This window comes from Balaenoptera physalus, assembly GCF_965194825.1.
Source record: "Balaenoptera physalus genome assembly, chromosome: 13".
NCBI classification, from domain to species: domain Eukaryota; kingdom Metazoa; phylum Chordata; class Mammalia; order Artiodactyla; family Balaenopteridae; genus Balaenoptera; species Balaenoptera physalus.
The window spans coordinates 67,304,391-67,448,569 of NC_138892.1; the positions used below are offsets into that span (position 1 = coordinate 67,304,391).

General features: G+C 37.9%; 1 protein-coding gene across 6 annotated transcripts; it reads left to right on the forward strand.

Annotated features, from left to right (window-relative positions):
- The first annotated feature begins 14,576 nt into the window (after window positions 1-14,576).
- Window positions 14,577-83,639, forward strand: SLC38A4 (solute carrier family 38 member 4). 6 transcript variants are annotated; one of them, XM_082421732.1, is made up of 17 exons: window positions 36,024-42,681; window positions 42,889-42,936; window positions 53,727-53,956; window positions 58,105-58,195; window positions 58,702-58,817; window positions 61,644-61,717; window positions 62,186-62,278; window positions 66,628-66,709; window positions 66,796-66,878; window positions 66,979-67,037; window positions 67,923-68,198; window positions 68,330-68,409; window positions 69,596-69,696; window positions 71,470-71,594; window positions 78,721-78,865; window positions 79,766-79,863; window positions 81,365-83,639. In XM_082421732.1, the coding sequence occupies exons 3-17, from the start codon at window positions 53,838-53,840 to the stop codon at window positions 81,464-81,466; spliced, it is 1,644 nt and encodes a 547-aa protein (XP_082277858.1). In that variant the 5' UTR covers window positions 36,024-42,681; window positions 42,889-42,936; window positions 53,727-53,837; the 3' UTR covers window positions 81,467-83,639. The 6 variants fall into 6 exon arrangements, with proteins under 6 accessions (XP_082277857.1, XP_082277859.1, XP_082277861.1 ...); XM_082421731.1 differs by lacking the exons at window positions 36,024-42,681; window positions 42,889-42,936 and adding an exon at window positions 14,577-14,780; XM_082421733.1 differs by lacking the exons at window positions 36,024-42,681; window positions 42,889-42,936 and adding an exon at window positions 18,751-20,854.
- The last annotated feature ends 60,540 nt before the right edge of the window (window positions 83,640-144,179 follow it).

Genomic DNA, 144,179 nt, shown 5'->3' on the forward strand with positions numbered 1-144,179 from the left:
ACTAACTGTAATGATCTCCTTGACACACTTGTGTACTAGCTCATACCTTTGAAGAAGGACAGCCAAGTTTTCTGGTGGGATTTTCCCTTTAAGTTATAAGTGAAACTGCTAACATGAAAATTGGCTACATTAAAAAAACCCAGAACCCAGAACCTGGGCTTGAGGTGTGACTTTGTCCTTTACACATTAAATATTGCAACAGGTCTTTCCTAACGTACTACATGCTGCAATATGTCAACATAAGTTTAAGAAAAAATGCAGGCACTGACTGTAAATTTCAGTTTCAAATTGATTTCCCCACTTTTTTGTTTGTTTGTTTGTTTAAGGTTTAAAGGAAACTCTCTCTGTTTCACGTACCACACCCTCCTCAAAATGATGGTACTCAGTGTCCCCAAGTTTGAGGCTCATTCAATATTATCTCACTCAGATGCTCTCTCCAGTTTACAGTCTGGCTTATTATATAAGAGCCAGAACCCTTTTTTACCTTGAACTCTATATGGTAGATTGAAGTAGATTCCTCCCTCCCCTACTAGAGGGTCAGCAGAGGATCTGGTATGAAAAAGATTCCATCAAGCTGGATCATTTCTTCCAGAAAGCGAAGGGAGTGGCCTCTGATAACTACTATGACATTTAATGTGATGTGCTTGGCTTAAAGCAGGACATAAAAAGAGCCAAAAGCACTGTGTTAGGGGTGGGATGGAATTCTCTACGATTCCTAAAGGATCAAGCAAAAAGAGGAGTAACTCTGGTTATCTCTAGTTGAGTAAATCATGTCTCTGAGAAGTGTGTGAATTTGCAGGGGACCTAGTAACACAGACTGGCCAGCCCGTGCCTCTCACTGGTGGGGAGACAGAACTAGAATCAGGTTCTTGCATTTATCCCATTTTGCAGAGAGGAGTTTTTCCAATCCTGGAGAGACTGAGTGAAGAAAACTGAGCAGGGAAGGTGTCCCTCTTGCTACCGAAGGCGATCACTTCACATGAGATGGATCCACCCATCCTACCATCTCAGGAGCACAAGATCTGCCCTCCCTCCACCACAGGCATGGGCTTCTCACAAGCAACGGAATATGCTAAAGTCACTCACTTTCATCTTCATGACTCATTTCCTCAGGGAAATCCGTCCCTATGATCAGTGTATCCATCCTTCACTGCAGTCTTTGTCATTTTATGTTTATTAGTGTCACACTTTGATTAAAATATTTTCTTCTACCAAATTAGAAACTCCACAAGGACAGGGAATGTGTCTGTTTTGACTCACCATTCAGTTCCTTGCACCTAGAACTTAGGAGGTACCCAATAAATGTCTGTTAAATCAGAGGATGAACAAATGCGGATAGGACTGGATTTTCTGAGGGAGGATATGGGGTCACCAGCTTTAAATAGGGGGCTACCTGTGGGCAGGCAAAGTCCAGAGGGGAGAGATGTCTCAAGTGAAGGCAACATTTGTGAGGCTTCGTGTCAGAGCCTTCCTTTGTTCAGTCAAATTAGTCAGAATTTCAACCTTGAATCATCTACCTTGGAATATCCTTTGTAGATGGACCTCACTCTTCAGAACGTGGCATGTTTACATAGTCCTGCATTAGTGGGCTATTGAAGGCTGTCCAAGCAGGATGACATGAAAGAGAAGGGCCTGGACCTTCCACTTTTCTGAGAGCCTCATCAGAGAAAGGACTGGAAAAGCATTGTCCCCTTAGGTGGAATAGAAGGCAGGAAAAGCATTGACTGCCTAGGTGGAATAGAGGCAGAATATCTCTTGGTCTGTGGCAGCTGCATGGATTGGTACAGAAAACCCCAGGAAAACTCAACTCCTCCAATACCCCACATAGGTTAGGAAGACCCCCCTTCCAGACTGAAGTAAGATAAGACCTCCAATAAAGCCAGGTTATAATTTTAAAAACAATGAGTTCGATCCCTGGGGGCAGAATAGAGATGACGAAGGCTGCATTGGGTAACAGTGAGCCTTGATGTCAGCAGTTACATGCAGGAATGGGCCAGCGTGTGAGAGTGAACAAATGTCTGAAGCAATAACATCAAGGGAGTTGTTGACAAGAAAATCCTAATTAAAGGAAGTGATAACATCAGGAAACATAAGTCCATTTTCTATTACTTCAGCCGTGTGGCTGACAGGGTCTTTGTGCTCTGGCCGGGTATTAGGCCTGAGCCTCTGAGGTGAGAGAGCTGAGTTCAGGACATTGGTCCACCAGAGACTTCCTGGCCCCACATAATATTAATCTGCGAGAGCTCTCCCAGTGATCTCCATCTCAATGCTAAGACCTAGCTCCACTCAATAGTCAGCAAGCTCCAGTGCTGGATATCCCATGCCAAACAACTAGCAAGACAGGAACACAACCCCACCCATTAGCAGAGAGGCTGCCTAAAGTCATAATAAGGTCACAGGCACCCCAAAACATACCACTGGACACGGTCCTGCCCACCAGAAAGACAAGATCCACCCTCACCCACCAGAACATAGGCACCAGTCCCCTCCACCAGGAAGCCTACACAATCCATGGAACAAAGCTTAGCCATGGGGGGTGGACACCAAAAACAATGGGAACTACAAACCTGCAGCCTGTGAAAAGGAGACCCCAAACACAGTAAGTTAAGCAAAATGAGAAGACAGAGAAACACACAGCAGATGAAGGAGCAAGGTAAAAACCCACCAGACCAAACAAACAAAGAGGAAATAGGCACTCTACCTGAGAAAGAATTCAGAGTAATGATAGTAAAGATGATCCAAAATCATGGAAAGAGAATGGAGAAAATACAAGAAACGTTTAACAAGGACCTAGAAGAACAAAAGAACAAACAAACAATGATGAACAATACAAGAAATGAAATAAAAAATTCTCTAGAAAGAATCAATAGCAGAATAACTGAGGCAGAAGAACGGATAAGTGACCTGAAAAATAAAATAGTGGAAATGACTACCACAGAGTAGAATAAAGAAGAAAGAATGAAAAGAATGGAGGACAATCTCAGAGACTTCTTGGACAACATTAAATGCACCAACATTTGAATTATAGGGGTCCCAGAAGAAGAAGAGACAAAGAAAGGGATTGAGAAAATATTTGAAGAGATTAAAGTTGAAAAATTCCCTAATATGGGAAAGGAAATAGTTAATCAAGTCCAGGAAGTGCAGAGAGTCCATACAGGATAAATCCAAGGAGAAACATGCCCAGACACATATTAATCAAACTATCAAAAATTAAATACAAGAAAAAAATATTAAAAGCAGCAATGGAAAAGCAACAAATAACATACAAGGGAATCCCCATAAGTTTAACAGCTGATCTTTCAGCAGAAACTTTGCACCCAGAAGGGAGTGGCAGGACATATTTAAAGTGACAAAAGGGAAAAACCTACAACCAAGATTACCCTGCCCAGCAAGGATCTCATTCAGATTTCATGGAGAAATTAAAACCTTCACAGACAAGAAAAAGCTAAGAGAATTCAGCACCACAAAACCAGCTCTACAACAAATGCTAAAGGAACTTCTCTAGGCAGGAAACACAAGAGGAGGAAAAGACCTACAAAAGCAAACCCAAAACAATTAAGAAAACGGTAATAGGAACACACATATCGATAATTACCTTAAATGTAAATGGATTAAATGCACCAACCAAAAGACATAGACTGGCTAAATGGACACAAAAACAAGACCCATATATATGCTGTCTACAAGAGGCCCACTTCAGACCTAGGGACATATACAGACTGAAAATGAAGGGATGGAAAAAGATATTCCATGCAAATGATATCAAAAGAAAGCTGGAGTAGCAATGCTCATATCAGAAAAAATGGACTATAAAATAAAGACTATTACAAGAGACAAAGAAGGACACTACATAATGATCAAGGGATCAGTCCAAGAAGAATATATAACAATTTTAAATATTTATGCACCCAACCTAGGAGCACCTCAGCACATAAGGCAAATGCTAACAGCCATAAAAGGGGAAATCGAGAGTAACACAATCATAGTAGGGAACTTTAACACCCCATTTTCTCCAATGGACAGATCATCCAAAATGAAAATATATAAGGAAACACAAGCTTTAAATGATACATTAAACAAGATGGACTTAATTGATATTTATAGGACATTCCATCCAAAAACAACAGAATACACTTTTTTCTCAAGTGCTCATGGAACATTCTCCAGGATAGATCATATCTTGGGTCACAAATCAAGCATTGGTAAATTTAAGAAAATTGAAATCGTATCAAGTATCTTTTCTGACCACAACGCTATGAGACTAGATATCAATTACAGGGAAAAAAATCTGTATGAAATACAAACACATGGAGGCTAGACAATACACTACCAAATGACCAAGCGATCACTGAAGTAATCAAAGAGGAAATCAAAAAATACCTAGAAACAAATGACAATGAAAACACTATGGCCCAAAACCTATAGGATGCAGCAAAAGCAGTTCTAAGAGGGAAGTTTATAGCAATACTATCCTACCTCAAAAAACAAGAAACATCTCAATAAATAACCTAACCTTATGCCTAAAGCAATTAGAGAAGGAAAAACAAAAAAACCCCAAGGTGAGCAGAAGGAAAGAAATCATAAACATCAGATCAGAAGTAAATGAAAAAGAAATGAAGGAAACGATAGCAAAGATCCATAAAACTAAAAGGTGGTTCTTTGAGAAGATAAACAAAATTGATAAACCGTTAGCCAGACTCATCAAGAAAAAAAGGGAGAAGACTCAATCAACAGAATTAGAAATGAAAAAGAAGTAACAACTGACACTGCAGAAATACAAAGGATCATGAGAGATTACTACAAGCAACTGTATGCTAATAAAATGGACAACCTGGAAGAAATGGACAAATTCTTAGAAAAGCACAACCTTCTGAGACTGAACCAGGAAGAAATAGAAAATATAAACAGAACAATCACAAGCACTAAAATTGAAAGTGTGATTAAAAATCTTTCAACAAAAAAAGCCCATGACCAGATGGCTTCACAGGCAAATTCTATCAAACATTTAGAGAAGAGCGAATAGCTATCCTTCTCAAACTCTTCCAAAATATAGCAGAGGAGGAACACTCCAAAACTCATTCTATGAGACCACCATCACCCTGAAACCAAAAGCAGACAAAGATGTTACAAAAAAAGAAAACTACAGGCCAATGTCACTGATGAACATAGATGCAAAAATCCTCAACCAAATACTAGCAAACAGAATCCAGCAGCACATTAAAAGGATCATACACCATGATCAAGTGAGCTTTATCCCAGGAATGCAAGGATATTTCAATATATGCAAATCAATCAACGTGCTACACCATATTAACAAATTGAAGGATTAAAACCGTACGGTAATCTCAATAGATGCAGAAAACGCTTTCAACAAAATTCAACACCAATTTATGAAAAAACTGTCCAGGTAGTAGGCATAGAGGGAACTTACCTCAACATCATAAAGACCATATATGACAAACCCACAGCCAACACCGTTCTCAATGGTGAAAAACTGAAACCATTTCCAAGAAGATCAGGAAAAAGACAAGGTTGCCCACTCTCACCACTATTATTCAACATGGTTTTGGAAGTTTTAGCCACAGCAATCAGAGAAGAAAAAGTAATAAAAGGAAGCCAAATCGGAAAAGAAGAAGTAAAACTGTCATTGTTTGCAGATGACATGATACTATACATAGAGAATCCTAAAAATACTACCAGAAAACTACTAGAGTAAATCAATGAATTTGGTAAAGTAGCAGGATACAAAATTATTGCACAGAAATCTCTTGCATTCCTATGCACTAATGATGAAAAATCTGAAAGAGAAATTACAGAAGCACTCCCATTGACCATTGCAAAAAAAAGAATAAAATACCTAGGAATAAACCTACCTAAGGAGACAAAAGAACTGTAGAAAAGAAAAGAACTGAAGAAAACTATAAGACAGTGATGGAAGAAATTAAAGATGATACAAACAGATGGAGGATATACTCATGTTCTTGGACTGGAAGAATCAACACTGTGAAAATGACTATACTACCCAAAGCAATCTACAGATTCAATGCAATCCCTATCAAACTACCAATAGCATTTTTCACAGAACTAGAAGAAAAAATTTCACAATTTGTATGGAAACACAAAAGACCCCGAATAGCCAAAGCCATCTTGAGAAAGAAAAACGGAGCTGGAGGAATCAGGCTCCTGGACTTCAGACTATACTACAAAACTACAGTAATCAAGACAGAATGGTACTAGCACAAAAACAGAAATATAGATCAATGGAACAGGATAGACAGCCTAGAGATAAACCCTCGCACATATGGCCACGTTATCTTTGATAAAGGAGGCAAGAATATACAATGGTGAAAAGACAGTGTCTTCAATAAGTAGTGCTAGGAAAGCTGGAAAGCTACCTGTAAAAGAATGAAATTAGAACACTCCCTAACACCATCCACAAAAATAAACTCAAAATGGATTAAAAACCTAAATGTAAGGTCAGACACTATCAAACTCTTACAGGAAAACATAGGCAGAACACTCTATGACATAAATCACAGCAAGATCCTTTTTGACCCACCTCCTAGAGAAATGGAAATAAAAACAAAAATGAACAAATGTGACCTAATGAAACTTAAAAGCTTTTGCACAGCAAAGGCAACCATAAACAAGGTGAAAAGACAACCCTCAGAATGTGAGAAAATATTTGCAAATGAAGTAACTGACAAAGGATTAATCTCCAAAATTTACAAGCAGCTTATGCACTCAAAATCAAAAAAACAAACAACCCAATCCAAAAATGGGCAGAAGACCTAAATAGACATTTCTCCAAAGAAGATATACAGATTGCCAGCAAACACATGTAAGGATGCTCAACATCACTAATCATTAGAGAAATGCAAATCAAAACTACAATGAGATATAACCTCACACCAGTCAGAATGGCCATCATCAAAAAATCTACAGACAATAAATGCTGGAGAGGATGTGGAGAAAAGGGAACCCTCTTGCACTGTTGGTGGGAATGTAAATTGATACAGCCACTATGGAGAACAGTATGGAGGTTCCTCAATAAACTAAAAATAGAACTACCATACAACCCAGCTATCCCACTACTGGACATATACCCTGAGAAAACCATAATTCAAAAAGAGTCATGTACCACAATGTTCATTTCAGCACTATTTACAATAGCCAGGACATGGAAGGAACCTGAGTGTCCATCGACAGATGAATGGATAAAGAAGATGTGGCACATATATACAATGGAATATTAGTCATAAAGAGAAACGAAATTGAGTTATTTGTAGTGAGGTGGATGGACCTAGAGTCTGTCATACAGAGTGAAGTAAGTGAGAAAGAGAAAAACAAATACTGTATGTTAACACATACATATGGAATATAGAAAAAAATGGTTATGAAGAATCTAGGGGCAGGACAGGAATAAAGATGTAAATGTAGAGAATGGACTTAAGGACACAGAGAGGGGGAAGGGTAAGCTGAGACGAAGTGAGAGAGTGGCATGTACATATATACAGTACCAAATGTAAAATAGATAGCTAGTGGGAAGCAGCCGCATAGCACAGGGAGATCAGCTCGGTGCTTTGTGACCACCTAGAGGGGTGGGATACGGAGGGTGGGAGGGAGATGCAAGAAGGAGAGGATATGGGGTTATATGTATATGTATAGCTGATTCACTTTGTTATATAGCAGCAACTAATCCAACAATGTTGAGCAATTATACTCCAATAAAGATGTTAAAAATAAATAAATGAATAAAAATGTAAAACCAATGAGTTCGAAAATCATCTTCACAGTGGTATTTGAATCTGAAATGTTTTTTTTGATAACATTCCATCCTTATCTTTAAGAAAATTATTACTCAGTTTTTCAACTCCTGAAAAACAGAGAAGCATCAATTGTTTGACCCATCCATCCATTTATTTATTTATTCAGAAAATATGTTTTGATATCACATCTACAGAACTTACAGTCTCAAGAGGAAACATGCAAACAAACTATTATACAATGAGAAAGAATGAAACCTACTGCAGCGTTGGAACAGGGCAATGGAGACATAAGCACACAATTCTGACCTCTTTCACACCATCTAGCTCTTATATTTGAAGACTAGAAGTTAAATGTTTTCATGGTTTCAAAGTTAAAGTGCAAGTTTTGTTTAATTTTAGATTTAGTCTTGTGAAAATTAAGTAATAGGTTAATAATAATTTCCTGTTCTCCATCTCTTCAGAAGGCGAATTTTAGGAAACTGCGGTTTTATTGTGGAAACAAGGGAATAAAAGTAAATCCCCGGAAGCTGTGCAATTGTAGAATGTTAAGATCGTGCAGGTCACAAGGATCAAATAATCTGCCCTCTTGTACTAAGAGAGAGGAAACAGGCCCAGAGGAATAGAATAAAGTTTTAGGGTAATTATAAGAACTTTTCAGTAACAGATGATATAACTATAATCAGTATTTTCCATTTGAAAAATGATGGTTTAACTGCATTAAGAAATTTACTTAAATTTTAAAACAACTCTAGAATGGGTACAACTGTTATCCCCAAATTACAGATAAGGAAACTGCAGCATAGACAGGTTAACAATTTACCTAATTATTATATAACTAATAACTAGTTTTCAACTAGTAAATATCAGAGTTGGAATTCAAACCCAGGGAGTCTGATTCCAGAAATCAGAAACCAAGTGTTTAACTTTACATGTTCTATCTCTTATATATTTGGAAAACATATATATATAATATTTATTTTAAATGTGGTCATTCTCATTAAACATGTCTAGTTTTTGGTGATAAGGTGTTTCATTTTATTTTTCCAAATAAAGGAAATATGAAGTTAAGTTTGACATGAATGAGTTTCTAGCTCTCAGAGGAATGTCACAAAGGGGAAAATTTGCTTTTAGAGTAATTTGATATTTTCCGAAAGCTGCCAGGCTATTGCGTTACCTGCCAATGTCAAATCAACGTCAGTCTCTGTTCAAACACCAGTTGTGCAAACCATGTCAGCGTAGCTGGTAGCCTGGCAGACTCAATCAGTGATTGTTTCTCTGGGCACCAAAATTATAATTGGCCTCCTAATTATGGTACCTCTTAACTGCAGAGAAAAAATAGAGAGAAGATGGAAAACATCATTAGGGATAAATCACAAATAACTTTCTTTAACATCTAGCTCAGGCATAGATAGTGTTTGTTACAATATGTAAGTCATAGGGGTATTCTTCATTTGTTCATTCACTCATTCAATAAACAACTATGGAGTTATGCTATGGGAAATACCAGGAACACTGATGGAATGACACAGAGACTGGCTGCTCAGGAGTTTGAAGTCTAGTGGGGGCCAGACTAGTGTGTTATGATGTGCTTCTGGAGCCCAAATGAAGACAAGTTTAATGATGGGACAGAATGGCGAGAGCTTTGGAATCATGTACAGCTGAGTCCTAATTCTGATTCTACCTTTGGCAAGCCCCTCAACTCATTCACTCTCTGTTTTCTCATCTGAAAAGCGAAGGTAAAAACACCGACCTCACAGGATGGTTGTAAATACTAAATTCCATGTCCAAAACATGCTAGTTCCTTTTTTCCACCCCTCTTCAAACTTCCCCACCACTCCATGTCCCCAGCCTACCAAGAAAAAAAAAAAATAGCTGGATGAGTTGGACAGAGTTTCATTCACTTGAGATGACATGTGAGCTGGGGCTTGAAAGACTAGTAAAAAGTGAAATTGACAGGCAGAGCTGGTAGCAAGGGCTTCCAGGAAGAGGGGACAGTGTGTTCAAGAGCTCTAAGGCATGGACGACTTCGGCATCGAGAGATGGGAGGCAGTGAGTGATTTAGAATAGGGGTTGCACGGAGGGATGTAATTGACTGTCAGTGAGATGTCATGAGCATCAGGCTGGAAAAGCAAGGTGGATCTGACTGGCCAGCTCTCTGTAAGCAGTGCTCTTTCCAGAACAGAGAGACAAAAGCTGACCGCCCTGGGGCTGGTATTGAATATTGACCACAGGATGCCCACTCTCCTCTCTGAGCTATTTCCCAATGGGACATGGCTTCTGCTCCCCTTTTCACCTCCTGGATGGGACTTCAGTGTCTGGAACCTGACATCCCAATCTTGGACTCTAGAGTTGGATCTTGCAAGATTCCAGATCTAGTTTGATATTATTTTTTGTTTTGAGATCCAGTATCTAGTTGTTTCATCATGTGTGAAACTGAGACAGTGAGTGATCAAGTGTCTTTTTCCTAGTGCCAGTAAGAGATAGTAGTCCATTTAGAGAATATAATACTAAAGAAACTCAACCATAAGCATAATTCATGGTATGGCTTGGTTTCTCACATAAATCAAATTCAAATTCATAGAAAAGAAAACCATGATACTGACATTAGAAGTTTGTAGAGGCTCTTGTAATTATAATAAAAAGATAATAACTTTTATAGTATTATAATTATTTTAAAACTCATTATTTTATGGCTAAGCATGCCATTCACGGCTGGTGACCTTGTAGGAAGAAAAACAGTAATCAGTTTCAGTAAAGAAAATGCTTAGAAAAAAGGGAGGTGAGATGTGGAAGGTCAAACATTGAATTTGAAGCCAGAAAACCTGGTTCATGCTCCAGTCTGTCATTTATCGGCTCTGTGTCTTTGGAGAAGTCACTTAACATCTCTGAATCTCATTTTTCTCTCCCATGAAATGGAGAAAATAATATCTACACGGTGAGTTTATTTTAGTACCAAGTGGCATAATATATGTTAAGTTGTGTTGTAACCTCAAGTCATTTTACTAATTGCAATAATTATTCATTGAAAAAATAATCCATGTTAAAAATCTACTATCAAAGAAAGAATTTAAACAAAAGTGTCTTAAAGTCTCTGCAACAAACTTCACAATAAATCAATAAATCAAGGAACTTCATACGTATGATGTCAGGATAATAATTGTGTTTTATTTCCTTCCTAAGACATTTATTTATAATAAAATTTAGTAATGACTGTTCTCTGGATGATTAAACCTTAGAAATGTTTCTCCAAAAAGGGTTCATGGTGATAGAGAGATACTACATGCTCCATCCACCTTCAAGAGACTGATTCAAACCCCAGAGGAATCCCACAATAATTTTTAACACAATGTTTTCCAAACTTATAGCAGCATGGAACTCTGTTTTCAAGTATTAGTTTTAGTTCAAAGGAATATATTTTGGGAATATTTTTAATAGAGACTTAAAGCAGAAGCATATAGAACAAAACCAATTATCATTCCTAGGACCAGTGTGTTAATATAATTTTAGAGTGGAAAGCTTCAATCAATTCAGCTTTGTCAAAATGGTAGAAATTCTAACTCTTCTGTCACCCTTTTTTCTCAGTTGCAAACATTTTATTTTCCTTCAGCACTATTTGAGTTTGTAGCACTGTCTGAAAATAAGTAAGGAAAACAATGTATTAAGGAATGTCCTACATTTTTCTCATGGAGAAACTGAGTCACTTAGAACTTAAGCGCATTGGCGAAGGCCACACAGTTGGTATGTGGTAGCTCTGAAATCAGGACTCAAGTTGTCTGCTCCAGAGCCAGCAAATGATCTGATGGTAAATCAAAATGTGTTTCACAGTGCGGTTTTGCAGGGATATTCATGTTGTTGGTTTGGGTTGCTTCACATTCTTTCAAACACAAGTTTTAAAGAAACCCTTGAGGATTGTTGGGTAGATCCAGCGAAGTCATCAAAGGCTCAAGTTTTTGATTGTATCACGGAAGACAATGGCTTGCCAGTTATCTCATACCACCTGGACATTGCTTGGAGCTCTCCTAAAACTCTAAGGATATACAATAGCTACAAAAGATGACAAATTTGAATTTTGCTCAGCACTTTGTTTCTTTATAGATGAATGCAACTCATTTTGTTTCAATCCACACATGATTAAAATAAGTAGCACATATGTAGATGAACAACTTACAGTTCTCTAGTAAATTAGGCAATGAACCATTGCTTCTGAGCTTTTCTGTACTAGCTAAGATATGGACACCAAGAACTGACTAAATAAATAAGCAATTCATTAAAAAGTTGAGTAGCTGCACAGTGAACTAGTATATATTTTAGGATTGCATTGATCCCATCTTTATTTGTATTTTCTCTGGAATGGCTTTTGGTTTTAGAATCTTGGATTTTGCTTTTACTAAATCTCAGTTTAAATAGAGAGAAATATATATCTATCGTGATCTCCCATTAATCCCCTCCCAATCTTACTAATTTTGAAAATTTAGTAGTTTTATAAAAGATGCTTATATTCATTAAATAAGAATCAATGGAAAAGTGTGATAAAGATAATCTAGTTTCAACAAGTTTGAAGGGACCTCTAAATTATTCTGATGTATTCTAATTTCATAAAATGGAAATCTCTTATGACAAACTAAAGAGGTTTACCATATTTGGTTAGGCAGGGGATAATCAGCTTTCATAAAAAAATATTTCTTCTATACTCTGTTTAAGTAATTAGTGTATTTGTTTTTAGGTTTCAAAATGGTAACTCCGGTGAAGGTATTCATCATATCATCCTTCTACTGGATTTGCATTGTTGGATGATTTAGTACAATTTGATATGTGTGCATGTGTGTTAATGGAGTTTTTAATATTCTTGACTAATATACAACTGCATTATCCAGACAGATTTTTGTTCTTGTTGTTCTTGTCTTGTTTCTTAAGTGCTAAGGTGCTGCTGATGTATTAGTTAATGGGAACTGTAAAATGAGATGGTTCTAGATATTCATGGTCTGAACAGTGAGCCTTACCATTCCGAATAAAGTTAAATTGCATATGTGAGAAGTTAGAAAGTAATTTGTGCTGCCTGATGAGTTTGTTAAACTGTGGGGATCTGGTCTCCATAAGAGAACTTTTTTCCCTTGAAGAATGACAAATGAGTAGTAAATAAACGGGATGGTGAACATATTTGTTACATGGGCTTTTTGGAAACAAAACTTTTGGTTAATGTCAGAATATGGATTTTTTTTTAACATCTTTATTGGAGTATAATTGCTTTACAACGGTGTGTTAGTTTCTGCTTTATAACAAAGTGAATCAGTTATACATATACACATATCCCCATATCTCCTTCCTCTTGCGTCTCCCTCCCACCTTCCCTATCTCATCCCTCTAGGTGGTCACAAAGCACCGAGCTGATCTCCCTGTGCTATGCGGCTGCTTCCCACTAGCTATCTATTTGACATTTGGTAGTGTATATATGTCAGTGCCACTCTCTCACTTCGTCCCAGCTTACCCTTCCCCATCCCGTGTCCTCAAGTCCATTCTCTCATTATTCCTGTCCTGCCCCTAGGTTCTTCATAACATTTTTTTTTTAGCTTCCATATATATGTGTTAGCATACGGTATTTGTTTTTCTCTTTCTGACTTCTTCACTCTGTATGACAGACTCTAGGTCCGTCCACCTCACTACAAATAACTCAATTTTGTTTCTTTTTATGACTGAGTAATATTCCATTGTATATAGGTGCCACATCTTCTTTATCCATTCATCTGTCGATGGACACTTAGGTTGCTTCCATGTCCTGGCTATTGTAAATAGTGCTGCAATGAACAGTGTGGTACATGACTCTTTTTGAATTATGGTTTTCTCAGGGTATATGTCCAGTAGTGGGATAGCTGGGTTGTATGGTAGTTCTATTTTTAGTTTATTGAGGAACCTCCATACTGTTCTCCATAGTGGCTGTATCAATTTACATTCCCACCAACAGTGCATGAGGGTTCCCTTTTCTCCACACCCTCTCCAGCATTTATTGTTTGTAGATTTTTTGATGATGGCCATTCTGACTGGTGTGAGGTGATACCTCATTGTAGTTTTGATTTGCATTTCTCTAATGATTAGTGATGTTGAGCATTCTTTCATGTGTTTGTTGGCTGTCTGTATATCTTCTTTGGAGAAATGTCTATTTAGGACTTCTGCCCATTTTTGGATTGGGTTGTTTGTTTTTTTGATATTGAGCTGCTTGTAAATTTTTAAAATATAAACAGTTTTCCTTAAAATGGTAAGTGGTGCCTTAATAAGCAGAACTGAAATCATAGTGCTATTTATTATATCCTAATTCTTTCTTCATATATACTGAGGATTATGCTTACAGTGGAATCCCAGGAAAAAAATGACCACAAAAGACCCCTAGCCATGGTTAAGTGCTAGCAAGCTATCCTCTGCTCTGCTCTTGCATTAAGTGATTTTTACTGTGAATGACAGGTTTTTCGATTGTACCCCTTCCCCAAATGTTTTTTTTTCCTTTATGTCAAGTTCAGGCTTGACATCCCCAAACCTGGAGGAAGTTTAGAGCCACCTATTGAAAGAAAGACTCTTTTACAGACTTCAAAGTGAGCACTGACAGGTATTTCTGTGTATAGGACAGATCCAATAAATGCAACCTTGACTAACGAAGAAACTTAATCGTTAAAAAAAAAAAACCCACAGAAAAGCTCAACTCACACCAAGACCTTCTCTGTTATCGTGAACCCAAGAAAGCTGGAGCAGGGGCTGGCAGGTCCCAGGCTTCACTCTTGAGGGACAGCTGGACAGCTCAGCCCCACCTGGGAGGATGCTTCTGTTGACATCTCAGGTTGCCGCCTGACGATTGGTGGCTGCGCTGGAAGGGAGGGTCCACAGGAAACGCGACACTGGGGATGCTGCCCCCTATCACATGATGGAAATTTCCACTCTTTAGAAAGGCGAAAAGAAAAGAAAGAAGGGTCTCTCAATCCACCCTTTTCCCCTGGATCCCAATCGGGAGAGGGAAGAAAAAGTGGGGTGAGTGAAGCTGTTTATATTTTCCGTTAGACTTAAAAGACTTGTCATTGTGCAAACTTGTGGCTGGATCTCAGCCGGAATGTGTGTGTGTGTGTGTGTGTGTGTGCGCGCGCGCGCGCGCCTGTGCGCATGGGGACACGCACACGTGTGCAGCTCGGTCTCTCAACCGTCTGGGGTTTTGGTCCGGCGCTGTGGCTCCTCATATCTTGTTGATGGCCCCAAATCCTTATCATTTTTCCAAAGGATCCCCTTTGGGTGCATTACTGCAGGCTAATGACCGGATTGACTAGAAATTAAGTAAGCCGGGGCAAGCAGAGGGAAAGGATAGAGGCTGGGAGAGCTCCTGTGACTCCCTTTTCCAGGACAGGTGACTGCCAAGGCTGCCTGGTCCTGGGAGTCGGGCAAGGGGTGCCTTGCGCTGGGGCGCCCACGCCCCCGGGCCCGGGATTCCCTGGGCGCTTGAATCGCGAGATGCTTGTACTGAGACCGCCATCCACCACCGTGGCCCGGCCGGCCTGGCCAGGGGCCCCGAGACCCCGCTGCGGGAGCTGGCTCTGCGTCAGCTCGGGATCGCGCTGGCAAGGTGTTACCCGAGTCGCGGGACCCGTGCCCGCGTCCTCAGGGCGGGGACACTGGGTGCAGAACCTAAAATAGACCCATCGTCGCTGACAGCTGGGCCGCCCAGGAGGCCAGCACGGTTCCCTGGGTCGGAGGCTCCGGCCCGGGGACCCCCCGGGGAGGCTCCTTCAGGGGAGGAGGAAGGCGAGAGCAGCGCTGGGTCTGGGGGCCTTGGCTGCGGGCAGTGAGCGGGTCCCAAGACTGAGCCCGCGGTTCCGAGGGAGGCATCGCGCGCCGTCGGACTGAGAAGCCTGGGGGGGCGCTGGAAAGAAGGAAGGGGCGCCGCAGAAAGTGCGGGCAGGAAAGACGAGTGGAGCGGAGGGAACGCAGAGAGGACGTCGGGGAAAAGGGGAGAAGGAGAGAACGATAAGGGTCCAGACCCTGAGAGGGGTAGGAGTAGGAGGGAAAATGGAGAAAAGAGGAGAGAATGAATGAAAGGAAGAGAGGATGGAGACTGGAGCGGGGACGCAGGGAGCCCCCTGGGAGGGTGAGCTGGGAGCACCTCCGAGTCCGGGAGAGGAGAGAGGTGAGCGCGGGGATCAGCCGCGGTGCAGGTAGGGGCTCTTCGCACAGGTGGGCGTGCGCCCTGGTGGGCGCGGGCTGGGGGTGGAGGTGCGGAGGGGGGGAACTCGCGCGCCCCCCAGCTCCCCTCAGTGATCCAGCAGGGAGAGGTGGAGAGTGTCCCCTTTCATGTGCCCCGGGACCAGCCCAGGAGGTGCGCACCGCGGTTGACTTGGTTAGAGGAACGGGGTGAACTAAGCCGGGGAACCAGAGCCAGGGAGACTGGGTCCCTGGTGTGCCGGGGCATGTACGGGGGAGTGAGGGGGCAAGATCTGGGGGCCTTGAGATACTTGGCGATGACCTGGAGATCCCCACCTGCAGTCCTCCGCAGAGCCTTTAAATACCTGGGTCTGGTTTCACCGGAGGAGGACGGGTTGGCTCTTGATGTGTATCTCTCAATGCAAAAGGTGTATCTCTACCTGTCTAAGAGGGATCTGAGACCCCGAGAAGAGAAGTGAAGAGAAGGGGTAGCCTCTGCCTTGGAGGTGTAAGGAGACCTGGCCAGGCACTTACCTCAGCGGCCTCCTGGTCAGGTGCCCCATCCCCCAAGCTGCTGGATCTGCTTGTTTTGTTATCCGCCAGTAGTGGTGCACCTTGTCACCCTTAAGGAAAGGAGGGAGTGACTAGCCTTTCACCAGGAATGGTCTGTTTCCCAATTTCCTGGCTTCCTATATTCATCTTTATCTGCTTCCCGGCAGTGCACACATAATCATTATGACTAAATTGTCTTATGTTGTAAAGAGAGCATCCTTCATCCAGATCACAATTTCCAGGGCCTGGTAGCTTGGGTTTGTTTCAACTTTGGTTATAACTTTTTGTAGACCTTAACTTCTGGGGGGAGGAGGTGTAAATTAGCCCAGGGGTATTTTTTTTGTCCCCACTGCAAACAAGTCTCTAAGGATTGGGTGAGATTGGTGGACTGTCTCATATGGAACACAAGAAATCTGTGTGTGTGTGTGTGTGTGTGTGCGTGTGCGTGCGCATGCGTGTGCGTGTGTGTGTGTGTGTGTGGTATAGTCTCTAAGATTCTAACAAATGAATCTACAGAAAATCTGTGTTCTGGGTAAAAAGTTGTCAGAACAGAGACACTGAAGAGAATATCTGATCTCCCAAAATTACAGATTACCATATGTGTTCAGAGACAGAAAGCTTCTATTGGTCTGATTTTATCACAAAACTTCAAAAAGCAGGAAGACTGAGGTAAAGGGATAAAAAACTTTCAAGCCTGCGGCGGGGATAGGAGGCGAGCTCTTCTGCCAGAGTATGCAGTACTAGGTGCTCCAAGAAGGATAGTCTCTACTAGATTCATGATAATAATGGCTCACACATAGCTATCAATTATTATATTCTTTATATGTTACTAAGTGCTTCTTTTATGTTAACATTTGACCCTCATAACAGCCTTATGAGATAGATTCTATTATTCTACCCATTTTATAGTTCAAGAAATGGAGATACACGGTGTGGGGAAGGAACATAGAACATCTTTGGAAGTTCTATTTGGACATTATTCTTAAGTGTAAAGAACAATTTTCTTTCACTTTGCACTTTATCATGGTCAGAACTGGACAGGTGACATCTAGGGGCCCAAAACTGACTTCTTAGTATATTAGAGACTAATCCTATCCTAAGAAAGCCAAAAGCATGACCAGGTACCTTAAGAATTAATCTTTGCCAGCCCCAGGATTGGATTGTTTTATAAGTGACATTTGAGAAATGCATAATATAACTATGGTTACCTGGTGAACTTTTGAGCTAAAAGCTCCTGCTTCCAATAAAGGCAGAAGTAAGATAAAGACTACTAGGAGAGCAAAAGCTTAAAGCAACAAGAAGCTCAGAGAGGTGGTACACAACAGAGCAGACTGTGAGAGGTGGGAGAATGCAAAAACCAAATCACTTTCACGTGCCTGCTAATTTTCTGGTCTTCCTTCCACTCTGTTTGTAATGACCTAATTCTTTTCATTCATTCCACAAACAACCATTGAGTATCACTATCCCCCAGGAAGTATATTAGGGAGTTTCTTTTATCCTTGTCTCCCTAACACCTAGCACAGTCCCAAGCAAATACTAGGTGCTCAAGAAATGTTTGTTGAATAAAGGAATTAGTCTAGTGGGGGAAAGAATAAATAAACAAACAGTTGTGTTAACAGCATGTGAAGGGCCAGGGGAAAAAATCAGATTTGAGCACTCTGCCACCGAACCTGGCTTAGGAAAGGGGTCAGAGAACATTTCTAGACTGGATGATGCCTGAGCTGGGTTTTGAAGCAGAAATGAAAGTCAGCCAGGCAAACAAGTGAAGGAAATAGAGGAGGATTCTCAACAGAAAGACTGGCGTAAACAGAGAAAGAAGGAGCCATTGGGGAATTTAAGAATTCAGTGGAGATTGCTGGGAGGAGGCGAGGGGGGTGGGGGGGGAGGTGTGGTCTGGACGTCCTTGAATGGTTTCTCTGCAAATGTCCCATAGCTCTGCCCACCCCCCTTGAATGTCGGAAGTGAACCGTGCTAACAGGTAACAAAATAACTGAATACAGGAGTCAGCAATACATTTTATTATTTTATCGTTTTATTATGGCCCTATATTAGAGAACTATAGTTGACCTTTTTATAATGTTAGTGTTTTAAAACCTAAGCTCAAATGCAAAGACCAGACTTTGTTGTCCTCTGTATGGGAAAACCAAATTATTTTTCTTATATTCAAGGGGATGTTTTATTTTAGCATAGGTACAATCTACGCAATCATGAAAATGACTTCCAAACAAATGCTTTTCTATGTTTTTCTTAGGAGGTCGCTTGGGGGGGGGGGTTCTCTCCTTATTTTAGTTTTTAATGGTTTTATTTTTTATTTTAGTGTGCTAGAGAAGAATCAGGAAGTAAAAATGTATTTTTAAAAAATGAGGTGAGAAGACGGTAATGAATTTCACCCTCTTATCTGCAAAGTAGACGTTTATGCTAGTTAAGATTCTGGCTTTTGATAACAGACTTTGAAAAACTTAACTCCCAATGTCTCTTCTTTCTTTAGGGATCTTTTATGCCAACTTTTCGTTGCAGGCTCAGAGGTCTGCATGGCACTTCACCATTTCCACACGTGGAAAGTACTCTCACTCATACTGTCATTAGGAAGGGAATTCAAAGAGTAAATGAAACCTATAAATAATCCAAAACCTAACTTCAGTTAACAGATTAAAACCTCCACTTTTTAGCATTATGTCCTTGGGCAAGTTCCTTAATCTTTCTGAGCTTCAATCTCTTCATCTATAAAATCAGGATCATAATAGTATCGGCCTCATGAGATTGTTATGAGGATTAAATGTGTTAACACATGTAAAATTCTTAGACTAATGCCTAGTATATAATAAACGTTCAACATGTGAAAGCTCTTATTTTTAATGTTACTCCTCCTGCCACCCAAAGCACTATTTGAAATGTTAACAAATGTCTATACTAAGTGTTCTTTGATAATGTGTTTTCCTCTAACTGCCGTAACTAAAATGAAGGAAACAGAAGGGAGGAAATGAAAAAAGGGCTAAATAATACTCATGCAGGACAGTCCAGCCCAGATAATATCATTCCCTGTATAATAAGATTGAAATGTTCCCTTGTTTCCTGTTGGCTATTTGCACCTATTGCTCCTGATAAATCTAGCGTGTATCCATCATTAAAATGAACATCATTTCCGGTTCCCTTGTTTTCTCTCATATCTGTCTCTTTCGGTCACAGCTGTCACCCTGGTACCTCACATAAGTGCCTGGGGTAAACAGACACTCATGCATGTTTGTTGAATGAAGGAAGGAGGAAAACCTGTCCTCCCCCCCACCTTTTTTTTAAACAATATTTATTGTTCAACTAAACACTATTTCATCGCCATGTTAAAGGTCTTTACAAAGTAAATCTGCATTGTTAATAGTCAATATAAATATTTTAAAATTAAATTATTTATTCAGTGTGCGTTGTTGCACATAATTAAGCATGCAGGCTTGGGAGTCAGGGCGTGTGGATGTGAATCCCAGCGCCATCATGGAGTCGGGCTTCCTGGATTCAGATCTTGGCTCCATCCTTCCGACTTTTTCCTGGGTTTGAATTCTGGCTCGCTCACTTTCTATCTGAACCACCTTGAGCAAGTCACTTAACCTGACTGCTTCATTCTCTTCATCTGTAAATTGAGTGAAACCATTCTTATTTCAGAAGGATTTTATGAGAACTAAATGAGTTAATATGTATAAAGCATTCAGAAGCATATTTGGCCCTTTGTAAGCATTAGAGGTGTTTGTTAAATTAAACAGTTAAAAGAAACCCTGGTTTTCCAGCTGGATATAATCACAAGTACTTACTTTATAGAATTAATTTGATGATACTGCATGGCACATAATAACCCCCCCAAAATGTTACCGTTACTATTGCTATTATTGCAAATCTTTATTTCTGTTTTGTGCTGCAAAGGAGTTGGAGCTCTGCCTCAGCCTTTCCGTTCTTGGTCCATTGGAAGTCTTATTGATTCTACCTTACGTTTTCCTCCCCACCCAGTGTTTGTCCTGTCATTTTGCCTTGCGTCATTCGCGCCTTTTACACCGCATGCTCCTCAGGACAAGGACTTCGCTCTTTGTTTTGGCATGATTTTATAACACTGGGTACACTCACACACTCACGGTACTATAAAAATGTTAAAGGGGAAAAGGAAAAAAGATGCAATTCACCAGGAGGCAACTTTGGCCGACAGCTGATCAGGCTGTTTGCTGTGCTGGCACTGCGTGCGGGGCGCCCAGCAGCGTCCCCGGGGCTGGCTGGTGGCTCGCGGGTGACGCGCGCGTCCTGCGGGGGCGTGGGGAGCACGAGCTGGGTCGCGGCGCGCAGGGAGGACCGCGGGAGGCCGCCGCCTGGGGCCGCTGCACCGCTCACAGGTTTGCCCGCCTATGCTACGGACGGCTTCGCTAGAAAAGACCAGGCTAGCGAGTGAGACGGACTTGGAGGGAGAAGTGGGAGGCATTCGTTAAAGAGAGAGGCTAAGGTGACTTTCTGTATTGAGAAACGTTTCCTGCGTGCTACATGGGGCTACACGCTATGGTCTTATCTTCCGGAATTTTTCCAAATGGGAGAGAGGAATGTGGTACCTGCATGCAGAATGTTCCTGTAAACTAAACGACCAGACTGCCCTTGATTGTTAGTGAGATCGAACTACAGGGGTTCTTGTTTCCAGCCTCGCTTTGTGGATGCCTGGAAAGCAGTCAGATGGTTGAGGGCACTGCAGAAACGGATGCCTCTGTGATGGCCCCGAGAAAACATTTCAGCACGATTTTATTCCTTCTTGCCTTTGAAGCAATTCTTTAGTGACAGCACATCTTTAAAAAAAGATCTGACACTTTGGGGGCATTGCTTTGCTGTACTGTATTTATACGTGCTGTATAGAGGAGTCCACACTTTTGGTTGACTTGTATATATTTAAACTTATTTTAAAGTAATTATAGGTTCATAGGAAGTCGCGAAGGTAACACAGAGAGGCCCTATATAGCTTTCACGCAGCTTCCTCCAATGGTTACATGAGACATAATTTTCTTCAGTAGCAAGACCAGGAAATTGACATTGGTGCAGTATGCGTATATAATTTCTGTGTCATTTTATCACATGCAGAGACTCATGCAACTACCACCACAACCAAGATACAGAGCTTCCATGTCACAGAGATACAGAACCTTTATAGTCACACCTCTTTCTCTCTACCAGTGGAAACCAGATATTTTCCTTCTTTATATTTTTATCATTTTGAGAATATTACATAGATGGAATCATAGTGTATGTGATCTTTTGGGGATTGATTTTTTTTTTTTCATTCATTCAGTGCAATGTTCTTGAGATCCATTCAAGTTGTTGTATCCATAGCTGGGTCCTTTTTAACTGCCAAGTAGTATTCCAGTTGCTTGACTATATTTACTGGTATATTTTTTCCTCTCAATTGATATACTTATTTAGAACTTCAGTTGGATTAAAGAGGTGCTGAAGGCACTTGGTAAAGTGAAAAGTATGAGGACAAAATTTGACTGTTTTTCTCTTAAAAATGACATTTGTATGATAGGGCAAAGGGACGTATGAACTACATCTCCATTTAAAACGGAGGCCACTGGAGGGGTGGAAAGGAGGAAAGGAATAAGGCAGAGAAAGCATGTATTCAGACAATAAGGTATAAAATCTAGCACCTGTTAAAATTTCCACACCCATATAATAATGTATTTTGTGATTTTTACCTTTAGTTTAGACAACTCAGATTTCTTGAAACTAACAAAAACAAAACCTCTGCAGTAGGAAATTCCCTGCCACATAGCTGGTAACTCAGGGAGTTGATAACTCAGGGACAGACGCATGGCTGGAAATGCCAGCAAATGGCCCTTCAGTTTGACAGGGGTCACCAAGAGTCAAAACAGCATCTTTAGCCCCAGGGCAACAGTCAAGGGTCCAGAGACAATCAGTGTTACCCTACTCTGGCCTTTCATCCCACCTGCCGATGGGAAGAGCATCTCTGACTTAAGTCAGATTTTAAAAGAGGATGTTATCCTTCACCTGAATGCCCACAAGCATGGGGAAACTGGACGCTGGTGGCTGTAACTGGCTAAGGGAAATGAATCACTTCTGAATAGTATGTAGAAGAGATAGGCTTGGTCCCTCTGTCAGCCAGCACCTATTAGAGAGCTCTCTACCCTGCAACGCCACCGTACCCCCGAGCAGAGGAGAAAACAAAATATCCACTCCTATCCGAAAGTGTACATACTCCTTTAAGTTTTTAGAATTTCACATTTTGGAATGTCTGAGACATAACAATCCACAAAATTACACAAACTATCAGTCTGGAACACTGACTAGACCCAAGTTTAACTGAAGGCACTGCCTTAAGTCTCCATGTTAATGATTTCTGTTACCAGAGAAATATTCCTTATCCGAAACAGTGCCTAAGGATGAAGAATAGATACGGGATGCTGGTTCCAAGCCTAAAACACAGAGAGGATCGTCATAGCTAAAATAACTTATGAGTCCTTTGACAGGCAAGTCTACTTTCCTGAATCTTTCAAAATGGAATATAATCGTGCTGTCTTTATGATTTATTTTATTTTGTGTAAATGTTAGATACCCTGTGTTGATTTACAGGCTGTTCTTCTGGGTCCTATCTCCTGTGCTTGGATCACATGGTCCCACAGCATGTGGTGGGGCAGACAACTCAGCCCTGTAATCTTGAAGGAGCCAACACTTCGCTGTAAATGGGGAGACTAAACAAAAGGCCCATTGAGTTTTGTTTACCTCTCTTACGCTATTTACTTATATGACTAATGATGACAGTCATTGGCTTAGGTGAGCAGTGACATAAAATATAAGCACATACATAGACTATGGGTCTCAACATTGCAGGAGTTGTTTTTTAAGGTGTGATGGGAAGGTGTGTTTGTTGTTTGAACTTTTTCTATAAAGAGAAGAAATAGAGCTTTTCTGAAAGATAAATAAAATAGAAATACCTCATGTATTGTATCAAGGTAGACAGAAATCAAGCATTAGCTGTACAATCACTTTCGAACAATTTTGTAACACTATAGCAGTATCAATACTTTGAAGAATGAAACCAAATCCAATGGTTTACATTACATTTTATACCAGAATTCCAGAAAGTTCAAACTCCTTAACCTGGTGGTCAAGGTCAACCTCAGCCAGACTGTACACAAACATTCCGTTTGAGCTAAAGTAGACTCTAGTTGTTTTGATATTTCTGGGCCCAAACTTCTGATCCCATTTCTCCTGCCTGGAACCGCCCCCCCTCCTCTCTCAGAAGCCTCACCATTTTTCCTCCATGACACCTGCTCTATTCGCCCCAACTCTCATTCTGAACCCTCCAGGTCAGTTCCATGACTTAAAGATGGGGAGCCTATTAGGAATAGTGTCCAACACAGAGTAGGTACTCGATGGCCATGGAACTGGGCTCTAGACTTGGGGTTGTGTGTCCTGCTCAGCCAGCCCTTCACCAGCTTTGGTCTTTGGATAAATTACTCAATCTTTCTGAGCATAAGTTGCCTCACTTGGAAAATGGGGAGATAATACTACATATCCCAAAGGTTGGGCTATTACTGATTTGATACATGTGAGGTGCCTGGCACAATGCAGGGCTATAATGAATCTGATTATTACTAATGAGAACTTAAAAGAAAAAGAGACTTCAGACTTTACATAATTAATAGGATAATGGTGTGAGTGGAAGATGAAGACCACAAAACTTGATTGTTTAGGCCTCTCAGTATCTTTCAAGCCTAATTGTTATCATAAGAAGGAACAGAGTCCTTCTATGCCTGTCAACCAGGAAGAGAGAGTCTCCAACTGCCCACCCACTGAGACTGGACACAAACAGATGGAAACAGAATGATTCTTCCCTTCTTATATTTAATAGAAATATGTGTGGCTTGGCACAGATTTTATTTTTGGTAAGAGATAATCAAGTGATGGATGAATTTCTATAAAGAAGGGAACAAATGCTAGATTCAAAGAGTAATTAAAATAGTCTCATGATGAATCATCTATCCTTGAAGCTATTTACAAATACAACCTGTAGCCTTAGAAAAGTGAAAATTTTGATGAATTAACTGGTTGTTTGAGCTACTTAATACCAAATTATTAGATTTTCTAATACTTCCCTACAAATAGGTTGATGTTTTACTGAAGCATGGCTTCAGTCAAATCAAGGGCATCACCATTAGCACTTTTATTGGTTACAATGATGTCTAAACAAACCCCTTTTTTGATTTGAATTACAGACCTAAAAAGGATGTGTTTAGAGCATAGCATGCAATTACAAACAGAACAGCCATACTTTAAATAAATAGCAAGGTAGATTGGGTTTGGGATAAGGGGGGCAGTCCCATACAGATTCTGACTTTTTCCTGTTCCTGGGGCCACGCCTTAAATAATTAATCTTTGTTAAGTGATTTGTGTGCAAGTGTTTCAGAATAACAACCCCCTCCAAAGGTGTCCTCAAAATTAGGCGAGGTGCATATATGCACATGGATATATATAAATTTCACAGGCACAGAGGAGGGAAATTTGCTTAAAAGTCTCATTTGTCTAACTAAGGATATAGAAAAACTCTGTTAAATGATTGGGGAATGGAGTGTTCTTGTTAAGAGGAAATTATACCTGCCATGGATTGGCAATTTTCAAAGAATTAGAACACAGCAAGATCCATTATCAAATCACAATTTTATCTAATATAATTTAATCTTTCTATGCTTCAGAGTGCCTTAGGGTCACCATTGTGAACTTCATCTGTAATGGAAAAACTCAAAAGTGCCAGTTAATAGAAATTTCTGGTTGGTTGAAGAAATTTATAGTATCTTCCTCTGCTTTCAGACTTTGGGGAGAAATATCAAGGAAAATACATGTAGTAGTTCTGAACTAGGAAATTTAACGATTTTTAAAATGGAAAATTTCTAACATATTTCAAAGTAGAGAACGGTATAATGTAACTCCATCTTCATCCAACTTCGACAATTATTAATACTTGTCTGTTGTATTTCATCTGTACCCAAGCCTTTCCTTGCTACTACCCCTACCATAATAATTACTAGATTATTTCTAAGCAATCCCAGTCATCATACAGTTTGATCCATACATGATTCAGGATGTATCTCAAAAAGATAAGTCTTTAAAAATAACTAAAATACCATCACACCTTAAGTAAACCAACGTTTCCTTAATATTATCAAATATCCAGGCAGTGTTCAAATATCTGATTCTCTCCTCTTTTTCATTTTACCCTTAGTTTGTCTGAATCAGAATTGAAACAGGTTCACACAATCATTGGTCGATGTGTCTCCTAAATCTGTTTTTTTTCTTATATTGTCTTCATTTATTTTTTTTCATAAATTTACTTATTTATTTATTTTTGGCTGTGTTGGGTCTTTGTTGCTGCGTGCGGGCTTTCTCTAGTTGTGGTGAGCGGGGGCTACTCTTCATTGTGGTGCGTGGGCTTCTCATTGCGGTGGCTTCTCTTGTTGTGGAGCACGGGCTCCAGTAGTTGTGGCACGAGGGCTCGGTAGTTGTGGCGCACAGGTTTAGTTGCTCTGCGGCATGTGGGATCTTCCCGGACCAGGGCTCGCACCCATATCCCCTGCATTGGCAGGCGGATTCTTAACCACTGTGCCACCAGGGAAGTCCCCTAAATCTGTTTTAATACATAGGTTCAACCACCCTTCATCTCTTTTTTTCTTTCCTCTTGCAATTTATTTGATGATGAAACCCAATCTTCTGTCCTATAGAATTTCCGACATTCTTAATTTTGTTGATTTACGCAACCTTAAAAATGTCATCCTCAAATTCTATAATTTTCTGCCCTCTTCAATCTAACCCTCATAAAATTGCTTCTGTTTTAAAGAAAAATTGCACCTTGTTGTCATTTCTTTGCCTGTTTCCTTGAGGATCCTCCAGCCTACATTTTGCCCAGTTTTGCACAAATATCCTTCCTCTTAGTATCCATAATTTACCTAACATTTCTTCATGATAGAATCTGGCCAACCTAGAGTGCCCTTTCAGTTTGGTTTCAAAATGTGGACCGGTCTGCTAACCCCGGTGCTTACTCAACTTTCTCTAAGATTGCAAGACATCACCAGTAAACAGTAGGGGTTGTTTAGATTTTTAAACTGTGCCACATGACTACTTTTTTAAAAAGTACTTTTCTATTACTGATATGCAAAGATATATTTACTAGGAAATTACATATTTGGGATTTGCTTTAAAATAATAGAGGAGGGGAGTGGTGGTTTAGAGGTAATGAGATTGGCCGTGGTTGATAACTGTGGAAGCTTGATAATGCACATGTGAGGTTTGACTATATTATTCCATCTACATTTGTATAAATTTGAAATTTTCCCTAATAAGAAATAAAAATGAAATATACTACATAAGCGAAGTTACATAATGAAACATTTCACTTTGGGAACCTTTATTGTAATATTTTTGCCCAGGACAATCAAAAAATCATGCCTAAGGAACAATATACTTGCTTTTTTCATTTTGCAAGTCTGGTTTGCCTAAAATCAAGTCAGTTTTAAGGTTAAAAAAATCAGCATTAAATAATATATAAATAGAACGGGGAAATGGGTTGGAGTGATTGAAAATATGACTCCTGCAGAGGTGCTGCATAGGTTTTGTGATTTGTCTAAGCTGCCTTTTTTAAGACTCTAGGATGCAGAAGCCATTGACACACCCCTGTGGTCTGCCAATAGCTGACAAAAGACTCCCTGGAGAGGAACAGCCCAAACCATTTGCCTATCCCATAAGAAAATATGCTGGGATGGATTTTGACAGTCATACTTACAGGCTTTCTCTGCTATTATGCCAGATGAACACACAGGCTTTATTTTCCAAGGTGAAAGTCAAAAGCAAAACTTTACAAAAACCTATTAGCTTTTAACTTTAGTTTGATTTCTCTTTATTCTGTTTAACTATTAACAAGATAAGAGAATTAACACCTTATGCTTACATTAGCTATATATACTAGAAAATACTTTTCAAAGGACATTTAGCTTCCATCAATAATAAATTTCTATTACTTCATTAGTACTACATTTAATTAATTTATTTAATAATAAATTAAATCTGCTATGCAACAGCAAAATTTAAGATTCTAGAAACATTTTAGTGAGTAAGAGGTGAGAAGTTGAAATTTAATTGTATTTATCATCGTCAATTTAAAATATGTAATAATATCAATGGTGATATTTTTACTTTTATGAGTGTAAAAATATTTTACAGATTCACTCAGGATTGGCCCCAACCCCGGAAACCATATCTTCTCTTAAGCTATTTAATTACTCAACCTGGAATTCTCCCATCATGGACTTTTCAGGAATTTGATCTTTTCAACTGGTGAGAGGTTATTCTATACCCAGGTCCCCCAATCCCTCTGAACTATTACTTCCTACACTGTCACTTTTTAAAAATTTTGATCAGAATTGAAAAAAAAGCCAGTTTGTACCCTTTGTAATTATGTGTATAAAGTCCGGAGTTTCTAGACTTGTAAATATTCTGTTTTGCAAAAAAATTAGAAAAACAAATCAATAGCCCCTAAGAATACATTTTTTCTACTCCTTTATTCTGCATCAAAATTAAGTGAGAAAAATAGATGAAGACAGCCCACTGTTGAATTATGGAAAGTATGGAAATAGTCAAGTGTGTTGGGCTTCAAATTTCACGGAATTTGAGCAACCAAATATACCAAATATTGAAGCCGAAAGAAGGTCCAATCACCTGCCCACCTGACAATAAAGCACAATCATTTTCTCACCATAAAAATAGAAGAAATGTTTTATACGTGTTCTTTAGAAAGATATAGAGTGATTTTTTTCAGGTTCTACAAGATTCGCTTTTAACAAATACACTTCAAACATGTATGTAAAGTATCGTGCAAAATAAAAATAAGGCGTTATATTTACAAATCATGTTCTTTTTTTTTAATATTTATTTATTTATTTTTGGCTGTGTTGGGTCTTCATTGCTGTGCGCGGGCTTTCTCTAGTTGCTGAGAGCGGGGGCTGCTCTTCGTTGCGGTGCGTGGACTTCTCATTGCGGTGGCTTCTCTTGTTGCGGAGCACGGGCTCTAGGCACTTAGGGCTCAGTAGTTGTGGCACGCGGGCTCAGCAGTTGTGGCTCACAGGCTCTAGAGCGCAGGCTCAGTAGTTGTGGCACACGGGCTTAGTTGCTCCACGGCATGTGGGATCTTCCCGGACCAGGGCTCGAACCCGTGTCCCCTGCATTGGCAAGCGGATTCTTAACCACTGCGCCACCAAGGAAGTCCCAAATCATGTTTTTTATAAAATGGTAGTCATTAACCCAAATTCTTACATTGCTGTGGTTGTGTCTTCTTTGCCAGAGTCACTGTCATACATCCAAATATCCCACACCTTTCAGATTTCTTTTGTAAATAATAATAATAGTAGCAATAATAGGTACTTAGAAACAGTCTAAGTATAATATTTGGAAATATTCTTATGGCCCCATATAAAAATGTTATTACTATACACATTTCCATTTTGCAGAATATCTAATCTGGACCTGGACAACTAACATATTTTTGTATGTTTCTTTAAAAATAGTTCTCCTTATCTTAGAAACACATATAGGCTTTGTGTTGCAATGGTTGCTATGGCAAGTCTGTATATTTTAATAAATACCAGACCAGAGTAAACAGACACCACAGCAGGCCGAGGTAGCTGGAAACATTAAGATCATGTCAGCATTTCTGTTATAAATATATATGTCTTCAGGATTTCCTACATGTGAAATGTTAACTCCAAAGCAAGTTAACACGAGGCAATGAATGCTAATGCTTAAGAGGCTGATTATTTTAAGGAGCCCACGAAAAGAAGCTATTTCTCCTGGGGATCTGTGAATATTGCAAATAATGAAAGTTTGGGGACCATTCCTGGAATGTTTGCCAGTAGGCTTAGGAACTAAATTTGCCACCTGGTTTTCAGCCAAGAATACGGAATGAAATGTGTAAATTGGGGTTTAGTTAATATATGATAACTATTCTTCTGAATCAAAAATAATCTACTGTTTAAGAAGGTTCTCATAAAAATATTAAGTTCCTAGGCTATTTTAGGTGGTTCACCGATTTAAAAATATACAACCAACAACAACTATTAATATTTCTATATCTGTATCTCTATTACTATATCCCAAGCCCTGTTCTAAGCTCTGTACATGTATGATCCCACTTTCAGAAAAGTAAATGAAGAATACACATGCCTTCTTTAGTAAGTTACTGTGTTCTGTGCAAAAATAAGAAAAGAAGGAAGAAGGAAAGAGAGAAGGAAGGAAAAAGTAATAGAATAAAAAATAAAAAGTCTTAATTTATCAGTCTACTCAAGATATAAAACAAAGGTCATCTCCATTTGATTCATAGAGCTATATATAGAGAGCAAGATAGGTGCTTTCTAACCCTTTAGAATCTTTGAAAAGTTATTTCCTCCCCTCCCTCACCAAATCTACTCAGTATAGGCATACTGTCTCATGTACATCTTGTGTCAATTATTCTCAAATAATTTCAGTGGTCACAGCATAGACTAACTAAGTATGATTAGATGAGATAATGCAAAACTTTGAAAGAAAATTGTTGCTTAAACATTTTTGGTGGAAACTCATGCGCCAGGAGGCCATGTGACCGCATCTGTTTCTACACACTGAAAATGCACTTGTACATACACCTAAACATTCCTCATGGGTAGATCTAAACTTGGTGATAATGCAAATAGAAGCTGAATACTTTTATTTGCTGAAATTCTAGGAAAAAAAGAATAAACAGAATCTCGCAGTTTTCACTCTAGCTGGAGTGAGAAGACATCTAAAAATGTGTTTCATCTCTTTGCCACATATTTCTAAATCCTTATATGAGTGCAATAAAAAACTAACTATACTGGATATTAAAGAAATATTTAAATAATATTTCTTGTGACTAAAACATGACCAGAAAACACTGAGTAAAATCCTTAGGGGATTTTTCAACAACTCACTGCAGCCTCATTTTTTCTGTTTCATATCATAGTTCTTGCTCCTGTTGATGTTTTTCTTAATTGGGTATGGGACAGACAAAAATCTTGTTTACTTAATGATTGCCCCAGGAAAACCAGTCTACATGACTGCACATTGGACAATGAATAATGCAACAGTTTATTTATTGTTATCCTACCACCAAATAGTGGGACCGATTTAAAAACAACAGCTAGGCTTCCCTGGTGGCACAGTGGTTGAGAATCTGCCTGCCAATGCAGGGGACACGGGTTCGAGCCCTGGTCTGGGAAGATCCCACATGCCGCGGAGCAACTAGGCCCGTGAGCCACAACTACTGAGCCTGCGCGTCTGGAGCCTGCGTTCTGCAACAAGAGAGGCCACGATGGTGAGAGGCCCGCGCACCACAATGAAGAGTGGCCCCCGCTTGCTGCAGCTAGAGGAAGCCCTCGCACAGAAACGAAGATCCAACGCAGCCAAAAAATAAATAAATAAATAATAATTAAAGGTGCTAATAATTAAAAAAAAAAACAACAGCTAAATTTATGTTATAAAAATTAAACAGGGTTGTTGAGTCTTAGTAGTCTGGATAAGTATGAAGCCTCAAGACATCCATATTGATGTAATAAATATACTTAAACATTATTCTGTTTAGGAGAAAGACAGAGACTGATGTCAGTATATTTACACTCATGTGGGAACAGCTCCATATGTCAGCAACTGGAAGACCATCTGTTTGAAAGAGGAAGAGATGGAAAGAAAGTAAAATATCAGAGTGGACATCACCAACTTCTACCAGTATTATGTTTATTCCCGTTTCTACCCACAGCACCTGGGAAAAAAATGGTCTGTTCCCCAAAGAGCATAAGAATATTTGATAAGAACACTAAAGATTTTTACATAATGTTGTTTTTCATTTCTATAAAGCTTTCTGTTTGAAAACACCTGCATATATGTTTTCTCATTTCTAAATTTCTAAGGAAATTGACCTGAATGTACTAAAAAATTTGACACAACAGTGTTCTAGACTTCAACTCAAAATCTAACCAGTCTTATCTAGGTTAACCTCAAATGAATGAGAAGTAGCATACGCACATGCTTGTAAGACTTCCCTGTATTTAAGAGGTGCAAAGATGGAAGCTGTGGGTCCGGTTTGATCAAGAAGGTGCCTCAAAGAGAGCCAGTCATCCAGTCACGTTGCCAGCTTATCCAGACACTGATTCATAATGACTAAAAAGGTCTTACCGTTGAATCAACTGATTCTGATTAGACCAAAACTATGTGGCTGGACAATTTGAGAATTAGTATGAAAATGCCAGCCATCTCAAATCCCAGAGTGTAAGCAAAAGGTAGACCACTTACTGTGGCATCTGGAACATGCATCTTGGTACGTTTGGGGGTCTTCGTGTTTTATCAGTCTCACAGAAAAAAAAAAAAAAATCCAAAGCAAAGCCAAATCAAACCTTCCGAAATCTACCAGCACGTTTGCATGTTTAAACACTGGCTCTGAGAGCAGGTTCGGGGTAAATATGTACCATGTTGCCGTTCAGTTTCACAGGTTGGTTGGTTAATGTTAAACAAACACAGCTTGCAAACCATGTCTTATTACGAGGTTGTTTTCTGAGATTCCATGGGTCAGGGTCAAAACCTGCCATTTTCTAGCTTTTCAACAGCACTAATCAATATTTTAACAGATGAAATAATAGTCTAATAAACAGTGACAATACACTTCCAAAGCAAAAGGTGTTGAAACCAATTTAATTCTATGAGCAATTTTGCTAATGTCGCATTACCCTTATAATCAAACAGCCATAAAAATACTTTTTATGTTTATAATGCTTAAATATCCATTGTCTCATTTTATCCTCACAGTCATAATGGTTCTTATTAGACCCAGTTTTAATGAGAAAACTGAGTTCTAGAATATTTACATGCCTTTATCTACTTTTCAACAAAGACTTATTCAGTAGGTACCATACTAGATTTTGAAGTTAGTGACAATTCCTTAAGTATACACATCTAACAAATACTTACATGTTTACGATGTGTCAGATACTCTTCTAAATGTTCTAGAAATAGGGACTTTTAGTTAATCCTCATAACAGCAGGGTGAGGTAGGCACTATTATTATCTCCTTTTTACAGAGGAGGAAACTGAGGCATGGAGATAGCAAACAACTTGCCCAAAGTCAGATGGTCATTAAGAGGCAGGAATCAGATTTAAGTCTAGGTAGTCAAGGTCTAGAAGCTATAGTAGATTCAGTTCCACTGAATAAGATGCAATGTCTGCTCCTGAGGACTTCAAAATCTGGAAGGGCAGACACATAGACAAATATGCTAGTACAGCATGTAGGCCTAATAGCAAAGCTTGTAGGAAGCAGAGATAGCACAGAGGAGGGAGGGATTAATTCTACTTTGTAAAGTCTCTCAACTAGTAGATAGCAGAATGGGGATCACATCTGAATCCTTGAATTTGGACTCCAGAGTCAGTGTGCTCTCTATTTCATAGGGTAACTCCATGTTTAGTAAAAGAATTTGGAATTACCGTGAGAAAGCAGCAATGCACTTACAGGACAATAGCATATGAACCAAAGGATAAAAGCTGAGTTTTTTAAATAGGGAAAAAAAGCACTGTGGATCCTAATAGATATAATTATAAACATAGATACAAATCTCTCTCTATATGTAACATAGAATGTATAATGTAATATACATGTAGATAACCACAGAACTCTTGTGTATCTCAACTCAACTGTAAAGCTCTCCAGTTTTTCTAAAGCTTGTGGTCGGTCAGAAAAAACAGTGCCAGATGTTCAGAAGTAGAAGGAGAGCCTAAAGGGGGAAAACCTGATGGCATCGTTCTGGGTGTATAATAGGTGTTCAGTGTTTACTCCCTAATTGAATGATTGATTGATTGACTGATAGAAAACAGGAAAGGGAAAGAAAAAAAAAAGACTAAAGGCAGTTCATTTCATTATTCACCTTTTAACTTGGTAAAAATTTTGATAAAGAGAATTAATTAACTCTAAATATTTAGAATTGGAATTTTATGTCAACATATCAGAATTTTATGTCCAATGTGCCTCTAGTGGACAACCACTTTGTTATTTCTTTGATAGCTATGTAAGTGTGGCTACAATCTATTTACATTTCTAAGTTTTGTGGTCCAAACAGTGGCAAAAGGAACTCAATGGGAAGAAAGAAAGAACAGTTTTGCCAGTTTGAACTACAGTCACGTTTATAAGTGTATTTTCAGCACATATGAGATCCTCAATAAATGAATGAATGAATTCCATTTGCTTCTTCCAATGGTCTTGTTGTCACCCAGGAATTATATACTTTTTAGAAGCGAGAAAACAAAGGCCCAGAGAGCTTACTGAGTTGATAGTTCCACAGCTAGTAAGTGATGGAGTGAACCCAAATCTTCAGAATCAAGTGCAAGGCTAAATGTCAGCATAAGGAAAGAGGAAGGCCTTGTTCAGCCATTCAGATTCTTTGGGTGTCAGAGGTTAGAGGGATGAATAGATACAGTTTCAACACAAAAAAGGTGAGCTCCTCTCAGACCTCCTCTGAAAAAGCTGTTAAAAGCCTTAGGCTTCAAAGGAAATGTCCTTTTAAACTTGAAAAAAGGCCACAAGCAAAATTATTTTCATCAATATGATTGTCTTATGCCCATGTAAAAATCAAATTACCCATCATTAAAAAGCAAGTATCAATCTTCCAATTGTTATTTATAATACTACACTAGATACTATAAAAAAAAGAATTAGAGACTATAGATGCTTGCAAATCAGGACATTAATATTACTGAATAAATTACTCATATATAATTTACTTAGTTATCAATCTTTACTTAGATGTATTTTTAAAATAATTAAGAAAAGTTTAAATAGGTTGCAACTTAGATTCTAATTTAAAAAATAATCTTCAAATATCTAGGAATGTGGGAACTCCCTGGCGGTCCAGTGGTTAGGACTCTGCACTTCCACTGCAGGGGGCACAGGTTCGATCCCTGGCTGGGGAACTAAGACCCCACATGCCACGCAGCGTGACCAACAACAAAAAAAAAAAAAAATCTAAGAATAACTAAAGAGTCAAGATTTCTATAGTTAAAAATTCAACTCCTGTAAGTCTTGTAATTAACTCCTTTTTCATATATTTTACATCATTTGAAGCAAAATACCTCATGAACCCAAATTTTTCTGTTCTTAGCCAAATTATAATACAACAAACCTGGTAGTCCGAACACAGAGCAGAGGCCCCAGCCCACTTAAACACGCCAAGGACGCAATGCACTCAAGAATCGCCTCGTGCTACCCTGGTGGTTATTACTGTTTGCAGTAACCTTAATTATCACCATTCCTAACAAAGCACATTTTCTTCACATAGCTGAAACTGTGAGCTCTATGTGGCATTGCTGGGCTGGTCTTTTTTATGAACTCATTTGAACTGAACAGAACAAAGAAAAGACAGGGCCCCCTGACCCCCTGTGTTCCCACCAGTGACTTGTGCAGTCGTGTTTCTCAGCATTCCAGGAACAACAGGCAGCCAGGAGCAGCTTCTTACCTCCTTGCCCCTTCTCATGCTGTCCCTCTGTCTGCAGTCTGCTCCCAATGCCATTGCGCCTGGCCAGCTCCTGTTTATTCTTTCAGTCTGAGCCTAGCTGTCACCTTCTCCAGTAAGTCTTCTCTGTCCTTTTCAAGCTGAGTTGGGTGCCACACTTCTCCGACCCCTCAGTTCCCACGGGCGTTTCACCTGCCACGTTATAGCATCATGACCTACTTAAGCAATGGATTCCCTGCAGATACCAGGGATTCTTGAGAGCAGAGACTGGGTCTTATGTTTCTGTCTGTCTTGCCTGAGCCCCTACCATGAAGCCTGACACATAGGTGTTTAATAATATTTATTGAATGCACAAACGAAGATGACTGCTTACTAAGCTATAATAGAAATTGACTATCTCGCAGCATTATGAGAAAACATTGAGGTTCCAAATATATTTAAAATCCCATTTTTCTCAACAATATTTTGAGATCTCTTAGAGTACCTCTTGCTGATGGGGAAAAAAACCAATCCATCCCTCCAGAACAGACTGGACATGTATAATTTCATCTAGACCCTAAATAACTCATAAGTGCCCGTTCAGAGTTGAAGATTTTTTTAAAGAGAGTTGATTGTTCCTAGTCAAGCACCGAAAATATTCTCACTAAGAATAGAGGTTTAGCTAGTGGCTCATGTCTGGCATTGATTAACAATTGTTACAAAACCTAAGAGAGGAACTCTTTGTTTTTGTTGCTTTTGTTTTTAATAATGTTTATTGTTTTTCTCATAGTGAAAGTAATCCATACTTTTTAAAGGTTATTTGGAAAATATAGATGAGAAAAAAACCATTATCAACATTTTCACAATCTGGAAATATCCACTCTATATTTTGATATGTGTTCTTTCAGGCATTTTTCCCTTTGCCTGAAAAGGGAAATATTATATTATACATATAATATATAAAAAATATATGTTTTTATATATTATATGTATAATTTTAAAAACAACACAGGGAGCATATTACTGTTAGATTTTGTATCTTGCTTCTGAAAACTTATTATAATTATAATTTTCCGATATCCTTATTATTCTTTGAATATTCTTTGAACACATCATTGGTAATTACTGCTTAATATTCCGGGAATGCAGCGCTCTATAAAAGGACTAATGGCTCCTTACATATAGCATGGGCTTTCACTTTACCATCTCACAATTGGCTCTGAGCGTAAGAAGGAACGACTGCATTTTAATATATGGTAGGATTCTCAATTAGAATAATTATTAGAATATTTCTTGTTGCAACCCTTAAATAAATTCTAAAGAATTGTTTTGGATGCACAGATTGAATCAGTACATTTAATAAAGACTTTCATTCAAAATTTATACAGTACCTACTATGAACCAGGCATAACCTAATATTAATAAGGTAAACAAACAAAACAGATTGCTTACAACTAATCTAAATTGGCTGTCTAGACATACTTGAATCCATCCCCAAACCTTGTAAATGTACCATCTGCCCTTCTACTGCTGTCCTGAAGAATAAGGTCAAGACATTTACTTTTTCTGAGTCAGCTTTCCTTTATTTAAAGAAAGATTTGTGCTACCAACTTTATATCCAGCCCTCCAGGAAGTATAATTCCTAACTCATGCAACGCATAAAGAACAAAAAGTTCAGTGAATCTTGTCATGCTGGACACTGCTAGCACCTGTAGCAAAGGACAGTGCATCTGTACAAGCATGCTGCAAAGAGCTCTGACCGCAACATAGCTGGGCCCTGGGGTTGCTTACAGCTCAGCGAGAGAGAGCTCCCTGGGCAGAAACCTGCCCTCTCACTGAGGAGACCTGACTCAGGAAATCCTCTGCATTCCCTGAAAAGTCCATTAAGAAAGGTCAGCATCACTATTATATGTCTTATTCTGCTCAAAAATTCCTTTGAAGAACACTTTATGGTGGACTTGCATTCCTTATTTCAATATACTGGTGAGCCCACCTGAGCATATCTTTTGTTATTAGGGGCACTGATTCGTTTACAGGATGGTTTCATGTCATCACCTTTTCGGAGAGCCCCTTCCCTTTAAAAATTCTACTGTGTGCTCTTCTGTCTCCTTTGCCCTCTATCTCCTCCCAGTCCAGCCAGGCAGCCTATTGGGTCCCAGCTCTAGAAACTGTTGGTTGTCTGAATTCAAGCAAGATGACACCAGATTTACAAAGTCCAATCACTGATGAAATTACAAAAAACAAATGCATAGAAATTGTTCTGGAAGAGAATTTGCTTTGAAAGGAAAGGGATGGGAGAGACTACGAAAGAGAGCGGTGGAAATTAACGTGCTGCTGCCCAAATAGGATGTAATTTTTAAACCATCAATTGCTATTAGTTAGAAAGGCAGTCGACTCAATTTAGCACCATATTAATACTGTATTCTGTATGAAGAACTTAAATTAACAATGTGATTTAGTTATTTAGGAAGTGTTGTTGTAACTTAATCATTATAATCATACATCTCCTAGCAGGGCTATTTTCTCAAGCAGGCATTTTAAAGGATAAGAATCATTCTTTAAGGCCAGCTTTTAAGAGCTCTAATATAACATTTAGAATTTCAGTACATTATTTAAGTCATAATCACCCATAAACCACACAGACCTTGTTATCCTTCTTCACCTTGGTGTATTTGCTTAAGCAGAAGCCTGGAATGAACTAGTGATACCCTTTTCTCTGCATGATTTCCATGTGGGATCAAGAAATGAAATGGACCAGAAAGATCTGAGGTGCTTGAAAGGCAAAATGGAGAGAACAAAATATCATGAACAACATGAGCTGTCTTCTAACTAGTTTTTTTTTTTTTTTTTTTCGTCAGCTAAGGCTAAAAGGAATTTTCTATTTAGGTCTGCGGCCAAGTCAGTAAGTTTGTCAACCTGCACCAAACTTGTTTGCTAATTTTGCAACACAGTGGCTATTCAAACATTTCCAAAATGCTCCATTGTATAACTGTAAAGGTGGTTTAGGCTGGGCTCAAGAGAGGGGGATGCCGTCAACCGAGCAATTTCCTCAGCACACGTGGGTGTTGCCCTTCTCTTGGTCAGGGAGGTTTTTTCAAACAGAAAAGCAGGGCCTCTCCCAGGGGCCAGGGCTGGGCAGCCTTTTGAGGCCTCATATTTGACAGGGTCCCAAATTTAGACTTTTTGAATTTATCATCAAACAAGGCTATTCATTAAGTCACTTGTATTATATTTGTGTTGAGGTGTTATTTTGTGAAATAGGGTCATTGAAAAATGTATGACAATTTAGAAACCCCGTTGAGGATTTTTAAAAAATTTAAAAAGTATATTTGGAGCCTCAAAAAATAGAAGTAGCCTAAGCTTCCATAGATATCTGAGAGCCTCTGCTGAAGGGGAATTAGAAAATTATTCATCTTTATTTCTATGTTTACAATTAATTTGGTATATGGCTTTTGGGGGTCATATTCATATTTTTCTTGTAGTCCTTATTTCTTTTTCTGTAAATTGAGATTAATAATTTCATAACCATGAAGAGAGAGACCTACAGCACGCCTCTGCTTCCCTCACTCTGCAGGAAGGACCTACGTGCTCAGGTCACCTCTAGGGTAACATGAATTCTGCTATTTGAATGATTTACGAAGATTTCTGCAACATTTCTGTATGGCTTTTCTTCTTTTTCTTTTTTGCATGTATTCATACTAAGAGAGATACGATGAAGAATTTGGAGGGCCAAAGAGTGACATCAAAAAAGATCACAAATGCTCTTCATCACTCTAAGCCTGAAACCCAAAAGCCAGAGAGTAAATCCTATGTTAAAAAGAAGTAATCAAAATCTTGTTCCTAACTGCAGCTGTGCTAGCGTTTTCCATTTCTAGGAGTGATTTGGTCAGACAGACGTTTACCTATAATACTATAAAAAAAAAAAAGAAAAGTTGGATTAATGCACATTTTGTCCGTATTTGGAAGCACTAATATTGGCTGTTGGATAAGAACAGACCTATAATCTTGGAAACTGATCTACTTTATCAGATTTTGAGCTTACAAATCTAAAGCCTGGAAATGATAAAATTCTCTTCTTGGAAATTAAGACATCATAAAGACACAGAAAACTTAAAAAGAAACAGAAGCAAGGAAAAAGGTAGGTGACCTAAAGGGAAATTGAAGTAAGAGCAAAGAAAAGTAAGTGAGTACAGATAGAAAGGCAATACAAAATTATTAAAAATTAGGTCATTTTGTTTCTTAGTTGTTACTGTTTCTACCCATCTTCTTCCAATTTGACTATAACCACACTGTATTTCCAAGTATTATTTTGTCCCATGACTAAAATTAGAAATTTGGGTACAGTCCTGATGAGAACAAGAGGTTACCTTTCCCAGTGTCATTGAAAAATGCCATGATGATCTGGCTAAGGGATTGTTTTTTTAATTGTTGACCAATTTTAACTTTATCCAGCTGAAATTTCCCTTCGAAGAAATCGATGAAGGTAGAAATTTGAAACAAGATGAGCAATGCTTTTAAGTATGGGCAAGAAAAAAAAACCTGATTCAATGCATGGATGTGATCTGAATCAGTTTATTTTTGAGTCAGCAATTTTGTACTTTCAAGAGATAACATATTGGGATATACATTCTAGGACCTTCTCTGTACTATTTGAAAATAATAACTACAGATTAATGGGAGGGGTCCTGAAATGGGTGAGTTACCACCATATATTCTCCTTCTCTATGTAAAGAAATATGAAGATTTTATTGCAAGTTTCTTATTTCTCATAGAATGATCACATAAAATTCACAGTATGTGTTGTGAGCTAGTGAAAGTGATAAATGGAAACAGTAGTACAAGAAAGAGTCAAACTACCACTGACCCCACTTTAAATCCTTTCCATCTGCCTTCTGTTCTGCCATGATTCTCAGACAGGCAAATATCACCAAAGCCCTGCCATCAATCAACCTCCTCCGCATCCTCCTTGCCCCTATCTCTAGCTCCACCCTATCATCCCATCTTATTTCCTTCCCTGCTGATTCTATGATTTTCTTCAGAAGCCTTCAAGAGATTCTGATCACAAAAATCTGAGTCCCAAGATTTAACGCCTTTTACAGCCTGGACTATTCCGTTCTATTCCGTTTTGCTCTGAAAAGTCTCTGCTGCAGCCAGACTACTTTTCACTGTTGCCAGAATATGCTTTTATCATGTCTACAATCTGCATCCAGGATACCTCTCCCTTTCCTCTCTACCCGTTGGAATCTCACCTGGACGGTAAGACCCTCTTCTAGGTCCTTAGGCTCCCTGAAGTCGTCTTGGATGGCCTCAGCCCTTGGGGACTTTTCATCTTCTGGAATCCTATGGCATATGGTGCAATTCTGCTAATATTAATCATGTTATAATTTGGGAAGCCAGGTATCCCTTTAAGTGGACATATTTTACCACCTGCAAACTACCCCCCTATCCTGACCAAGTTTCATATACCTGTTCTTGGTGGCACTTATATGAACTCCTTATGTGAAGGACTTGCTTCATTATTCACTACCCACATATTTTTCATTTTATTCATTTCATTTTCATTTTATTCATTTTTTAAAATTCTGTACATATTCTGGTCCATTACCTCTTTGTACAGTGATGCTTGAACCAAATCAGAACCTAACAGAATATATAGCATTTGCACTTTTTAAAAATCAAAAGAGAATAATCTATTACCAAATATATATATGAAATCACATTATGATATGATTTTAAGAAATGTTCAGGACATGAAACTATAATGTTTAAGTCTGTATTTTCCTTTTGAAAGGAAAGTTACTGTGAGTTTTGTCAAGACCAGACCATACATTTCTTCATTAATTTTTGCATGTCTAAACATGCCAAATATCTAAGGGAAAAATAGTTAAATAACAAAAAAGTTCCTAAGTCATTTTAATTCAGCCAACTTTTGTCAAATTAGTTTTTGTATGTGTGTATTTGATTTTTGAGTCAATGTTAGGAAAGTTCTGTGATAAGAATTTTGCAATTAGAGTAGGTTCTAAAGAAATATGAAAAGACCCTTCATAGAAGTCTCTTATGTGTACATTTAATTTTAATCCAACATGCTAATTTGCTATAATTATTTAGTGAACTTGAAGATCAGAATTATATGGAAGCCAAAGCTTAAAATTTTAAGAGAAATAAAGCTGTAGGTGTTTATACATTTTTCTCCACCCTATTTTATATGAAGATACAGTATGAAATGGATTTCCACTATTAAATGGACTTTTACTAGAATACAAGTATTTCATTTTCTAACAATTAGTGCAGGTTTTTGCTTTCTTAATTTTATACTCATCTGGTAACTTTGCAAACAGAAGGAAATCTTAAGTTGGAAAGATTATAATTAAATGATGGAAGTAATTTGAAAAGGAATATTCTTTAAATTTATCTGAAATTAAAATTAGTGTATTTATTATCAATTTTCCCCTAGACCGTAATAATTTTTATCTGATAAGGGGCAAAACTACAAGGTAACTCTGAAAAATAAAGAAGCAGCTAACTAAAAGACAAATGAATGTAAACATACCATGATAAAGTTAATAGACCAAATGGGCACATTTAAAATGGAAAAGAGAAATGGATAACTGGACGTTTTGTTTAATGTTTAATGTCTTGCATCAACTTAAGAATTTCCTACTCAAAGAACAATGTTTAGTCGGTTTTTTTTTTTAGAAATAGGTAATTGACACAACTGTTGCAATCTAGCATTCCTTCTGATTGGTTATCAGATAGTTTATCCACGTTATAAATATTAAAAAGGCAAAGAGCCCTTAATTCTGGATTGATTTTTTAATCTGTTTTTCTCACCTCACTTTCAGAATGTCTGCTTTATATATTTTCATAACAGAATGAATTATTTGCCAACATATTTGAACTCTTCCTCTAATATGTGGAAAGCCAAGTAGATTTTTTTGAAAGGGAGAAAATGTCTGTTTAGAAATTCTTTAAAAACTCCAAATAGTGTTTTGCTTACTCAGCACACTGCCTTTGAAATGGTAGCAGAGGCTGACAGGGCTTATGATTTCCAACCTCACAGCACCTTGAGTAACTTGGTGTTGTTGGGAGTGTCTGTTATTCTATAACATTTCCTCTGAATAATATCGACAATTCAAAAGAAAATAACTCTTTTGCTATTCAATTAATATTGTCTATGCATTCTGATTACAATATTCATTAAGCAGTCTGACTCAGTTATTCTGGTATTATTTTACTTTTACTTAAGTAAGTTCATAAAACTGTTGAAAAATTAACATTTTGAGATTTATCAGTCAACCAACCTATAGAATCTTGATACAGAATGACACCAATCAAGAAAAAACTTTCAGTTAGTGAGTATTTTGTTGCATAAAAGCCAAAATTCTAAAAGCAAATAGAAATTGGTGTAACTGATGTTTAATCCAAATGTACAACAGTAAACTGATTTAGCTTCTCTTTTTTTTAAGAGCTGACGCAAGTTGGACGGAGGGAGGTGTTGGGGTGAGGTGGTGGTGGTGATTGGCTTGTCTAGTTCACTCCCACTGGTCTTTAAATCATTGTCTAGATCCCCAAAGGTTCACATAAGTCACCTCTGCAACAGGGGTCTGCCATTCCAAACAATTCCGGAAAGATTGCACAGGACTGGATAAATAATTAAGGTAAAGCTGTTTTTACATGAAAATTTGCAGTGTTAAAATAATGCTTCCTTTCTTCTTTTTATAGTATTGATTATTTATTACAAATTAAAATGTTTGAAAATACTACTTGGGTAACTTTTTTTTTTCTCATTAAAAAAAGATCAATTCAATATAATGTCAGACATTGAAATTATTTACCCAGATCCTGATTGCAGTTTTCTTTTGCAGATAATTTTAGGTGGATAATAGAAAAGGGAAACATTGCAAAACCAGCAGGTAACAAGTGTTTAGTTATTTACATTTCCTGGTTAATCACTCTGAGGAGCCAACTTAATTTGTCTTAGGAAGATGTATAATGTTTGAGAAGTGCATTCTCAGTGTTATAACATTAAAGATTTTCTTTATCTTGAAAGCAAAAACACCCACAAAAACTTAGTCTAATCAAAGAAGGAACATCACATCACTGCAGCAGATGTGAAAGGCTAAATGTTAGGGCTGCATCATCGTCAAATGAAAAACAAAAGTTGTGTCTTACCTTGTCTTCTTATGTAACCATTTTAGTGAAGGAGTATTTTTGCAGCAAATTTACTAGAAGAAACCGGGAGATTGAATAGAATATAAGCAAAGCTTTGGATTTGGCAGGACTGGAATCATTAAAAATTTGAGCTCTATTTCTCAAATTTATTAATCAGATGGGGAGAATTCTCAATGGATTTAAGTATCCTTGTATTTTGAGCTTCTTACAGAATGTATGGTGATTATTTTAATTAAATGCACAGGCGATAACAAAACTGAGTGTTTTATAACTCAGTGAAAAATATTTGAAATGATATATATCATATTCATGGGCAACTTGTTGGATGAAAGAATTTTTATTTTTGATGAACTAAAGAAATTTAGGTATGTTTCCTGTAAAAGATGGCCATTTATTTTACAGGCCAAGATCTTCTATTTGTTCAGATTTATATTTAGATAATGTTTTGCGATTTTCTGGAAAGTCTTTATGTTTATACTCCTAGGAAGTATATCAGTAACTTTTAAGTACTGAGAAATGTAGTTTTGAGAGCTAAACTGTTGAGTATTCTTTAACCATGTTATACAGTGTGCTTTATGGGTTATTGAAGCTATTATTTTTAATACATGAGTTACTTTAAAGAAAGTAAAAAAAAATTATTTTCAGAAGAAAAAAAGTAACTCTGGGGGTGGTCCAGTATCTATTATATAGAATGTAGACATTTTGGAACTTAGTGTATGCATAATTTATGACAGATTATTAAACATCATGTATTAACATGGATAGCATAAACAGTTCACTACCTTAATTTCATATATGCTACATATTGCTGTTCATTTCTGGAAACAAACTATTGTTTGGGAAAATAGGAACTAAAATTTATGCAGGAATTTCAGATATTTCTTAACATTTAAGATGACTGGAGAATCTATGTCTTTTTCTAAGAGCAGAGCTAGAAAATTTGTAAGCAAAATAATGTATTCAGATTTTATGAATAATCCTTTATACCTCATCAAAGGGCTGCTTTAATTATTATATTAGCAAGCATGTAATATTCTTAGCAAAGGGACAAGACCTCAGCATAAGGTTATTTCCTTTAACTTTTCGAGTTCTCCCTTGATATTATTTCTAAGCTATGTCTAAGTAGAGGAAGGGAATGAAAAATGCTAAAATATTATCACCAGCAATAGGAAGTAGTCAAGTGAATATGGTCCTGCTATTATTGGCAGTTTCTTTTCTAAGACGTACATCAGACTGAATGACAGTGGATGCTTTTATGGAAGCTAATTTCTGTGAGAAATCATGCCGTAGGCTAATAAGCCATCTGAATATCAGTGTGTGACTAGAATGGCATTGTTGGGGAAATTGTTTAAGAGAATTTCACATAAAGGTAATATTAGGTTTATTTCATTGTCAAACCTATGTTCATTTATCTAAGATATATTTTGGATGTGGATTTAAATCAGTTCCTCAGATGCAAGATAATTTGGCTTTTAGAAGCTGCAGGACCAGCTACTTCCTGCACACTCAACCAAAGTGTAAAATCTGCCACCTAAACCTAGATTTCAGAGTAGATTCATCAGAACTGGGCTGGCATGAAAGACAAAACAAATAGCGATGGTGGGAAATGCTAGCTCCTTTTTCACTTTCACTTATCGGGTAAAATAAATGCTTATAAATAATGTTACAAAGAAATGTTATACATAATGTTTAATAACTAGAAATTGGATACAAGGAATCAGCTATTTAGGACATCTGGCTGGCTTAATAAATATGATGAAAAAAAGTCTTCCAAATGGTGATAGTGTGCCAAATACTTTTGTTTCAAGTTTTGATTTTGCACCTTCATGAATGAGTGAAGTTAAATGGCAATGCAGAAGACCACTGCACCGGAATATCCAGTCTGTTTCTGCAGAATCTCCTTTGCAGAGAAACTTAACTTCATTAGCTAGAAAGGCTAGACTACCAAAAGTTCTGTCAAACCAAATCTGATTTCTCTTTTAGAAGAATTTTGAACATTCTTTGTCTAACAAAGCTGTTCTTTCTCTTGGGAACCAGAAGGAAACATTTCTATTTCACTTTGAAATATTAACCTATAAAGCTATAACAAGAATGTGTACTTGTATCTATAAAGGAGATCATATAAAGTTGCCTTGGTCTTATGAGAATGTATCACCAGGCACTGTGCTAGATGATGGGAATATGTATATATAGTCTACAAACCTGGCCCTGTTCCCACCTTCGTGAAATTTTTCACCTATTGGAGGAGACAGTTATTTATCAAATAATCATACAACTAAAAGTGTAAGTGCAAAGTGTAATAATTATTGTGAGGGAGAGGAGACCATACTCCATGGAGACATCCATACTCTAGATGTCGGGCCTCTCTGACCATGTGGCATTTAAAGATTTTCAGGTTCTTTTAGTTAACTTTGGGAGACACTTGGGGTAAGAATGCAAGGAAGGGCATTCCAGGCAGAGGGAACAGCATGTTAAAAGGTCCTGAGGTGGCGGTGAAGAAATGAAAGAAGCCCAGTGTATCTAGTGAGTAAGGGAGGATGTGATTCAATACAGGACTAAAGAGCTCTGTCTGGATTAAACTATGTAGAGCCTTACAGCTTATTAGGAAATTTGACTTTATTCTGAGAAGTGTTGAGAAAAATCATTTTGGGCCCTTTAGTAGGTAGTCATTTGGAATACCATAATGGTCATGGAGAGAGAAGTAAATGAATTTTAAATAAATGTTGCAAGAAGGATTGATAGGACTTGGTGATCATTGAACAGGGGAGGGGGGGTTCAGGACAGAGAATTGGAGGTGTCAATAGTGACAGCCAGATTCCACTTATGAGCACCTCTTATGAGGTGCCATGTACTGAGATGGGGAGCAGCAGAAGAATCTATGGGTATGAAAACTATATTATATTATATTATATTATACTATATTATATTATATTATATTATGTTATATTATATTATATTTATTATTATATTGTACTATGTTATATTACTATATTTTTCAATCACAGCGTTTGCCAACATCATTCTTTTCTAGCCTCCCCAGGCAGTGATTCACTGATTTGTTCAAAACGTATTTACTCAGAGAGAAAAGTAAAAGTTATAATATAATAGTTGTTCAAACATCTGTTTTCTATACTAAACAGAATTCATCAGGTGCAGGGATTCTGTCTTATCCATGCTCTGTCTTTCATAGTTTCTGGCTCATATTCAATTCTCAGTATTTGTTGAATAAATAAATACCATCTTTAAAATACCTCCATATTGATTAAACATGTGATTAAGTTTTAGCAATTATGCTGTCGTCTAAATGCTTCAAAGGATGTACTTTGTGCTGCAGGCAAATGACTCAGAGTATCTAGTTTCTCATCATGTTCTAATTCTTTTAAAACTGTGCTTTTAGCTATTGTTCCCTTAAAATAGGTAATAGAATTTTCAGAGCTAAAGACACGAGCTATGAAAATGTGTTCCAACTTTTGTGAGATGTCCCTTGACTGGGACCAATATTAGGTTTGGGGGCCAAGGTCTTAAACTACTATTTCATACTTCATGGGATCTATCTTACCATCTTCAAAAGAGAATGAAATAAGTGTTTTATATATGGTGAAAATAGTATAAGATTAGGTTTCAATTTTCTTATTTGTGAAGGAGTACCTACCTTGCTTACAATGTTGGTGAGAGTTTGAGACCTGTAAGGTCCTCTAACTGCTTATGGTAAATTATATGCGTGTGTGGATATTCATATGAAATACTATACACATTTGCATGCAGATGTAGGCAGTAATTAAATTCTGATGATTGGGAGAGGGAAGAGGGATTTAAATTTATTGAGGGCTTACTACAAACCAAACTTTGCCATGCATAATATCATTTAAACCCTCACAATGCTTTATTCTCATTTTGCATGTGGGATGACAGAAAGTCAGCAGTTAGTTAATTTGGTCAGGACTTACAACCAGTTCTATTTCTCACCAAAGCCAGATTTTCTGTTCCCTGTCTGGGCTTTAGTTCTCTGTAGTAGAGACAGCAGCACAGAGGTGGTGTAGCATAGAGGATGCTTAACCCCTCTAGACTTTCATTACCTCATCTGTAAAATGGGAATAAGAACAAAAATAGTACTTACCTCAGTAGGATGCTGTGAGAATTAAATGAGTTGATAGATGTGAAGTCCTTGTAATAATGTCTGGCATGTAGTAAGTACCATAAGAGTGTTTGACATTTTCTCTTTTGTTTTTAACCCTGGGATTAACATTGCTTAATGTGAATGAAATTAATGAGGTTCCTATGAATAAGTACAGTGTGAAATAGACTTTAGCTGAAGTCCCCAGGACTGCTGACATATATACTCCTGTAATCCCCCAGAGGGATTGACTAAACAAATCGTGGCATGCAGGAGGGGGAGATCATTCCAGGCACAGTGACCTGAATGTGCAAATGGCCTGAGGTGGCAGAGAACTTGGGAAGTCCCTGAAATGGAAAGGAGGCCAGAGTAGCTAGTACAGCGAGGTGGGGAGAGTGTGGAAGGAATGAAGCCAGAAGTGAAGGGACCATGTGGAACCTTGTGGGCATGCTGAGAATCTTAGACTTTATCCTAAGAGTAAAGTGAAGACAATAGAAGGTTTTATGCAAATAAATGACATGATCTAAGTTTTGTTTTTAAAAGATCACTCTGGATGTTGTGTGGGAAATGAATGAGGAGGGAGAAAGTAGGCAAGAAAGGACTCAAGGCATCAATTACAATTGTTGCAATTGACAATGGAAGAAATGATGGTCGCTTGGACAAGACTGATGGTGTAAGAAAGGGAAAGAAGTAGCCTAATTTGAGAAATTGTAAAATCAACTATAGCTTCCCTGATGGTGCAGTGGTTGAGAATCCACCTGCCAATTCAGGGAACACGGGTTCGAGCCCTGGTCTGGGAAGATCCCACATGCCGTGGAGCAACTGGGCCCGTGAGCCACAACTACTGAACCTGTGCGTCTGGAGCCTGTGCTCCGCAACAAGAGAGGCCGCGATAGTGAGTGGCACGCGCACCGCGATGAAGAGTGACCCCCGCGCACCGCAACTAGAGAAAGCCCTCACACAGAAACGAAGACCCAACACAGCCAAAAAAAAAAAAAAAAAAATCAACTAGGCTTTGGAAAAGGCTGCCTGTAAGGGATAAAAAAATTTATAATAGAAGACTGATATTTCTGATTTGAGGAGCTGGATAAATGGTGACAACATTCTTTGGAGTGGAAATATTGGAAGAAGGGGAACGTCACAGGTTAGATTTTTAGACACATTGAATTTAAACTACCTTTGAGACATTCAAGTGTATATCTGGACACTTGGAACTAGAGATCACAGTAGATGCCTGGGCCAAAGCTGTGACTTGAGGAGTCCTTGGTTTATGAAGCTTTGAGAGTAGATTAAAATAGGGGGGCTTATGACCTACCTTTGAGGGATTCAAAGAATGAAACTTCAAACAAAATGGTACTCCTTAAAAGAACAAAACCACAAAAGTTCTGTAAAATAATAGCAGTGTCAAAAACAAATGGAAGTTTTAAGAATTCCTAGAAGCCAGGAAGCAGATAGCACTGGAAAACCTGTGAAAGAGAAAAGGAACTGGGATAAAACAGGTAAATGGGTTTTTCCAGAAGGACCCCAGTAGCGGTTTCAAGTTAAGTCAATATATACAAAGAGGAGGCGTGAATCACCAACAACCAATGACCAGCTGTTCACCAGGGAACCTTGGTTTGGACTCTTGGTCTGTTTGGGCTGCCTCTTTTGCCCAAAGGATAAGGCTGTAATCTAGTCTGAAAGAGAGCCTGAGAATGGACTCTATAATAAATATCAGGGCCTCCACAGCAGGCAAAAAGGGATAACAAGCAGGAATGTAAGCTCCACCAAAAGGGGAAAATACATCACTGTGTTTTTCTTCCAGAGGCACCTCGCCTACAGTGCCAGCTGTGTCTGTGAGTAGGGACCTGCAGGTGCTCTGCACACAGACCGGGTGCATAGACTCCACTTACCCAGGACCCACAAGGGAGCAACCCATCAGTGTAATGAGCCTGCAAGATTTCAGAGAAACCCCAAGGACCAGCTTTCTAAGTTAACCAATATATTCTTCATTCACAAATATGAACAGACAACCTAGGATCGCTAAGAGTTTAAGGAAAACCAGGCATATGGCAGAGAAGAGGCCAAGATTAACCAACAGAACAACTCCAGAAAAAAAGGCGTAATTTAGGGGACAAAAAGAGCTTTTGGAAACTTCTAATCAATAGCCTTAGAAAGGATTGAGTAAATACTGCATCTGTGAAACAAACAAAAAAAGATGTTATGAAAAGAGAGGAAGAGACTGAACAGATTCTCAGAAATTAAAAACATGAGTGTGAAAAATAATTAGTGGGCAGGTTGAAAAATAAAATGGGTACAGCTTAAAAGTAAACAAGGTTTTTCTACTCTACTCTTAATACTTTCTTCTGATACCAAAAGTATGGGGTTTTCTCACACTGACAAATTCTCCCACACCAGCTGGAGTCCTACAATTCAGTCAGTTCTGACACTATTTCCCGGAATCAGCATCAGATCCCACAGGTTAAGGGCTCAGTCCCACAAGATTGCCTCCACTTCAGATGCAACGGCAAGTCCAGACCTCCTGTACTTCTGGCCAGCTGGCTATAAATCAGATTTAATAATTTTCTAGAATTGCTCACAGAACTCAGGAAAACAGTTTACTTACTAGATTACTGGTTTATTATAAAAGGATATAATTCAGGAACTGCCAGATGGCAGAGATGCATAAGACAAAGTATGAGGGGAAGGATCTCAGAGCTTTCATGCCCTTGCCTGGTGCGCTACCCTCCTAGCACCTCCATATGGTAACCAATCCAGAAGCTCTCCAAACCCCTTTAGTTAGGATTTTTTTATGGAGGCTTCATTAACTAGGCATGACTGATTAACTCACTGGCCATTAGTGAGTCCCCACCCACTCTCCTCTTCCAGGTGGTTGAAAGTGGGACTGAAAGCTCCAACTCTCTAATCACTTGGTTGGTTCCCCTGGCAACCAGTGCCCCCATCCTTAGGGGCTTTACAAAAGTCACTTCATTACGGTAAACTCAGGTGTGGTTGAAAGGGTCTTGTTATGAATAATAACAACAACAAAAACCCCTTTATCATTCCAGAGCTATTTCAGCAACGGGGGACAAAACCCAAATATTAATTTATTGTATTATATTTGGAGCTCTGTGCCAGGAATGAGGATGAAGATCAAATGTATATTTATTATTATATCACAATGTCACACAACTGAAGATCAAATTTGTTATTTTGGACATTGAGGAACTATCCCTGAACATTGAGTAATAAAGAGATGGGAAATAAAGAGAAAATCTTGGCAATAGAGATCAAGTGGTCCAATACATAACTAATACAAGTTTTAGAGGGAGGAAACAGATTTAAAATAGTAGAACATTTTCATGGTCGGAAGAAAGACACAAGTCTTTTCAATGAATGGGCTCTCCACGTGTGATGTAAGATGAATTTTTAAAACTACTCACATCTAGTTACATCCTGGAGAAATTTCAGATTGTGATAAGGATCCTAAAATCCTCCAGAAGAAAAAAAATCAAAGAAATGAGACTCTGACTGATCAGTGGAAGCTAGAAGTCAAGAGACAAATGTCTTCAACGTTATGAAGGAAAATGATTTTGAATCTAGAATTCAAACAATCAAAAAAGTTTGAGGGCAAAGTAAAGACATTTTCCAACATGACACAACTCAGAAATTCTGTTTACAAACATGGACCTATTGTGTGAAAAAAAGTTATTCAAGGCAGTATTTCAGCACAATGCAAAATGAATTGAAGAAAGGAGATGGCATGGCATTCAAGAAACATTGGCAGCTGAACAAGACCCAGAGGATGGAGGAGGAAGCCATTCAGAAAGTAAAAGAGCATGGATAATTTGCATTTAAAGGTTTAGTAATATAGGATTATATTTCCTTTATTATGTAGTCAAATATACCATAGGTTCTTTGGGCATACTATTTACACAATAATAATGTTGTAAATGCTGATTATTCATTTTTAGTGTTCAGAAACATCCTTTAGATAAATTATGATTTGTTTTACAGAATAGGATGAAATTATTATGCATCCCAACATTGTAGAAGTATTTCATGAACTGAAACAATTAAGAGGGTGGGGGAAGGAATTAGGAGTATAGAAAGAAGTATGCTAATTTCCTTATCCTTCCTAAGTGTCAGTCTAGAGTTGATAAACCAAGTCAGAGAGGTTTCAGTGAATAGTTTAAATTTAGAATGACTAACTTTAAATGAAGAACTAAAAACAGTAACTGTCATCAGTGATTGCTACTGGGAAGTGAAACTGATACTGTGTGATGCTGAGAGAAGCCTTTGTACTCAGTTAATACAAGTTTCTCTTTTTTAACTGTATGTGTGTCTTACTTCTATTCTCTCTAGTGCTTTTAAGATTTCTCTCTTCATCTTTGATGTTATACACTTACACTACCTCATATTAATGAATATATTCATTTTTCTTCCTCTTGCTTGAAGTACTGTGTGTTTTTTTAAATCCTGAGAACTACTATCTTTCTTTAGTTCCCAGCAATTCTTTGCCATTATGTCCTTTTTGTCTCTCCCTAGTCTCATAATTTTCTCATATTAGAATAACTATTAGGGTATGTTTAACCTTCTTTTTCTCATTTTTCTTCCCCATGTCTCTTAACTTCTTTGTATTTTTCTTTCTTTCTTTGTGATATAATTTGAGTGATTTCCACTGATCTATCTTCCAGTTTCATTACTCTCCCTTCAGCTGAGTTTTTTATATGACTATATATTTTATTTTTAGAATTCTTTTTTTGGCTGTGTCTCAAACTAGCCTGCTTTTTTTTTTTTACCATGTTCTTAATCTGTGGATGTTATTACTTATTTTGAATCTTTTATTACTTTTTATTGTATTAATTTTAAAGTCCATTTTAAGTTACTTTGCAGTTTGTAGTCACTCAGGTATGAATCTTATTATTTCTTGTGCCTGCTGACGCTCCTAATGAGTTTCCATGTGTGATTTGTAACTTTTGTGATTTGGGGTGTGAACTCATGTTGAGTGTGAGTTGTCTTTCACAGATGTGCTGCTGCAGCACTGGATTGTAGAGGCCTTCTCATGTGGCTGTTTCATATTTGTCAGGGGATTTGTGGATTCCATGAATTCTGGAGCAATTTTTATGTTAGTTTCTCTGCTCAGGATTTCCTTACCAAATGGGTAGTGCATGTTCCAGAACCACACATTCCAAGAGTGATAGTGTTTCTCCCGATATAATGATTCAACAAGAATTTCAATAGTAAAAATTTCAGAACGTTAACATTAATGGATTCATAACATCTTTTTTTTTTTTAATTAATTTATTTATTTTATTTATTTATTTTTGGCTGCGTTGGGTCTTCCTTGTTGCGTGAGTGCTTTCTCCAGTTGTGGTGAGCAGGGGCTACTCTTCGTTGTGGTGTGTGGGCTTCTCATTGCGGTGGCTTCTCTTGTTGCGGAGCACGGGCTCTAGGCGCGGGGGCTTCAGTAGTTGGGGCACGAGGATTCAGTAGTTGTGGCTTTTGGGCTCTAGAGCGCAGGCTCAGTAGTTGTGGTGCATGGGCTTCATTGCTCCACAGTGTGTGGGAACTTCCCGGACCAGGGCTTGAACCCTTGTCCCCTGCGTTGGCAGGCGGATTCTTAACCACTGCGCCACCAGGGAAGTCCTCATAGCATCTTTTAACACAGTGCCAGTCCACCCCTTTTCACTTTACAGTTGAGGAAAATGAGGTCAAAAAAAGTTAAATAACTTGTGCTGAAATCCAATGAATTAAAGGCAGAGCAGAGCCTAAAAGCTGGACCCCTTTCTTGTTAAAGTGCATTTCAACTTTATATAGATGGTGACTCAGGCTGATTCAAAGATAAACCTGTACTTGCTTTTGTTACTATTCTTAACTTTGGCTTCATGATCCAAGTGCCTGGAAAGTGGCTCCCTGAGGCTGATCCTACCCTGTGTTGCATGTTATCAAGCATTTTGGTGGTGTTAATTCTTTCATGCCCAATTAACAAATTAAAGCAGTAATTTTTTGTGTTACTGCTGGTAGAAACACTGGTAGTTTCTGCCTTGGCAGATCTTCCTTTATCAGCAGTTTACTATGGTCGCCCTTTTAAGTCATGCAATCTGCTTACAAATAGCTAAAGCTTCTTAAAGACTGCTGCCATGTCTTAAGATTTTTTTTTTTCTTCCTACAGTGACTAGCAAAGCACCTGCCACACATAGGCATTCTATAAATACCTGCTGATTTGGCAATTTATTAAGAATTTTCCTTTTTCTCTTCCATTTTCTTTTTTTTTTGTATTGGGTAATGGAACCTTTGGGGACTTGTTTATGTGAAGTTTTCAGGAGTTTACTTCCTTTCCATGATTTTACAGAGAAAATACACAAATAGGTGACTAGTGTTTATTTATCTAATTTAAAGTAAATTATAATGATTTATTTTGTGTTCTGTTTGCAGAACAGAGTGTTCTGAACATAACTCCAAGTAGAAGAGCCTCAAGCTGAAGGTACAGTATCTTGTTTACACTGAAGGAGCTTGTGTGTGGACAAGAAAGCGCTGACAGCTCAAATGGATCCCATGGAACTGAGCAATGTCAACATCGAACCTGATGATGAGAGCATCAGTGGAGAAAGTATTCAAGATAGCTACACCGGGATGGGAAATTTAGAAAAGGCAGCAATGAGCAGGTATGGGGTTAAAATGACCAGGTTCCATGGAAAAATAAGAGATGTTTATGGACATGGAAAACAAGGTTTTTGTTGGGAAAAATTGGATTTAGTACCTATTTGAGAGATAACAATGACTTTGTTGTTAACACATTAACTCTCTGATCCTGAAGTACACATTATTATATTATTATTGTATGTCAATCCTTTGTGTGATTAATTTAGAATTGCAGTTACAGTGTTCTTGTCCCTATTAATAATATAGAATAATTTAAATGATATTAGCCTATCACTTCTGTTACCTTTTGGACTATTCTCTCAGACTCCTCTTCCTCTGACTGCCCTGTAATTGTTGCTACATCTCCAGAGTTCTGCGGGGATTCTTCTCTGGCTAAAAGTGTCCTATGAGCAAGCTTATTCACAGCCATCAGGCTTCACCCACTGAACATATGCCATATCTTCCGCCTGTTCCACTTCTATTTCAACTCACAGATGTGTTTACTACACATCTCTGCTGGATGACTCATGTGTCTGAATTGCCTCATTGATAAAGTCAAACTTGTAATGTCTAATATTGAACTACTGCCATTCCCTTCAAAATCTGCCCCTCCTCGAGCAATCCCATCTTGGTGAAAGTCATCACTATCATTCAGGAACTCAATCAAAGGATGTTTGGTGTCAACTTTGACTCATCCTTTCCCCGAAACCGCACATCCAATGTTCAACTATATCTGGTTGGTTCTACCTCATTAATATTTCAAATCTACCCACTTGTCTGTACCTATTCTATTGCCATCTTACTATAGGCCCTCATCATCTGTCACCTGTCTACTAGAACAGCCCTGATTTGTCTTCCTGTCTTATATTTTGCTCTCTTCCAACTAGCCCTTCACATCCCTTGCAAAAGTAATCTTTTACAATTGCAAATTGACTTATGTTCCATCCCTGGGTAAACCCTTTCAGTGGTTCCCCATTAGCTATAGGAGAAAGATTAGACTATACACACATTGCTTGGCATATAAGGCCTTTCATGATCTGGCCCTCATCTAGCTCTCCTGTCCATCTCTTGCCCTGCTCCCTGTTGATACCCTCTTTTCTAGCCTTGTCAAACCAATCAGAGCTTCTGTTCCTTCATTAACTCTGCTCTGTGTGGCTGGAATGACCTTTTTTTTAGTGTTACCCACTTACCTTCCCCTTTTTCTCTATTGACTGCACTCATCCTTCAAGACTCAGCTCAATGTTAGTTCTCCTGTGAAGCCTTCCCCCAGTTAGAAGTGACCACCCCCTGCTTTGTGTAACCTTTCCCTGCCCAGATGTTCACGATGCCACTACAACATGTTAATGGTACTGCCTGGTACATAGTAGCTGCACAACTGTTATTTGATAAGTTTATTAATTTCTCACAAAATACTATATAACACAAATTATGCATGACTTAAGACATTCAGAAGTGAATATTTGTCCAAATCTCAGTCTGAAGTAGAGAATATTATCCTCGAACCAAGACGTCTTATTGCATTGCCAACATTCAAGAAGGGTGTCGGGAGGAAGCACTGTTCTTCCTCCAAGAAGCCAGCGCAGTAAACGTTAGTGTTGTCGGACGAGAGAGGCTGTGGAGATGTAAACACGATGCTTTCTAGTTAGGTGACTCTTGAGGAAGCACAATGTGGTAGAACCAGGGCTTTGGAATCTGCAGAGGAGTTATCTGACCTTGGAGAAGGTATTTATCTTCTTTGAGCTTCAGTGGAAAATGCAGAATGGCAAACCAACACCTACTTTGCTGAGGATTAAGTGAGTGCCTTTGAGATAGATGATACTCAGTAAACTTTTGTTTTTCCTCCTCCACTTCATCACCCTCAGGAAATTGATCAAATCTGAGGGCTCTTTTGTTTCTGAGAAGGATGCACACAGATATGAGCTCTATGGAGGTGGCAGAGCTGAAGGGGACATGGTCCTAAGAACAGTCCTACAGAGTCATTCCATTTGGTCCTCTGAAAGGCATCATGGAAAGAGCAAGAATGCTTTTGTTAGCTCCAGATAATGTGTTCTGGAGCACTTACAGTGACCTAGCTTGTAACTCCTGACTCAAGTGGGTCATCATTTTGCAATTGTATGATCACTTTAAAAAGATGGGTTTTGTTTATGTTCGGATAGATCTCTTGAATGTAAATTTAGAGGGAAGTTCAACATAATACATTTATTTGGAATCATTATACTTATGTTTTCAATATATGCTGGGTTTGGTATTAAATCATTGATGACACTGCGGACATTTCTCGTATATTTTATACAGTCTTGGCATGTTTTGTGACTACAACTCATCTCATGCCAAAATAAGAACATGCAAATGCCTCAAAGGAGAAAGTCTATTTACTTTCACATTTAAAAATTTTAAAATTATTCATGGACTAAAGGATTCTAACTTATTGATTAAGGTTAAAATAGAACGTTGGACGTTCCAGAGTTTAAATCTAGATGACACTTTTGTTTTTATAATCATTAGGCCCATTTTGGGCTCCATTTCATCTTATTGTCTCCGTTTCCAACTATGAACATTATGTACCAGTCTCCACATAGCAAGTATATTAACTACGGACATTAAAATAAAGCACAAAAGGGAGGGGGAGTGCAGAAGTGCAGAGATGGAAGAAGACAGCATCTGAGGGCATTATACTTCCTTCCAGAAATAGGAGAAAAATGACAGGATATGTTCCTAACTTGTACACCATGAAGTTCAAGAAAATCCACTTCTTGAGTTTTAGAAAAGCACACAAAACTTTGTGATTTTGTCTGCTCGTTCTATCTACACCTTATATTGTTCTCTATTCTCAAAAAGTAACCTTGTTATCCCTCTTTCTCATAAGATATATTCAGAATTAGCTTCTAATATAAGAGATCATTTGTACAGATCTATAATAATTATTTTCCCCTTTTATATTTCTAAGGGTTATTTTAATAAAATACTCTCCAATCATTTTATTTTACTTTCTCATGCAAGAAATGCCCTAAAATTGTGATCTACCTAATTATAAAGCACTTTTAAGAAGCATACATATTTGAGCATTTCCTGTAACAAAAAGAAAGCCTGTGTGATATCTTGCAGTGTCAAAATGCAATGGTGGCAGCTGAACTCATTAGTCAAGCCTTTTGGAAATGTGACTGGTACTAGATCCATATCCTCAAAACCTCTGGCATAGAGCTCCAGGAGCTGACCAGTACTGTCAGGGGATGTGCAGCTCCCAGCCTGTACCAAGTAGACCGCAGTCATAATGTTCCATGGATTGTGACATCTTAAAGTCCTGTTCTTTAATCCTGAATCTTAAAGTCCTCCCAACTCTTCTACTAATTCATTGGATTTCTTTAATGTTTTTCTTAGTTTCGTTCATTGTCTAACAATCCAAGTACATTTTCAGAGTAATTAAACTACACACACTCACACACAACCAAACACAACACAGAGCTACCATCCAACTCCTTTCCAGCAAGGGATATGTGTATAAAAAGACAGAGCCAAAAAAGAGGAAAATGCCAGCTACAGTGCCCTGCCCAGGGCTGCATGGCGCTGTGGGAGACCCTAGACCTGGGATCTGGTGGGGCTGGACACGCTACCTCACTCTTCTGAGCCATAGTCGCTGCATATTTAGAGCAGAGACATGGAAGTTTCTCTCACAGAGACATTTGAGCATCAAGTGAGATGGGATCACAGTGCCAAGGCACTTAATAAATATTTACTGAATTAATAAGATCCTCTGATCACGGTGTATTAGCAGTTGAGAAAACTCAGTCGCTACTCTGTTCACTTTCTTTGGGAGGGCTCGAAATGGCAACAAAATTAGCTCTAATTATTCTCTCTCTCTCGTTTTTTTTTTTTTTTTTTTTTTGCATAGTCAATGTGGGAAGAAGAAATGTGGCTTAAAAAAGATCCCAACTAAAAAAATATTTTCTTCCTTCATAACTTTCTCCCTCCCTCCCAAAGTATATTCATAAATGGGGCTCAGTCATTGGTCTGGAAGGAACACTAGTATGCGGAGGAGAAGAGAAAAAAAAGTCTTAAGTGTCTTGTTTTTCCTCTCCTAATTCAGTGACAGATCACCCGAAACATAAATATAATTCAGAGCATTTACTAGATGTTTTTACTGTCTTCTTTTCCTTTGTGTGTGTGTGTTCAGTCAATTTACTAATGAAGATGCTGAAAGTCAGAAATTTCTGACAAATGGATTTTTGGGGAAAAAGAAGCTGGCAGATTATGACGATGAACATGTAAGTGACTTTCTGCTTTCTGGCAGTAAACAGGACTTGAGGATGTCTGATCTACCTGGGTCTCTGTGCGAAAACAATGTGACTGAAATTTTCCAAGCCTTGATCAGCACATTCTCTGTTTATTCAGGCCCTTACTGGAATAAGGGCTTGTTTTTCCTGTTCGCCATATGGCTGCATAAATCATTTATGAAATTTATTTGTTTTTTGGAGAAATCATTCTAACCCAAATGCAATCTGCAATCCTACATGCTTTCCCTTCTTTATAGTACTCAACCTGCATTTTTTATTTTTACTGAGACCCCTGCTTAAACCAAGTACTACATTCCACTGAAAAATACACACTTTTATTGAAGTTGAGTCAAGGCTTTTATTCACTGTGATTTTATCTTAGTCTTCACTATCGGATGGTAGTCTCCTCCAGTAAAGATAATATAGGATAAGAATAATCCAAAAAAAATTCATCCTTTGGCAAATATTTGCTTATCACGCATCCCTTTTTCTTCAAGCATCCTGGAACCACCTCCTTTGGAATGTCTTCATTCAATCTGAGTAATGCCATCATGGGCAGTGGAATCCTGGGCCTGTCCTATGCCATGGCCAACACAGGGATCATCCTTTTTGTGTAAGTGAATGGACATATCTACACTTGGTTCAAAGCCCGCGCATACCTGGTGCTCTTTCAATTAATCTGAAGTTTGATCTTTGTGAATAGGAATAATCTGAGAAAATATTAACATATTCTCTTCCTTTGAAATAAAACAGCAACGGAAAGTAAGCAGAGCAGTCTAATCATCATACTTGTTCAACCAGCCATCCCTAACCAAATGGCAGAAAGTTTACGTGCTCAATCCCCCAAAGTGCTGGAGCCCTAACAGTCCACAGAAACCATTTTACAAAGTAATTCATTATAAAACAATTTGGTGTTTAATAGTTAAAAAGATCTTTCCCGGCAGCAAATCTGACTTTATACACACTCTTAGGAAAAACATCCCTTCCCAAACCAGACCTACAGAGTCCTGCATGCCCTGGTCCCATCTCCTGTGCCCCTATATACAAGATATACTGGGCACAGTGACCTCCTCTCCATCCCATGAAGGTGCCATTCCCTCTCACCACAGGTCCTTTGCACGTGATCTTGGAACCTTCTTTCCTTTCCTCTTCAACTAGTTAACTCCTCATAACTCAGCTCAGCCTCACCTCAGTTATGCCTTCCCCCAATCTCCGTGACTGGGACAAACCACCTTATTAGACACTCATCACAGTGTTAATATTTTAGTGCAGTCGTCTGATTCATTTGGTTAATGTCTCTCTCCCTTGCTAGACTATCATCTCCAAAGGGTTGAGCCCATGTCTGTTTTTACTCACTGCATGTCTGTATCCCCAAGACCTAGAAACAGCGCTTGGCGTGGGGATTTTTGCAGAGTGGCCAGAGTTTTTACCTAAACCGATGCACTTTATCCAAACTTGGTCGAATGCTGCCTAGTGATAGCAGCGTCACATAGCCAACCTGGAGGGTGGACACCACGTTGTCTGTGACAGACAGCCACAGACATCTGTGCTTTACGTACAGCCTGGTATTTTCAAAGACACAGTTGGTGGCAGTGAAATGCTTCACAAGAATAAAGTCTAATGTTAGTCAGGCATCAGTATGAATGCAGATCACAACCCCTAACGCAGTGCTGGAGTCTTAAATAACTGTCTAAGAATGCAACATTTATATTATAAATATATGCTATTTGTGTTCTGAATATCACTTATGATTAGGTAATCACACAGCTATTTGAGGGCTAAGGATCGGGCTGAACTATAAATATTTATATTGTGTCAGTGCTTTGATTGAATTGTTAGGTGTCGTATTTTTTAGCTGAATGGGTTTTGATATCAGCTTTACTTTTCTAAGCCATGTTTGAAATAAAGTAGTTTTTAAAAATTTTCTGACTCTTAATGGCTAGAGGTCTATTCATATGCATAGTTGTACACTTTTATAATGTACACTATCTCTAACACAAAAGACTGCCTTCTCCTCACTAATTACACATACCATTAGAATTAATTAGGAAATTTTCATAGATCACTGATGAATAGAAGTAAGAAACACTGCCCCCAATCCTAGAGTTCATTTTCATGGCAGGAGAATATTCCACTTTTAAAACTGAAAGCCTCATTTCAGGCCTGTAAACATTTAGCAGATTAATTTGGCCAGAACAGTTACATAGCTAGATATCATGAGGTGTGTTTTGTGTATCCAAGTAGCCCAAACTGGATTCAGCAATCTCCCTTAATTCCCAACAAGTGACACAGGATTTCATCGGTGTTACTTTTAGTATTTTCTGCCAAAGCAGAAAATGTATTTAGAATACAGGGTACGCTCATTATTTTTCCAGGGAACAAAATTATATAATCTGAATTACATAATTCTTTAAAAACAGGTCAATTCATAACGTATATGGAAAAATGTATGAATAAGACATTGATTAGGCAGTTCTGGTGAACATGTTTTGTGAAAAAAAATAAACCCAGTACAGTAGAGCTAGAATAGTTATAACATTTGTAACTCGCGGTCTAAATCTACATTTGTAACATTGACTTCCCAAGGAATTACCAAAGAATTAGATCAATTGACAGAAGACTGTTTGGTGTGCTCTCATCATATTAAACAAAGGATAAGATTTTTTTTTTAAATTTCAGGTAAAATTTAGTATTGTGCCTTCATTTATGATATAGATGCTTCTATCTACACTCTTTATTTTTGCTGTCCAATTCTTGTTTTTTGGAGAAGCATTGATCACTGTATACATAAAGAAATCATATATGCCTGTGGACATGTGGAGGGTCCTGAACCAGAAATGATTTTTCTGAGTACAGCAAAGGTTTTCCTGCACCCGAGACTTAACCTTTCTCTGTTTTCTCTATTATACAGGCAATTGCCAGACCCTCTGGTTCACACATCTGATCACTGTCATCTAACATGCAGACTCAGTAGTAACGGAGCTCAGAATTTGCTTTGACTTCTGTATTTCTAGATTTTAGATTAATGTTTAGTCAGGTCATTGAATAGCCCTTCAATTATAAATGTTCATGGGAATATCACGCAAATATGGTGTACATATACCCATATGCTGAGTAAGTATTTGCTAATTTTGCTATACATTTAGCATCTAAGTTATAAACCAGATTCTACTATTGGGTAGAATCTAAGACTAAAAAAGGTGTGTTAGGAACTTCCAGTAGTACATTTTGGCCCATAAAATAAAGCCAATTCCAGTTCTGGGACATTTAAGGGCATTGGTGGAGCTCTGAAAAGAATTTTTCAGCTTCCCCCAAATCCACATACTCTTGGAAAGTTAATGATTGAAAATACCAGTGTAATAATGTATTGTAACATCTAATATTATTGCATCTTATTTTTTATAGAAACATTATTGTCTCCTCTCTCTTCCCTTCACAGAATCATGCTGCTTGCCGTGGCAATCCTATCTCTCTATTCAGTTCATCTTTTATTAAAGACTGCAAAGGAAGGAGGTATGCTACTCCCTAGACCCAAGACATGCTATTTCGATTCTCATTAAAGGGCATTTCAGTCTTTAGCTCTATACTTATAGGATGGTGTTAGTCAATTTTACATTTCATTTTCTTCTAACCCCAATCACATGGTCTCTGCATGTTTTTAGTTATCTGGGCAAGTGAGACAAGTGAAAGGCAACCTGCTCAGGTTCAAGCCAAATAGAGAAACAGACTTTTGGGGGACAATAGAAATAACAGTTCTGACTTGCTGCATGGAGCCAAGATGAATGAAGGCATCGCTTCTTGTTTGGAGAACATTTACCATATTTTGTAATGGCTTTTGAGATTGCGTATTTGGGGTTTGTAATTTCTATATGGTGTTTATTTACATGTTTGAGGCTCCGGTGTAGAATTACATAGAAATATTTTAGTCACTAAAACAGTTTTTTTTTTTTTAAACAAGTTTCTTTTCATTTTTGATTATAGGGTCTTTAATTTATGAAAAACTAGGTGAAAAGGCATTCGGATGGCCTGGGAAAATCGGAGCTTTTATTTCCATTACAATGCAGAACATTGGAGGTAAGAGGATCTAGCTTTCAACAAACCATTTAAACTTTCTAAAAGATGTTCAAGAAATAAGAAAACTCAATGGCAATGAACAGGCCCTTTAAATACAGAAAAATAGCTGTTTTATCATTTTTAAATTTAAAAAGTAGAGTTTCCTAAATAGATTTGCTATCCCTCTTTAATTGAAAATAGCAATATCTAAGAAATGAAAGACTATATAAAACCCTACCAAATAAATTCTAGAATTAAAATATAAAATAAAACCTTTCTTGATTTCAAATGGCTTTAATTATTACTTGAAAAAGTTAAAGCATTAGTGCTTATATCTCTCATTGACCGAACAGTTGATGTGTCACATGTATGATTGAGTTTATTTCATAAAAGGGAAAATTTAGTATCTGAGGCACATAGCCAAATTTTGGGGTCCTTGAGACACAGCCTGCACAGAGCCAGCCCATTGTAGAGTGTCCCTAGAAATTGTGCTAAGGCAAAAATCTGGCTAGGCATCGGAAGCATTATAAAGCACAGATTTCTTGGTTCTACAGATTCTTTTAATTCCTACTGAATGATCACTTCCAGAGGAGAGCCTAGAAGTACATATTTTTAATAGTGTTCCAGGTGATATGTTTGTCCACCAGCTTCACTGGTCCTATCGTGTCTTTGACCCTCAAAAGGCATCTTGACCCATATTTCAGATGTCCTACTGGCTAAGTCTCCTTGCATGACCTGGACTATATCACCACAGAGTGGTACTTATCTCCTCACCTCCTACCCAGTCCCCAAACCTGTTATTCTATCCTTCTGTTCTTTCATCTATGTGAACAATACCAGCAGCATCCAGTTTCTTAAGCCAGCAATCTGGGTGTCAGCCTAAACATTTCCCTCTCTCCCTAACCCTGACAATCCAATCAAATACCAGCTTTTATCCATTCTTTCTCTTATTTAGCCTTTGAATCTCTCCTCTCCTTCTAGTCTCACTACCACACTTCAGGTGATTACTATTTCTGCTCAGACTTTTGCAGTAGACATCTACCTGTTATTCCTGTATTTAGTTTCCCCTCTTCCATCTGTAATTCATCTTCCAAATTAACTGTCTCAAATTCAGATCTACTCTTGCTTCTCACATGCATAAACTTCTTCAGCATGCCCTCATGATTTTCAAGATAAAATTTAAACTCTTTAGTCTGACATATAAGGGTTTTCATCATCTTTCCTTTGCCTATGTTTCTGATACCTTTCCTACAAACCCCAATCTCTATCTATCTATCTATCTATCTATCTATCTATCTATCTATCTATCTATCATCTGTTCCCTATGTGTCATGTGTCATACTATTAACAAACCATATTTAGTTCCCCTACTTTTACAATCCTCCAGCCCTAACACATACACGTTTTCTGGCTCTCCCTCTCTGTCTGTTCCATGATCCATCATTCTCTAGGCTATTAGGTACTAGCTCTTCTGGACTCCCTTAGCCTTGTTTGTATATATCTTGTATATCACTGTTTTTTAAGACATTTTAAAACCCATGAGTAGAGAATAGACTTTTGGCGCCTGATAACACCTGAATTTGAGTTTGTTTCTGTCACTATCTATGACCTTGGGAAAATCACTTTACACCTCTGAGTCCAATTTTTCCACCTATGCAACTGAGAGTAATAGTTCATCCTCACAGTGTCATAATAATACAGGTTCAGTACATGCACCCTTCCTCTCCAGTTCTTGGATTCAATATCCATGTCACTGGAGCCCTCCTGGATGTTTTTAAATGGCATTTTTATAATTATAAGACAAATATATGCTAATTGTGAAAAACAAAAATATTACATAAATATATAAATTACAAAGAAATGTTTACGTAAATCATCCTTAGAAAAACCCATGCCAGGTTTTCCTCTATGACAAATTTAACAAATACATTGTTACTGTTAAAACAGGATCATTTTCTAATACTGATTTACCGCTTGCTTTTTTTATTTAACAATATGCCTTGAATGTTTTTGCATATTACTCTTTTCAATGGCTTTTGAGCTTTCCATTGTATAAATACACCATGATTGGTTTACTGAATCCCTTGATGAACAGTTTTGGATCATTTCCAGTTTTTACTATTGCAAACAATGCTGCAATAAGTAAACTTGCACAGAGATCTTGCAAGGAGGTCATTCTTTTTGATTAATAAAATCACTGGAATTATCTAGCATTTCTAGAATGCAGCAATTTCTTTAGTAACCTTTATCCAACTATACCTGCTCCTGATAACGGATAGTTGGTAAGCAGATAAATAAAATCCAGTCATATCTTAATGATTTGTATTTATGTCTTTCATATTTTTTGTATAGTAAGACTACAGTCCCGGGTAGAATTTGGCAGTAACACTGGAATTGTTTCATTCATTTTACTGGCATTGGGCCCCAAGCATATAAGTCCCCCATTCCCCACCAAATAAACTGCTTTACATTTGGTTCAAATTCTCAGCCTTATCAAGATTTAAAATATCAAGCTTTTCCTAGGATCTCTTCATAGGTGATCTAATATACGTGTTTGGACCACTGAACTAACTGGACATACACATGCTTAGCCCTGAGCCCAACAGGCTGAGTGGCAACAGCATTGTCTATTGTTCCAAGTATAGCTACTATTATGCTTCTAAACAATGGAATAAACTATAACATGGTCTCTCAGTCAAGCCCCTCACCCCACAGTGTGGCTTTAAGGGAGTGAGATGAAATTTCATACACCTTTCCTGAAAATCTCTCACTTTGGTTATGCTATGTGATTAGTGGTTATTGTGGCCTAAAAGAAATCACTTGTATTTCTGTATTTATCAACTCCACATTTAGAACGTTTAATTTTCTCAATCCCCTGAAAAATTAACACTGACCATTAGCAGAATAATGTTGACATTACCCAGACAGGTCTGGATCATTCTGAATTTTCGAAGACCAAACACATTAACAGTGGTGACATCACTGAGAGTCAGCAACTAATAGCTCTAAAATTGAATGGTACCTCACTGAACCAGTTAATCAGAAATATCTCCTCTGTTTACCCTCTGTAAGATTTAGCTTTAGCCAAGGTCTTTGTAAAGATTAACCAAATCATGTTTACAGAAGACACATCAGGTATTGTAAAAATCATTTCATTTCACAATAGAGAAGAAACACTGGCCTGAAATCAAGGATCTTATATTTTGGATGTGGTCTGTCATTTTCGAGCTGTGCGATCTTGGACATGTCAGTTAAGCTCTCAAAATTTTTTATATCCTCAGCTGTGGAATGAAGATGATAAGATGCACCTTGCTCTTTCACGTGGATTTTCAGCTGATCACATGCAGAACTAAACAATGTGGGGAATTGTTATCACTGTTATTACTTTTGTTTGAGATTAAGGAAATATTTTTAAACTATTAATAGTTCAATCTGCAACTTAGATATCTGCTTTAAATGTCTGTTAGCAAAAATTCACCAGAAGGATGTAGCACACACTTAAACCTTGCAATGAGACACTTGTCAGTTTTATTTTCAATTGAGTCTTTTGATCACGTGTGAAATAGCAAATTAGTATTATTCTTCACTGAGTGGGTGGACTTGAGAAAGGGATGTTGCATAAATCCCTACAATTGTAAGCAAAATTGTATGTTATGCATATGTATGCATAAATATTTTTCCAGGGAGAGGGTTTATAGATTTTATAGATCAGGTATTCAGAAGAGTACATGATCACACATACATCACTTATCTAGATGTTCAAGAAATTTTGCCACTTTGTATGATTTCTTATTTGGACAAAGGATATAGAAAAAACTTCATTGACAAAGGTTAGAGAAGCTATCCTCTCTTTATCAATCCAGTATGACTCCAGTTTGGAGAATCAGTGGTCTGAGATTTTGTATGCCCCCTAGGGAGATTACAGAGGACTAAACTGGTGCCCACCTAGGGAGGGCAGAGTGACGTGTATTCTACCCAGCTCCACCCTGCAATTCCCCCCCTTCTTTTGTGGCCACCAGACCCCTGCCCGAGTTCTAGATACTAAAACAGGCACACTCAGTAAGGTCATGATGACTTATAACAACTGAGGAAAAAACTTTGAAACTGCAGCTTCACTGAAAACCTCAGAGCTGGATTTAACACAGAATCAGCATTGATACTGTTAGCAAAGGTCCATAGGCAAGAGCCAAAGGGCCGAATGTCTATTTATGAGAAGAACTTGGAAACAGTAGAGAATACCTAGTGGGTGGCTTTTCTTTCGGTTTGGGAATTACTGAGAAGGAGGGGTGTACCAATGCCTGGACTTCTCACAACTTGCCTGTGACTTTGGTGCCGTGCACACCACTAAGCTCTCACGTTTTCCATTTTAGCCATGTCAAGCTACCTCTTCATTATTAAATACGAACTACCTGAAGTAATCAGAGCGTTCATGGGACTTGAAGAAAATACTGGGTATGTCTTCTTCTCTCTTTGTAACATCAAGAGTCTCATTCTCCTTGGTCTTTTCTGATCCTAATATTCTGGTCTCTCTTTTCTAGAGAATGGTATGTCAATGGCAACTACCTCGTCATATTTGTGTCAGTTGGAATCATTCTTCCACTTTCTCTTCTTAAAAATTTAGGTAAAGTCATTTTCCATTTTTATTTTCATTTTGTATTCCAAGAGGTAAGCTGATTGTGGATGCCATATTCACCTTCCGGAATTTCTCTGCTAACTCCTAGGTTACCTTGGTTATACCAGCGGATTTTCTCTTACCTGCATGGTGTTTTTTGTCAGTGTGGTAAGTGCTTTTTGGCATGATCCTTGTGACTCGGTAGGCGTGTGATGCTTTCAGTGCCTGAACTGGTGTCCTCATTTTTGTTCAAGCACATCATTGGCATGAAATAGTTCTTGCATCACAAGCAATCTCCTTGTATTCTAATTTGGAATGAGAAAGGAAGAGTCATGAGTTTAAAAATAGTTGAGTTAGAATGTCAAGACCATTGCTAATAGTATGTTCTAGGCATACTGAGTATATATTTGGACGAAAGGAACACTTCCAGCAGAAGTGTGACAACAACCCAGTATTTAGGCAGGCGGAGGAAAAAGAAGTGAAGAGTCCCAGAAGATAAATGAGTAGGCTGTAGAATTAGCCATATTTACGTGAATCAGCCATTTTCTCTTACTCATTCTACCCATGAAGAGAAGGTGACCACAGTGGAATTAAAGAAAGAAATCCTCTCCCCACCCCACTCCCTCTCCCCTCCCAAAGGGGGAATTTCTGCTAATATCATGAAGGCCAACATTTATATAGCATTTCCCCAAAGAGGCAAAGGAGGAGGGGGGAATTTCTTGGTGACCCATATTTTCATTAGTTTGAAGAAATGAAAGAGATGCGATGTAGCAAGAAAATGAACATCTTTCTCATGGAAGAGTATGCATGAAGTTTGGGATAGATTCACGCACAATACTGTCCTGTTGACTCTAAGTGGGAGAGTTGCCAACCATAGTTCCAACTCCTTACATCAAACTGAGGCTAGAGGGAGTCTCCGTTGTCCATTAGTCTAAAAGGAATCCTCAGCAGAGTTCCCTCACCTCTACCCCATAAACCACCCACAGGGATTTTTGTTTCATTGTTTTCCTCAAAAGGCTGACTTGTTGTTGTTGTGTTAATGACCGGGTCTAGGTGATTTACAAGAAATTCCAAATACCCTGCCCTCTGCCTGTTCTGGATCACAATGTTGGGAATCTGACATTCAACAATACAGTTCCAATGCACGTGATGATGTTACCCAACAACTCTGAGAGTAGTGGTGTAAACTTCATGATGGATTACACCCACCAGAATCCTGCAGGGCTGGATGACAACCAGGCCAAGGGCTCAATTCATGGCAGTGGAGTAGAGTATGAAGCACACAGTGATGACAAGTGTCAGCCCAAATATTTTGTATTCAACTCCCGGGTAAGTGAGAGGTCTAGGCCTCTAAGAGCCTAGCAACGTGGCCTCTGAGTTTTTATCTCACAAGCTGAGATGGCCTGGGGTAGCTCTCTGTGTTGGAATGCTAAACATGCGGTGTTGTCCTTGTTTTTCAGACGGCCTACGCAATTCCCATCCTAGCATTTGCTTTTGTATGCCACCCTGAGGTCCTTCCCATCTACAGTGAACTTAAAGAGTAAGGCAGCCATCATTTTAGCATTCTAATTTGCTTTGAAAATGTGCTCATATTTTCAAAGGTGTTTTATACAGAAGCATAGTTTACAGCTTTGTCTTCACAGGAAGTTTATGCTATAATCACTCATCAGTAATGTGCTTTTACCACAAAGGTGTGAATCAGCCCCCTCACTGCTTCCTTCTCTCCTGTTCCTTCACCCTAATGATCCAGGGGAGGGGTTCAGGACAGGGGGAGGGTGAGCCAATATCTGTAAGGATTTTGGCAAACATGGGGAATTTGAATTTGAATATTGGTGGCAAGAAGTGAGGTCACCTGACCTGGAAATGACCCACACCCATGAAGACCAAAAATTATGATTAGGGTGGCCTGGCTAAGCCACTGATGTCACCTGTGGTCAGTCTTTAACCCTTGCCTAGAAGACATTCCACCACTGGGATGTGCCCGTATCTGGCCTTCATCGTCTAATCTGTATAATGGAGACACTGGCTAGACAATCTTCTTTCTTCCAGCTGATATTCTATGATTCCTTAATACTCTTTTCCCTTTGAGGTTAACATGCCCTTGGGGATGAGTGGGTCTGAGCCCACTACAGCAGCTTCTTCCTTTACCCTGAGGGGAGGTGGTCCTATAATTCTCATCTTCTTTACCCAGACATCAATAACCTCAGTCTTTGTTCTCACTAAATAACAATAACTTGCCCCATATATTCAGATTTACCTCTTAAAAAACTCATAGAGCACTTTCAGTTAATTTGATGTCTTTGATTTACTTGGAAAATCCCATGTAGCAGTTACTCTTTGCTGTTTCTAGTGGATTCTGGTCCTCAAATCTATCTCACTATGAAATATGAAGTCTTTCTACATTAGGAGCCAGTTTGACCTTTGTGCTAATTACATTCTTAAATACTCAATAGACAAGCATACTTATCAACATAAAATAAACTGATCCTCATCTAGGAAAACAGTCCTTTCTAAGACTAAAGAAGTAGCATTTAAGAAAAATGGAAACAAATCCTCCATAATTCCCTAAGGCAAATTTAAATAAGCTGTGTTTCTGCACTAGGAATGTGGTTTTATAATGAGTAACACAGGCACACATTCTTTTATTATTTTTTAAATTTTAATTGTAAGTGGTGATATTTTCATCTGTTCAGAAAACCAAAGCTCAGTGTTCTTTTTCTTTTCAGTCGGTCCCGGAGGAAAATGCAGACAGTGTCAAACGTTTCCATCACGGGGATGCTCGTCATGTACCTGCTTGCTGCCCTCTTTGGTTACCTAACTTTTTATGGTAGGTCACTCTGTCAAAGTCATTTTCTTTGTGCAAATCCTAGTTGGACTGACCATTAATCCGGGTAGGTATAATTCTTTTAATTACTCTCAATAAACAGCATGATCTGTAGATGCACATGCTCAATTAACATGCTATTTTAGTCTCATCATTTGACCTAAGAAAATGGAAACTGAACCAGGCTGCCTAACAGGTTATAATAATTTGTGAATTCACACATATTTTGTAAAAACCGTCCCTCTAATTTAATTATTTTCCTTAGGGGATAGAGGATATTTCTTTGGCTTGACTCTCTAAGCCATCTAAAGCTACATACATTCTGTGAGAGTGAAGCAGATTGCATGTTGTAAAGCTCTTTCAGTGGAATAACTAACTATCAAGCAAATGGCAGAAAAAGTACCAAGTCCTTGAGTTGGAACCTGCTTCCTGTTTACCAGTCAAGTTAAATCTGGGGGCTTGGAGCATTAGACAAATTTTCTGGGTTATCTCATTCTATTCTGTTATAGTGAATGGTTTCCTAAGAAAAAAGGACATGGCAGAATTCCTTTCGATCTGGGGACGTACTATCAAAAACCAAAGTGACTATGGCCACGTTTGATTATGCCGAAAACATATCCTCTGTGGCATCTTCACAGAACACTAAAGGAGCAGGATTATTCTTCTCTTCAATGAAGCATGGCCCTACAGACAAATTTCAGGGAATCAAACATTAATACAAATCAATGTTATCAACATAAATATGTTTTTAAAATAAGCCTCTCTAACATTTTGCATTTTTTTTTTCCCGACTGACTTGGTAAATTCAATTGATTGCAAGACAAATTGGGTAGGAAGAGACTGGAGGGGGCACCATTTGCTTGTTTTTTTTTTTGTTTTTTTTGTTTTGACTAATATTTGGCTTTTAACCAAGCACTGATTTAGATTGGGCATTAACTCTTTGCTGGTTGTGAATGAATGAAAATTGGGTCAATGCCTTTGAAGGTATTTTTAACCCCCTTTGTCTGATTTTGAGGCGAGTAGTGGGAAAATCAGAGTACATCTGGTTCTGTAAGCATTTCCTTGTCATTTATGCCTGGAATTCTGAAAGAAGTGTGTTTTCCAGGAGGGCAGCATCTTAATCTTATAACAGTATTCATTGGGAGACCCTATAGCAATCATACTAATTCATCTCTGTTACTTAATCTTTGTTACTAATTCATCATTGTTACTTAATCTAATGAGTCTCAACTCAGTGAGACAAACAAAAACTTGAAAAAGCCCAGAAGTGTGTCTGTCAGTGTCATGATGGAGTCGTAATTGTTGAGCTTGAAAAAGTGTTAAAGATAATTTGTCCTAGGGTTTCCATACCGGGTTTGGAGAAGCTGCTTTGGGGCTCACTGGGCAGGTGAGGGTGGAGGGGGGTGGCAAGACGTGAGGGACAGGCTGATGAGGCTTGGCTCTTTCATCCCTTTCAACCAGAGGACCTCAGCCTGTCCTCTGTTTTGTGATGCTTCTGTATAGCAGAGAAAGACTTGTCACAATGCAAATGACCTAGAGAAGAACCTTAGCAATTTTATATTACCTCCTGCAACTTTACAAGCTTCAGGACCCCTTTGTTCATTTGAACAAAGGTCACATAGCTAATAAGCTAAGATACAGGATAAAAACAGAGGTGTCTGACTTCCCAGACCTGGGTTCTTTCTACTATACTGTGTTCCTTCTGTAAAACGTCTTAGGTAAGCAGTGCCGATTTGACTACACCTAGTGGACTCATTCTCCTCTTCCTCTTTGCAGGAGAAGTTGAAGATGAATTGCTTCACGCTTACAGCAAAGTGTACACATTTGACACCCCTCTCCTCATGGTACGCCTGGCCGTCCTGGTGGCAGTAACACTAACTGTGCCCATAGTGCTGTTCCCTGTAAGTACCTGGCTTTGGTGAAAGAATCCTGCTTGACACCACAGATTAGTACATACGTTCTGACTTGATGTTGATTTAATTATAATGCAATGCCCAGGAACATTATTTTTTTATATAGCATTTTGAACCCACTTAAATTTGACTATGTAGACAGAGCAAGTATTTTTTTTTATTTAAAAAAATTTGTTTAATTATTTTTGGCTGCACTGCGTGGCTTGTGGGCTTATAGTTCCCCAACCAGGGATCCAATCCATGCCCTTGGCAGTGAAAGCACAGAGTCCTAACCACTGGGCTGCCAGGGAATACTTGCTAGAGCAAGTATTTTTAAATGTTAAGTACTTTTTAAATGTAGGGGGAAAATCACAAAATGTATTTCTATGTATTTGTTTGTTTTACAGCTTTATTGAGGTTGAAATTAATTTTTTTAACATCTTTATTAGAGTATAATTGCTTTACAATGGTGTGTCAGTTTCTGCTTTATAACAAAGTGAATCAGCTATACATATACATATGTCCCCATATCTCTTCCATCTTGCATCTCCCTCCCTCCCACCCTCCCTATCCCACCCCCTAGGTGGTCACAAAGCACCGAGCTGATCTCCCTGTCCTCTGCGGCTGCTTCCCACTAACTATCTATTTTACATTTGGTAGTGTATATATGTCCATGCCACTCTCTCACTTTGTCCCAGCTTACCCTTCCCCCTCCCCATATCCTCAAGTCCATTCTCTAGTAGGTCTGTGTCTTTATTCCCGTCTTGCCCCTAGGTTCTTCATGACCTTTTTTTTTTTTCCTTAGATTCCATATATATGTGTTAGCATACGGTATTTGTTTTTCTCTTTCTGACTTGCTTCACTCTGTATGACAGACTCTAACTCCATCCACCTCACTACAAATACCTCCATTTCGTTTATTTTTATGGCTGAGTAATATTCCATTGTATATATGTGCCACATCTTCTTTATCCATTCATCTGTTGATGGACACTTAGGTTGCTTCCATGTCCTGGCTATTGTAAATAGAGCTGCAATGAACATTTTGGTACATGACTCTTTTTGAATTATGGTTTTCTCAGGGTATATGTCCAGTAGTGGGATTGCTGGGTTGTATGGTAGTTCTATTTTTAGTTTTTTGAGGAACTTCCATACTGTTCTCCACAGTGGCTGTATCAATTTACATTCCCATCAACAGTGCAAGAGGGTTCCCTTTTCTCCACACCCTCTCCAGCATTTATTGTTTGTAGATTTTTTGATGATGGCCATTCTGACTGGTGTGAGGTGATATCTCACTGTAGTTTTGATTTGCACTTCTCTAATGATTAATGATGTTGAGTAGTCTTTCATGTGTTTGTTGGCAATCTGTATATCTTCTTTGGAGAAATGTCTATTTAGGTCTTCTGCCCATTTTTGGATTGGGTTGTTTGCTTTCTTGATATTGAGCTGCATGAGTTGTTTGTATGTTTTGGAGATTAATCCTTTGTCAGTTGCTTCATTTGCAAATATTTTCTCCCATTCTGAGGGTTGTCTTTTCGTCTTGTTTATGGTTTCCTTTGCTGTGCAAAATCACAGCATGATCCTTTTTGACCCACCTCCTAGAGAAACGGAAATAAAAACAAAAATAAACAAATGGGACCTAATGAAACTGAAATTAATTTTTAAGCTCAAATTCAAAAAAGCAGATCTTGAGCTTCTCTCTTGTGGATTACTAGAAATGAGTAAGAATTCATATAACTTCTGAAATTTGAAAGCCGAAACCACTTTCACTTTCAAATCATATTACATTTTCACCACAGTTCTGAAGGTATTTCATTTTCTCCCCCCGAGTTTATTGTGCTACCTAAACATCCAAAAGTCACCTTATTTAATCTGATTTCTTGAAGGCTAATGAGAAGGAGATTCATGTTAAGTAAATTACACACTAGAACCAAATTTCTTGAAAACTAGTCGTGTTATCCATCACATGTCTCTTCTTCTACTGCCCCCAAGACTGACAGACACCCTCTTGCCAGACTCGTACTAGGACGGTCCCTACATGGCATTTGCCATTGGCGCCAGTTGTTCTGGGATCACAGAGCAGGGCTGGTCATGGAGACTTGAGCTGCATGAGTTAAAATCACCACCTATGGATAAACACAGGTCTGCACTTTCCTGCCAACTCTTCTACTTTCATAAGCACTGAACTTACCATTCATTTTAGGGGGAAAAATCAGCGATACAGTAGCCAGCACTGTCCTGCACAGAATGTTCCATACAGGGCCAAGCAGATGAGGACTGCTCATATAATGACACTGCGGTCACTTTAAATGCAGCTTGTGTGCTGAATTATTTTTTGGCACATTCCTTTTTCATGAGTGCATGAAATCAGATCCTTATTACTATGGCGGCTAAGAGTTTACTTTTAAATAATGTCTTGCCTCTCATATATCTGAAAGTATTTCAAATGTTATGCACTCATCTTTAGCCTAAAATCAGCTCCATTGTGGGGACAAAGCAGAAGACAGCTGTAGACAGAAAGGGTACCATAGGGTAAAATTTCCTAGCAAACAGCATCACCAAGAAAAGAGTATCTGGAACCCTTCTTTTTGTGTGTAAAGATATTACTGATTAAATTCTGGCATACAGTGGGCACTCATATCATTGTTGAATCAAAGCATTTTGTAAAAGAAATCTGTTATGTGCTTCTGTATTGCTTTATTCATAAACCCTAAATACAGTGCTTTCAAGCCGTGGTCTCAAGAGATTAATGGACTTGGCTGTCGTTACTCAGCTAGTTGGTAATAGTTGAACTAATGCATTGCTCACAGCATGACACTGATGGCTGCGGTCATGATAACGGGAAGTGAAAGTCAGCCTTTCATTTAGTGATGACCATTTCACTTTGAAATTAACAATCCAGATCGTCCACAGAAATTCTTCCCCTGTATAACAGATCAGGCAGTGGCATAAATCTGACCATCAGGAATGGCAACACATTTCCCATTAGTTGTGTCTCCCATAGTAGTTTGGAAACATTTCCCATCTGATGCCCATTAAAACCAAAATTGACCATTAGAACCAAATTTCAGAAAACTAACTTAACTGCTATCCTTCATTATGTATTTAAACTCAACATTATCATTTATGAAACATTTTGCATGTAATTCTGCCTCACCCCTACAATGTTACATTGAGATGATCTGTTTAATTGTCCACATTTTCCCCTGGAGGTAAGTGGTGTGCATGGTGACTGGCACAAGATGATCTCAACAAGGTTTGCTAAGAAAAATTGTCTCCAAATGAATCTTGCCCTTTCTTGAGGTGTATGAACTGCCTTTTTTAGCAAAAGCATAGATTCGTCCCCTCGCTGACATTTGCCACGAACTTCAGTTTGGGTGAGGATCTTGGCTATTTGAACCAAGCCTCCATGGTTTTGATGGATGACATAAAAGTGGGTCCAGCCTCCCTGTCCCAGTCAAGTGCCACAAGGCTACATTCAGACACTTCTCTCCCAACGTGATAGAAGTTGGTTGTGATGTATTTGTTTGTTTCTTACAGTTTAGAACCAAGATTTTCCATGTGTCAAATGCTGAGTCAAACAGCATGGTTCTCCTGATAAGTTTCTTTGAATTAAGAAAACTCTTGACTAATAAGTTTATTTACTTTGCTTTGATATCCCCGCATACAAATAATAAAACAAATAAAACCTAATATGGATTAGGTTTGATCTGGATTAAAATCTATCAGTTTTAGGTATTATTTTGTATTCTCCTATTTTCAACAAATATGTTGGTTCTTTTTCTTAGGAGCCCAAGAAGAGATGACAAGAGTTTTGTTGTTGTTGATGGTGGTGGTTGCTTCTTCCTTTTATCTCTCCATTTATTATCTTTCTTTTCTCCAGACAGGTTAGCTTTGTCCTTCTTAGAAAGTGCACAAAGTAAGTGCTTGAAGTGTTTATTGAACAATAAATAAATAAAGAGAATTAACACTCTAGCTTTTTCACAAGCCACTCAATACTGTTTTTTCTTTCTTAGTAGTGGGAGGGGGTGATATGGAGTGGGATGTCTATTATGGGACTGCACCTCCTTCCCAAGGACGAATAATGCTATTTTCAGCTTGTGCTTCCCTTTATGCAGAAAATGCACACATTACCATGAAAAACAGAAAGCCCAATAACCCTAATGGGTTTATCAAGAACACACAGACTCAAATTCTACCTACCGCACCTTAAAAAAAGAAAGGAGATCGTGTCTCAGATTCTTTGGCTACTCCTCTTCATTTTATTTTAGTAAAACCAATCTTTTCACTTATGTTGCCTTCAGACTTCCTGTTTTGAAGTGAATATAGATATAGGCCTAGAAATATGGCAGATGTTGCTATGAACTGGAATAGAATAGTGATGCATAGGTATTTCCTACACTCTTGTCCTACGCAATCCTACTGAAGTATGGTTCACTTCTCAACAACAGAATGGATTTTTTTTCGAGTTCAGAACTAAGGCTCCCAATTTCTACTCAACCTCCACGTTTCTGACTTCACACTGAGTCCCCACTTTAGAACACAGCACCTCCTAACAGGCTCAGAACGCTGTCTCTGGAAATAACAGATGTGTTCTCTAGAACTGCATGGAACTTTTCTAGAATTATTCACGGGGCTGTGGCTGGGGACTTCCCCACGCACAGCATCTGACCCACATTTCCAGGTTCTTATCAGTTTGTGTCAGAGAGAAAAGGGCACTGAGATAAGTGGGGCGGAAGGCAAGGCTCTCTGGGTAATAAGTCAGAGTCACCTCTATCTTGACACAGGTAAATAGAGCTGCTGGGGACCTCTCGATCCCAGGCTCACCCCTCAAGGCAGCGTTTTAACATGGAATGACTAGCAAGTTTCATTCTATTCTTTTCCACCAACTACCACCATCAGCAGCCTTCCATCTCCCTATTTGTCCTGTTGCCCATTTTAGGAATGCATTGGCAACTTTATATGCCTTCAGTTCTGTTTGGGATTTTGTTATTCCTTATTCATTCTGAAGAGCAAGATTTCACCATTTACTTCAACCATTATTCCTGTAAACTTTCTATACTATTACATCATTAGGCCAAATCTTCATCTTTCTGAGAGCCATGAGACCTTAGGAAACTGTATTTATTTACATTCAGAGGCCCTGTACGTATAAGTTTGCCTCTAACTCAGCTTATAGAATTAAAGGCATTATTTCAACAAAGGGCTGAAAAGCACATACCTGTGACCCCTGCCTGAAAATAACCTGTATTCTACTTGTTTATGCTATAAGTTTATCACTTTCAGACAAATAAATCCTTAAGCACTATGTATGAACCATAGAAAGCTTATTTTAAGCTTATTAAGTTAGGACAATATTGAATAAGCCCTAATTGTAGGACATAATGTAGAATTTCCAAGCTGCTGGGGAAAACAAAATCAAACCATTTGTTTTCCTCAGTCTACTTTTCAGAGTGAGTTTCATAATTTTCAGTCATCCAAATTTTAAAATCCATTACAAACAAACCGTTTCCAGAGACTATCTGGCTTTGCCATTCTGGAAGTGAAATTGCCTTTTAAACCTAAGCAGATGGCTTTAATTTTTGCTGGACTGGTATGAAGAGAATGTCACATTAGACACTGTAAACAATTCAGCTCAAAGTTTTTGTCATTCATATGTGTGTTTCAAAATATATTTTACATTTTCTCTCTTTTAAGTGAATTCCCATCTCCACACCATTAAGAGACTTCAGAAGCAAAATTTTAAAGTGAAAATCAATCCTAGCGTTTCTAAAAATGGGAAGTTCTAGCTTAACTCAAGTGCTCACTTATTGAAAAGCCAATAAACGAATTCCACTAAGTCCAAAAGTGTCCTCTAAAAGATTCCAAAGATAAGAGTATTTCCAACTTTGTTAAGCTGTTCAAACATAAATGGCACTCCCTCCCTCTACCCGCAAGGATCTTTTTATCCGGTTACATCAGGGTAACTTGAGCAGGTGCTACAACTGGAGCCTCTCTTGACCCTTCCCCTACTTATTTCAGCTGCTGAAATAGGGCTGAAATCTGTCAAGGATCTCAAAGGGAGGGAAAAGTTTTGCTCTGTTCAACTTAAGTCAACATTTATTGAGTGCCTCCTGCGTGCAAGACACTAAGGTAGAAATGAGGAGTGTTAAGATTATTAGGTCTTGTTCTTTGCCTTTTGTGCATTTATCATCTATACTTGTGGGGAGGTAAAAGGAGGAAAAAAGAAAGGAGTAAACACAAACTATATCATATTTTTAAAAATATTAGGTGGCAAAAATGGTAAATCAAATGTAATATTAAGAAACACCAGGTTTGTAAAAATTCTGCTCACAATCACATGCAAATAAATTCAGTGCTTGCCCTTCATACTTAATCCAGGCTGATGAGACATGATTAGAAATCAACAAGGGTTTTACTGTGTCTCTGAATTATATATCTTATCTGTTCTTTTATCTCTTTCTGACTGAGATTATTTTCAAGAAAAAAATTCTGAAAGCCGAGAAAGTGAGCACAAGATAGATCATCAAGGAAAATGACACTTTCCCAAACATCAAAAATCAGCATCAAACTTGCACAACAATATGAATGTACTTAATACCACTGGACTGTACATTTAAAAATGGCTAAGATGGTACATTTTATGTTATTTTTACTTTACTAAAATTTTTAAAATTTGAAAAAAAATCAGCATCAAGATCTTTTCTGGGAGAAAAAGGAAAAACAAAGAAAATGCTTTAGAGGGATGAGAATATTTGAAATAGTAGATAAAGTTAAAAACAAAGCAGTGACAGAAAGGGGAAAGAAATAAATTAGGAGTTTGGGATTAAAATACACACATTACTGTATATAAAATAACTAACCAACAAGGACCTATTATATAACACATGGAACCATACTCAGTATCTTGTAATAACCTGTAATGGAAAAGAATCTGAAAGAGAAAAACTAAAAAAACATATATATATATATATATATATATATATATATATATATATATATATATATATGTGTGTGTGTATAACTGAATCACTTTGCTATGCTCTTGAAACTAACACAACATTATAAATTAACTATACTTCAATTAAAAAAAAACAAAACAAAGCAGTGACCTTGCCTTTGCACTTTCTTGTAGATTCGTACATCAGTGACCACACTGTTATTTCCCAAAAGACCCTTCAGCTGGATAAGACATTTCCTGATTGCAGCCATACTTATTGCACTGGATAATGTTTTGGTCATCCTAGTGCCAACTATAAAATACATCTTTGGATTCATAGGTAAGTTTCAGAATGGTTTTTATTTAATCAACTCAAGCTGTCCATAAATGGAGGACAGGGAGCCAGTGATGGGAGGTCAAGCAGCCCAGCCCATCTCAGGCTCACAGAATTCCTAGTAGTCCAGCTGGGCTCCAGCTGGTCACCGTCCCTCCCTCCCAGGTGACACTGGACGTTATACATAGGATCAGAAAATGTTAGTGCTAAAACCTACTTTATAGGTCATCTAGTCTAGCTGCCTTTTCTGACAGACAAGGCAACTGAGCCCCATAGAAGTCAAGTCATATACCTTGGAGTGAACCCAGGATTTGGACCTAGGTCTTAACTCTGCATCAGAAAGAGGAAGGAAGATAGATTTTATCTACAGGATGCCCTCTTAGGTCTGTGAGTATCAGCTGAGCCTTAAAGGATGTCTTTGGAGGAAGAGGAGGTTGACTTTGTAAAGCATATTATTTCCCTTAACTGGGTGGCCTTGTAATATATTTGATTTTCCATTCTGCTGATTTGAGGGTTTACTTACATTTTAAAAACAATATAAAACTTTAAAAACTCAGGTGTAGGCAACTTGAAAAGTTAGAAGTGGATCGGAAGGGTGTGTGATGAGTTCAGCCTTCTTAGTATGTGTTTATATTACTAATTTCCTATAAATTTGTAACATTCAGCCTTTTTGTTGCTTATTTTATGTGATGTATACTTACTAGCCAGCTACGATGTTAGGTGCATTTAAATTTTATTTATAAACATACCTTCTTTGAATAAGCATCCATGAGCTTATAGAGCTTTTCATGCTTTGATTAGGGTCGCTTTAGATTTGGTTTCTTTCAAGTGTATGCCCTTGGGTCTCTGCCCTGCTGAGTCAGACCTGCTGAGTAAGACTTTGACCTGTCTGGTGTCTCTCCTCAGGGGCTTCTTCTGCCACTATGCTGATTTTCATTCTTCCAGCAGTTTTTTATCTTAAACTTGTCAAGAAAGAACCTCTTAGGTCACCCCAAAAGGTCGGGGTAAGTAAGGTTTGCAATGTTTCCCATTATAACTTGCTCTTTGATTACATAGAGTAAACCAGGAAATGCATGCACATGGTTCCAAAAAATGAATTGATGCACAAGAATCAAAAATCAAAGATGGGCTGGAACTCTCTGGTGGAGAGAAAGGGGGCATGGATTTCTGTCACTCAGATGATTCCAGGATTTCTTCTCTTCAAATATTAAATGTCTTGTGCTGAGTCCTTCCTACCTGTCAAATGCTAATGGAGCTTGCCCACAGGTTTCCATATATTCCAGTTTCCACCACCAAGCTATTGCTGCACTATCCACAGGAAATTATGCAGAAAGGAATTAGGCTCCCTAGCAGTGTGATGAAAAAATTTAAACATTTTGGTCATATTCGTTAGGTTTGTAAGGCCAAAAAAAAAAAATGTTGCTTCTGTTTTCCCCTCCTTAGTACCTTGTTGTCCCCTGATGTGGACTAAGAAACAGAACCATTCGTTTTCCAGTTAATCTCTTACAGTATCATTTACAGTCTTATTAACCTGGGGAGTATATATTTCTTTCCCATGATAGTACTACAAAAATATATACTAGAAATAATTGTTTTTCCAGTATTAAATATTATCAATGACTGCTTGATAAAGTCTTATATTAAGGCTTGAGTCTGACTGACTGACCCTGAATTTTGCCTGGGAATCATTCTCCTCTCCAGATGGTTCAGGGACTTTGGTATCAAAAGCTCCCCCCATCATCTTGCCCCATAATTTCCACTCTATGTAGTCCATTCTGCTTGGACTTTTACAGCAGTGTGACCTTGGCAAATTACTTGTCTTTTTATTTTCAGTTTGACCAGATATAAAAGTGAGTAAAATTATCTCCTAGATCCTTTCTAGTGAAATAAAAACTTTAGCTGCTCTTTCCTCATATGTAGAATTAGGAGGTTGATCTGTGTGGTAATATATAAGGCTCCTTCTAGCATTAAAATTATGAAATATTTGTATGTAATTATATGTACATGTATATATATGTGTATATATGTAATTACATACACACACATACACTTCGAAGTTTTTTTCAAGGAATAGGAAACATGCATTATATTAGGCTTTTGTTTTTGTTTGCTTTAAACAATTTAATCATATCATACATACTACTCTTTTATAACCTGACCCTTTTCACCTAAAAGATTGTGAGCACTCCCTAGGTCATTAAATCTTTTTCTATTGCTTGGTTTGTAATGATTACGGGGTATTCCATCATTTTGATGTACCAAATCAATTAACCATTTTTCTATTTTGAACATTTGGGTTAAATCTCTCTACTACTGTATTCACCCTCTTTCCCCAGCTAGGGTTCTAAATTGATTGAACTGCTAGGCATGGACATCTAAGCTATAAGCATAATACAATTCAATATGCAAATCAGATGGCTGCCTTAAGTAAGCAACTTATAAAAGCAAACTGTACTAAGGAAGTATAGTTTCTGTGTTCCCTGACAAGTTCTCTCTGACTTACAGGCTTTAATTTTCCTTGTGGTTGGAATCATCTTTATGATTGGAAGCATGGCACTCATTATAATTGACTGGATTTACAATCCCCCAAATTCCAAGCATCACTAACCCAAGGAAAAATACTATATTTTCCTGTTGGAGACAGTTGCAAATTATGCTCCCAAAGACTTCTGAGTTATCTCGATTGGAATGTTATTCACAGGAAATAACAGGAAGAGTCCAAAGATGTTTACCAGCAATATCACCAGGCACCTGCAGAAGAGGAAGTCATCATTTTCGTCACAAATGGCTGTTTATGTGTTTAAAATCTGTGGTGCACATTTCTACCCAGGTTTTACTAGAGCAGTGTGAGATGATGTATTTTTGCTTCTGCACAAGCAGAATAAGGGTAGCTGCATGATAATACCCTCTTCCCTCTCCTCCCACCTTCTCCCCCCACAAAAGTACCAAATTCCTGTATTCTCAGAACATCAAACAAAAATGCCCTGGTGGCAAAGCTATTACCATTTAATGCCTTCCCTCAATCTTGCACCAAATACTCTGGGTGTATTTAATAACAGAGGCAAAAGGCATGTTTTATGAACTGTCTCTGTACGGTACATGAGACACCAGGCTAGAACATCTTATGGTCAACAATAAAGGAATATTTTGCCCATCCTGTTTGTGACATTGAATTAGTGACTTCTTCATTCAGTAGATCTTTTGTAAATGTTAAAACATCTTACGAAACATAGAGAGGGGCTTTATTTAAATTATAGAGCAACAGCAAAACAATGCTTATAGCTAAACTGCGTGTTCTGGAAGCATTTATCAACGTTATTCCCAATCCTCTTGTCATAGTTTTGTCACTGAACAATGCCCTCCCTCTCGTCTTCCATTCTCATTCAGAATTTTTAGAAGACCACGATTCACGTGGAGCTACACTACCCAGTATTGTTTGATACATTTTTATTTGATAAACATTCAGTGCAGGAAACTGTGATTGCTATATGTTTATGTATATAATCTTATTCTGTAGTCATCAGAATTTTAATGTATGGTACATTTGATTTTTATTTTTTACATGTGTAGTTTTCTCTCTTCACAGTCAAACATTTATCTTATTGGGGGTGGGAGTAGGGAATTAATTTGATGGGCTCAAAAATCCATGTGTATGTATCTGTTTATTGGGGATATTTTAAATTTGAAATCTGAGTTATATAGTTCAGTAATGCTCTTCTTCAATGTTTACAATATTATCGTAATCATCTAGAAGAAAATAAGTTCCCTATTTGCAAATAATTATCAATACTAAGGTTGTTCTTTTAATTTAGCAGGTCTAAAATAGGATTTCATTCACTTTAGCTTGCACAGGTATTTGCTGACATTCATTTGCTATTTAATACAATGTTGAGCCATTTTCTATAAAAATAAAAATGCCAACACTACAAAGAGATGCGAATGATTATTCTTGCTCACTTCTACAACATAGTTTCATGAAATGGATTTAAAATTTAGTATTCATTGCCTAGAATTTTTGGAGTTTGCTCCTTTTTTTTTTTCTCAATCAGTATCAAGCACATTTATTGTATATTTTAGTGCAGCCAAGTATGAAATATAGGTATATATAAGTATGATAAAATTAAATCATATTTCAATAGTTTTTGCTGGAATGTGCCTTAAGTAAATATATATTTGTTTTCTGTATTATTTTCTAGAGTCATAATACTGTAAAATGGTGCACTTTGTTAAGGAAATTGAGCATTACTAGAAACTATCATAACTTCTGACTTACTATTATTGGAAAAAATTTGCCAAGTAGCATTTTTAAGATATATTTCTATTTTCATTCATCTAAAGAGTGTATCAAAATAGAAAGTGAAAAAAGGTAACTTCTGAGTGTTAAAAAAATGTTTGGTCTGAATGTATTTAAATGTAAATAACAAAGATTGATCCAAAAAATTGAAAACTGTAAAATCTGTATATATTTTGAATGCTTTACATGTGAAATGACTGACTTGAAAATATCAACATGTGTAATTATATAAATATTCAAGAGCAATACTACAGTGCCAAATAATAAAGCACCATTTTTTTCTCATGGCCTTTTTCAGGATCATAGATCTCATAGACTGCAGGGCAGACATACATATGGCATCTTGTACTGGTTAATTTAGCCCCATTTATAAACAGATGAAAACTTTATTTTCTTATTTCATTTATAAGATGGTTCAATGTATTGGGAGGCTTTTTTATTACAGAAAGTGTATATTGGTATATAATAAATGAACTTTTCAAATGACTGTGATGTAATTTTCTTTCTATTGTTGAAGGCTGTGAATTATTTATACATGAAAAAACATTTTTAATATAAATATTGTCTCTTTTATTTTGGTATATGTTCCATTTTTATTGTTACTCTTGACATATACATTTATAGCTTTCAAAAATATAGTTGCCGTCTTATTTTGGCAAAATACACAGCTAATTCTAAATCATTCTTATTTTATATCATCCTAGAATGAGTGTGGAAGAAATGACTCTTTATGGTGAATTAGGGAGAATTCATTTGGGATGGAAAAAGAGGGACTAGAAGGAAGATAAGAATAGTAAAATAAAGACATGGAAGATTTGGGAGAAGGGAAAACAACATGGGAGTGATGAGGATTGGGTAGAAATGGACTAGTAGTGGGATTGAGAGGTCATATGCTAAGTTTATGCTTAACTTTCTAAGAAACTTCCAAGTAGGTCTCCAAGGTGGTTCCACTATTTTCATTTTCACCAGTAATACATACAAGTTCCAGCTGCTCCACATCCCTGCCAACATTTGACATTGTCTTTTGTACTGCAGAGCCTTTCAAGTAAGTGTGAAATGTTATCTCATTGTGATTTTCATTTCCATTTCCCTGATGACTAGTGTTGGACACTTTTCATGTATTTAATAGCCATTCATCTATCCTTTTGTAAAGGGTCTGTTCAAATCTCTTGCTTATTTTTAAAATTAAGTTGTTTGTCTTTTTATTGTGTATTTGTCAGAGTTCTTTATGTATTCTGAATACATGTCGTCTGTCAGATTGCAAATATATTTTCCCAGTCTATGGCATGTTTACTCATTTTCCTAAAGGTGTTCTGCAATTCCTCTCTTACTGGGATAAGATTAATTGGAATGGTATTGTCATAATTAATTTTTAGATTTTCAAATTTGGAGGGTAAGAGTCTTCTTTCCTTTCTCTCTCTCTTTTTTTTTTTTTGTTGGTGTATTTTTGCCTTGTAGTTAGCTTTATTTAATGTATGCTAATTTAATTCTTGTTTTATACAGCTTTGATTAAAAATAACTTTTTCTAAGTCACTTTAAATCTTCATTAGGAGGCCCAGAACTATCTAGATAAGCCCAGAACATCAAAAATCCTTTCTGGCTACTTGTAATCAACTTTATTAGTTCTCTCAGACCTTGTTACAGGCACATATAGAGGGAATGAGAAATTATTTCATTTGGTTCTTATTTACCAGTTTGGAAGTTCTGCCATTTTCTCTGCATTTTCCTTCATGTGCAGAACCAGTTTGCATAGCCTTTGCTTCTGTAGCATGCATCTTCATGACTGTCTTTTCCCAATAAAAAAATTTTTACTAATTATTACTGTTGAAGAAACTGACTTTTTTTAAAAGTGTAAAAAAAACTTTACACCGCACACCAAAATGAAAAAATTCAATATGAAATCCAAAACATAACCAGGAGACATTTTAGGAAAAACTATTTGATAGCTGCATGTGAGAGTAAAACACAATGGAAGAAATCACAAAGGCAATGGTGAATACACATAACTACACAACAGTAAAAAATACTTCTGTAGGGGGCCTCGGGAAGATGGCGGAAGAGTAAGACGCGGAGATCACCTTCCTTCCCACAGATACAGTAGAAATACATCTACACGTGGAACTGCTCCTACAGAACACCCACTGAACGCTGGCAGAAAACGTCCGACCTCCAAAAAGGCAAGAAACTCCCCCCGTACTTGGGAAGGGCAAAAGAAAAAAGAAATAACAGAGACAAAAGAATAGGGACGGCACCTGCACCAGTGGGAGGGAGCCGTGAAGGAGGAAAGATTTCCATGCACTAGGAAGCCCCTTCGCAGGCAGAGACTGCGGGTGGCAGAGGGGGGAAGCTTCGGAGCCACGGAGGAGAGCGCAGCCACAGGGGTGCGGAGGGCAAAGCGGAGAGATTCCCGCACGGAGGCTCGGCAACGAGCAGCACTCACCAGCCCGAGAGGCTTGGCTGCTCGGCGGGCGGGGCTGGGAGCTGAGGCTCGGGTTTCGGTTTCGGTCGGATCGCAGGGAGAGGACTGGGGTTGGCGGCGTGAAAACAGCCTGAAGGGGTTAGTGCACCACAGCTAGCCGGGAGGGAGTCCGGGAAAAAGTCTGCAGCTGCCGAAGAGGCAAGAGACTTTTTCTTGCCTCTTTGTTTCGCGGCGCGCAAGGAGAGGGGATTCAGAGCGCCGCCTAAACGAACTCCAGAGAAAGGCGCGAGCCGCGGCGATCAGCGCGGACCCCAGAGACGGGCGTGAGACGCTGGGGCTGCTGCTGCCGCCTCCAAAAAGCCTGTGTGTGAGCACAGGTCACTCTCCACACCGCCCCTCCCGGGAGCCTGTGCAGCCCGCCACTGCCAGGGTCCCGTGATCCGGGGACAAGTTCCCCGGGAGAACGCACTGCCCGCCTCAGGCTGGTGCAACGTCACGCCGGCCTCGGCCGCCGCAGGCTCACCCCGCCTCCTCTGTACCCCTCCCTCCCCGCGGCCTGAGGGAGCCAGAGCCCCCGAAGCAGCTGCTCCTTTAACCCCGTCCTGTCAGTGCGGGGAATAGACGCCCTCAGGCGACCTACACGCAGAGGTGGGGCCAAATCCAAAGCTGAACCCCAGGAGCTGTGCGAACAGGGAAGATAAGGGGAAATCTCTCCCAGCAGCCTTAGAAGCAGCGGATTAAAACTCCACAAACAACTTGATGTGCCTGCATCTGTTGAATACCTGAATAGACAACGAATCATCCCAAATTCAGGAGGTGGACTTTGGGAGCAGGATATATTAATTTTTCCCCTTTTCCTTTTATTTGTGAGTGTATATGTATATGCTTCTGGGTGCGATTTTGTCTGTATAGCTTTGCTTTACAATAGCTTTATTTTACTTCACTATATTATAGCCTCTTTCTTTCTTTCTTTCTTTCTATTTTTTCTCCCTTTTACTCTGAGCCGTGTGGACGAAAGGCTCTTGGTGCTCCAGCCAGGCATCAGGGCCGTGCCTCTGAGGTGGGAGAGCCAACTTCAGGACACTGGTCCACAAGAGACCTCCCAGCTCCACGTAATACCAAACGGCAAAAATCTCTCAGAGATCTCCATCTCAACATCAAGACCCAGCTTCACTCAACGACCAGCAAGCTACAGTGCTGGACACCCTATGCCAAACAACTAGCAAGACAGGAACACAGCCCCATCCATTAGCAGAGAGGCGGCCTAAAATCATAATAAGGCCACAGACACCCCAAAATACACCACCAGACGTGGACGTGCCCACCAGAAAGACAAGATCCAACCTCATCCACCAGAGCTCAGGCACTAGTTCCCTCCACCAGGAAGCCTACACAACCCACTGAACCAACCTTAGCCACTGGGGACAGATACCAAAAACAACAGGAACTACGAACCTGCAGCCTGTGAAAAGGAGACCCCAAACACAGTAAGATAAGCAAAATGAGATGACAGAAAAACACACAGCAGATGAAGGAGCAGGGTCAGAACATACCAGACTTAACAAATGAAGAGGAAATAGGTAGTCTACCTGAAAAAGAATTCAGAATAATGATAGTAAGGATGATCCAAAATCTTGGAAATAGAATAGACAAAATGCAAGAAACATTTAACAAGGACGTAGAAGAACTAAAGAGGAACCAAGCAATGATGAAAACCACAATAAATGAAACTAAAAATACTCTAGATGGGATCAATAGCAGAATAACTGAGGCAGAAGAAAGGATAAGTGACCTGGAAGATAAAATGGTGGAAATAACTACTGCAGAGCAGGATAAAGAAAAAAGAATGAAAAGAACTGAGGACAGTCTCAGAGACCTCTGGGACAACATTAAACGCACCAACATTCGAATTATAGGGGTCCCAGAAGAAGAAGAGAAAAAGAAAGGGACTGAGAAGATATTTGAAGAGATTATAGTTGAAAACTTCCCTAATATGGGAAAGGAAATAGTTAATCAAGTCCTGGAAGCACAGAGAGTCCCATACAGGATAAACCCAAGGAGAAACACACCAAGACACATATTAATCAAACTGTCAAAAATTAAATATAAGGAAAACATATTAAAGGCAGCAAGGGAAAAAAAACAAATAACACACAAGGGAATCCCCATAAGGTTAACATCTGATCTTTCAGCAGAAACTCTGCAAGCCAGAAGGGAGTGGCAGGATATACTTAAAGTGATGAAGGAGAAAAACCTACAACCAAGATTGCACTACCCAGCAAGGATCTCATTCAGATTCGATGGAGAAATTAAAACCTTTACAGACAAGCAAAAGCTGAGAGAGTTCAGCACCACCAAACCAGCTTTACAACAAATGCTAAAGGAACTTCTCTAGGCAAGAAACACAAGAGAAGGAAAACACCTACAATAACAAACCCAAAACATTTAAGAAAATGGGAATAGGAACATACATATCGATAATTACCTTGAATGTAAATGGATTAAATGCTCCCACCAAAAGACACAGGCTGGCTGAATGGATACAAAAACAAGACCCATATATATGCTGTCTACAAGAGACCCACTTCAGACCTAGAGACACATATAGACTGAAAGTGAGGGGATGGAAAAAGATATTCCATGCAAATGGAAATCAAAAGAAAGCTGGAGTAGCAATTCTCATATCAGACAAAATAGACTTTAAAATAAAGACTATTACAAGAGACAAAGAAGGACACTATATAATGATCAAGGGATCGATCCAAGAGGAAGGTATAACAATTGTAAATATTTATGCACCCAACATAGGAGCACCTCGATACATAAGGCAAATACTAACAGCCATAAAAGGGGAAATCGACAGCAACACAATCATAGTAGGGGACTTTAACACCCCACTCTCACCAATGGACAGATCATCCAAAATGAAAATAAATAAGGAAACACAAGCTTTAAATGATACATTAAACAAGATGGACTTAATTGATATTTATAGGACATTCCACCCAAAAACAACAGAATACACATTTTTCTCAAGTGCTCATGGAACATTCTCCAGGATAGATCATATCTTGGGTCACAAATCAAGCCTTGGTAAATTTAAGAAAATTGAAATCATATCAAGCATCTTTTCTGACCACAATGCTATGAGATTAGAAATGAATTACAGGGAAAAAAACGTAAAAAACACAAACACATGGAGGCTAAACAATATGTTACTAAATAACCAAGAGATCACTGAAGAAATCAAAGAGGACATCAAAAAATACCTAGAGACAAATGACAATGGAGACACGACGACCCAAAACCTATGGGACGCAGCAAAAGCAGTGCTAAGAGGGAAGTTTATAGCAATACAAGCCTACCTCAAGAAACAGGAAACATCTCGAATAAACAACCTAACCTTGCACCTAAAGCAATTAGAGAAAGAAGAACAAAAAAACCCCAAAGCCAGCAGAAGGAAAGAAATTATAAAGATCAGGTCAGAAATAAATGAAAAAGAAATGAAGGAAACAATAGCAAAAATCAATGAAACTAAAAGCTGGTTCTTTGAGAAGATAAACAAAATTGATAAACCATTAGCCAGACTCATCAAGAGAAAAAGGGAGAAGACTCAGATCAATAGAATTAGAAATGAAAAAGGAGAAGGAACCACTGACACTGCAGAAATACAAAAGATCATGAGAGATTACTACAAGCAACTCTATGCCAATAAAATGGACAACCTGGAAGAAATGGACAGATTCTTAGAAATGCACAAACTGCCGAGACTGAACCAGGAAGAAATAGAAAATATGAACAGACCAATCACAAGCACTGAAATTGAAACTGTGATTAAAAACCTTCCAACAAACAAAAGCCCAGGACCAGATGGCTTCACAGGTGAATTCTATCAAACATTTAGAGAAGAGCTAACACCTATCCTTCTCAAACTCTTCCAAAATATTGCAGAGGGAGGAACACTCCCAAACTCATTCTACGAGGCCACCATCACCCTGATACCAAAACCAGACAAAGATGTCACAAAGAAAGAAAACTACAGGCCAATATCACTGATGAACATAGATGCAAAAATCCTCAATAAGATACTAGCAAACAGAATCCAACAGCACATTAAAAGGATCATACACCATGATCAAGTGGGGTTTATCCCAGGAATGCAAGGATTCTTCAATATACGCAAATCAATCAATGTGATACATCATATTAACAAACTGAAGGAGAAAAACCATATGATCATCTCAATAGATGCAGAGAAAGCTTTCGACAAAATTCAACACCCATTTATGATAAAAGCCCTGCAGAAAGTAGGCATAGAGGGAACTTTCCTCAACATAATAAAGGCCATATATGACAAACCCACAGCCAACATTGTCCTCAATGGTGAAAAACTGAAACCATTTCCACTAAGATCAGGAACAAGACAAGGTTGCCCACTCTCACCACTATTATTCAACATAGTTTTGGAAGTGTTAGCCACAGCAATCAGAGAAGACAAAGAAATAAAAGGAATCCAAATCAGAAAAGAAGAAGTAAAGCTGTCACTATTTGCAGATGACATGATACTATACATAGAGAATCCTAAAGATGCTACCAGAAAACTCCTAGAGCTAATCAATGAATTTGGTAAAGTAGCAGGATACAAAGTTAATGCACAGAAATCTCTTGCATTTCTATACACTAATGACGAAAAATCTGAAAGTGAAATTAAGAAAACACTCCCATTTACCATTGCAACAAAAAGAATAAAATATCTAGGAATAAACCTACCTAAGGAGACAAAAGACCTGTATGCAGAAAATTATAAGACACTGATGAAAGAAATTAAAGATGATACAAATAGATGGAGAGATATACCATGTTCCTGGATTGGAAGAATCAACATTGTGAAAATGACTCTACTACCCAAAGCAATCTACAGATTCAATGCAATCCCTATCAAACTACCACTGGCATTTTTCACAGAACTAGAACAAAAAATTTCACAATTTGTATGGAAACACAAAAGACCCCGCATAGCCAAAGCAATCTTGAGAACGAAAAATGGAGCTGGGGGAATCAGGCTCCCTGACTTCAGACTATATTACAAAGCTTCAGTAATCAAGACAGTTTGGTACTGGCACAAAAACAGAAATATAGATCAATGGAACAGGATAGAAAGCCCAGAGATAAACCCACACACATATGGGCACCTTATTTTTGATAAAGGAGGCAAGCATATACAGTGGAGAAAAGACAGCCTCTTCAATAAGTGGTGCTGGGAAAATTGGACAGGTACATGTAAAAGTATGAAATTAGAACACTCCCTGACACCATGCACAAAAATAAACTCAAAATGGATTAAAGACCTAAGTGTAAGGGCAGACACTATCAAACTCTTAGAGGAAAACATAGGCAGAACACTCTATGACATACATCACAGCAAGATTCTTTTTGACCCAGCTCCCAGAGAAATGGAAATAAGAACACAAATAAACAAATGGGACCTAATGAAACTTAAAAGCTTTTGCACAGCAAAGGAAACCATAAACAAGACCAAAAGACAACCATCAGAATGGGAGAAAATATTTGCAAATGAAGCAACTGACAAAAGATTAATCTCCAAGATTTACAAGCAGCTCATGCAGCTCAATAACAAACAAGCGAACAACCCAATCCAAAAATGGGCCGAAGACCTAAATAGACATTTCTCCAAAGAAGATATACAGATGGCCTACAGACACATGAAAGAATGCTCAACATCATTAATCATTAGAGAAATGCAAATCAAAACTACAATGAGATATCATCTCACACCAGTCAGAATGGCCATCATCAAAAAATCTAGAAACAATAAATGCTGGAGAGGGTGTGGAGGAAAGGGAACACTCTTGCACTGTTGGTGGGAATGTAAATTGATACAGCCACTATGGAGAACAGTATGGAGGTTCCTTAAAAAACTACAAATAGAACTACCGTATGACCCAGCAATCCCACTACTGGGCATATACCCTGAGAAAACCATAGGTCAAAAAGAGTCATGTACCAAAATGTTCATTGCAGCTCTATTTACAATAGCCAGGACATGGAAGCAATCTAAATGTCCATCTACAGATGAATGGATAAAGAAGATGTGGCACATATATACAATGGAATATTACTCAGCCATAAAAAGAAATGAAATGGAGGTATTTGTAATGAGGTGGATGGAGTTAGAGTCTGTCATACAGAGTGAAGTAAGTCAGAAAGAGAAAAACAAATACAGTATGCTAACACATATATACGGAATCTAAGGGAAAAAAAAAAAAAGGCCATGAAGTACCTAGTGGCAAGACGGGAATAAAGACACAGACCTACTAGAGAATGGACTTGAGGATATGTATGGGGAGGGGGTGGGGTGAGATGTGACAGGGTAAGAGAGTGTCATGGACATATATATATTACCAAATGTAAAATAGATAACTAGTGGGAAGCAGCGGCATAGCACAGGGAGATCAGCTCGGTGCTTTGTGACCACCTAGAGGGATGGGATGGGGAGGGTGGGAGGGAGGGAGATGCAAGAGGGAAGAGAAATGGGAACATATTGTATATGTATAACTGATTCACTTTGTTATAAAGCAGAAGCTAATACACCATTGTAAGGCAATTATACTTCAATAAAGATGTTAAAAAAAAAAAACTTCTGTACATTAAAGAATAAACAATTAAAAATAATAGCTACTACAAAATACAGACCAATATATCCTTAATGTATGAAGATAATACAAATTAATAAGGGAAATACCAAGAATCTAATAGAAGAACGGGCAATGGGCATGAAATCACTGACAAGAAATGGATGGTGAATGAGTATTTACAAATAGTATGACCTCGCCATGAATCAAAGACAGGCAAGTAAAAACATAATTAAATAAAATTGTTTTGCCCGTCAGAGTACTAGGATAAAGAAAAAGTCATATTCTGCCCTGGTGAGTGTGGGGAGTGGTTCACTCTCATTCTGGTGACAGAAATCTTTGTTTTGCTAATCTTATCTGGAAAGCATTCTGACCATACTTATAAAGATCCTCACAAATATTTGTAGTAGTCAGAATGGTCCCCCAAAGTTATCCACATGCTAATCCCTGGCACCTGACAATATGTAGGGAAATGGGACTTGGCAGATATAACTGAAATACAGATCTTAAAACAGGGAGATTATCCTGAATAATCTAGTAACATAAACACTTAAAATCAAAGAACTTTCTTCAGCTAAAGTCAAAAATGTTCAAAGTGTAAGAGGGACTCAACTTGCCATTGATGGCTTGAAGATGGAGGAGACCACATGGAAACTGTGAAAAAGAAATGAATTCTTCCAACAACTTAAATGAGCCAATGAGATGATTCTTCTCTGAGCCTCCAAATAGGAGCCTAGGGCAGCAACACCTAGATTTGAGGCTTGAGAGACCCTAAGCAGAGTACTCTGTTGAGCCAGCCAGATTTGTGACCCTACAAATCTGTGAGATAATAAATGTGTCATTTTAATCTGCTAAATTTGTGATAATTTGCTATGGCAGCAACATGAAACTACGAAATTCAATGTTCTTGTCTTTTGATCCACCAATTTCTTTTATAAGAATCTATTCTCAGGAAATAATCAGAGAAGTGAATTGACTAATATGTACTCATGTATTCTTTCAACATATAATGGGTTACAATTTTGAAATACTCCAAATATCCAAAATTGTGGAATGATTTAATAAATTCTAGGACCTTCATAGGCTGGAATATGACACAGTCATTAAAAATGTTTTTGAATAATCACCAATGAAACAAAAAACTATGGTATAATATTAAGTGAAAAAAAGTCAAGAATAAATGTTTTCTTATCCCAAGTTTACATATTAAAAATACATGGAATAGAAAAAATAAGAATAGAAAAAAATGAAAGAGACCTAAAATGTTAAAAGTAGATATTTGTAAGTAGTAAAATAATTAGCAATGTTAGTTTTCATCTTCATATGTTTCTGTTATTTTCTAAATTTTCTACAAAGACTATATATTCCTTTTATTGTTAGGAAGAACTTTTCAGAAGAAAAAAATTTTCTGCCTATTTATATTTTCTGGAAAAAGAATGAAAGCATACTGCCAATTTCTATATTTTCAGCTGAGTCTAAAGGCAGAATTAAATGAAAGTGCAATTCACAATTAGGGAATAGTCATTGATGACTGAAGCAGAACCTAAAAGGATGGGGCAGACCATGGCCAGAGGTGGGGCTGGGACAAGATAAGGATGACATGAAGAAAAGGGTGTAGCATAGTCAGTAGACCAGGATTTGAGTCCCATATACATGTTTTGGTCAAGTCATTTAATTTTATTGAGCTTTAGTTTCTTCATTTTTGCTAGAATAATTTCTGTGTAATGCAATTCCCAAGATCATTTAGCTTGGAATTGTTGGAAATGTCAGAAGATTCTTTCTTGTAACATAGTCACAACTCTAGTTCAAATGTTTGGCAATAATCACGAATAAGGGATGGAAGAACTCTCTCCAGTGGGAGAATTCCAAAGCATACCATGCAGCAATGATTTCTGCAGCTTGTTCCTGGAAATGAGTAGATAAATCAAATACTTCTGAAGAACACTCTGCCTTGCCATTCAGGCTGAATAATTTAACAGGTAAACATCTACTCAGTGAGGAACATGTGCCAGATTCCACACTAGGTACAAGAATACAGAGTAGTCCTCATCTTTAAGGAGCTTATAGTCTAGAGGAGGGAGCTCATGTATACAGATAGTTACAATATAAAATGGAAAATTCTTTAGTATATACCCAGGATTCCCTGGAACTACTAAGGGGAATGTCCACGTCAGCCTTGGGAAAGAGAAGTAGTCAGGGATTGCTGGCAACAGATACTCCATAAGCTAAATCCTAAAGTACACATTGGAGTTATCAGGTAAAGAGATGGAGTACAAGAGCAAGCAATATGCACAAGAACATGATTCCTCTCTTTGACCACTCACCCCCACACACACATATATGCACACACCTTCCATATACCTTGTAGTAGATTTCTTTTGCTGCTATAAAAAATTATCACACACTTAGTGACTTAAAATAATATATTTTATTTTCTTACCACAGTAAAAGCAGGGATCAGCAGAAGCCCCAGCAGAATCATATAAACCAAGCAGATTAAATAAAACAACAAAGATTCTTAACATTAAACTGTGCTTAGTACTACAGCCACAAAGTAGGCCAGGACCTTTGTGTCAAATCTAAACAGAATGACTGCCTGCTACAGTAAAAGATTTAAATAGACAGAATGTCTGACACAATTGAAAGTCATCTGTCATACCAAGAATGAAGAAAATTAAAATTTGACTGAAAAAAATAATCAACTGATGCTAACACTGAGACGAATCAGATATTGGAATTATCTGACAAAGCTTTTAAAGCAGCAATCATAAAAATGCTTCAATGATCAATTATAAATTCTCTTGAAATGAGTGAAAAAAATAGAACATCTCAACAAAGAAACTGAAGTTCAAAAAAGAACCAAATGGAAATTATAAACTGAAAAATGCAATAACAGAAATTTAAAGAAAAATACATTGGTTGTTCTCAGTAGTAGAATGGAGATGATGGAAGATAGAATCAGTGAACTTGAGTAAATATCAATAGAATTCACCTAATCTGAACAACAGAAAGGAAGGAAAGAGGCTGAGGAAAGAAAGAAAGGAAGGAAGGAAGGAAGAGAGAAAGAAAGAAAGAAAGAAAAAAGAAAGAAAGAAAGAAAGAAAGGAGAGAGAGAGAGAGGGAGGGAGGGAGGAAGGAAGGAAGGAAGAAGGAAGGAAGGAAGGAGGAGAGAGAGAAGGAAGGAGAGAGGAAGGAAGGAAGGAAGGAAAGAAGGGAGGGAGGGAGAGAGAAAGAGAGAAGGAAATAAGAGAACTGAGCTGTGACCATATGTGGCAAAAACAAACAAAAAAGTCAACATTTGTATTATCAGAATCCTAGAAGGAAATGAGAAAGAAATTGGTGCTAAAAGACTATTTGAAGAAATAATGACTAAATACTTCCCAAATTTGGTGAAAGATACAGAGCTACATATTTTAAAAATCTCAGTGATACCCAAAGGATAAATCAAAAAAAGTCCACACCAAATAATAGTCAAACTTCTAAAAACTAAAGATAAGGAAAAAGTCTTGAAAGCATCTCAAGAGAAATAAAATGTTATCTATAGAGGAACACTAATTCAAATGTTTGAGGATTTCTTATCAAAACATGTGGAGATCAGAAAGAAGCAGCACAGCATTTTTCAAGTGCTGAGAGGAAAAGAACTGTCAATTGCAAATTCTATATCCAGCAAAACTATCCTTTAGGAATGAAAGGAAATAACCACACTCCCAGAAAAAGGAAAACTGAAAGAATTGTTGCAGACCTACTCTTAATGATTGACTAAAGAACATCCTTCAAAAAGAAAGTAAATGATAAAAGAACAGATGTTAGAGCAACAGTAAAGAAGAAACAAAGGAAAGACCAGAAATATGGATATATACAATAGACTATTCTTCTCTTTATGAGTTTTATAAATACATTTTGTGATTGAAACAAAAATCATAATACCATCTCATACTCAAGGAAATAATTTTTTACATAGTGAAGGTAACAGAGACCTAAATAGAAGTGAGGTCTTCACAATTTGCTCAAGGTGATTAAATGTTGATACCAGTTGACTGTGATAAGTAACGTATGTATACTGCAATACCCAGAGCAACCACTACAAAACTATCCAGAGAAATACATTCAAAAACACTATAAATAAACCAAGATGAATTCCTCAAAAATGGTTAACCCACTGGAAGCCAAGAAAAGAGAAACAGAATAATGAGAACGAGAAGAAACAAAAAGAAAAGAAATAATAAAATGGCAGACTTAAGCAATTACATGCCAGTAATTAATTTAAATGTAAATAGTTAAGTACACCAATCAAAAAAAAAAGATAAGAAGAATGAATAAAAATTATGACCCAACTCTATGCTGATAACAAGAAACTTGCTTCACATTCAATGACATAGATAGGTTGAAAGTAAAAGGGTGAGAAAATATATACAGGCAAAAAATTAATAATAATAGAAAAGCAGGAGTGGTTATATTAATATCCGATAAAGTAGACTTCAGAGGAAAGAAAAGTATTAGGGACAAAAAGGTGAGCCTTTGTCCCTATCATGTAAATAAAGATAAAAGGATCAATCCAGCAGAAGTGTGCACACACCAAACAGCAGAGCCTCAAAATACGTGAAGCAAAAACTGACAGAACTGGACTAGAAAGATGGATCCACAATTATAGTTTCAGATCTCCACATTAATCTCTCAGAAACTGATAGAACTACTAGACAGAAAATCTGCAAAGATAGAGATCTGAACAACACAATCAACCAAAATATTCTAAATGATACATATGGAACACTACATCTCCAGCAGCAGAATACACAGAATTTTTTCAAGCACCCATGGAACATTGACCAAGATAGACTATATCATGGACCATAAAACAAACCTCAACAAATTTAAGAGAATTAAAATCATGAAAAGTGTGTTTTCTGACCATTATGGAATCAACTAAAAATCAATAACAGAAAATCATGGAAATTAAACAACACACTTCTATATAACCCATGGGTCAAAGAAAAAGTATCAAAGGAAATTTTAAATACATAAACTGACTAAAAATTTTTTAAAAAACAACATATCAAAATATGTGGGATGCATCTAATGCAGTGTTGAGAGGAAAATTTATAGCACTAAAATGCTTACATTAGAAATGAGGAAAGGGCTTCCCTGGTGGCGCAGTGGTTGAGAATCTGCCTGCTAATTCAGGGGACACGGGTTCGAGCCCTGGTTTGGGAAGATCCCACATGCCGCGGAGCAACTAGGCCCGTGAGCCACAATTACTGAGCCTGCGCGTCTGGAGCCTGTGCTCCGCAACAACAGAGGCCGCGATAGTGAGAGGCCCGCGCACCGCGATGAAGAGTGGCCCCCACTTGCCGCAACTAGAGAAAGCCCTCGCACAGAAACGAAGACCCAACACAGCCAAAAATAAATAAATAAATAAATAAAAGATAGTATCATGTAATGACAATTCTAAAAATCTGGGTTTTAAAAAAAAAAAAAAAAAAAAAAAGAAATGAGGAAAGGTCTCAAATCAATAATTTAAGTTCCTATGTTAAGAAACTAGGAAAAAAAGAACAAAATAAACCAAAAGAAAGCAGAAGGAAGAAAAGTAACAAAGGTAAGAGCATATATCAATGAAACTGAAAATAAGAATAGAGAAAATCAACAAAACAAAAGCTGATTCTTTGGAAAATTCAAAATTGATAAACTTCTAGCGAGACTGACAAAATAAAAAGAGAAAAGAAAGCATTGTGTTTTAGTTTAATTGGCAGCAATTTTCCTTTTCTAGTGGTTCATAAAATAATGGTGCATATTAAAATTTAAAAACATCTTAAGTTTAATAAAATATACTTTTGTAAAAAAAAAAAACCACCCACCTTATTAACATTGTTTGGTCAAAAGTATATGGGGTCTATTTTTTCTAGAGTTCCTGTGCATGGTAGTACAAAACAGTATGGTTACTATCACCATGGGCTACTCTAATTCTAGAATGGTATTGTGTGTGTGTGTGTGTGTGTGTGTGTGTGTGTGTGTGTGTGTATGTGTGTCTATGCTTTGGAGGTGGGATGGAGGGGGCCAGGCCAACCAAAGGAGGGTTACAGAAGGTGACCAAATAAACATGAACTCACTGCAATCTGAATTTTTTCCAAATCAGCCTAATTTTGGTCTAACTGGTTAACTTAGTAGACTCCTAGGAAGAAAATATTATATTCATTTTATTAAAGGGAAATTGAAGTTCCAGGAATGAAGGAATAATAGTGAAATGGTCTCCACACTGCACTTGGCCTTCCTGGTCTCCATAAGTCCCAAGCCTGGCTCACGCAGTGTGTAGCTCCAGCAATAAGCCTCTTAGACAAGAATCTTTACTCTTAGCTTGATATTAAGTGTAACTGTCACCAAGCTGGAGTATTTCCACCAGCCCTGTGGGTGCAGGGAGAAAACCAGAACCCCAGTTCTCCCCTGTTCATAGCTCAGCCTCCCTGGCACAGGGTCATGGACCATTTTATCAGGGTCATTTGTGAATAAGCTACATGATATTGATTATTTTATGGTCAGGTTCCTGGTATTGTTATCTCAAAGGAAAACTTGACTGTTCTCCATAAAGTGATGGGCTTATTTTTTCTGTCATTGACAGGTTTTTAACTTAAAATTTTGGAATCAACAAGTTTTACTTGGTGAGTAAAACATTGTCTAAACCTGGTCTGCAGCCCAAACTTCTGTTCCTAGATGGGTAATCAGCATTTCTTTTAGCCTATGCTAACTCAACAACTTAAAGAGAACCAAAAACTGTTGCCATTTTGCATTTATCTCTTCCTAAAGGTACAAATCTCAGCCAGCTGCTGATGGCTGCTGGATGAGTATCGCTCCTGCTGAAATGACAGTAGTCTTCATCTTGCTGTGCAGGAAAAGGAAAAGAAGAAGATAGACTACTTCATAAAATAACTATTTACCTATGAAGGATGCTCATCACGTAGATAATTTTCTATTTGATAATGTTATGAAATGAAGTACTATTTAGTAGAACTTTATGTAATTATTTTCACTACTTGTTTAGAATAAGCGTTAACTAAATTAAATTATTTTACTTCCAACTCCAATTCTGCTGATGGGAAAGTAGAAAAATTGAGAAGTGAGGCTTTGGAGGCTTGAGTGGTAGTTACCACCCCCTGCCAGGGGATCCTGGGAAAGCCCCCCTGCATCAAAGCCCTACCCTCAGAAACACAAATGACCTGAAGCAGATCCTCCCTGGGGACCCGCTGAGTCTACAAAGGCGCCTTCAGCTAGAGGAAAATTTAGAGGAAAACTTACCAAGTGAAAGCTGCAAAATTGCTGTATTCCTGTGATACTTTCAAAATCTCCCTGAAAGACAGATTGCCCAAGAGTTTGGGCAGAATCTCGCATTAAAGTAGAGGGCCAGGACATAGCTTCCTGGTTTATGCAACCCTTCACATCCCAGCCCCATGTATCACTCATCAGTAACACACACACACTGTGGTGGACTAAATGTTTGTACCCCGGCCAGTATCATATGTTGAAGCTCTAACTCCCAATTTCATGGTATTTGGAGGTAAAATTGTTGGAAGGTTATTAGGTTTAGATGAGGTCCTGAGGGTGGGGCCCCCATGACGGGACTGGTGTTTTTATAAGAAGAAGAGACCAGAGTGTTCTCCCTCTCTCTCTCTCTCTCTCTCTCTATCTCTCTCTCTCTGCCATGAAGAGGCAGAGCCATCTGCAAACCAGGAAGAGGGCTCTCACCAGATACCAAATCTGCAGATACCTTGATCTTGATTGCATGGGAGAATATATTTATAAAGCAAATATTCACAATAATGAGAAGATAGGAGGATAGAAAACCACTTAAGCAAGATCCTTCTGAAATAAAAAGTTGCTTTTGGATTAGTTTGTCCTGAGGTGTTTAAAAGCATTAACTTTATGTAACGCAAATTCTCCTGCTCCAAATAAGGTTACAGCTTAGAAATCTGAGTGTTCCACTTTTGTTTTCATGATCTTTCATCAAAAGATAACATTAGTATTTCTTAATTTTCATATATTAGTTCATTTGGAATTTTGATATTTTGTAACTTCTCCTTAATGCTCAGTGTGGTGTCATTGCCATGAAATTGGAAGCATGCACTTAGAACAGCAGGGTGAAGAGTTATCCTGTAACACGGAGGCTTTTTAAATTTAGCTTTTAGCAAGTTAGATGACTAAGGACTTAAAATGGAAAAGCAGGTCAAAACAATTTCTTGTTGCTGATTTTGTCACCATGAATACCCACCTTGTATATTTTTAGCTTTTCAGAGCACACTCACATACACAACATAATCTTCAAAAGAAGCTCATAACTTCATGAACTACATAGAGGATTCCATAGGATTCGTTTTACAAACATCTTTTGACTCCTTGAAGGAATTTTGTAGGAAACTGAACTACCAATCAAATCTGTATTGCTCAATTCCTAAATGTCAGCATCAGAATACCATTGACTTTCCTGTGTAAGAGTCAGCATTTGTTTAACCCTTTGGCATCATGCTGTGCCCACCCTGCCCCTTCAGAAGCCCCACAGAGTCAAACTCTCAGCTACCCTTCCTGTTCTGCAAACCTGCTGTTAGAATAGGGTCTGATACTGGTCAGTTACAGCTATGGCTAAATTTAAGCCAGTTGTTTCCCTCTTCCTGGAGTATTTACATATAAAGTTTCTCTCAAACTGAGATTTAAAGCTCTGATATTTTTTGTTGCAGTTAAAAACACACCTTAACCATTTTTCATCTTGCAAAATTAAAACTCAGTACCCATTGAACAATCCCCCCACCCCCGCCGAACACACCCAGCCCCTGGCAACCACCATTCTAGTCTCTGTTTTTAAGAGTTTGTCTACTTTAGATACGTCATATAAGTGGAATCATGCAGTATTTGTCTTTTTGTGACTGGCTTATTTAACTTAGCATAATGTCGTCGTAATATTATTGTAGCATATGATAGGATTTCCTTCAACATTAATGAGTTAGAAATTTAAAAAACCATAAAATTAGAGACATAATTAGAAAGCAGTAAATAGAAGGACATAGTAAGAGGTGTTTTATGGGCAACTTTATCAACCATAAAACCCATACTGTTCAGATTGGGGAAACCTTCCTTGAGATGAGAATAGTTGGAGAATTGGTGTGTCTTAAAGTTCAAAATGGATGAACTACTTATTGTTCGCTCCTAAATATCATAGAAGGGATAAAAACCAAATCTTTCGAAGCACTAGTAAACCAAAAAGCTGACATTAGCAGACCAGAATATTAAGGCATTTCTGTATGATATAAAGCAGATGGACTGAACTTTGATGTTGGCAAAACCTAACAGAGTTTGGGAATCTGCTTTCCAGGCCATTGCCTATAGCATTCGCCCCAGTTAAAGTCCTAAGAACACCTCTCTAGACAATAGGTTTACTCGTAGAGAATGCCCAATATGAGCCCAGGGGCTGGAGAGAGATGTAGTGTAATGTTCCAGGTCACTTTCTGGCTTCTCTGTGGACATACAGCCTCACACTCAAAAGAGAAGCCTCTCTGGACTTCAAAAGAAGCCCACCTATCACATCAGACAACTCACTATAGAGCCAGACCCCAGCATTTGATAAAACAGAAACAAAGCCAATAAATGGAAGAGGCAGAAGAATTATCATCAAGGGAAGCAAAATTAATGCAAGCTATTAAATGAATCCTAAAAAAATCTTTACAGAAATGTTTTCTGAGAATTCAAGAAAATTATATCCACTAAATGAGAAGTGTTTAGTGTGAAACTTAAGCATGAGAACACTAAATAATTCTTGGAAGTTAGAAATCTGGTTGCTAAAATGAAAACTCAATAGAAGGACTGAATATAGGAACGGGGAGGACTAGAGACATGCTTAGCATCCTGGAAGCTTAGACTAAGGACTTTTCCAAGAACACAGCTCAAAAAGAAAGAAAAATGAAAACCATGAAAAGTTAATAAACTTGGAGCTGTATCCAGATAAATATACATCCAGATATTTTACCCAAGAAAATGAGAACAGAGAGCATGGAGGGAAAAATAAAATCAAAGAAATAGTGGAAGAAATTTATCTATGCTAAAGAAAGACAAGTGTGTTCAAATCAAAAGGGCTCACTGTGAGCTTTATGCAAATATTAGCCAACAACACATTTTGGTGATTTTCATGAACTCCAAGGATGAAAAGAAAATTCTACAAACTTTTAAAAAGAGAGAGAGAGGGTGGAAGGAAAGGAACATTGCAAAGGAGTTAGAATGAATCTGGCACCAGACTTCTGATTGGCAAGTGAAGAAGTTAGAAAACCATGGAGAAATAGCCAAAATATTCTGAGGGAAAAGGATTTGGAAACTTTTCCCAGCTGAATTACCATTCAAGTATGAAGGCAAAATGAAGATAATTTTGAACACGCAAGCAATTTAGAAACTTTGCCACCCACAGACCCCTCTGAAAACTATTACTCAAAATAAAAATGTAATCCAAGAAGGGGAATGACAAGGGATACAAGAAATACAAGAATAGGAGAAATAGAACAAGTAACCAGGAAAGCATATAATCAAGACAAATAATTTCTTAGAGTGCAGCTGTAATATGTATTCCAACTGTTGAGCAAAGATTCCTAAAATAGAAAATGTAATTTTAAAATAATTTGTAATGATAGTAGTAGTAGTAGTAGTAGAAGAAGAAGGAGGAGGAAGAGGAGGAGGAAGAGGGGGAGGAGGGGAAGGATGGGGGGGAGGGGGAGGAGGGAGGAGGGAGAAGAAGAGAGGGAGAAGGAGAAAGGAGCGGGGGGGGGGAAGCAGCAGCAGCAAAGGATGAAGGAGAGGAGTGGGGAGGTGGGAAATGAGCAAAATGATGTCAATGGTCCTGTCTTGTATAGTTTTAAGGGCAGGCTGGAGGGAGGGTACAGTGCTCTGGAGGGTACAGGTTAGTGGGAAGCACCCCTCCCCCAATCTGTCACTGAAGATTCCATTAAGCTCCCAATTCAATTAACAGAAATCACAATTTATGAAGGAACCTGTAGGTAGGGCAAGAGCAGATGTTGCCTATCCCGGTGCAACTTGTTCCTGACCACTTGTTTGTTTATTAAAGAAGCTGTCCATAAGGTTATCATGTGAATCTGTATACGCATGAGAGTGAATGGGGCTACTAACTGGAGGGATGCAAGGGCTACACGCATAAACCAGGACTTTCCTGGAAAATGAGGGTAAATGGTCATCTTGTCTATAAGGTAGCCATCTGTCAGTCACATTGACTACACTGGATACAGCCCTGTCATGTTGGAGAAAACAGCTGGATCTTTGCTTGGCCACAAATCATTGATGGATTTTCCTCAGCATTATAGAAGAATTTACATTCTGATGAATGTATGTAATTCCACGTAAGGAACGGTTTGCAAACATCATGTTCTGTTAGTTGTGTTTTTTTTGTTTCTGTTTTTGTTTTATTGGAATATAGTTGATTTACAATGTTGTTTTAGTTTCAGGTGTAGGATCCGTTTGTTCTTGAATCAGGCTCCGCTAATGACTATTCTTGTCAAGAACTTCCACCTCTGCCATCTTGTTTACTCCTGAAATGATTAAATCTAACAAAGAAGGTGCCAAATGGGAGGTCTATTGCAGCCCTTGTTTAAAATGATCATTTCCTCACCTTAAAAAGCTGAGACAGGGGTTGTAAAATGCTCCTTTGAAGGGACTTAAAAGATAAAATTGCTATCTCAGAGGCTGAAAGCTTGGCACCCAGTGTCCACTTGGCTTGGTCACAGCTGAGGAAAACATAAGGAAGGATGTATAGACGAAAAGACCATCCAACAGCCTTATTAAACTCAACTGTGCTTGAAGTGCAGGAAAACAAAGCAGCTAATAGCTATAAGGGCCCCAGGTGAGCCAGACTCAGGGTTTCCCACTCACAACCCCTGTCTCTGCCTCCTGCAAATCTAAAGGACATCTTTACAGGCAAGGCTTTCCCTGACATGAGGTTCCCAGGACATGGGCCCTGAATGCAGGTTCTGCTACATCCTCTCAGACTTGAAAGTGTTTATTCTCTATCAGTGTACTTCTACTTTCTTGCTTTCATCAGGGTCCTTTTCCAAAAATTACATTTAGGTTATAATTAAAATAGTCCAATATACATATATGTATGTGATGAATAGGTGTGTAGTTCCCTTTCAATTATTCCTGGGTTTTTCTGGAAAGCCAGTATCCAATCTTGTTAAGCAGATGTGCAGGTGAGTGTGAAACCAGGGGTTAAAGAAATGCAAAATTGAGCATCTAAAGCAGCTGGTTATATTTATTTATAAAATGCAGGTTTAATCACATGAAATTAGACCTAATGTTCAGCATCAATTTATTCCCCCTACAATATATTAGATACAGCATTAATGAGGTTTAGGATCTTTGTCCTGGTAATGCTGAAATCACCCTCTTATGTTTTTCACTCAAGGGCAGGACTTAGTATAAAATCATTAGAGCAACATGGATGTAGCTTGAGGGCATTATGCTAAGTGAAATAAGTTAGACAGAGAAAGACAAATACTGTATAATCTCACTTATATGAGGAATCTAAAAAAGCTGAAGTCAAAGATATGGAGAATAGACCAGTGAATGCCGGGACAGGGGGCAAAATGGGTAAAGGTGGTCAAAGGGTACAAACTTCCATTTATAAGATAAATAAGTCCTGGGGATGTAATGTACAGCATGGTGATTACAGTTAACAATAGAGTGTTGTATATTTGAAAGTTGCTAAGAGAGTGAATCTTAAAAGTTCTCATCACAAGAAAAAAATTGTAACTATGTGAGGTGATGGATAACTAACTTTATTACGGTAATCATTTTGCAAAATATACATGTATCAAATCATTATGTTGTATACCTTAAACTAATATAATGTTATGTTTCAATTATATCCACAGTTATTATTTATAACTGTAAAACAATAGGATCCTATCCAAAGTGGTTTAATTCCTAAAGATTTAAAAGAAAAATCCCTATGATGCAAGATGGGCCCCAGAGTATTCCTAAATTATGTCTTTTTTTTTAAACCAGTAAATAAATAAAAGTGAACATTCAAACAATGCTTACTATGTGCCTGAAACTATTTTAAATGCTTTACAAATATTAATTCATTATAGTGAAGTGAAAAGGGCTTTACTCTAGAAAAGGGCTTTACTTTAGAAAAACAATAATATAAAATGTTTCTAATAATGTAAAAACCCTATTTTTAAGTCAGGAAAAGGAGAGAAGGAGGGAGTGGAAGGGCAGGAAAGAGGGGAGGGAGAGCAGGGAACCAAGAAACAGAAACAGAAAGACCAGGTAAGGAGAGATAGAAAGTGGAATTTTTTTCAAGAGGGGAGTTAATTGATGAAGAGAGTTAATGATGAGAGAGAAACAGTATGAAAAGTTACTCATGAAAAACTAGCCCCCTTCCAGCATTAGTATTTTGGGAAAGACTTTTGGTAAGAGCATGACACTCACAGCAAAAAGAAAACAACATAAAGGTTTGTTTCTACTCTGGCCTGAAGAAGCTTCAGGCTCCCCTACCCTGGAGTCTGCCTTTTCCCATTGATGAGCAATGCCAGATCAATAACAATAAAAACAGATAATATGAATTGAGCATCACACATATCACTGACACTGGTATCAACTATTCTAGCCCTTGGGTCAGGTTCTGCAATGGGCTTGCTCACCTCTATTCCCTTACTAATGTTGCTGGTGTCATTGGGCTACCGATATACTTTGTGCAGTCAGAAAATAGGAGATGAAAAGTGAAAGACCACATTTCTGTGATTCCTTAAGAGTTCAGTTAGTCATAGAGCTTAGGCCAACAGATATACCTGTATGAGATTTGGAAGAGTCAAATTCTAGGGTATCTAGAAAGAGAGAAGTTGTGCTCTATTAGTTCTTCTGGAAAATGGTGCCATGGGGGTATTTCTGTGTCAGATATAGAAGAGGCTGGTCTTTTAGGGACCACTCCTAGCTTTATGAGTATTGGGAGCAAGGGGATACATTTACTTGCCCACATCATGGCAGAGGTCAGGGGTAGGAGACATTCTAGAACCAGTAGCTGTGGTGGCGGTTTCCTATCTTCCCAGATTCCTGGTTGTGGTCGAGGCACAAGCTCACTTAGTGGGCCAGTTTTTAGGACCATTTTACGAGTCATTCTTAGAAGCTGAGCCTAGAGCCTGTTACTCCAGCCTCCAGTTTTAAAAGCATCTAATTCTCTACACTAAATCTCTTTCTGCTTAAACTGGCTTGAATGGATTCAGTTAACTATGCTGACCTCTCACTGGGGTACCTCGATTGACTGGGACTGGTTATCTGACTTGGTAGATTGGAAGGTAGTGACGATCCAGTTGCCATTAAAGAATAGAATACTTATTTTTCACAACATGCAATGGCAAAATAGCTGCTTAAACCATCTTTGAAGTGCCTGTTGGTACTTTTGGCAGATGGGGACTACTTCCGTAGCACAGTATGAGAGGCACAAGAAATACAACACAGTACTGAGGGCTAGATGCTTCTAATGCACTTTGGAGCTTAAAGAAAGGAAATTCAAGGCTCAGTGTTGTAAGTTTTTAGATCAAGGCATGATCTGAGAACCAGGGAATTTCTCAGATTACCCTAATATAATCTCTTATCTCAAGAAAAATGTATGAAAAATCTGACGCAGAGTGTCATCATGTGGTTTGGGAAATTAAGTCTTACAATTTTATGTGAAAGAAGAGCATTGACTGAGAAAGAGTGGAACCATGAAAATTAGAATGGTGACATTTGGGAGAATAAAATGATTCTGAATCCCCCCAACTCTATTGATGATTCTTTGACAGGAAAATCACCCTCTCATTCTCTATCTGAGAATCTCTATCGTTCCATCTATATAACCTCTCATTTCTTTCAGATGTTTAACTGCATCCCAACATGCCCCAGGAGACCAATTAGAAAATCAAATCCAGGAAGGAAATGTTTACATGGCCCCCAAATTACAAAACTTTGCTAATTAATTTACCTATTGCTACATAACATATCAACCAAAACCTTAGAGGCTTAAAGCAACAAAATCTTTACCTAGCTCATGAGTCTGTCTTTATCAATTTGGGCTAAGAACAGCTGGGTGATCATCCTAGTCTGGACCAGGATCAACTATTTATGCCTGGGTTCACTCACATGTCTGAGATCTTAGCTGGAATGACTGGGGTGGCGGTAGAATATTCATATGGTCTCTCATCCTCCAATAGGATAGCCTGGGTTTGTTCATGTGGTAGTGGAAAAAAACTTACAGAATTGAAAGGAGAAATAGATAAGTCCACAAACATAATGGAAGATTTTAGCTGCTATCTCTTAGTAACTGATATAATCAGATTAACAATCAGAAAGGACATAGACAATTTGAACAACACAATTAACAAACTTTTCCTAAAATACATATACAGAGCTCTGAACCAACAATTACAGAATATACTTTCTTTATAATTGTTTATGGAATAGTTACCCTAATTACTCATAGGCCTCAAAGACTTTTCAAATATCAAAATCATACAAAGTATGTTCTTAACACAGTGAAATTAAGCTCAAAATTAATCACAAAAGATAAGTTAAAATCTCCCAATGCTTAGAAATTAAATAAAGATCAAGAAGGTATCACAGTAGAAATTGGAAAATATTTTTAACTAAAGGTTAGGAAAGATATTACAGATCAAAACACGTGGGATGATGCTAATGCTGTGCTTATAAGAAAATTTATTGTGTTAAATGCACATATTTAAATAGGCATAAGTACCCATAAAGAGAAGTTAAAAAATACAGCAAATTATACCTAAAGGAAGTAGATAAAAAGGAATAATAAATAACCAAAATTATTGAAATAGAAAACTGGTGTACTATAGAAATAGTCAATAAATCCAAAGGTGGCTCTTTAAAGACTAATGAAAAGAATAAACTCCTCAGAAGACTGATCAAGAAAAAGGAGAAAAAATTACAAATTACAGTATCAGGGATGGAAAAGAGACTACTATTATGGATCCTACTGACATTAAAATCACAATGAGAAGTTATATATAACTTTATGTCAATACATTTGAAAATCAAGATGAACTAGACTGATTCCTTGAAAAATACAGTTTCCCCAAAATAACATTGAAAAAAATTTTTATATTTATTGAAGATGTTGAATCTGTAGTTTAAAAACATCCCAGAAGGAGAATTCCAGATCCAGCTGGATTCACCCATGAATTCTTCCAGACTTTTTAGGAAGCAACAATAATCAACCTTACATAATTTTTTTCCAGAGAAGAGAAAAAGAGAGAATTTTTACTGGCTTTGTTGTATGAGGACATTAATCCTGGGCATGGACATAAAAAAAAAAGAAAATTATGGACCAGTCTTTCTCAGTAGATGCAAAAACCTTAAACAAAATATTAGAAAATAAGATTCTGAAGTGTAAAGAAAAGGAAAATGTATGTAGACTAAGTTGAGTTTGTTTCAAGAGCTTGAAATTGGTTTATCATTTCAAATGCAATCAATGTATCTCACCTACATTAATAGAATAAAGGAGAAAAAAGCATATGGTTAACTTGAAAGATGCAAGAAGGCACTTAATAAAATGCAACATTCTTTTTGATAAACTTTTAGCAAATTAGAACTGAAAAGCAAATTAGAACTAAAAAAGGAAATTTGTGTTCTCATAGAGTATTTATTAAAACTTACAATATATGTCAGACTTTTAATTGTTTAATAATTTTCAAGTGGGAGAATATATTTGAAATACATGTATCTGACAAAGAACTCACATCCAGACTCTATAAAGAACTTCACAACTATAAGAAAAAGGTTGGTAACCCAATTTTTCTAAATGGTATTTCACAAAAGGAAATCTCCAAATGGCCAATACAGTGAAAAGATGCTCAAGTTCATTAGACATCAAGAAAATCCAAATTAAATCCATGCTATGTTATCAGCAGACATCCACCAGAAAGAAGGTCTAAAGAAGAAGGAAGAAGAGGATGGGGAGTGATAGGAGGAGGGAGAGGAGGAGAGGGAGAGGAGAAAGAGGAGAAGGAGGAAGAGAAAAAGAAGAGAAGGGGAAGGGGGAAAGGAAGGGAAACAAGAAGGAAGAGGGAATAGAAAGAGGAGGAGGAGGGGGAGAAGACAGAGAAGACTGAGAAAAGGAAGAAATGGGAGAAGAAAGGCAAATGTTAATAAGGATACACTCAGCACCTGAGGCTTTACCGGTACAGCACATGGGCATGTAAATTCGTACTACTGCTTTGGCAAGGTGTTCGGCAGCATCTTCTAAAGCTGAATATATGTATACTATATGATCCAGCAATTCCACTCATAGGAATAGACCCAACAGAAAAGTGTATATCAAAAGATATACAAGAGGGCTTCCCTGGTGGCGCAGTGGTTAAGAATCTGTCTGCCAATGCAGGGGACATGGGTTCGAGCCCTGGTCTGGGAAGATCCCACATGCCGCGGAGCAACTAAGCCCGTGTGCCACAACTACTGAGCCTGTGCGTCTGGAGCCTGTGCTCCGCAACAAGAGAGGCCGCGATGGTGAGAGGCCCGTGCACCGCGATGAAGAGTGGCCCCCGCTCGCCGCAACTAGAGAAAGCCCTAGCGCAGAAACGAAGACCCAACACAGCCAAAAAAAAATAAATTAATTAATTAATTAAAAAAAAAAAAGAATTTGCTTCCTTTAAAAAAAAAAAAAAAGATATACAAGAATACACTCATTTACAGCACTCCTCATAAAAACCTCCCACTGAAAACACCACAATGTCCATCAACAGTAGAATAAAAAGAAATCGTAGTGTATTTATACAATAGAGGAACAAAGCAACAGGAATACACAAAATACAGCTACACACAAAATCACGGATGAATCTCATAAATGTAACGCTGAGCATAAGAAGACAGACACAAAAGAAAGCATAAATAGAATTCAAGAACAGGCAAAACTAATCTATGGTGATAGAAGCCAGGAGAGTGGTTACTTTGAGAGAGGTAGGCGGGAACTGCAGGAGGGCTTCTGGGGTTCCGTGGAGGGGAACGGTCCTGGGTGTGTCCTGTTTTTACCAGCTGGCTGCTGGTTTCAGTTTATGAAAATTCAATAAACTCTACACTTACGATTTTGCTCATGTCTATATTTATGTTATTCCCAAGTAAAATTTTAAATTAAATCTCTTCCTTGCAAAAATATGTAAAAAGTATTCATTTTCTATTTATTCACGAACTTTAATCCCTTTCTTAGCATTATTATCTTTAGAATCATGTCTTGCTATCATTTGAAGAATTTATCTTTCTGAATAAGGTGCTTACAAAATTTTATGCCTAAAATTTTCCTCAAATTTGCATTTTATGGTTTATAAGTTTGAAATGATTAATACTTTTAAATGATTTGGTTCTGTAAACTTTGTCTACCTGAGAAAATCTCTCTCTACAGGCATTGAGGTACCTGGTAAGCTCCAAGCAAATGCTGCTGAATGGAAGCTATTCTTAATTCAATATTTTTATATTGAAGTGTGAAAAATTTTGAAGCCCAGATATTTTCTCAGATAGCGTCTTTTTGCCTGCATTCAGGATATATTTCTTTGATCAATATTTTTACAGAAGAGAACTTACCAATTCAATTTATGATTCTTTTGAATTTTTGCCATATTTAGAGACTGAAAAATAGTAAAAAAAAAAAAAGTGATTAGTCAACTCCAGATAAATTTAGTCTTCGTGTCAGTCATTGGGGATTGTCCCCGCCCTCCTTCTCCTGAGGTGGCATCTATGTTGAGGCTCAGGTACCATCATGGCATCAGGGGAGGCATCTAGATGTTAGTCACCTATCCACATTGACATTCATCACCATGGTCATTGCCCCACCTGGTTATGGCATCACCCCTTTATGCCAGCATCTTCTAAGAGGTCACATTCTCCCTGATTTTTAGACATACTGTCCTTCGAGGTCCTTTGAAGACATCCGCTTACAACTGATATAACAACTTCAGGTCTGTCAGTTTGCTCGTACCTAATTTTTGTTCTTTTCTTGGGGTATGGAAAAATCCTGCTTTCCTTGCAACTCCTTCTGACTCCCTCCTATTTTTAAATGGGTTGTGGGAAAGCTTCTGGGGTTACCTCAGACCCTCCAGCCCTACTCCCCATACAGCTATCTCTTTTTATTTTTAATTTATTTTATGGAAGTAGAGTTGATTTACAATGTTGTGTTACTTTCTGCTGTAGAGCAAACTGATTCAGTTATGCATATATACATTCTTTTTCATATTCTTTTCCATTATGGTTTATCACAGGACATTGAATAGAGTTCCCTGTGCTACCCAGCAGGACATTGTTGCGTATCCATCCTATATACAATAGTTTACATCTGCTAATCCCAAACTCCCACTCCATCCCTCCCCACCTCCTTCCCTCTTGGCAACCACAAGTCTGTCAGCCATCTCAGATTTTCATCGCTTGCTGGTGCTGAGTGAGCACTTCCCAGGGTTCTGGAGAGAAAAAAGAGCACCTGGCCCCTTTGCTCAGGGTTTCCCACTGTTGGGAGAATTATTCTCTTAGCGAGCCACCCACCATGTTAACCACAAGGCAGGGAAGCAGGGCACAGCACACCTGTTCAGGGAGTATCACCATCAGCTTGCTCTCTGCTTGTCCTCTAAATTTACTCTCTGTCTAAGACCCTCCCCTGCCGGGGGCAGAAGGACTGGTGAGCCACTCAGTAGTTTCAATAGGAGAGGCTTTTTAACACTTAAAAAGCAAGGCTTTAATGCATTTGTTCTCTGTTCTCTTGTGCTGATTTCTTTGGGGGACAATAAAATCCTCCACCCCCAAGAGGAGAAGGTTACAGGGTAAACAAATAACATAAACAACAAAAACCACATGGACGAATGTGATCCTGCCCTATAGCTGGTAGCTATTCCTTTACAGCACTTGTTACAGGACAGCCAAGGCGTCTTAGCTCAACACTCGGAGTAGACTTTGCATGTGCAGATGCAAAGCCTAAAATCTCTGTGCCCAATAACAAGGGCCCTGTTAAAAGTAAACATTGGCTCTGGGACACGACAGCAGAGCACACAGAGGAAAGGACGACAGAACTGGATGACGAATGAACAGGTCACCAGACAGTACCAGAATTTGTAAAACTTGATTCCTTTATATGGAAGAGTGTTTCTCAACTGGGGGTCTTAGACTCACGGGGTTCTGTAAGTGCACTTTCTTCTTTTTTTCATTTAATCATTTATTGTCAAAAATATAGTCACTGTATAGTATATATGCTTTCTCCCACAGTTTCTGGTTACAGAAACAAACTCATGATATTGGCTATTATAGAACAATAGAACTGAGTTATACATATTAACATTTGCTACTGTGATCTACTGTTTTAACTTTAAAGGCATTTTCAATGATCTACGTGTTCCCTACAGAAATTCTTTAAGTCTATATTTTCTGTTTGATGATAATCTTAAACATGACTACAGACATATTAGTAATCATCTAGACAACCACTTTATCCTCAAATACCATCGTGCGGTTTTAGTTCCTACTCCATTTGTGTTTACAGTAGCCACAAGGAGTCATTTTAAGTGACCGCACTTAAGTTCCAGAGCATTGGAAGCATGTTTGCCTGATACTAGATCAGCAGCCAGACCTTAGGCGTCCTAATATCAAAACAGAAATGCCTGTCCCTTATTCTCAGTTACACTCAAATTGAATTATTTGGCCAGTTATGAACATGCAGGCTCTCTTTGGAATGACTGTTTTCAATTAAAAATTTTTCCATAGTGTGCTATTTCAATTTTTTAATATTAGTTAATAAATGAGATTGATTTGACAATATGAAACAACCTCCTACCACCACGTAATATAATGAACTAGTCTCACGATTCCAGGCTAGTGTAAAAAAAGAGCAGCTGAGGGTTTTAATCCGGGTTTTAATTTCTGCTAAATGAAGACCAGATGATGTCATTGTGTATCTTATGAGAGAAATTTCTTATATTTGAATGAAGAAAGGGGTGGGAGACTTGAGTCATCGCTTGGCACAAGAAAGCTTAGGGAGGGCAAACTTGGAAGCCCCAAACAACACGCATTTAGGTTTCAAATTGCAACTTAGCCAAGGAAAACAATTCCCCATCACACTGAAATAATATTGTTAATTTTGAATACTGCAGGTTTTACAGCTTTGTTTTACAGCTTTGTTGAATTTTAGCATATGATTTGGTTTTGTTCTTGCATCTGTATAGGAATGATGGGCCATATTGAGTTTATAACTAATTTTTCTTTTTTTACATAGATAAGAAAAATTAAAATAAAAACAGTTTGAGTTCTCATCAATAAACCTTCACACATACACACACACTCACACACACACAATCCAGGTCCAGTGTTTCTAACTGTGAACTCTTCCAAACATTAAAGAAGAAATAACAATACTTTTATACAAATTCTTCCAGAGAAGAAAAATGTATAAGTGTTCCCAGCTCATTTTCTGAGGCCAGTGTAACCTTGACCCCAACAACTGTGAAGAATATTGCAATAAAAGAAAATTACAAATCAATCTCATGAACAAAGATGCAAAAATGCTCCACAAATTGAATAAAAGTAGACTTTTCACTAGAGTTTGTGACTCACTGATATACAGAGGAGTTAAACATTTATATTAGAACAACACTATGTAGCACCTACTTGTTGTTTACATAAGTACATTTAATGAGGAAACATTTATTTGAAAAGTCAACAGCAGCATTTTCCTAGTGAGACAATTTTTTTTTTTTTGGTTTATTAGTCCTTTAATTGTTTTTCCCACCTTGTTTAAGAAAAAAAATGGTTCTTTAGTTAGTATAGGATATGCAATATTAACATATTTTATTAGTATTAATATATGGGTTTTAAAAAATATTGTTCTTAAGTGGATATGCATTTCTTCTTTTTCTTATATAATGTCAAAATAAAGACCTTTTACTAAAATTATTTGGACATTACAATATCCCAAAGAGAAAGCAGTAGGAATAATATGGTATTTATTCCCATTATATATATGGAGAAAGTGTCATAGTTAGATTAAATTGCAAAGTAAGGCAGTATTTGTGTAAAGCCTTGAAATCAAGGCTAATAATTCTTATATTGTTTATATTCTATCAATGGGGTTATATTTGCCTTTACTTACAGCTGCAAATTTTAACTCAGTTTTGCAGTGGCGTGAACAAAGGCTAATGGTGGTGTCCTCACTGGTGAAAAGCATTTAAATAATTCTAATTTTTAACCATTTCAGTTAATATTAATTGCATTTGGCTGTCAATCTTCGTTTAGAAATGATTAACCAGGATCACTTTGATGAATGGAGTCATATTCTGCTAATATATTATTTTAAAAACGTGACTTCATTTTTTATCTGACAAAACACTCAGATAGGCCTTGTTTCTGGAAGATGGGGGTGTGAAACAAAGAGAACGCTAACTGCCGTGAATAATAAAGGAAAAAAGATGGAGTTCCTCTGGTTGCCCAGGAAAGAGGACCTGAGGAGACTGGGCTAAAAAAGGAAGAGAGATGAGAAATTGAAACTGAACGAGAGAGGAAGAGGCCTAGGAACTTGTCCTGTGAGACAAAGCAGTGGCCAGGCACACCTTCCTGGAAAGGGGAATATGTCCCATGGACTTTCCAAAACAGGGGTGTCTGAGAGTCCACGGTAAATTGCAGCCACTGTGGTACACCGCCGCTGTTACCCTCTAAGCCTTGGAAGAAATTCTTCTAACTGGCCTTGTGATGGAGATACTTCAGGGAAATCTAGGACAAGAAACTGTGTCTCTTGATAGAACAAAGAACAGCCACAGGACGCAAGAAGTAAGTGGCAGTTTCGTGAGCAAGAGCTGCTGTAATATGCAGGAAAGCACACAGATCTGGGGGAGGGCACCATAGATAGGCCCTTTAGCCATTTTAATTTTAATATCAAGAACAAAAGGACTCTTTGAGATGATGACTCTTGAATTAAATATATACAAGAATAATACCAATATTTATTGAATTCTTCACATGTACAGTTTTTCCAAGCTCTTTCAACGTATTAACATCTTTAAGTTTTACAACAACCATATAATTAAGTAAAGTCATTATTCCCACTTTACAGATGAAGTTGAGCTAACTTGTCGAAGATCACACGACTCTTACATGGTAGAGCTGGGATTTGAACCCAGGGAGCTGATGTACCAGAGCATCTGTTCTTACCTGCCAAATCATCCTGTCTCTTAAAAATAAAAATTAAAAATCCATCTGCATTTGTTTCTCTTTTAAAGATTCAGTCATGCATTAATGCAGACAATCAGATAAACAAAAAAAACTGAAACAAACAAAAAAAATCCACCTTTCTACTGACTTCATAGGCCCAAAGTTATAGCTCAGCTAATATTGCCTCAGATCAGAGCCATTTCTCTTTCACACAGACCGCCTTCCAGGCTAGTCTCCCTTCCTCCAGGCCTAGCTCCCTCAACTCTTTCTCTAAGTGCATTAGTTTATACAGTGATTGATTTAAAACACAAATCATGTGGGTTACGTGTCTGGCCTGGGTAGAAACTTCCTGACTATCTCAGTCAAGACTTCGGTAATCAGAGTACACTAAACCAAGACATCATCATGCCTTCCAGAATGGCCCCTTTTTGAGGCTCATTTCTGGTCAATTGATGCCACTCTCTGCTCTCCTTCCTCCAACAGCTGGACAGTTGACACAGGTGGAGAAAACCATACTACTCTGCCAATCTGTGTTCTCCACGCTCCGCTGAGTCCTCGGTTCTGCCCTTCAGTCTCTGTGCTCCCTTTGTTTACCATCTTCTCTATATTCAGTTACCACCGAAAACCTTGACCATCCTCAAGGCCCTAACACACGCCAATCTTCTCATTATTATCTGATGGCGTTGCTTCTCACTGGAGCAAGCAGCTTTAAGCTGCTACAACTTCCGCGTGGTCTTCTCCTCACCCCTTCCGCTGCTCCTATATTCTGTTGATATGTTTCATGTGGCAACAGCACTTCCTACCCTGTCACTCAAGCCTGCAGAAAGGGAGTCAGCCTTCACCCCTCACCAATCCTCAATCAATTACCAGCCCTTTCCCAATACCTACCAAATCCTTTCCAGATTTGTTATCGCCTCATCATTCCTTCTAACACTGACCTACGATATCCTTATCATCTTTTAGAAAGTAATTGCCATTGTTTTCTTTTGGTTTCCCTGCATCTGTTTTTTTTCCCCCTAGAAATGTATCACTCACATGTACAGCCTTTTTGATCAAGTTCAAATCCAATTTCCACCACACCATGCTCCCTTGAGTTCCCTGTGTTCTGATGTGTAGGATAAAAGGTAAGCTAAGTTCCCTTTTTGGTTGTCCTTCAGTATTTTATGAGTGATGGTTTCATCAGGTTTATGTATTTTAAAGCCACTTGTGTTTTTCAGCTCTATGGCATCAGGACAAGATAAAGAGTCTTGGCATCTTGAAACTTTTTTTGCCAGCCCCGAATGGCTGGATTATCTTTATGTCTCTCAGCCCTCTGCTTCAGAATGAGAGAGGAAAAGGCAGCAGGAATTGAAGAGGAACATATATTTTTGTTGTCGTTGTTTTCTATTTTCTGGAACTTAGGATCCAGCAATGGTGGAATAGGCAAGTGCCTTGGGCTCTTTATATAATTACTTACACAGCTGGCACACAAGAAACACAGGCTCATTAGACACATTTAAGTAAAAGCATGGCATATGATAAAAGAAAGTTACCAAACAAATTTTTTCCTTTGCAGGAGCCATGTAATATTCAAGTGAAATTGCTTTTGTGGTGCTTTAATATACTCTGGCACCTTTGGGTGAGGATGTCTCTTTGTTCCCGAGCTGGTTCCCACATGTTCGTGCAGTCACAAGTTGTGCTAAATGCACGCTATTGGAACTAAAACCACATATTTTGGGAACTTGTCATGTCTGAGAACAGGATCTTCCTCTTTTGGTGGACTGAGGCATGTACTTGCTTGTTTCAGTTCACTGCTTCCTTCCCCAAAGGCTTATCAACTCAAGGAAACTGACAGCTCATTTTTTCAGAACTTGGAAGAAGCATCGGAGTTGGCAAGTGTGAGCCTGTCTTCCCCCACAAGGCTGCCTCCCTGATCCTCAATTCAGTTTTACTCAATTTCACAAATATTTATTAATTGACTTAGGTTCAGAGAACTAGGCGGGGTGCCTCAGGGAGGAAAGGGAGCATGGACACAACTTCTGCTATCAGAAGTCTTATGATAGGGGCATTACACAACCCCCTGTACTATAAGGTATAGTAACGCATCCTGAGATGGACTGAGTGCTCTGTGGGAGGAAAAAGGAAAAGAAAGGACACCCCTAGTGCCCTTGGCCACACTCTACACAAGGGTCCGTGCAGCTCTGCCCTTTCCTAGCTGAGCAGAAAACTCATCTCAGAGCCTTTTCTTGTCTCTCCTACCACAAAGAGTTGGACTGAGAATTAAACAAAATATTTTATGTGAATTTCCTAGTATAGTACCCAAAGATAGTGGGAAATTAGCAAACGTTAGTTTCTTTTGCTTTGATGGTATCTTTGAGATGGATTCACCCCAAAATGAGTGTGAGGCTTTCAGGCAGAGAAGGGGCCTGGAGACAGGCATTTTGGGCAGAAAGAAGATCATGAGAGGACACAGAGGTGGGGAATGGATTTTGTCAAGGAAAGAGCGAATGCTCCAGTTTTGCTACTTGGAAGTAAAGAGATGGACTTGGAAAGGTAAGTAGGGGCCAGACTGAAGGGGCAGCAATATCTGGGTAGGCAGGGTGGTGCAGTGGTCAGGCCTGGGCTTTGGAGCCAGATGGTTTAGGTTCCACTGTGGAACCTGGCTCTGCCCTGCCTATTCACTGTGTGACCCAGAGCAGACTTCTAACTCTGTGTCTCAGTTCCTTCACCTATAAAATGGAGTTAAGGTGAATGTCTTTGCCATATTCCTTTTATGTGGATTAAAAGGGTTAAAATTTGTAAAGCAATTGGAACTGTGCCTGGCACATAGTAAATGCCCAATAAAAGCTGGCCAGCTCCTATGAGCAGGCTGAAATATTCATCCTGAAGTGACATAGCCAGAAGGCATGCTACAAATGCATGCCACTCAGAGGACATTTTATCTGCCTTTACCAAGTAAATGGGCCTTTCCGATATGAGAAACGGCTCTGCCATTTACCTGATTGAGATAACATGGAGGTTTCTTAAAAGAACAGATGTGAACTGTTCCTCAGACTTTCTATTCTTTGGATGATACCTGTAGCCTCCCCCCCCACCTCCATGAGGCTCCCTAGTTCCACCCCAAAAGGAGGACTGTCAGCTGCCGACCGGAACCTCCTGCCAATAGCAGACATCACCTCTTCCTTCTTGCTGGTGGTTAGAGGACCAAGGGTATTGATCTCGGAGAGGCAGCAGTGAGCATTGGCGTGAAGCGAGATCTTAATTCCCTGGTCAGGAATTGAACCTAGGTAGCCTGGATGAAAACCAGGAATTCTAGTCACCACACCCCCTGACTCTTGTCCCCAGAGAAAAATGCACTTCTCATGGAAGCAAAAACTATAAAAACAGGCACAAAGTTTATTATTAGAGACATGGCACAACACCAAGTGGGAGAGCACACAGAGGAACAGTTTGTTTAGTGAAGATAGAAACAAGGCAGAGATGCACACCCAGAGTGAAAGGGTGTGGGCGTCCTCCCTAATGAGGAGGAGTGCAGGAAAGGGGCGGTTAAGCCACTTATATAGGGCAGTTCTTCCGGGTCTTTGTTTATCTCTGGCCAATTATCTGGTTTCTTTCTCCACACCTGACCTGCCCTAGGACCCTCCCCAACATGCGTGCGCAACATTTTTCCAAGATGGATTCCAGCCCAGAGGCCTATGGGACAGCCTTAGCATCATATATTTTGGGGTGGTGCCCCCTCCTTTTTGACCCCCAAGGAGACTTGCTGCACATGTGCAATGTCTCCCTTTCCCGAGGGTTGGGAAATATATGACCTCTCGATCCTTTACTCAAACAAGGGTTAGCCCCTCTCTGTTCCTGCCATGACTGTTATCTTAAGGTGTCCACAGGAGACAAAGCCTGGCTATTTACCATGTTTCTGTTGTTACTTCCATTTCAGAGAGCAAATATGAGGCTGATTGTAAGTGCCTAACCTGGAGCCCACCTATCTCCTGTCTCAGGAAATGCAAACAGGAGGCTAGATGTAAATGTCCAGCCTGAAGTCCACTTTTTTCCTGCCTCGGTATCGTGCTGGACAGAATGAAGACTAAGTGGCCAGAGACCAGCTTGAATAATCATATAATAGTTCAGATTTTCAGGAACTAAAATCTTCACTTTCACAAAGAAACTACCGGAGCCCTCTGAAACTACTATTCAGAGATTAGAGACCTGCCCAGGCAAGCTCCAGTTCCTGATACCTGCGTGACTGCTCTCCAGAGGCTGGATGTATGGAGAAGCCGCCCATAGAGGGATGTTCTGGGGGCCCCGAGCCTTCTTCCCCAAGACCTTATCTCTAGCTGGTTCATATATTTGTGGGATAACTCTGTGTCCTTTGCGTTAAGGCCATGGATCGCCTCTGAATAAGAGACAGGTGGTTGGGATTAAATCTTTTGCTTTCAGAAAACCCATTAAGTGAAAAATTCAGTCCACACATGGTATGGAGAAGAGAAATTATATCCAATGCTAAAACTGGGACCTTATCTCTGCAAAAGGAAATTAGGAGGGGAACCGTGTGTGTGTACTATAACTCTATGGTGAAGTGGATGAGGGTGAATTCCGTACCTTCAGACTAGGCATAAAGGTACAAGATTTACTGGGGAAACGTGAAACCCAAGGACATTTGGAGATCCCTGTCCTTCTTATTGTACAGGCTTGAAAGTGGACTTATAAGTCGGTGGGGGGACAAACTCTTTTGGACTCAGGTGCTGAGCTGACTGGACTTAAGTGCTTGCTGGTGACAGGAGAACTGAGAAATGGTACCCGCCCAGGGCCCATGGGAATTCACAGCTGCTCCTGCTGTGGGAAAGAAGCTACCTAGTCCTGAGGCCACCATGTCCTTGGCAAGTTGGGCTCAGGTGCAGCCCCTCCCACTGGGCGAGAGGGACCTTCAGCCCCAGCCCACTTGTTAACAATCCACAGAGAGGTCCTGGATCATTGCTCAAGCCTCATCCCTGGAGCCTGCACACTGGAGAGCCACAAGTTTTGATTGGGGAGGGAGAGTCTGAGCTCTGATCTCGCTGCAACAGCAATGGAAGGTTGAGGAGGAGGAGCCAGGCGCTGTCACTGCAGCGTTCTGATGATCATGGAAACTACGCTCATGTCACCCTGGATATTCAAGATGGTGAAGGGTCCCAAACCACACCCTCAGAAAACAGTTAAAAATACTTCAGAATGATTAGCTGAGATGGTCTAGGCTCAAGTTTGATGGTCACACAGAAGAAAAAAAAGGGACTTATTCAGTGTAATTCCAGACCTAATAATAATGAGCAAATTTCACCTCAACATACAAGCAAATGAAAACACAATTAGGGCCGCCCAGCAATGGATGAAATGGTACCCTTCAGAGTTCTCCATCACTGGAGGTACTGAAGCAGAGCCCGGGGGCCATCTGCCAACCAGTACGTAGGTGATATTTCTGCATTGGGAGAGGGTTAAAGTCATAAAGGAAGTTTATCCTTGACCAACACTTACCAAGGCTGTTTTTGCTCTTTCAATGACCCAAACTCTTACATTGCTTTAATTTTGCTTCCTAGAACCCCAGAGAATTAAAGGAGTTTTGTGTTGCTTTTCTAGGTTCTATAAAGGATCTTAGGGATCATATAGATCAATCTCACCCAATTTCGCTGATGGAGAGACTGAGGTGCAACTCTTAGGTGGCTTCTAAGGTTACATATTTGCTAAGTGGTAGAACAGCAATATGAACTCACGACCTGGAGTACCATGATGGTTTCCCAACTGGTTTACTTCCCTCCATTATCTCCCCAATGCTATTCATCCTACACATTCTACACATATACCAGATTGATATTCCTAAAACACAGATCTAATTATGTCATTGCTGTATTTAAACCATTTCAAAAGCTCCCTGTGCTCTTTAAAAATATACTTAGGGTTCTTTATTATGGCATTTAAGGTTCAACCTTCCTGGTTTTACCTCCAATTCCAACCCCTAAACCCAGTCCTTTTCATACACTAAGATGTTAAACGAGTATTGAATACAATTGGTTTGGGGAGTATCAGTTTTATTTCTTAGACTGTTTCTTGCCATATTCCTCCTTTGTAGGGTTTGCTGATCATCTGGTTGTTGACCAGCATGTGACAAACCTCAGAATTTTTAAAATGTGCTGTTCTTCAGGAAAATCAGCACAAGATACCATGGACCATGTTTTGACCAGTGTTGCATTAAGGGACCTTCAAATGAAAGCCTGTAAATGTTGGAGGAAAAAATCTTACTCATAGCCCACTTCCAAGAATTTCTTAATAATTCCTCTTTCTTTCACCATAAAAATAAATCAGAGCTTTTAAAACATGCCTTCCAGATACCGACTTCTCAGAAATCACTCTGCAGTTGTGTGAGAGTATGTGCCTTCACAAGATCAACACTAGTATTTTTAGTATTTTAAGAGAAAAGATCAAATCCCTGAATGCATTTAAAAGCCAAATTGAAAGGATTCCTCCAGAAACACTGAAGACAGCTGTAATTCTGGACTGTAATAGGAGTGAGAAAATAAAATGTATTAAATCACAAATTAATCTGAATTCATGACAGTGCTTACTTTGACACTGCTTTTACAGCCATCATTTCCATTAGTGATTTGCAATCTATACTCTCCAACTTCCATGTCAAATGAGCCAGGATCCTACTCTTTTTAGGATGAAAAATGGAATGACTTGTGATGGACCTGTTATTTGCCAGTGTATGAGTTAGCTTTTGCTTCCTAACAACTTACTACCCAAACTTAGTAGTAAGCTTAAAACATTATGTATTGGATTGTCAGACGGTGATAGACCTGCACTCAATACCTCAAACAAACAAAAACATAAAACTGAATTTATTGCTGACATAGTAGGGAAGAGCTATGTTGATCAGGAACAGTCTCTCCAAGCAGAGCAGACTACTGATCTTACAGAGGGTTTGGGGAAATCAGTGAAGTTCAAAGATTGGTGGATTTTCATGGTCAGCATCTGTTTAAGTAACCATGGTTACCTGAATGAGACTTTTGCTCAGAGGTGTGCTAACTGGAGTGAATTTATTCCAGATTGATTGACTTACAAAAGTGAGATGTTAATAATACACATTGGCTGGGCTTGCAAAAGCATGCTTAATGAGGCAAGTTGTTCATCTATTAAATGGGTTTAAAATCGGTATGGTGGTTATTTGTTTCCATGGTTACAGAAAGATTGGTCTTTTTATAAGAGTGTGTAAATTAGGCAACCCCAAAGATGATTTCCAATGATCTCTGCTTCATGCTAGCGTGACTTGTGCAATTCCCTCCCCTTGAATGTGGGCTGGATTTAGTGACTGGCTTCTAACAAATAGAATGCGGTAGAAGTAGTAAGATGTCACTTCCAAGATTAGGTTAAAAAAAGACCACGGCTTCGGCCTTGGGGGGAGTCATCTTTCACTTGCTTTCACTTGGATTTCTCACTTAGGGAAAGTAAGCTGCCATGTTGTGAGCAGTTCTGCTCAGAGACCCATGTGACAAGAAACTGGTATCTTTAGGTTTTCCCTCAGGTGATCATATATCTTTAGTGATGCTGTAATTGCACAAGGAACACTGCCTAGGGATCCAGATGCATAGGCGGCATTGTAAATTATAATCTGAGTTGTATCTAATTTCTCAAGTTGCCACTGAAGCTCTTGCTTCCTTTAGGGACTGGTTTATCTGTTTCATTTTCTGGGTTCTTGTCTACACATACGCTCATACTAGCTTTTAACAAACCATATACATTGACCATGCCAACTTCCACTCTAACACAATGGTTTTTCCATGTGTATTGTACTCATCGTTGCAAAGAAAATTGATTCCAACTCCTTCAATAACAGAAAAACTGATCTTGAAATTCACTGTAACAAAAAGAGCAAACTAGACAATATTCAATCCACTTCTCCAACCTTATAAAGGCAATTCTTTGTCTTCACGTTTGTTGCACTAAACAGTTGCTCAAAATTAAGAATCTTATATGGTTTACTATGAAGCTGACTCATTAAGTGTAATTTATATAACTGGTTATTGTAATGCTTCCTTCATCAAACTTTCTAAAGAAATATCCATTGATTATTATGTAGCATAAAGAAATATTATTTATAGGGAATAAAAGGAGTTTGTGGTTAAAAAGCCAGTAACCAGTTCCTTTTCAGAAAAATAACCTAAGTCCAATCCTATCTCTAGGGAGACAAATATCATATTAAACTGCTGCTGAGATTATTTTTTCCAGAAATATAGCATATTGTTAGTGTGAATGAGAGTATTTTATACTTTGTAAGTTAGTATTTATTTTGTCTATGGATATAGGGAGAGTCTTATAAGTAAAGAAGGAAGAGATGCACTGACTATTAGAAATTTTAGTTTTTTTAAAATGCTCTTTTTATATCTGTATTATAGTGAAATCATTCTTAGAGGATGTCCCATACTATAAGATCAAGAATATAAAAACATCGATTTAGATAAGGTCCACCATAGACTAAATAGCATTGAATTCCTCGTGATAATAGTTATCTTCTTGTATACAGTATATTATATTTTTTGTGTGGTATATTTTATTTTCATGTGCTTTTTAATGCAAAAAGGGGTCAAAGAAGCTGGTAGATACTTAAGTAATCAGAATTTTCTGATGGTTTCTTGTTCATAAATGCAGCCTATACTTCAAATATCTATCAAAGCCTCAAACCTAGTATTTTTATAGCAAATTAGAAATACAAGAGATTTGGTCATTTTTTTCTTCACAACAGCCATATAATATCTTACCCCTAAAAAGACATTATATGAAGAAATTTTATAGAGGAAAGGTCTGATTATCAGAGGATTATGCCTTGCCCAGAATCACTCAGCCAGTGAAAGGAATAATTAGAACCACACTCAGGTCTTCTGGCTCCAAACACGTTCTTTCCATTTCGTCACATATCTTTATTGTATCTTTACCCGCCAGCCTCCCATAACCATTCTATTTCTCACGTCCGAAGGCACTGACTCCATCTTTTGAGAACAGCACATGGAAAACACAATTACAGAGCCCACTGGGCCTTCACAGTTTAATTACTTGTTAATTATATTAGCAGGCATTCTGAGGGTATGGCAAATCACAAATACTTACATAATGCATCATATTGATTAAACTCAAGACCAAACAATAAGCAGAAAAGTTCCTTGGTGTGGGGCATACTTCTCTTGTCTTGAATTCGGTGTAAACATGTACATACATTTGTTGTTTATATTCTCTTGAATATTCTTAGTAAAACTTCAAGTTTTTACAACTCTTATAATAATATGAATAAGAGAAAGACCCTTGTATTTGTAAAGTGGTTTATAGTTTATAAAGCACTTTCAAATGCACTATTTATTTAGTCCTCCCACCAAGTTGTGAAGTAAACAGATAGCAATTGTCCTCATTTTATAGACTTAAAACCAAAACTCAAAGAGGTTTATATTCCCTTGAGTTTAGACAACTCTTAGGTGCAGGAGACAGCTCACCTAACATAGGAGTTGGAAGGAGCTTCCTTAGCTATTAGGAAGGGCAGGATTTCCCAGTGTGTGTCTGTGCCACACTGGTTTTGTGAGACGGTCTATAGAAAGTGGTGCAGTGCTCCAATAAATCTAAGAAACACTGCATATTATATTCCCTACTTGAGAATCACAGTGCATATTGGCATAAAAAGGCTCTGAGAAGTATTCCTTTTTTTTAAAGTTGATTTTGTTCAACTCAGAGTTTCCAACAATTGACTTAATCAAGGAAAACTGTTTTGCAAAACCCTCACATTAAGGAGATGAGAGAGCTGATGCCCCAAAATATAAAATATTTATTTAAGACGACACAATTACTTACATTAGAGTTAAGGATGGAACTTAAATCTCCAAATTCAGCTTCAACGTTCTTTCTAATATCCTACACGGTTTCTCTGTACTTAAATGCTCCTCTATTCTAGAAAAAAATAATTTGGCTGGTCTTTATATTCAAAATTAGAGGCATATTTTGAATAAAAATCTTGTAAAAAGGAAAGGAGACCATCCTTAGTACTTAATTCACTTTTGTGCTAATCAAAAAAATCTCGATGGTAATATTTGCCATTCTTCTGTGCCAAGATTATAAATAATTTTTAAAGCTTTTAACAGACTTGCAAGTTAAATGTTTTTACAGATGAAGTCACTGAGGCTCTGAGAAATAAAATAACTTGAGGAAGACCATCCATTTATTAAAAGGAGGAGCCATGATTTAAAGTTGAGTCTATCTGACTTCAAACCTGTTCAGCAGTAACATTCTGGGGGTCCCATTTTTTTTTTTTTAATTTTTATTGGAGTATAGTCGATTTACAATGTTGCGCTAGCTTCAGGTGTACAGCAAAGTGAATCAGTTATACATATACATATATCCACTCTCTTTTTTTTCCCCCATGTAACCCATTACAGAATATTGAGTAGAGTTCCCTTTGTTACACAGCAGGTTCTTACTAGTTATCTATTTTATACATAGTAGTGTGTCTATGTCAATCCCAATCTCCCAATTTATCCCTAATTTAACTAATCCCCAATTTAACCATAAGTTTGTTTTCTACATCTGTGACTCTACTTCTGTTTTGTAAATAAGTTAATTTGTACCCTTTTTTTTAGATTCCACATATAAGCGATGTGTGATATTTTTCCTTCTGTGCCTGACTTACTTCATTCAGTATGGCAATCTCTAGGTCCATCCATGTTGCTGCAAATGGCATTGTTCTTTTTATGGCTGAGTAATATTCCATTGTATATATGTACCACATCTTCTTTATCTCTTCCTCTGTCGATGGACATTTAGTTTGCTTCCATGTCCACTCCTGGGCATATACCCAGAGAAAACCATAATTTGGAAAGATACATGTATCCCGATGTTCATTGCAGCACTATTTACAATAGCCAGGACATGGAAACAATCTGAGGGCCCCATTTCTTTTCGAAGAGATCCTTGAAGACGGCTACTCTCCTTTTCATATGATGACTACTGCAATAAATTTTAAAGAGCAGGCAAATCATACAGGCAGAAACAAAACAATAAAACCTCTACATAGATTAAGCAGAGTGGGAACAAACGGAATACATAAGTAAGGGAAAAGTAGGTAGTTATAACTGCAGTAGACACCATATGCATTCTCTTCTTAGTGCCTCCAATTCTGCAATAAGTATTTTTAAAATATAAGACCAAAATCCTGCAGCACTTTTTAATTTTCTTTATCCTATAAACCAAGCTAGCAATCACTGGCACAGTAATGAGGCTTGTCAGAGGATCAGTATTTCAGGTCTAATGGAGCCTTAAACGTCTTGGACGTTTAACCAGGACTTGAATTCCATCTGTAACATCCCCAAAGGTGGTCATCTGTAATGAAAGGACATCTTAACACCTCTGGAGGGAGGCCATTTTATTATTGGACAACTCCAACTGCAGGAAATTCACTGACTAGACTGTATACCACTTAAAAGCAGGATGCATTCCTGTCTTGCTCAAACTACATCCCTAGTGTCTAGCAAGAGAGAATCCATCACTAAGCCTTTATTTATTTTTTGGGGGGGCTGCATTGGGTCTTTGCTGCTCGCGGGCTTTCTCTAGTTGCGGCGAGCGGGGGGCTACTCTTCGTTGCGGTGCGCAGGCTTCTCATTGCGGTGGGTGGCTTCTCTTGTTGCAGAGCACGGGCTCTAGGCGCGCAGACTTCAGTAGTTGTGACACACGGGCTCAGTTGTTGTGGCTCGTGGGCTCCAGAGCACAGGCTCAGTGGTTGTGGTGCCCACTCCTAGCTGTTCTGCAGCACGTGGGATCTTCCCACACCAGGGCTTGAACCCGTGTCCCCTGCGCTGGCAGGCAGATTCTTAACCACTGTGCCACGAGGGAAGCCTTTTCTTTTACTTTTTTGAATGATCAAATGGTGCTGACATGAAATATTTCTTCTTGTAATGTTTATCCCATTATTCTAACTCTGTTTTTCTGGGCAGGAGTTAAGTGATTTTCCCAGAAGGTATACCTGTGCAAGGTACCTAGGAAACAAAATAAAATCTAGGTATCTTTTTAAAAATTGATATATAATTCAAATACTATAAAATTCACCCTTTTAAAGTATAAAATTCAGTGGTTTTGAGTATATTCAGAAAATTGTAAAAGCATCACCACTATCTAATTCCAGAACATATATATCACCCCTCCCAAAAAATAACCCTACCCGTTACCAGTTATTCCTCATTCCCCCTTCACCCAAATCCCTGGTAACCACTTTCTGCTCTATGATTTTGCCTGTTCTGGACATTCCATATGAATGCAATCATATCATATGTGGCCTTCTGTGTCTGGCTTCTTTAGCATAATATTTTCAGGATCAACAATGTTACAGGATATATCAATACTTCATTCCACTTATGGCCAAATCACATGGATATACCACATTTTGTTATCCACTCATCAGTTGATGGGTATTTGAATTGTCTCCACTTTTTGTCTATTATGAATAATGCTGATATGAACATTCATGTACAAATTTTGTGTGAACATATGTTTTCAGTTCTCTCGGGAATGTAACTGGCATTGGAATTGCAAGGATATATGGTAACTCAATGTTGAACATTCTGAGGAACTACCCAACTCTTTAACAAAGCAGCCACATCATTTTATAATCCTACCAGCAATGTCTGAGAGTCACAACTTCTCCACATCCTCATCAACACTTGTTGCTTTCTATTTTATTCTGTTTGGTTTTTTAAATTATAGCCATCATAGTGGGCATGAAGTGGTATCTCATAGGGTTTTGATATGCGTTTCCCCGAAGACTAATAATGTTGACCATCTTTTCCTGTGCTTATTGGCCATTTGTATATCTTCCTTGGGGAAATGTCTATTTAGATTCTTTGCCTATTTTTTAATCGGGTTGTCTATTTATTGTTAAGTTGTAAGTGTTCTTTATATATTCTGGTTAAAAGTCCCTTATCAGATATACAATTTGAAAATATCACATTCTTTGACTTGTCTTTTTATTTTCTTGACAATATTCTTTGAAGCACAAGTGTTTTTAACCATGAAGAAGTCCAACTTGTCAACTTTCTCTTTCATTGCTCCTGCTTTGGGTGTCACATGTAAGAAACCATTGCCTAATAGAAGGCATGAAAATTTACTCATGTTTTCTTTTAAAAGTTTTATAATACTGTATCATATTTAGGTATGATCTAGTTTGAGTTAATTTTGTATATGGTAGAGGTAGGGTCCAGCTTCATTCTTTTGCATGTGGATATTCAATGGTCCCAGCACCACTTGTTGACAAAACCACCCTTTCTCCACTGAATTGTCTTGACGTTCTTGTCAAAAATCAATTGACCATAAATGTAAGAGTTTATTTATGGCCTCACAATTCTATATTATTAATCTATATGTCTATTCTTATGCAAATACCACACTATCTTTATAATTGTAGCTTTGTAGTAGTTTTGAAATTGGGAACTTTCAAGACTTTTTTCATCTTTCTGAAGATTGTTTTGACTATTCTTGGTTTTGTGCATTTCCATATGAATTTTACAAACAAATTCTCAATTTCTACCAAACAAAAGACAGATGGGATTTGATGGAGATTACAGTAATCTGTATATCAGTTTGGGATGCATTGCCATCTTAATAACGCTAAGTATTCTGACACATGAATATGAGATGTCTTTCCATTTATCTTAGGTCTTCTTTAATTGTTTACAATTCTTTAATTGTTTACAACACTGTTTTCAGTATACAAGTCTTACACTTTTTTGTTAAATTTGTTTTATATATTTTATTCTCTTTGATGTTATTGTAAATGAAATTGTTTTCTTAATTTTATTTCCAGATTGCTCATTGTTGCTGTACAGAAATATAATTGATTTTTGTATATTGATCTTTTATTCTGCAATCTTACTAAATTTGTTTATTAGTTTTAATAATTTTCTTGTGGGTATTTTACATTTTCCATATACAAGATAATGTCATTTGTGAATAAAAATAGTTTTATTCTTCCTTCCCAATCTGGATGACTTTGTTTCTTTTCCTTGAATAATTGCCCTGGTGAGAACATCAGTACAATGTAGAATAGAAGTGGGGAGAGCAGACATGCTTGTCTTGTTTGTGATCTTAGGGGGGAAGGCTTTCAGTCTTTCACCTTAAAATATGATGTTAGCTGTGGCTTTTTGTTCATGCCTTTTATCATGTTAAGAAAATTTCTTTCTATGCTTAGTTGGCTGACTGTTTTGTCATGAATGATTATTGGATTTTGTTGAATGCTTTTGCGGCATTTATTATGATAGTCATTTGTTTTCTGCCCTTTTTTCTATTAATATAGTATACTACACTGCTTTTCATATGTTGAACCAACCATCCATTCCTGAGATCAATTTCACCTGGGAATGGTGTATACATTACTTTTTATACATTGTTAAATTCGGTTTGCTAGTATATTGTTGAGGATTTTTGTGACTATATTCAAAAGAGATATTGGTCTATTGTTTTCTTTTCCTGGGATTTCTTTGTCAGGTTTTGGTATGAGAATAATACTGGCCTCATAGAATGAGTTGGGAAGTTTTCTTTCTTCATCTTGTTTTTGGAAGAGTTTGTGGAAGTTTGCTGTTAATTTTCTTTAAACATTTGGTTGAATTCACTGGTGAAGTCATCTGGGTCTGAGCACTTCTTTGTGGGAAGGTTTTTGATTACTAATTCAATCTCTTTAATAGAAATCTATCCAGATTTTCTGTTTCTCTTGAGTCAGTTGTTTGTGTTCTAGGAATTTATCAGTTTTATCTGTTAACGAATTTATAGGCATACAATTATTCCCTTCTAATCACTTTTATTTCCATAAGGTCAGAATGTTCCCTGTTTTGCTATTGATTTTATTAATTTGAGTTTTATCTCTTTTTGTCTTGGTAAATTCAGCCAAAGGTTTGTAAATTTTGTTCATTTTTTCAAAGAACAAACTTTTGGGTTTGTTGGTTTTGTTGACTTTCTCTATTGTTTTTTGTTTCATTTATTTCTGCTCTTATCTTTATTATTTTCTTCCTTCTGCTTGTTTTGGGTTTAGTTTACACTTCTCTTTCTAGTTTCTTAAGGTTGTAAGTTAAGGTATTGATTTGTTTTTCTTCTTTTATAATACAGACAACTACAGTTATACTTTTCCCTTGCTTACTGTTTTAACTATATCCATGAGCTTTGGTATATTGTATTTTCATTTTCATTCATGTCATAGTATGTTCTAATTTTTCTTGTGATATCTTTTTTGACTCAGTTGTTTAGTAGTGTGTTGTTTAATTTACACATTATTTGTGAGTTTCCTGTGTTTCTTTCTGTTATTCATTTCTCTTTTCTCAATGTTTATTTTTAATAATATGGCTTCTTTTGCATTTAAGGTAAGATTTTTTTTTGAATTTTATTGTTATTCATTTCTAATTTCATTGAACTGTGGTCAGAGAACTGTGGTCAGAGAACATATTTTGTATTTTAATCTAATTTAAATTTATTTAGATTTTTTCTCCCTTCAGTGAATGCCATTATATTGAATATCATGACATCTTACATTAAACTTCCTAGCAGAGTAGATATTTAATGTTTGTTGAATTAAAGTCATAAATTTTCCCCCAGATATCAAGTCTAACATAGTATCTTATATAAATGTAGCACCCAAAAATATTTTGAAAACTCTGAAGATTTATACTATACAACTGTGTTACCCAAACTTAACTGAAAATCAAAATCTCCTGGGGAATATTTTAAAACTGGTGCTCATGCTAGTTAGACAACACTAACAGGGACCACTCTATGAGGCTCTGTCTTCAGATCTGTTGAACAGGAGCCCACCTCTACATATGCCACCAACAAATCTGGCAACTGGCCATTTCCAATAAGAGCACTGTGTTTTCCTTTTCTTAAATATTGCCCTTAAAAGATCTGGAGTTATTTCTAATTTGCACCACATGACTTGTTAAATGTTTAAAACCTATTATAGAATGTGATTCAAATTTGTCATTGACACAGATTGGAGGTACAATATTCTGGGCTAAAACATAGCATCATACCATTTAAATAAATATTTATGTAAACCTTAAGAAAGTTTAAAAAAAATATATAAAATTGTTTCCTCACAAGTGAAAAGTAAATGTGTCACCATTGCCTTTATTATATCAGTAAATAGAGAAATAATGATGGGAATACACTGGAGGAAATTGAATTCTGTTTGGGACATATTTGTTAAATTAAATAAAATAGAACCCAATTCTATAGGCAAATCCTAATTTCAACAGTATATTCTTCCCATATACCTTCAAGATGTCCTCAAGCTCCCAACATTTTAAATTTTGACTATATCTCCTAGACTGTGTCTTAAACGACGTGTTGTCAGGTCATATCTCTTGATCCTCTATTTAGAAAACAGTGGCCACTTTATTCAGATAGCCTATTTCCCAACTTAAGAGAAAATATTGATTCTACTTTTATTCACTTTTAACCCATGTTACAGAAAAGACTTGGAAAATATGTAAATAAAATAAAGGGAATCTTAACAGAATATAAAAGAAAACTGTCTAGACTCACTAGAAACAACTCCATTTCCTTTACACCTAAAATGTGAAATTTATAAGAAATTATTTCAGAAAAAAAGAAATATGACTGAAAGCTTATCAATATTGTGAGGAAGCCATTCTCAAGCCTTTTCTCTCCTCAACCCAGATTCATACATGAGACACTTTCATAAATACAAAAACTGATGTAAATGCTTCTGAGTTGGGTCTGAGCATTATGCATAATTCTCCTCCATCACTTGTCAGATATCACAACCAATAGTATCAAATTTATGTGTCCAGCATCCAGTTGAGAATTGCTGCAAGAGGAAGTAAAGGAGGAAAGGCTACCAAGATTTAGTGTACGTCTAATATGTGTCAGGCTCTTTCACATGTTACCCTAATTAAATTCACACTTCTGTAACTTACAATCCACCATTAACCATAAAAGAGCTAAATTAGTTTTATTATGCTACATTGAGTCCAGGATAATGTAACATATTTATCCACAATAAGGAGTGTAAGGTAGATGAAAGAGAAGTTTCACTTAGCAGCTGAGTTCTGATTTCCACCAAAGGACTCTTCTCTGGTACCATCTTTATAAGTTTGGTTTTCTGTTGTTTTTGCTTTTTTATTTTGAGATAATTTTAAATTTACAGAAATACTCACAGAACAATTGCAAAGAATTCTTTGATACCCGTCACCCAATTCTGCCATTTAAGTGTATTTGTCCCACTTGTTTTATCATTCTCTCTCTCTCTCTCCCCTTAAACACTTCAGAGTGTATTTTCTAAGATCATCAGGAAATTTAACAGAATACAGTACTATTTTCTAATCTTTAGTCCTTATTCAAATTTCTCCAATTGTCCTGATAATGTCTTTTATAGCATTTGTTCTTGGTCCAGGATCTACTCCAGGATCTACTCTGCATTTACTTTCATATCTCCTTGGTCTCCTTTAATGTGGAATGAATCCTTAACCTGACTTTGTTTTTCATGACATTCACATTTTTAGACTCTTTTTTTGAAGAGATTTAGTTCTAAATAAATTTTTAACATTGATTGATTCAACTTGTTTATTAAGTGCTTTATATTCCTAAGATCTCTTATCTGCAGTAAAAGACAATATCAAATAAAACAAATGTTCAAAAACTGGTTACATTTATAATTTTTTTAAAAGTCCAGTGGCTTTAAAGAATTGGGTTTGCAAAAGGCTCTGCCTAAGGCTAAATTGATTGGTGTTTCTTCTGTTGCCTGGAGACTAAACCTATTGATCTAGTTTTCATTGTTTTATAATTAATGCAGAAGAGAGATGAAACGAAGTGAGTGGGAATAAAAACATTACATGAACTCAAAGTATCCAGATTTAAAGGTCATTTGTTACTAGATATGGATTGGAAAGAAAATTCATACAACTAAGAAGAACCGAAAAAGCCATTCTGCTTTATTAAAATATTTTAAAGAAGCCAGTAGATGGCTCAAAATATTGAGCTAGCTTCTTAGTCGAATAGGAGGTACTCAGTATAAATATTTATTGGACGAATGAAAGAATAGTGAAAACTACTCAGAGAACGAGACAAGGCTAAGTGCTCTAAATAAGATAAAAAGAAATCTTGTACCTGTGGCAGACACTGTCAGTGTCCCACCTTGTGCTTTTTTTGTGGAGGTCACATGTGGCTTTAGGGGACAATTTCCATACACACTGGTGACTTCCTCTTCAAGCCCCTGTGTCTCACTGCCTAAGAGTCTTGGCCTGCATGCAGGGCAGGCCAGAAAAGTGGGTAAGTCAACACCCCCAGAAGCAAGCCCTGGCCAATGAGGGGTAGGGGCTGGTGGATAAATATTCGAGCTACCTCACCCTCAATGGGACAATTGCAAGGTACCTTATACAGAACTTCTCAGAGTCATTGGTGGGATCAGCTCCAGTCACTCACTGTGATAACTTGTTCATGAAGGCACCGTTTACTGGCTGTCCTTCTGTCCCTGTCTGAGGCTGGCAGAGTAACAAAAGAAACTGAACGTTTCTTCAAAAAGTGAGGACCCTTGGGAAAGTACAGTCCCTGCTGTAGGAAGAAATGGACCTAGCCAACATGTCTCAAAGGAACCAGCATAACATACGTGGGAAAACACCTTGAGGGTGTTGGACTAAGGGGTTGGAGGGTAAGGTGAGGTAGGGGAGCACTGATTGACATAGGGGCACGCTCCCATGACCCAGCATCTAGCATCTGAGCAAGGATAACTGGTGCCAGTCCTAATGACACTGCCTGAATAGCTTCCCAGTAAAATGAGGTGGAGATGCCAGAACTTCCTCAGCAGAGTTTGAGAAAACTGCCAGAAGAATCAGAGAGGTGGACGTGTTCTAATGGATTTACACTAGAAGAACGGAGAACCCGCCAGCTTACTGTTATATTTCCCGAGAAAACTCAAGGGCACTTCCTTCACCAAAACAATGTAGGCTGCACCAAGGAGGAGTGTCACCACTGTTAAGAGGCTCAGGACTTCCGTGGGCCAGTGCTGATGGTGGCCAGAGCTGGTGCTATTTTACTGGACTCCCTAGTGGCAATGGGATGAGAAGATTCTGGAATATCAGAGATCGGGTGGAGGAAGACAACCATCGGAGGCAAGGTGGGCATAATTTCCATAATGGGAAACAAGGCCAGAAAGGCAAAAAAAAAGCATGAAGTGAGATGGACAACGAATGAGGGTGTTGCTTGACTTCTGCAACCAAAAGAGCTCAAAAGTGGGTGAGCAGAAAGCTGATACAACCCGCAGTAATGGAAAATTATGAGCCTTCACCCAGTTTGCAGACCTGAGTCAGTTCTCAGGTCCAGAGCTCATTGATTGAAAGGGAGGACAAGTCCCTTTGAAGAACGACTCTGCAGTGCCACCATTTAAGTATGTACAATAATTACACCTAAAGAGACCTATGGAGGGTAATACTCAGATCTTTCAAGGGCTATTAGACATATGAACTGAGCTTATAGTAATAATAATGGGAAAAATAATGGGCAAAATACCATGATGGTCTCCCTGTTAGAGTGAAGCATATGGAGGCCAGGTGATGGAGTCCTGGCCCAAGTCTACCTTAGAGCAGGTCCAGTGAACTCCATGTGTTCATCTTGTTCCTGGTGCCTGAACACATAATCAATATGGATATCATGCTGTACTGCTGACATTATGTTAATACACTTTGTGAGCAGGAAATGGTAAATACTCTTGTATGCCCTGGAAAGAGAGATTCATTTCAGAGTGGGGAAGGGTTATTAAACCTCACTGAGGGGCCTTTTAATCAGTGAAGTTCTGGCATCATGTTTGGGAAATCTCCTCCAAGGTGAAAGATAAGTTACTGCACATTATAACTCCTACCACTGTGAAAGAGACACAACCCTTGGTAGACCTCTTTGGATTTTGGAGACACCATAATTCATACCTCGAAATACAGCTCCAACCCTTTTATCAGGTGATTGGAGAGACTGCCAGTTTTGAATAGTCCCCGGAGCAATGAAGGCTCTGCAAACATTCAGTGTGGAGTGCAAGCTGTCTTGCCACTCAGGCAGATCCCATGGGACAGAAGTAAGCTAAGGAGGCTGTCGGAGTCTCTGTCAAACCCCAGTGGGAAAGTCTCAACACAGACTCACTCAGAGTTCTGGAGCAAGACCCTGCTGTCTGCGGCAGACCACTGCTGTCCATTCAAAAAAGCAGCTTCGGGCATGCTGCTAGGTAGACTCTCTGGTCATGGGATGTCAAAGGACTCTAAACCAGAGCGTTCCAATCATGACCTGGGCATTATCAGATTCATAGAGTTATATATTTGGATAGGCACAGAAGAAATCAGTTGTTTGATGACAGAGATACATTTGAGATCAGACCAAAGCAGGTCCAGAGGGCATAAGTATAAAATATAAACAGATAGCCTCGACCTGCATTTCACCTACCCAGCTGCGCTAATACTTCTCCCTTAGCTCACACCTATGGTCTTGTTGGAGTTTTCTTAAAACAAGATAAGAGGAGAAGAGGAAGATACTCAGGCCTAAGTCACAGGTGGGTCATCTTAATACGTATACTGGTATGAGCGTAAAAAAGACTGATGTTTCTGCATTGAAGTCTCACACAGGAGTAGCCTTGAAAGGAAGGAGTGAGGGGACCCTTCCCAGCACACAGGGCTTTTAATGGTACATGTGGTCATCGACCTTGCGTGGAGGGAGAAATGGTGTGAAGTAAGGATAAACTCATGGGCAGTGACAAATGTCTTGGCTGGTGGGTTAGGAATCTGGAGGGAACAAGATTAGAACGCTGGAGACCAGGAGGTCTAGTCTAGCATGTGGCTAGACCATTAATTAGCAGCAGCCACAAAGAATACAGACTTTTTTCTCATGTCAATGTCTATTAAGTGCCCATCCGTCTCAGAGGAGGCACAGAATAATCTGTTCAACGGGGTGACTCGCACAGTGGATGTCAGCCAACTTCTGTCTTTGGCCACCCAAGTGCTTGCAAAATGGGTCCACGAACAGAGTAGCTATGGTAGCAGGGATGGTGACTATCTATAGGTCTAACTGCACAGACCTCCTCCCATCAACACTGATCTAGGTACTGCTGTTGTTTATTTTCTTTCCTGTCAACAGCAGAGACCAGTGAGGGATCGCCTTGTGGGAGACCAACAATCTAAGCGGTGGTAAGCTGATTACATCAAACCTTTCCCTTCCAACCTGGAGGGGGCAGCAATCCCTTTTCTTTTTCTTTTTCATTTACATATTAATTGGTTTAAAATAATCCTTATTTTGCCAGTGAGGAAACTGGAGAGCAGAGAAGTGACCGGTCAGAATGCCACCCACTGCTGGAGAAAGTTTTGAACAAATTTGTTGGAATAGAAACTTCTTCCACACCGTACTACTCCTTTACCCAGTGTTTAAAAGGATTACTCGGATTTAAATTCCACACTTGATGTTCACCCCATGCAACCTGGCCTGAATTTTCAGTCTTTTCTGTTCCATTCTTTCCTTTTAGGGCAAGCTATGGAACTACCTTCCATAACATGAAGCTAAGGAGAAGCTTCCATCTCAAGCACTGGGAAAAAAATTGCCTGGTCCCTGGACATGTTTTCAAGTTTTGTTGGGACTTATTTATGTTCAGTGAATCCCATCGAAAATTTTCTTTAGCTCTGCTGTCATTAACTACTTTTCTCCCCCTACTGATCTACCAGCATGAGGAGCCTAAATTAACCAAATGGTAAATGTAATCTTAAGTTTAGTGGAAATTTTACTATGTGCTTTGGTAGAGGCACTTCATCCCCATCTTCTAGGAATCAGAAATTCTAAATCATCAGTGCATAGTGTTTCAGGGACCAGAAGCATGGATTTCCCAAGTGTATCCCTGGAATTGATGGTTAAGGAAAACAATTGATTTTCTCTTGGTTTCCAGACCTATGTCTTCTAGCTGTGGGGGACATAGCACAATATGATGGCCTTTGGTTCAACATAAATATTACATCATCAAACGCGAATATCACCCAATCCAGAAAGGTGTTGTCTCTAAGCCAGAGGCCATGCCAATGTTCTATTAGGCCAGTAGCTTCCAGGTGAAGTGCTGTATTATAGAACCAGTAAACACATGCCCATTATTTTGCTTTCTTCACCACAAAATGGATTCTTTGATGTGAGGACATATTATATTGAATCGTTTGTTGGTATCTCAGACATTCTGTGAGCCTTCGAATAATGGTGTTGGCAGAGGTACTGTGGCCAGGGAAGTCAAACCCATTCCTAGAATAAGTTATCAACCTCAAAAAAGGAGAATTGCTCTCAATGATAATATTATATTGTTTAGTGTTCTAGAATGATAGCTGATCACCATGTGTTTCAGTGGGTTAGTGTATCATAGCAAATTATACAAATATTGAATACATCTACTAACACCACTAAGTCAAGAAATTAAGCAAAACTTAGGTTTGGTAAGTACTCAAGGGACGGCTCTTCTGAAACTTTGCCCTAAGAGACTAGAATTTTTTATTTTAAATTGTTTTTAAGTAGGATTTTCTGAGCCCCAGAGTCAAATGAATTGACCCTCTACCCCCCTCTACTGGAAGATATTGGTACTCAGTGATCTAAAAAATAGATAATAAAAATCCCCTTGCTGAGGTCTTATAAATTACTTGGAGAATTCCAATATTCTCCTTTTGCTACCAACTATAATTTGCCAGTGCTTGTTACCTTGATTTCATAATTTCTTCATAACCTCTGGAAAAGCACTGAACAATTCATCTCTGATGAATTCTTAAAATTCTTAAGACCACATATTGATGAAAAAAATAAGAATTTTGAACTCTGATTAGATAAGAGTGGACTAATAATTCACTTACTTTTTTCAGTTACCATACTTGTTCAACAAGGTACCGTGTAATGATTCCTTCATTTAACAGACTTCACTGAAGGAACTCAAACACCTTTTTAGATGTATTGGACTAAGCCTGCCATTTCCTTTCTCCCTTCTTTCCTTCTGCCTCCCACTTCCACATTCTGCCCTCACCATCATCCCACCCCTGCCACCCCAAAGAGCAGTATCTAAGCCCTTTACCAGCCAGTGATCACTGCTCTCTTCTAAATCAAGGCGAGAGAACAATGTAACAACATCATAACTAAATGTGTTAGCAAGTGAGTAGGAAAAAGACAGGGCACCAAATCATTAACAGCTTCCTTAGGGTTACAAATTGCAACCTTCTTAGAGCATTTCAGTTAATTCTATGAAAATGGTGCACACAGAAAAGGAGATTCAAAACTGAGACCTAAGACCTCCATGCTTATAATTTCTTTCAATCAAGCCCCTCCCCTTTTTAAAATTTTCATTGAAGTATAGTTGATTTATAATGTGTTAGTTTCAGATATACAGCAAAGTGATATGTATATATATATATATATATATATATATATATACACACACACACACACATATCTATTCTTTTTCATATTCTTTTCTATTATAGGTTATTACAAGATATTGAGTATAGTTCCCTGTGCTGTAGAGTAGGTCCTTGTTGTTTACCTCTTTATACCTAGTAGTGTGTATATGTTAATCCCAAACTCCTTATTTATCCTTCCCTCTCCCCTTTTCCCTTTGGTTCAATCAAGCCCCTTTTAATAGCCCATAGCCCCACAGTTGCCATACCAGACCTGTGGGTAGGGCCTGACTCAGAGCTTTGCTGAATAACCAACTACTCTTTTAAGGCACTTCTGGCATTTTCTTAAACTTGTGCTGCACACAGGCAGCCCCTTTTACTTCCCATGAGCACAAAGCTGTACGATGTGCGGATTCAGAAACCTAATCACCAAATTGTTCCTTAACCCGCATATCCAGCAGGATCCCATTCAGATTACACCTCTTCTAATCCCCTCTCAAATCACTGCCAAATGTTCCAGCTTTGACGAGTCGTCGTGTGTATGGGGTCTTTATTTCCAAAAGATGTTTTTAAAGATTAAGTTATATGATACTGCATTAAATTAATAAGGTTAATCTTCCTGGATGGCTGATTGGAATTGGCGCTATTACTGCATAGTCACATATCTTTTTACTGGTCTTGAATTATCTAGTTAAAATTCTTCATGCTTTTGATGAGCAGGCTGCCTCAAAGATTTTAAAGTATTCCCTATAAAATATAATTTGGATTCTGAAAAGAGCTAAGAATGCTACATTAGTATTTAAAAAGTCACAGGAAAAGGCAATAAATAGTTTAATGCTAAGATTCAGCTTGAAGCAATTCTGGAAATTTCAAGACTTCATAACTACTACTTGCCTCTAGTTAGAATGATAATAATTTCTAATGATTCCTATTAGAGACTAGAATAAGAATTTTTAAAAAACAGTTGGAGACCTCATTTTCTTTGAAGACAGAGTTTTTAATTCTCATGCCAAAAATCCAGGTCTGGTGCATGGTAAAGATTGACTGTAATAAAAGGTGTTCCCTTCTGGGCACCACTGCCATATCCCAGCAGCTCTTAATGAGCAGTGAACACCTGCAGGTCACCCAGTCCTTTGAAGAACTGCTCCTAAACTCTAATTCACTTAACTGAAATTCATTCTCCACATTACAGTCAGAATTGCCTCTCTAAAATGTGTATTTGTTTTGTCAGTCCCTGTTTAATTCATTCAGTCGCTACATCTTATCTTTATGAAAACCTATCTTGTTCACCTAAATTTTTCCAGCACCTTGTGGTATTTGTCACACATAATAATGATGGATGGATAGATGGATGGACGATGGATGATTGAATGAATGAATGAATGAATGGGAGGGAGGGTGGGAGGATGGATGGGAGGATGGGTGGATAGATGAACAGGGCGGTGGGTGCAACTAGCAAATTTTCAGTACAGCAGACTTACAGCTTCATAAAGGGTTTGGTTGTAGCAACTGTGGAACCTTTCCCAACTCCCCACTAAAATGAGTATGAAGAAAGAAAAATATGGAAACTCAGACCACCATAAACTAATATTTAACAACAATCTAGTTGTGTTCAGAAAAATATACCCAAGCTCTGCCTACTAATAGAATTAGAATTCATCTCATGAAAAGAAGTACACTTGAGACAAGCAAACACATCTTCACCAAATGAAAGTAAATGAATTAAGTGCCAACTTAAGTTTAGGAAGAAGAATTGCAGGGAAGAAGAAAAAATGAATTAATGAAGATAAGAGCTGATCTTAATTAGTTTGCATAAAACCAGTAGACAAAATAAACTGTATGTTAATAAAATCAAGAGTTGGTTCTCAATGAGACCAATTAGATAATTATACCTTTGACTATACTAATCATGAAGTTGGAAGCAAATTAAATGCATTTCAACATTAGAATGAATTTTAAAAATCATGTTCTCTGCACATAATACAGTAATAGACCTGAAAAATCTACAGCTACCTGCACCAACACACTTGACTCTCACAAGCAGAATGTTAGACAAAGGACTCCATACAAAGAAAGAGTATATATTGTATGCTTCTATTTATAAGAACGTCAAAATACTCTGTGATTTTAATAACTAAGATGGTGGTTACCTTTAGGGAGAATGATTTTCTTTCATTTGTGAAGTGCTGTGTGTATCTGTATGGGGTGGGGAGGGTCTTGAGATGCTGGTAATATTCTATGTCTTGACCTAGTGGTTACATGGCTATGTTCAATTTACCTTAATTCATCAAGTGATACACTTTGATTTATGTACTTCTCAATATATATGTTATATTTCAATTAAAAGTTTTTTAAAATGTAATCAAGAACAGAAAACTTTTTAAGGAAAAATATATTTAACCCAGAGAAAAATATCAAAGTATTAGTAATGTAAATAGTGAATCTTTACTGAGTACTTACTATATGCACAATATTATGCTAAACATTGTAACATATTACCTCACAACAGACCTATGAGTCACCTACTTATTAGCCCTATTCCATGAGTAAGGGAAATGATTCTTGGAATAGTTAAATAACTGCTAGAGGTCACACAGCTGAAAGCCCATGTTCTCAAGCACTATTTTACACTGCTTCAGAATAACTCCAATTCCCAAGACACAAGCAAATTTATATTTATTGCATTCTGTGTAAGTTGTTCTGGAATAATACTTTCCAAACTTCTGGATTTCACAAACCACGAAAGCTGAGAGGAAAAGTTGGAGAGACCAAGATGGAATTACCAGCTTTTAATCTTTTCTAGTAGAAACATTTTTTATTACCACTTATCATCACAATCATTTTGAAAAGAATAAAAATGTTAACACTGAGAGTATAGGAGGTACACAACCTGAGAATTAAGAACTATCCTTTGAATTAAACTAAGTGAGGTTTTCAAACCCATTATATTTTCCTTATTTTTCTCATTATACCAGGGACTTATGAGAACTTTTCTGTGGATCAGCATTTGGGATACACTGCTGTCTATTGGGGTTGTGTTAGAGAAATATCCCAATATATTCTATGATGACAGTATAATCTTAAAATCCTAATCCGAGAAAGATAAAATAGACCAATATAACCAATGAATGCAGACTCAAAAGTTCTAAATGAAAAATTGAGCAGACAGACTCCAGACTTATGTTAAAATAATATAAGCATTTATTATTTCAGGAATTTTAGGGGTTTTGATTTTTTAATTTTTTATTGAAGTCAAAAACAATAAAAAATATAAGTTATCACTCACTCAACACTGAAAATTCTTGCCAAAGCAATAAGAAAAGTAGAAATAAATATAGTCTACATTCTTTTTTTACTCTGGGGTTGGGTGTATTCCAGAATTTTTAAGTTTTCTTATTTTAGAAAATTTAATTTACTATATATCATGTATTAACAAAAACTGATGCATATTTCTGTAATTAATGGTATTTCTACATTAAAATGTGTGAATATTAACAGAACGGAAACATAAAAACAGTCCCACATCCATTCGAATCAGAATTTAGTCCCTAAACTTATAAACTTTCCATTGTCAAACTGAATTGCAGAGAAGAGATTGTGAACTATGATTAAAGGAGAGACCAACTTATGATACCAGTAGATTCTCTGCCTAGAAAACTCCAGAGAATTAACTCGAAAATTATAGTAGGAATTCATCAAGGTGATCCCTTATTAAAATGCTTTTGTAAACACCAACAAAACTCAGAAAACATAATGGAAAAGATAGTTTTCATAACAGAAACAAGATCTTACATAGAAATTGGCTTAACAGAAGTGTGTGGTAATTTTTTTGAAGCAAATTTCAAGGTTTTACCAAAGAAAAAAGGAATAAATTAAAAATAATCATGAATAAATCCAATTTAACTTGGTGGGAAGATTTTATTTTGTAGAATTGTTAATTCTTCCAGATTAAAGTTACTAAAATGTATTAAAAATATTGTATAAAATAAATGTATAATATTCATGATATTCTACTCAATTACCTAAGAATGAATGTTTTGGAGTTTGGTAAAAATAATTACAAATTTCATCTGGAAAATAAACAAGAATAAATAACTGAATTTTTTTAAATGGAGGGACTTCCATTATCTTATAATATTAGTTCACTAGAATATATACCACAAAGCTATAATAATAAAAACAATGGCAATGATGTTGAAATAAAACAACAGAAATATATGTTCCTTTGTAACTCTTGATAGAGTCACTTTTGGAATGCTCAAAAATCCACTGCACATGTTTGGATAAACTTGTGAATAGCTTTTATTTTGTGACTTTTGCCAAGATTATTTTGTTTTATATACCTAAGTTACTGAATACCACAAGTTAGTTCCTTCAACCTGTAGTTAACTTGAGTTAACTTTAGCTTAACTCAAGTACTATCACCATTCACCAAATTTTCTTTTTATTCTTTATCCAGAGAAATTTTATAATATTTTCAGAAAATATTTGAGCTGATATCTAGATAACTAAATGGTAAACATGTAATTTTGTTGCACTTTCATTCTGGACATGTACATCTACAATGTTGCTGGTAATAGTAAAACATACAGAAAAGAAAATATCTCCATAAACAAGATTTGTTTTGTGATATATTTCCTTCTAGAGCAAGAAACAAAGGTGATGTCTATTCCAGATTTTGGAAAAATCGGTTAGACCTAAGGTCATTCCCATTTGCCTACCCTGAGGCCTCAGTAATTGCTACGTTTGTCAATGATTAAACCTCAGTTATAGGTAATGTTTGTTATCTATTCTCATTCTACCTTTTAACGATTTCTCTCTGTAAAAAGTCATAATCGAGCTACTAGAAGAACTTCATCATTTTGTGTTGCAGATTGGCAAAGCTCCATTTTCATCCTTGTTTCAAATACTAAAAATTAGAATAGCTCACAGTGGAATGGGACATTGGCAAGGCTTTTAAGAATTTCACATGTATATCCCCAGTTCTTCTACACTCAACATTTTGCTACAAGCAAGGTTAAACTTCTGCAGACTCATCTGCCAGGAAACAGAGAGCATCTCTAGACCCCTATGTGCAATCTACTCACTGTGAAGGTGGTCCAGCACTTCTCTCAACTTTCAGAACAATGCAAAACAAATATCCATCTGTGTTACAAAACATTCTTTGTGTAATGAAAACAAATGACATCATTCAAAAGAAATAAAAATTTGTCTGTGAAGCAAAATGACTTGAAGTAGGTTTTGTTAGAAATTAAAATTCAAAATGTCCTGATAATTTTGGTCAATGGAGTGATCTAATAAAAGAAAATGAATAAAGATAAATTCTGGCAAGTGT

Excerpts from the sequence above, each read along its gene's own strand:
- SLC38A4 (XM_082421731.1), top strand. The coding sequence starts at position 53,838 with ATGGATCCCATGGAACTGAGCAATGTCAACATCGAACCTGATGATGAG. Across the intron at positions 53,957-58,104 it reads GAAAAGGCAGCAATGAGCAG|TCAATTTACTAATGAAGATG; the intron begins GTATGGGGTTAA and ends GTGTGTGTTCAG. Across the intron at positions 67,038-67,922 it reads TGGTGTTTTTTGTCAGTGTG|GTGATTTACAAGAAATTCCA; the intron begins GTAAGTGCTTTT and ends GACCGGGTCTAG.